Raw genomic sequence first — 105,783 nt, 5'->3', positions numbered from 1 at the left:
CCGCTTTTCTGGAAAATTTGCCCGCTGTCTACACTGTCCGCTTGAATTTCCACAAAAGCACTGACTTCCTACTGTAAGAACATAAGAACATAACATAAGAACGGCCGTACTGGGTCAGACCAAAGGTCCATCTAGCCCAGTATCCTGTCTACCGACAGTGGCCAGCACCAGGTACCCCAGAGAGGGTTGACCGAAGACAATGATCAAGCGATTTGTCTCCTGCCATCCCTCTCCAGCCTCTGACAAACAGAGGCCAAGGACACCATTTTATCCCCTGGCTAATAGCCTTTTATGGACCTAACCTCCATGAATTTATCCAGCTTCTCTATTATAGTCCTAGCCTTCACCGCCTCCTCTGGCAAGGAGTTCCACAGGTTGACAACACGCTGTGTGAAGAAGAACTTCCTTTTATTAGTTTTAAACCTGCTACCCATTAATTTCATTTGGTGTCCTCTAGTTCTTCTATTATGGGAACTAATAAATAACTTTTCTTTATCAGCCCTCTCCACACCACTCATGATTTTATAGACCTCTATCATATCCCCCCTCAGTCTCCTCTTTTCTAAACTGAAAGACTCAGTGCTTCTTGCGGTAATACTATTCTGCTCCCGATCAGGCAAAAGTCCCTTTTGTGCAAAGCTTTTGGCCAGTGTAGACAGCTCAGATTTGTTTTCCGCAAAAAAGCCCCATTTGCGAAAATGGCGATCGGGGCTTTTTTGTGGAAAAGCACGTCTAGATTGGCACAGACACTTTTCCGCAAAAAGTCCTTTTGTGGAAAAACATCCGTGCCAATCTAGACGCTCTGTTCCGAAAAGGCTTTTAACGGAAAACTTTTCCGTTAAAAGTATTTCCAGAAAATCATGCCAGTCTAGACACAGCTGTTGTGTCTTGAAAAGAAGGAATGCAATCAAAGGGGAATTGCATGCAGAAACGTCCCCAGGCATGAGAGCAAAGAGCCGGGCCGGACACACTGCTCACCCCAAAGCCCAGGCTCCGCTCTCTACCCCCCTTCCTTTAACGCTGTCGTCGTGTTTGTGTCTTGGGCGCTGAAGAGGCAGCAGGTGTAACATGGTGAGAGCAGCAACCTTACACCTCCACCATGGGCCTGTGTCCACACCCCAGTCATGCTGATCCCCTTCCCCCACTCGCATTCTGCCCCTCCCCTGCCCCTGATCAGGAGGGGGTGGGAATCAGCTTGTGGGGTCTCAGCTCCTTTGGTGGGCACAAGCAGAATCTGCTCTGCTCAGGAAAAAGCAAAGGCAATTTGGGGGTGAAGCCCACCCCACAAGGAGCATCCTGTGGCCCCGCACCTGCTCCCCCAGCATGGCCCTGCCCCCCTCTGGGATGGTAGAAGCAGGGGTGCATGCATCAGAGAGGTTTACCGGGCTGGGAGGGGGCCGCCCATTGCTCCTCTTCGGGAAGATTAGGCCACTTGCCAACTCCTTGTGCCACTGCTCCGTCTCAGGTGCTACGTTCCCACTAAGCCGCACAGCTGCCTAGCAAACCCCGCACGGGCTCAGGGCTGCAGTGAGAAGAGAAGTCTCCCCTAAGTGCTGGACCAGCTGATGGGAGGGAGGCTCTTCTCCCCACCAGCCCCAGCACTTAACTGCCGGAGAGAGGCGCTGGAGCTGCTGCGGCCATGGAGAGGCACGTCTCACCTGGCCCCAAGCTTCTGTGCTGAGAGAGGGCCGGGAGTGATCCTCTCTCCCATGTACCTGTAACGGCAGCAGGCAGAATCAAACCTGGGACCTCCGGAGCTTAGTGCGTGAGCCTTTTCCGCATGAGCTAAAAGCCAGCTGGCTCTCTGCCAGGAGCAGCCTGAGGCCAGCTGCGGCAGCTGGCGCCCCTGCCTGCACGGCCGTCAATGGCCATGACGTCATCATCGGGCGCCTGGGCCGGCAGCACCCTAGGCGACTGCCTAGGCTCACGGGCTGCCCCTGCTCTCTGCTAAGGCTGTACAGCCGGTCCCCGACTTACAAACGAGTTACGCTCCAAACACTAGGTCGTAACTCGATCTGTTCGTAAGTCGGATTACATTCACTTATGTACACAAGCGCTGTTCGTAAGTGCAGATTTCGTTCGTGACTCAGGTTCTGGCTGTATAGCAGGTTGGTCGTAAATACGAACAGTCGTACCTCGGGGACCGGCTGTACATTATTCTCTCTGTAAATGGTGTGTGGATTAAACACCCCCTCCAAGCCCCTCATTCTCAGCCCCACCTAGATCCTGTACCCCCATCTGGAGCACTCCCTCCCTCTTCCCCACCCCCCCCAGTGTCCCAGCCCTGAGCCCCTGCCTGTACCTCAAACCCTGCATCCCTGGCCCCATCTCAAAGCCTGCACCCCCAGCCAGAGCTCACACCCCAACATTCTGCCCCACTGTCGGAATAGCGAGCCTGCGATATTTCGAAATAACAGGTGTGCTCAATAGATGCAGAGTTGCTATTTTGGGATCCCATTGGCCAACTCCCACTATTCACCTTTCATGTGCACTGGAAAGAGTTTTGTGATGTGCCCTAGTATGGCTGTTATGTGTCACACATTGCCTCAATTTCGGTGTACTTAACAAAATTCATCCCGCATGTGGACATAAATATTCGAATGAACACTGTCAGGCAGGCTCAGGCCTGCCCTGGAAGAGGAAGGACTCAGTCCCTCCCCAGCTGAACAGAGGATTGTGTGGGGTGGTAGGGAACCTTTTAAAGTAGCTTTTAAAGTAAAGATGAATGGAGTTGTCCAGTCTTTGTACTGCTTGGGGCTGGCTGCACACCCGGCAGCCGCTGATTCAAGCTTTTCTTCACACCTGTGAAGGGTAGAAACATAACATCCGATGAAGGCCGTGATTCCTGGGACCTTCACCACCCTTTCGTGGCTTTAGGACGTTGAAAAGAAAGGACCTGGCCCAGAGTTGTTAGCGTCCGCCAGTGTTTGTTACACGGCATTCTAACTCTATTGACAAAGCAGGACACGAGAGCCAGCCACGTGCCATGTCACAGGTCAAGTCTAGGGGTGCGTCTACACTGCAGCCGGCGCGCGAAATAGCTTATTTCGAAATTTGGCGCTGTCTGCACGGCACTTATTTCACAATAGATCGCCGTTCCAAAACGTCCCTTACTCCTCAAGGAATGAGGTTTACCGGGATGTCGGAATGGCGAGCCCGTGAGATTTCGAAATAACAGGTGTGCTCAGAAGATGCAGAGTTGCTATTTCGGGATCCCACAATAGCGCTGCAGTATAGACGTAGTCTAGGACTCCCAGTCCCCAACCCGAGTGCAGCATCCTGCCAGGAGAATAGGAGAAGCCCTAAGACAGCGGGTTTAATGCCGATGCTAATGGGAGCACAGTTGTTCCCTTCAGGTTTCACAGGCAGATTCCAGTGACGCTTTCAAATCAAGCATTTGGTAACAGTCGGGAGCATGTGCTCTGCGGGCGGCACATGCAGGATGGCAGCAGCAAGCTCAGCAGAGAATATGCTGAGAGGAGGTTGTCTTTTTAGGCAAACCTATTGGACATTCTGTGGGGGGTCTGTCAAAATCACAGTCCGTTTTGGTCAATTTCATGGTCATAGGATTTTAAAGACCCTAAATGCCATGATTTCAGTTACTTACATCTGAATTTCACAATGGTTTAATTGTAGGGTCCTGACCCAAAAAGGAGATGTGTGGGGGTTGCAAGGTTATCGTAGGGAGGGGTTGCAGTACTGCTGCCCAGGCCTGCTGACAGAGATGGGGAGAGGGAAACGAAGATTGAAACCGCCCCAGAACTTTTAAATTGCTGCGGGAGTGCTGCACAGTGCATTTAGGAGGCTCTAAGGTCGGGGGGGGGGGAGGGGCTGGTGTGCTCCAGGCAGCACTGAGGGCTAACTGCCCTTCCCCTTCCCCGCTGCGGACAGGCTGATGGCCACACAGCTCTCAGAGCTGGGCAGCTGGAGAGGGGTTGCTGCTAGCCGGGAGAGCCCATCTCTGAACGTAGAGGCTCCCCCAGCAGCAGCATCATCATCATCATCATCATCATCATCATCTGCTGTCAAAGTGGGTTTTTTCCCATGAAAGCTCATTCTCAGATCAGTGTGTCAGTCTAAGGTGCCACAAGGCTCTTCGTTGTTTTTATGGCAGGGTATGGCCACTCTTATTGCCTTGTGCCAACAGCAGCCACCTCTCTGGCCACCCCGCTCTGAAGGCAGCGCAGAAGGGTAGCAATCCTGCTACCTCCCCCTAAAAAACCCTTGTGACCCCCCCCTTCCCCGCATCTTCCTTTTGGATCAGGACCCTCACATTGCGACATGCTGGTCTGCGCTGGTGGAATTTGTGTAGCAGAGGGTAAGAGCACACGGAGCAGCCCCAACGGCCCGGCCACGAGGGCCTCACGACCCTAGCAGGATGGGCGCTGGGCAGCCTGGCTCCGCGGCCAGGGCGGGCAGCGGGTGCTGGTAGCAGTCCCGCCGACTGGGGAGGAGTCAGTGGGGCGGAGGGGGCAGGGGAGCAGTGGAGGGAGGGACAGGACCATGGGGGATGGGCACATGGTGCAGGCCACATGGCTGTGCTGGTGGACATGTCCCTGGGCTCACTTCCTCCCGCCCCTTTCCTGTGCTTCCGCCACTCTCAAGATGGCGGCCGAGCCGGGGGAAAAAAAAAAAAAAAAAAAAAAAAAAAAGCTCTTCCAGGGGGCCGCACTCCAGATGGCGGCTCCCGCCGTCGCCCCGCCCCTGGAGGGGGGTTGTCACGAGCGGCAGCGGCGCCAGCCAATGACGGGCGGAGCGGGGCGTGGGCGGCCCAATGGCAGCGCGAGGTGGGCGGGGCCGCAGCCGGGGCGCCGCTCTGCTCCCCTCCCGTCCCGTCCCGGGCCGCGGCAGGGTTAGGCAGGCGGGGGGCGGGGGGGATGGAGAGCGGGTTGCTCGGCGCCATGGCCCTGCTGCTCTTCCAGGCCCTGCCCCAGGCGCTGCCGGCCAGCGTGGAGCCCGCCCAGGTAGGGGCTGGGGGGCGAGCCCGGGGGGGCGGGGAGCTATGGGGTGGGGGGGGCAGGTCTCTGAGGGAGGGGGACGGGCCGGGGGGGGTTGGCCTGAGTGGGGGGTGCGGGGTGTGGCCTAGGTGCTGCTCTGTGGGGGTGGGGGGTGTTTTGGGGAGTGGGGGTGTTTTGGGGGGGCGGTGCCCCCCCCGCCTCTGCCCCCCCCCAGCCCTGGGAGAGGGGTGTAACCAGGTTACCGCTTTCCCCTCCTTTCTGGGGGGGTGTTCCCATCCTGCGCGGCCCAGGGGTGCCCCCCTCCCGCCCAGCTCCCCGGGGCAGGAGCAGACCCTCATGGGTCACCCCTCCTTTCCTGCCCAGCTTTCACCCCTCTTTCTGCCTCTGTGTTTTCATTTTCTCCTGCCTCTCCCCCTTGCCCTATGCCAGTCCCACCCCTTGATCCCCTGCCAGTCTCAGTGTGTGTGTGGGGGGGGTCTGTCTGAAGGGCCCTGGTTTAAAAGGGGGGAAAAATAACTAGCCAAGCCCCAGACCTGTAAATTAATTCAACAGAGAGTTGAATTAAAGTCCAGAGCAGGTTATTACGATCCTACGTTCTGACTTCCCGGGTAACCCAGGCCGCAGACTGTCACCCAAACATTTTTGTGGTAAGCTCAAAACTCAAACAACGCACCCGCTCTTGACCGACTGTGACCACAACATTGATGACCCTCCTCCTGATTTTATATATTTGCCAAAGTGGTTAAAAAAATCATTCTTGGCAGAGTGGCATGAAGGCTGCAGGCTTGGAGTGTTGAAATTTTCAAATACAGCAGGCAGTGGTCTCTTCTGCACCTCTCTGTGACTGTAGGAAACTATAGATCTGTTACATCTTCATGCTCTTTCCTATGGGAGCTAGTGAAGAATTGTATCCTATTGTGTTTTCTATGCTATGTCTACACTTGGGCTTTTACTGACCTAAGTGATAGTACTTCTGCCCCTTCCTTTAGGAAATAATATAAATAAATATTTTAGCTTCATGGAAACCACATATCTCAGCAGTGTGTCATTGAAGGGGAGGTATTATTTCTCAAAAATCGTGGATCTCCGTGTTCCCTTATGCACAAAGATGTGATAAAGTGAGTAAACAGATGTCTCTGGTTAACAGGTGCCTCAAACAAAAGGGGATTGATGAGGGAGTAAATGGCAACTGGAATACAAGCACATTTTTTCCTAGATTACCCGTGTAAGCAATTTGTAGGTCTCATCTTTTAAATCAGTATAACAGCAAAATAGACCTTGGTGGATATGAGAGGTGGGAGTAGCGGAAAGAAGACAGCGAGACAATGGATAGACTGCTTAAAAAAGTTAATGTATTTCATGGTGAAGATAACATTGTTCTTGATAGTATGTATTTCTGATGGAGACCAGATAGAGGCAAGAAGATATTTTGCAAGTTTCCTTTGTATAGTTTTTGTTTCTATATATAAAATTTGCTTATGTTGCTTATTTTAGATCTTAGGTTACCTCTGCATTCTCAAACACCTATGTAATTCCACTGTCTATGATGAGTTGTCATCAGAAACGTGAAATCTTGAAAATAAAAGTTACGACAACATTTTATTCATGTACATCTGCATCCATGTCATGTCTGATTCCTTCCAATCTTACAAAGAGATTGTGTGAAGCTGGCATGGGGCAGCACCTGGACTGGGAGACCAAACGAATGTTTTGAGCTATTGCAGAGAATGTATTGTGTAATTCAGTAGATGCAGCGCTTAATGATGAGCCTGTACCAAATGCATGTTCTCGAGAGCATGCTCTGTTGCAGGAAGTTCTGCTTTTTAGAGTAATAATAGTTCAGGCTGCTGGTAGTCTTTACCCAACAAATTCCTATAGTTACCCTTATTATATTGCTTTATACTATCTGGACTCCAGTGTGCTTAATTTATCTGTCTCCTTGACCTTTCCTTGTAATTTCAGATGTGTCCAGTAAACTGGAATTTAAATTTGAGATTGTGGATTAGTAAATTAAGGGTTTAAATGTTGCAATTATCTTTAATAATGACTGCTACAGATCAAGAAATTCGGAGTTAAGGTTGATTGGGTGCTTTACCTGCCCTCTGTAGTGACATCAGAAGAGGAAAGTGGAAAGAATAAATCTCTCTGAAATTCAGCTCTGTCAGATCTTGATCCATAATCTCTAAAATGGATTAATCATAATTCTGTGATTGTTGTCTCATACCATTGCAGGGCTGAATAAACGTTGTGGGTGCTTGTTTGGATTTCTTAGTTTAATTACAGCTATATTCTGTGAAGTGTAGCCTGTGCACAAATTTCAGTGAAGTATAATTAATATGAAAAGTATGAAGAGCCTGTTTACTTTTAAGATCATTTTGAGGCAAAATAGTCTGACAGACCGTAAAGGGCATATTTTACAGATCTTCTCAGTGCGATGGATTCACTTGTAAAATGTCTTGGAACACTGATTTTTGAACTTGGCCTAATTTTGGTGGTGATGCCCTTTACTCTTTGTACATAAGGAGGCTGAATGCCTGCTTTAAGTGCAAAATGCAGCTTCAGCTATGGAGCTTTGTCAAGCATTATCATAGTCTGGCATGTCTACGTAATGTTCCAAACTTTTGTATAACATTGCTGCAGGCTTTTAAACAGAGGCCACCTTTCACCTGAGGTGAGTCTGCATCTAGCACCTGCCTCTAGGCAGAAGTATCAGAGGAAAGTAAAAACTACGTAATTCCCCGATGGACGTCGGGGCAGGCACAGGGCCTTTTTAAGCCACATCTAAAGTAGAGTCCTTATAGTGACACAGCTGTATCCATGCAACTGCACATCTGTACTATTGAAGGGAGAGCGCTTTCCTGTTGACATAATTAAGCCAGGCCTGACAAGTGGAGGTAGCTATATGGGTAGGTTCCTGCTGATATGGTGCTGTCCACACAGGGCCTTTTGTTGGTGTAACTTATATGACTTGGGGTGACTTATGTGACTTGGGGGTGTATTTTTTTCACATCCCATGAGCAATGTAAGTTATACTGATAAAAATGCTAGTGTAGACATAGTTTTAGACTGAAGAAGAGCTTTGTTGGCCTAGACACTTTTATTCAATGGGTGAAGTTATTCCTGTATCTTTAAAAGTGCATTGAGAGCCTCCAGGATGAAATCTGTTGTGTATATAATCATAGGTTGTGTTGCACCTCTGCTACAAGATCTTTGGCGTTGGTTTTGACTCACTGATTTCTGCAGCTTTTGGCGGGAGACAGTGAGGATCCAAGTACATGCTGTACTTTCTCCAAATGGGAACCTCAAAGTAACTCGGCAAGTTGGACGAAGGACTCTTTGTACTGTGATAGTTGCTCCATAATTGAGCTGTTTGCAAAGGCTGACCACCTGTGCGTAGCGTGTGTTCCTATCAATTCAAGCTCTTGTTTTGTACATGGCTGCAAGCTCAGAATCCTGTGCAAGTGTTACGCAATTGTCACTGATACCTTTGCTGAGGAGTAGATCGATCTGTGTGCAGCAAATGTAAAATCTGGTTTGAAAATGTTAAATGTATCCTGTTTAAAACCCCGGTGGTGGTTTTTTGGAGGGGCTGGGCAAGGGAGTATCTCGGGCTGCTTTTAACTTGGACTCATAATTATCTTTCTGAGAATCTAGTACAATGAAAAAAACCTTGGTTTTTAATTAACCAAAGCCAAACCAAACCAACTCATTTAAAAATACAACCCAGACATTTCTTATAAGGCCAGTGTGGCTGGTTATAACTAACTATGGCTGGCAGCCATAATGCCATGTTCTTTGATCCTGTCCTCACAAGCCAAACAGGGTTGGGTGAGGTCAGCAGTTGAATCTAAATATCATCATCCAGTAGATGGCATTCTTCCCTCCGAGTCGCTTCTGAACCAACGGCTTGGTATAGTGTTGCTGGATATGTGTCTTATCTGGGCCAAATTCCAACAAAGGATATTTATCTGGCTTGCCTACAATCTCCTCCCAAATTTATTCTGCTCAAAATTCTTCTTTTCCTAAACATCCCACTTTAGTCCATTACAGTGGTCTCTGGATGTTTATTGTAAAGTATTGCTTGGCGTTATTAAACCAGGGTTACGTTTAATGTGAGTGGCAGGTGTGTCAGTGGGCTGCAGTGTTTCTTGTATGTCATAGTTTATTTCAACTTACTCAGAGACATTTTGGGATCCTTTTTGTGGCAGGAGGTATTACATATGTAAAGTGACATTATTCGCCTTGTGCTGTTTGTTATATTGGACAGAAAACAGAGTAGGATTAAGTAGTCAACTTTCATCCTGATGTAGGATAGTAGAGTGGCTCTTGATTTCATACCAGATCCAGTGTTGTCTAATTATGTTTGTTAGCGATCCGGAAAGGATGAGTAGTAAGAAAGCAAAAGGTGCAAATGAGACACAATGACTTGGGCTAGTTGGAACCAGACAGAACTGTGGGGAACTCGGAGAGAGCGAGGTGAACGGGTAACAGAATAGCAAGTGAAGCTCAGTGTTGATAAATGCAAGGTAATGAACTTTGGAGGAAAACATTTAACTACTTGTCTCCCTCGGAGTTTTAAATTAACAGAATCTCTACAGGAAAGGGAGCGGGGAATCATTGCAGACAGCTCTGTGAAAACCTTTGCTCAGTGTGCAGCTGTAGTCAGGAAAGCAAGCAAGACGTTAAGATGTATAAGGAATGGTATGAAGCCTATTAGCACGTCTTTCTCGATCAGCACTATCTAACCTGGAATATTGTGTACAGTACAGATTACTGCTCTCAAAAAGGTGCTCTCAGATTTAGGTGGGGTTCAGAGAAGGGTGACAAGAACAGTCCAGGATGTAGACAACTGGTGTGAAGAGAGACTGAAAAGACGAGGTTGTTTGTTTTAGAAAGGTGACTGACGGGGTGGAAACCGCCCCCAGTGGTCCAGCGGAGGTAAACTGCATGCTGCGGGCCAAAGAGGCTCTGCCCACTCACCATGATGGGCATGCTCTGCGTGGTGACAGGATATAAAAGGGAGTGGCCCAGCTCAGTTGGGCTGGCTGACAGGGAGAGCAGAGGCACGTTGTGGGCTCCTGCCAGGAGGTTGCTGGAGCCACAGACTATGGAGGCCAAGCCAGTTGAGATTGATGGTGGAATCTCTGCTGATCGTGGGGGACGAAAGTGAGCCAGAAGGCCCACACCTCAGACGAGTTAATGGAGCAGGAACCAAGGATAGGGAGCTACCCAGCGAATACAACAGTAAAAAGAGGAAACCAAGTCAAATCATGGACTACTGGCTTCTTGGGACCCTAAATCGGGACCCCGTGGAGAATGGTGAGCCCAGATCCCCCTACCTTGCCCTACTTCTGTGTTGAAGGTGTGAGCTAGGGATGTTAAATATCGGTTAATTGAGTAGTCGAGTAACCTCATGAATTTTTTAAGAGTCGACTATTCTATAGTCCTTGGGGGCGGGGCCAGACGTATCAGAGGCAGCAGCCCTGAGTAACAGGCAGCTGGTCCACAAGGGGAACTGGCTCCCTTCATGGACCAGCTCCCTCCTGGCACCCTGTCCTGCTGCCTCTGATAGAGGCCTCCTGGCACCCTGTCCTGCAGCAGCACTGGGAGGCAACAGTCCCTGTCTAAGGGGGGGGTCTGAGCTCCTGGACCCAGCGTGAGCTGGAACTGAGCCAGGCTGGCTCCTAATACATTTTAAATGCAGACCAGCAGCTGGGGTAGATCCCAGACACGGCCTGGCTGGGCTGCTAAAAAATGTTCTGGCAAGGGTGCGGGGAGGGAAATGCGTAGTCTATAGAATTAACCTGTAAGCTTTTGCTTATCAGTTAATTGGTTAATCGACTACACTATTGCCACACTAGTGTGAACACTGCTCCAGGACTCTAGCCATTAGGCCATGCTGCCCAGAGAGCAAGGGCAGCCTCAAGGACTCCTGTTGCTATGCCACAGCGCCTAAGAAAGCAGTATCTACTCTAGCCACTTGAGGCGTAACCCCCTATTTGGCGCACGTGACCTGCAACCCCTGAACGGGATGTGCCTACAACGCGACAGAGAGAAATAAGAAGGGTAATGGTGAAAGTATATAAAATACCGAAGGTCTAAAAGTACATCAAGGACTTCTGCTGGTCTCAGTAACACAAGAATAAGGAATAGTCTGTGAAATTAGAATGTGGAAAATGCAAAATTAATAACATATTTGTACACGATGCATAATTAGCACTGGAGCGTGTCACCAAAAGATGAGGCCAGGAATTGAGTAACATTCAAAAAGGGACTCGACACTTCTGTGGCTATCATGACTCTCCAATGCTTCTGATTAATGGTAATGAGTTATGGAATCCATTCTCTAAGATTAATAGACCAGAAGAGACCATTGTGATCTAGCCTGAACTCCAGTATGTCATAGATCATTGGACTTCCCTGAATTAATTCCTGTTTGAACTACAATATTTCTCTTAAAAAAATATCCAGTCTTGGTGTTGAAAATTGCCGGTGATGGAGAATCCAGCACAACCCCAGTACGTTGTTCCCATAGTACTGGTACACCATTAGCTTGGCTCCTGTCATCCAGAACCATCCATTGTTCCAAGAGGTCTCATCTCACAGATCAGGCTGAGCACTAGGGTGGGGGGGGGCAGATTATACCAAATCTGCTATGCAGGGTTCTCACACCCTCTGTAGAAGTATCTGATACCTGTCACTGTCAGATATAGGGCACTGAACTAGATGGCGCTCGGATCGGAGCCAGTCTGGCAATACCTAGGATCTTGTCGTGTAACAGGCTGCTAAATGTTTGAAGATTGATTAGACACAATTCTTTAGGTAGTAACCTCTTCAGTGGCATGGGCCGTGTCTCACTGTGTGTTTGGAAGGCATCTAGTGCTTTTTGGCTACTCAGTCATGTCTTTGTGTCTGCATGGGAGCCAAGGATTGTGACAAACGTCTCCATCTATAGCATGAGTTCCTTTCATTGCTGGCGTGGTGTCTCACTGCCCGTCCAGAAAGCAGTCTGCACACAGGTAACCCCGTGGGAAGAGGGCTGGATTCATATAATGCTTTCTCTAAACTATCTTTCCATAGACACTTCGGATCTAAACGTTAGATAAAATGGCCTTTGCAGACGTTCTGTCACCAGTGATTCCGTTCCATGTGTCAGGACTTAGCATTTCATCTGAGACCATGCTACACTTGCAAGTTTTGGCGCCCAAACCCAGTTTTGGGGACACAACCCAGAGAGCTTCCACATTTCCACACAACAAAAGGCATGCCAAACACCCAGTTTTGGCAACAAAAAACTTCCACTTCAGCACAAGACTTTTCTCTTCTCTGGCCTTTGTCGACTAGCACGTAGTGTGTGCTACTGTAGGTTTTTAGTCGAGTTTATTGACCTCAACCATGTTTCCCACAAAGCCCAGTTACCCACTCTGGCCAGCACTTAGAACTCTGCTGCTCTGCAGCCATGTAAACAAACGCGCCCCTCCCACCTGCAAACCTTGGGAACTTTAAAATCCATTTCCTGTGAAGTGGTCCTCATGGCGTCTTCTCAGGGAAGCAGGGATTAGGGATGTGAATGGCTACCCAACAAGCATCACCTTTTATGTTTAACCAGTGGGGGCTGGAGCCAGCCCACCTGTCCGCTGCAGACAGGGGCTGCTCCAGCCTTGCAGGGTCCGCCACGGGCAGAGAGCACCCCAACTTGGCTGGAGCAGCCCCTGCCTACTCCCATTTAATCGGTTAACTAATTAATGGGATTTTACATCCCTACCAGGGGTGGGTATCGCTCAAAAACACTCTCCTGCTTGGAGCAATGCAGAGCTTTTGGATCTTATCGCTGTGTGGGATGAAGAATCGATACAATCACAGCTACGAGTGACCTGTAGGAACTGGGACATGTGCAGTCACGAGCCCTGTGTGAGAAGGGGTGTGAGCAAGACATCCTGCAATGCAGAGCCAAGATATAGGGTCTCCCAGCAGGCCTACCAGAAGGCCAACAGCTGGTCTGGTGCTGCACCCGCAGCATGCCGTTCTTTATAAAGAACTGGAAGCAATTCTGGGAGGGGCCCCATTTCCACACCCAAGGGGAGTGTGAATACTTCCCATAGCACAGTCAGAAGCGCTTGTCCCAGGGACAGAAATTGTTGATGAAGAGCTAGAAGATGACAAAGGGGTTAGGGTCAATCCGGTGACAATCTGTGCCCCAGGCAGGGAGGCATTGTTCTCAGGTCCTAGTGGTGGTGAGGACTCTCCGCAGCTGTACACGGAGCATGAAGGTACATTGTTCTGCAGGAGGGGGAGGGCTGGACCAGTTGTTGGTCACGTGGAGCGCAAAGTTGCTCTAGCACGGCCGGGGGAGGGAGGCGTGGCAGCCCACGACACTAAGAGGCCCTGCCTGAGTCTATGTACACGCAGGTATCAATAAAACCTTGCTGGGAGATGGTATGGAAGCGTTGCCTGATGTACTGATCAATTTTCTCATGGAGAGTCCACGGCCGGGCTGCCGTTTCCCCACCGCTGTGATGCATCACTCTCCCAAACCATTCCTCTTACTGCGCTGCTGGCGGCACGGTGTTTGGCCGCAGAAGGAGCGGGGCACCCCTGTTCGCACGCAGAAGCTGAACCGGGGTTTGCCTGTTAACTGTCAGCAGGGATGTGTCAGCCAGAGTACTCTCATTCTGGGGACGAGTGTAGGATTATTACAAATTGTTTCCAAGCGCAGCTGCTGCACAAAGCTAGCCTGTACTTTCTTGGGGCCCCGTGCCCAGCACTCATTTTCCCCCCTTCTACTCCCATTGAAAACTCACCATGGTCAGAGAGTCTGGAGAGGTCCGTGTGCACCTCCAGGGTAACAATAAAAGTGACAAGTTTTGTTCAGAGGGGTGTGTTAGTGAAATGTTGCAATCTTTGTCATGAATAGTACCAGGGATGTAAAATCCCATTTCATTGGCTTAAACCTTCACATCCCTAAATGGCATGTGGCAGATCAAAACGAGATGCCCAAGTGTCTTATCAAGATGTAGAGGGAACACCACCAGAGGTCCCCCCTCAACACATGCAGAACTCTTTAAACAGCATCCACCCTTCCGTGCCCACCTGCAGCAGCTGTGGCTTAAACAGCTGGATGGTAACACAGTTATGAGGCTTCCCAATGTCCCTTACCACCGAGCATCCTGATTGAAAGACATCAATAAAGACAAATGTGATGGGTTTATTTTGTGTGATACTGTTACCTGCACAAATTTCTCTAAGCCTTCCACACTGTAGGGACACACACCTTTACCCAGTTCCTAGGGCTCAAGGTGCAACCCTTTCAATTTACACACCGACCCTTACCCAATTCCTAGGGCTCAGGGTGTAACTTCCTGCGGGTTTTGCAGGATCTTTAGCCACTGAAAGAGCCTCATGCAGTAATATCCTTCTCCTCTGTGTATTGACAATTCCCAAACAAGCAGAATGCACATGCTAAGCACACAGTGTCATGCTCACCAATCCTGATAAAGGTAGGCAGGCTTCCCTGTTGGCCAGGCAAGGTCAGTCTTTCTCGATCTTAGCTGCTGCACGTCATGGTTGTGCAGGAGAGTCCTGACAGCTCTTATCTTAGGCTGGGTCTTGGAGGTGAGTTCTTTTTCTCAGGATTCCTTGTCTCCCTTTGGTCTTCTTCCAGCCTTTTGCTTCCTTCTTTCTGCTTGTTACTTCCGATCTTCTTTTTGCTCTCCTTCTTGTACCCCAGTTTATATAATGAACCCTGAGTCTTGCTTAGCTATACCTTATAATTTTACTAACCAATCATAACAAAATTACTTAACCAATCATACCCCACCATCTTAACTGATTTACACCTAGCAAAATTAATTATACAACAGACAGAAACAGTTACAAACCAGACAGCGATCACACAGACAAAGAATAGGAAAGTGTAATGACAGTGATCATAGAATGAGGATTGCACAACATTCTCTATGGATAAGCAGTTTCTTGCCAGACAGAATGGTGTGACTTACATTTTCTTTACCCATCTTGAGATCTGTTTCTTTATCTGGTGACAGTGGGGGAGCTTTGAGGACAAAGCCCCCTCCTCATAGCGTGGTGTGACACTTTTGAATACAACATAGATGGAATGTGACTCCAGGCCTTACATTTAATGGCTGCTGCTCTTCAGTCTGTCTGCGAAGGTGGCTTTGGTTCAGGCCTAGCACAGGCCTTCCAACATGGCTACAGAAAAGCCATATTGTTACAATACAACCCACACCAGTGTCTCTGACCCTGGTGGAAGCCTGAAATATCCCTTGGATTTCATGGGAATGTGTCACTCGGGATGAGCAGTGGGATGAGGCAGGGAAGCAACCCTTTTCCCCTCTCCCCCACAGAAAAGTCAGCGCCCCATACTGTTAAATTGGTTCCTTCGAGCCTCCCTGATATTGATGGCTCTTCTGACTGCACGAGTGTCTGGCTGTTGAAACTGCATTCGGGCACTGACCCGTTGTTCCACCCATGGCCAAACGTTTCACTCTTACACTCGCAAATTATGACAGCATGTGGCTACTAGGCATGTAAAATCCCATGTAACTGGTTAAACATTAATGGGGTGTGGGCGGACTGCAGCTTCCAGGGCTGCTGTTTTCGGCCCTCTGTGGATGGTGGTTAAGGGTGATACTGGTTAACCAGTTATCTGTTAACATCACTAGTACCCACCACCTGAGGGATAAGATCCTCCAGCCTGCCATAGAGACCCCCCTATCTAGCTTTCAATCTCCCAAAGGCACATTCAACAGCCGTGTGGCATCCGCTTAGCCTGTTGTTGAACTGCTTTTTAGTGCTGTCTAGGTGCCCTGCGTAAGGCTTCAGGATCCAGGGGTAAGCTGCATACTCTAGGATCTCTAAGGCATTTGCATAGATGAAGGCTACATCATGCACCTTTCCAGGCCACCCACTGTTTGTGGCTGTGAAACGCCCACAGTGATCCACAAGCGCCTGGTGCACCATGGAGAGGTGCCCCTTACGCCTGATGTACTCCGAGGCAAGGCAGGGTGGCGCTACAGTGTGAACGTGCATGCCATCGATTGCCCCGCCACAGTTTGGAAAGCCAGCAACTGTATCATCCGCACTTCCCAGAGTCACAGTCCTAGGCGCAATACATTGTCCGGCACACTTGCATAAGTGCTGCGCTGATGGTAGACATCCCAACTGATTTGCAACTGAACGGTAGCAAGTGGGCGTCACCAGCTTCCACACAGCAATGGCCACATACTTCTCTGCCGAGCGAGTCACTCTCATTTGGGTGTCCTTATACTGTAGTTCAGGGGCCAGTTTGGCACATGGCTCCAGGAAAGTTGCTTTACGCATCCTATAGTTCCGTAGCCACAGCTCTTCAACTCATACCGGCATGACCATGGGATCCCACTACTTGGTTTTGGGTTCCCTTGCCCAAAAGCGACAGACTACAGAGCACTGTTGATCTGTGATGGCCCAATTCAAAGCCAATTTGGTGGTGTCCTTTTCCCCACTGTGGGATCCATGATTTCTCTCAGCAGATGCTGGAGTTCTCAGCAAGGATTGTCATTCAAGTGGCATGAAAGTAAGCCAGCTTCCCACGGAGGGCTGGGAAGCAGAGGTGGCGGACAGGACGTTTACCACGTTCCAAAAAAGCACAACGCTACATTACTCATTTCCACCATGCTTAGCGACCAAAGGTGACACCAGGTACTGTGGGATATTTACCCACATTGCTTTATGCTGACAATGTGGCCATGAAATGTCAACAAAAGGAGGGAGAAAGACAAGTTTGTTCGGTTTTCACCTGGCGACTTTTGCGTGTTGACAGCACTTTACACTGGGAAGGTTTGGCAACCAGACCTAGCCTAAGTCGGTTTCAAGTGGCGGTGTCAAAAGTATAGTAAGCGCTTAGCTTATTTTCTTAATTTCTTATTCTTCCACCTACTTCATCAGCCCAAGATCTTGATCTTTCCTGTTAGTCTCCTCTAGAATTTTCTTGCATCTCCTGTGAGTGTGTTGTCAGAAAAGCAAAAGCATAGCCTGTCCTCGTAGTCTGGTCTTTGCTCTAGCTGGCGGAATGTAGGTAGGCCAAGAGACTAGACATCAGGCGTTCTGGGTAGGGATGTTAAATATCGGTTAATTTAATAGTCGAGTAACCTCATGAATTTTTATCAGTTACTTGACTATTCTATAGTCATCGGGGGCGGGGCTGGAAGCCACTGTATCAGAGGCAGCAACGCAGGGTGCTAGCAGGAGTTGGTCCATGAAGGAAGCTAGTTCCCCTTGTGGACCGGCTGCCTGTCACTCAGTGCTGCTGTGTCTGATAGAGGCAGCAGCCCCTTTCTAAGGGGGTGTCTGAGCTCTTGCACCTGGCATGAGCCAGAACTGAGCTGGGCTGCCTGCCTGCCTGGCTCCTAATACACTTTAAATGCAGCAAGGGTAGGTCCGTGACTCGGCCTGAGCTAAAAAATTTACTCGCAAGGGTGGGGGAAGGGAGATGCATGTAGTCTATAGCAGTGTTTCTCAACCTTTTTAATAAAGTACCCCTTTAAAGAGTAAATTATAAGTACCCCCAGGACCTACAGTTTTCAGGCACACAGCATTCTTTTCTACCATTGCAAAACAGTTGTTTAAACAACTTAACTGTAGCCGGGCAGGCAATAAAACTTTGGGGTGTAAAAAGTACACAAATAATAAAGCGCTGGAAAACATTCAGTTTTCTCCAAATTTCAGTTGTGTTGACGTACCCCCCCAGACTCCTCTCGAGTACCCCTGTGGATACTCATACTAATGGTTGAGAAACACTGGTCTGTAGCATTAACATGTAAGCTTTTGCTTATCAGTTAATCGACTACACTATTGCATCCCTAGTTCTGGGTTCTAATCCTGCCTTCACCACAGACTCGTTCCATGTCTTGAGGCAAGTCCTTTAACCTCTGGTGACTATTTTCTCTATTTGTGAAATGAATTTACTTGCCTGTCTCACCAGGGTGAATGCGAGTCACTGGTGCAATCCAAAACTGTTTTCCTTCCCATCATTCTCTACACTTGAAAACACTGTGGGCAGCTTTCACCTAATGGAATGACTGAAGGGGAGACCCTCCTTAACCGTGCGCGTGCTGAATCTTGAAAAATGCCTCACAAAAAATAAGTTTTTTAGATTGGAGGAGGTAAGAGGCTAGTTATGTGTGGGGTTGCTCTTTCCTGCCTTATCTCATCTCTGTTGCCACATAGCTTTGGGCTGATAGAGGCTTGTGTGGTGATTGCTAATCAACTGAGGGAACACAGCCTTGAAATCTTAACAAATCACAGCTCAAACTCACCTGTGTTCGTTGGCCTGTAACAAAGCAGATACACTTTGCAGGAGCAAAATATGTAATGGAGACTTCAATATCCATAATGCAATGGAATGTCTTGAAACAAAACTCTTCCTATTGTGTACTCCAGTCACACATGTTTTAGAAAATGGGAACCCAAGACATTAATTGGCTCTGAGTCCCTGTGAAACTTGGATACATTTGTATTCATAAAAAATGTTTTCTCTGTGAAGTGTTTAGGACTTGGAACCTGGAAAGTAATATCGGTAGAAGTGTATTTAGAAAATGAATGTCCTACTTCACTGCCGTCAAGGATCCTGGGGACCTTGGTTATGAGTAGTGTCTTCGTCAGTGAGACAATGCTCAGGTTTCTATTCTGTACAGTAATTTAGGGTTACCTTTTTGAAGAAGGGACACTAAAGCCATTTACTGTCTGCGGGAGGAATTTTCAAAAGCACCTAATTGGTAGGTTTGCTGTTTTGGCCCCAGGACATGAGGCCACAGGTCACAAGTCTCTCTTTTTTTTTTTTTTTTTTCAGTGCAGTTTAGGTGCTTTGAAAAATCCACCTTACTAGTACAGTATATTATACTCCATACACAGGAATTGATGCAGATATCTCTGAGGAGGAAAGCAGAGGCGCTTTTAAAATTGCACAACAGCTTAGCACTGGAATTGGAAGGACTGTTTTGTCCATCTGAAGTGTTGTGGGAAATCAGGGAGGTGGAATGTAAATAGGTTAGAATTTGGCAAAAACGTGGGATTTAACACCAGTATACTTGCACAACATACGGGGGTATCTTTTAATGATCGGATGATAATACATCTAGGACAAAACCCAGAGCTTCTGTGAGAGCGCACCTCTGCTGTTGCTTTAGTGCTGCTTAGAAAGAAATGTAATGGAAGAAGGGGTAGCGCAGGATTAAAGATAAGCTTCATACCTCACCAATGCTCTAATGCAGTGTTTTCCATCTTTTTTGATAACAGGGACTGGCTTGCTGCCTTCCTAAACTGAGTCAGGGCGATCTTGGGGACCAATGCTGGTTTGTGAACTAGTGGTTAAGAAATATTACTCTAAAGCCTTGAAGTCCATTGTGGGTTTAAAAAGAGAACAGCATAGTCAGGACTGTACTCGTCCTGGGGAACTCATTGCAACAGTGGCTCATGGTCAAATACTGTAACAGGATTTGTAGAGGCTAATTTTTTTGAGCAACAATACATGTTCATTTTGAATACTAAGCAGTAATCAAATATCATGCCTAGTGGGCGGGGTTCCTTATAAGCCAAGCGCTTGGGCAGACACCCGGGAGAGAGTCAAATGCTGCCCAGCTGATCAGCAGAGTGCCCACCGCTAGGTTTGTTTCTGTTGTTGGTGCACATTTGCACATGCCTTGGTGTACTTAACAAAACTTATTCCACACACGGATGGAAAAAATCAGAGGGAACATTGCTAGGAGGTAAACCAGAGCTCTTGAGCATCCACGCTTTGGTGCACTTTCTGCATTCTGGCTGATTTGGCTTCCCCAAGCTTTGGCAGCTCCTCCTCTCTCTGCTTCCCTTTCCCCTTTTAAAGCAGACAAGAGACACGTCTGAGGAAGGGGGCCCACTGTGGATTTTGGGCAGGGGAGCAGCTGATGCCTAAAATGCCTTTCAGAGCTAGAGAAAAATGAAGAGGCCCTTAGCTGTTGTGTTCTGATGTCTGTCCCTTCCTGTGAAACATGCACTGGGGCCCCAGTTTTCTTCCTTCCCTTTCCCCTACCTAATAACCATTGTTCTCTGAGAGTTCTCCGCCCCCCCTTTAGAGTGGAGGTGTAGAGAGAGGAGGGGCCTACAGCTGCTGGAGGAGGAGAGCTGAGGTCCTTCTGGACCCTTGGTCAGGTGGTGGCCACATCCCTCCAGCAGCAATGCAGTCCAGCTAAGGGGAGTCTGTCTTCCATGTAATGAATTTGGGGACAGCCTGGTCAGGGATCTCCCTTCGTGTCCCAGGAAAACTCTCCCTAAACTCTTGAGTAAGGAACCTCCTCTCCTGCAATTTGCTGCAGGTTAACTTGCATTCTTTTGTGTGAAAGGGCATTCCACAGTCAAACCTTTTTGCTGCTGGTGTGTTTTTTCCAAGTGGTTTGAATAATACATGTTAAGGCAGGTTTACTGAGAGATGTGAGTTGACCCGACCCGATCCGAACTGTTGTGCCTCTGTCGGGTCCTCCAGCTGGGATCCCACAAGCTTTGCTGGCTATGGCCTATCTAACTAGGTCTGGGGTCATCCTCGCGGGGAGCCGCCTCCCTGTTGAAATTCTGGTGCAGGTGCCGTGGTTTGCCGCTCGCTCTAGCTTTCAAGGCCGTCACAAAGCTGCTGTATTTCCTTAGTGCTGATCAGTCCGGACTCGTACTGCAGTGTGGCCCCCAGCTGGGGTCAAAGGCTTCATGGCGTGTGGGGAGAGGAGCACGTACAGGTCCCTCGGCGTTCCAGCCGCCGAAATGCACAGATATGCAAGCAGCTGTCCAAACAAAGGCAAGAGGGGGAGGTATACCTGGGCCCGAAGCCAGTGCGACAGGAAAGGAAAGGAACTCTGATTGGGTTATGAGAGTATGAAGCGCGATAATAGGCCGTCTGGGAGAGCTCGCTGCGTCTCCAGACTCGATTGAACAGGCGTGTGGATTTGCTGACAATCTCACCAGCCAGTCCCATGGTTGGAGGACACCTTCTACCCGTATCCACCAAGGTGCAGCGACGGATGATGAACTCTCTGAAATCGTTGACTTGCAGATCAAAGGCCCACGTCTACACCAGAATCCTTACAGCAGCGCAGTGGTCCCGGAGAGCTCTCTGCTGTCAGCACAATTCCTCCACCTCTCTGACCGGCAGTAGCGACATTGGCGGGAGAGCGTCTCCAACTGACCGCTTGTGTGACTCGGGGGTGGCTTTTTCACCCCCCCCCCCCCCCCCCCCGGGGCTACAGTTTATCAAAACACACGCTAGTGTGTACAAGCCCTAGTTGGGAAACGCTGTCTCAGAGACCTGGCGAGTTCAGTCAAAAGATCCATCTCGGTCACAGGAACATACCTGAGCTGGGGAAGGGATGACTAGCGGTAAGTATTGCACAATCTCTTACACTACAGCTGTACTTAGGTGTTGTCAAATCGGTCTGTCTTTTCTCCTCTTCTTGCATTTTCACCCCCCACCATGTTTGTATAGGATTTCTCTTGTATCATCTGGGCTTTTGACCTCTACCCATTGCTCATGGGGCTGTCAGTGCTGGAGAGTGTATACGTTCTACAACCTTTTTCTGCTGATGCACATAAGAACAGCCAGACTGGGTCAGACCAAAGGTCCATCTAGCCCAGTGTCCTGTCTGCCAATAGTGGTCAATACCAAATGCCCCAGAGGGAGGGATCACAACAGGGAATCCTCATATGATCCTTCTTCTGTCATCCATTTCCAGACAGAGGCTAGGAACACCATGCCTACCCATCCTGGCTAATAGCCATTGATGGACCTAACCTCTATGAATCTGTCTAGCTCTTTTTTTAAACCCTGTTAAAACCCTAGTCTACACCACATCCTCTGGCAAGGAGTTCTACAAGTTGACTGTGCTGAGTGATGAAAAACTTCCTTTTGTTTCTTTTAAACCTGCTACCTGTTAATTTCATGTGGTGACCCCTAGTTCTTATATTGTGTGAATAAGTAAATAACTTTTCCTTATTCACTTTTTCCACACCACTCGTGATTTTATTAGATCTCTATCATATCTCCCCCCTTAGTCTCCTCTTTTCTAAGCTGAAAAGTCTGTCTGTTTAATTTCTCTTCATATGGGACCCGTTCCAAACCCCTCATCAGTTTTGTTGCCTTTTTCTGAACCTTTTCTAATGCCAATATATCTTTTTTGAGATGAGGCGACCATATCCGTACGCAGTATTCAAGATGTGGGCATCCCATGGTTTTATAGAGGCAGTAAGATATTCTCTGTCTTGTTCTCTGTCCCCTTTTTCATTCTGTTTGCTTTTTTGCCTGCTGCTGCACCGAGTGGATGGTTTGAGAGAACTGTCCACAGTGACTCCAAGATCTCTCTCTTGAGAGATCTCATAGCTTGAGCTTGCTTTGTCATAACTAACCCCCTCCCCTGGTGTTACCTTTTGGCCTTTCACTCCCGCCTACCCAGCTGCATGGTGTGGTTTAACCGCGAGGTTTTAAATAAAGATACTTCTACTGTAGCCACAGTGGCAGAAAATAGAAAGCACAGAGCATTGCTTTGGTGTATGTTTTCATGAGTGCCCTGTTTTCGGTCGGTGTGGGGGATTGGGAGCTACAGTAGAAAAGTCAGGCATGGGACACAGACACATTTTGAGAGAGAACCCATAAGGCACTGTAACTCCAGGGAGGAAGCCTAGTTTTCTGTATGCCCCTTGGCTCTTTGATCGTAACCCTTTGCCTTTTGAACAGACGGGTCCTCCAAAGGAAGGACAGCATTCCTGCACCCTCTTTCGATAGCCCCTATTCCTGTCACCGACAGCGTCTACCTTAATTTGTTATCCCGTTGCCCAAGTTAGCAGAACGACCACCCACCACCGGCCCTGGGCTTCTATGTAAACAAAGATGATTGTGAAAAGTCTTTCCCATCTTCAGGCTCACCCAAGCCTGGGAAGAGCTGTGGGAACAGAATTCCAAAATCAAGGAGAAAGTAGCATTTTATCTCTGCTGCCGTGGAGACTTCCATTTAGACAGTCGCTAGTTCTTTTTCTTTTCCTCTCCCCTCTCTCCTGCCCCACCTTCCCCGAGCAGCTGGTACCTTGTAGCAGCCAAGGGGATGGGGTGCTAACATTAAGGGAACAACAGTTGAATCTCTGTAGGAGAAAGAGGAAAGAACATGCTCAAAGAACTCTGAGGTGCACCCCAAGAGAGGGTAAAAAGACAGAAGTGGAGGGAAGCATTCCTGGAGCACGGCAGAGAAGGAAAGTGCTTGGTTCTCACAGCTGCTGGGGATGGAAAGGCAAACAACCCTCCTGGAAAATATGGTAGCTCTTTCTGGTCAAGGATTGCTTCACAGGCTCTGTCTCCCCTGCGGTCCCTTCTGCCTTGGAGGCCTGTCCTTTCTGGATCACACCGTTCACTGCAGCAGTGCTCAGAAACAGGTACTTCACCAGGCATCGTGTGCCATGGGACCCCAAAGAAACTGGTTGAGGATAGGAGATAGCCACAAGGGAGTGCCCTCTTGTGTCCAAGGTACACAGGACTGTGCTGAGCAGCCCACGGCTATGTCTAGATTACAGGATTTTTTTTTTTTTTGAAAAAACTTCACCTGCATCTAGACTGCCATCACATACTTTTGAAATTAATTCAAAAGAACGTGGCATTTTCTTCGACAGTGGTAAACCTCATTTTACGAGGAGAACACCTTTTTTCGAAAGCGCTCTTTCAAAAAAAGGCGTTCTTGACCCCAAACAGAGCTTTTTCGGAAGAGAGCATCCAGATTGTGCATCCAGTTCCGAAAGAGAGCATCCAGTTGTGGCTGTCTAGACGATCTCTTTCAAAAGAAGCATGTAGTCTAGACGTACCGTATGTGTGCACCTTTAAAAGCAGAAACCTGTCTGCATGCTCCTCTTGAACTGTGATAAAACTTAAACAACGAAACAGTCCAGCAGTCCCTTCAAGAGTAACAAAATGTGGCGATGGTATCATGAGCTTTTGTGGGCACAACCCACTTCTTCAGATGCCTGGAGTTAAAGGGTTCAGAGTACAAATAAATAGAGACAGAGAGGGGATGGGGAGGGAAAGAGAAGGAAAAAATCTTGTCAATTAGAGTGTCTGTACTAAATGAGGCTAATAGAACTTTTGAACAGTGGAGCTTTTCTTTTACTCTTTGTACACTGGTATGTAGGTGACTATTTTTTACTGATCTAAACATTTACATCGGCGCGCGTGCGTGTGTGTTAAAAACACATTCAGAATGTTTTTGTAGTCCAGGTTGTGCATTTACAACAACTTGTGCAAACTGCTACCCCCATTGCATCTTCACATATGCTAGAGTAAGATCCATCTACTGTTAACCCCCTCCCCTCCATAAAGAATAATGGAATCACCACTTGTAGCATTACCGAGCTGTGCATGCTGATATGCGTGTGGTAATCCTGACTTAAACCTTAAACAAAATTTTCTCCAAGTGACCCCCAGCCTCAAAGTTGGAGTGCAGCGTATGCCAGACACAGTGTCCCAGAATAGCTGTGACATGGTCCAGAGGCATCTTCTCTAGCTGGACTAAACGTTCAGCAAACCTCCCAACATCTATAAGGCTAGCCCCTTGCTCTTGTAAAAGCTGTCTAAAACAGCAGCAAATTAGCTGTCCTAAGAGGGGATTTCTCATCCGCCTCCACATCCGGCTCCTTCATCTACCTTTCCATTTCCTGAATGCACGTTCCACTGTTATTCTGGAGCTTCTCTTTCTCCCAGCCAGTGGCCTGATAAACGGCTTTCCCCATCAGGGAAGCCGAGGGTGGTAAGCAGGCTCTCCCCAAATGACTGGGAAGTGGCACTGCCCCCATGTCCACAAAGAGTTTTGAAGCAAAAGTTTGATTTTCCCCCTCCCCTCTCCAACGGAGAAAACTCTTGGCTTTCGAAAGATCCCAGCACAGGAGTGGTGGATGGGCCTCCCTCCTTCACATCAGTGGGCCACAGTAGCCCGCAGCCCACTGGTTCCACGTGCAGTCCAGTGGCTCCCCTGTCTACCCCCTCTCCTGTGTGCCTCTCGTGCACTGGGGCACCCTACTCCTCCCCCCCTCCCTCCCAGCACTTCTGGAGCACCTGAATCTCCCGATTCACACTCCATCCCTATTCCCCCCTCCTTCACAGAGCTGGAAGGCTGTGAACAGCTGATTTGCAGTGAGCCAGCTCTGGGAGGGAGGAGGAGAAGCGGACACAGAGCGCAAATCTGGCAATTCATGTGCTCCAGAAGTGCTGGGGGGAGTGGGAAGGAGTAGGAAGGGCCGGGATCCAGTGCCCTGGTGTGCAAGAGGCATACGGGGGAGTGGAGTGGCCCATCACTGTCCTGGCATCAAGGACATTCCCAGACCACCTTGCATGAATATTGGTAATCAGCCCAGCCTTGCAGCCCCAGGATGAAATAATTTTGAACTCCATGGCCTAGTGACAATGTAAAGAATAGACCCTGGATCCCATCAATAGCCCCCGTGCAATATGGGAATTCCCAACGGTACAAAACCATTTCCCCCCCCCCCCCCATGCCTTGCCTAGTACTCTCTTGATAGCTGCACACGCCTTGGCGACCACAGCCCGGGGTGGATTTCCAACACCAAACGTATTAGTTACTGATCAGTAGCATTGGGGGGGAGGCAGCTTCCAGATTGTGTTGTCTGGATGCTTCTCCACACTAAGGGCATCTTGCATGTGGGTGTCCTGTCACTGTAGGCCAGGCATGAGCTCTGCACAGTGGCTTTTGACATCCCAAAATTCTGCCAGCACTGCCAGTCATCCCAGGGATACAGCACTATTGCGTTGCTCTAGTCAGTGCTAGTCGTCCAGTCCAAAACTGGCGTCCCCAGGTGCTTCTAGAAAAGACTTAAAAGTGTTTCCTGGATAAATCACCTGGTTTTCAGGTGGATTGCTGCTGAAGTCATTGTACGGCTGGACACATGCTTGGGGCTGTCTGTTTTTATTAGTCACCCGATGGACCACAGGGCTTGCTAACGTTTCTTCCATGCTGCCTGGCAGCACTTTGAAAGTGGCATTGGTTTGCCAAGCCCAGACGGACAATGGGATTGAAAGAGAGCGCTCCTGGGAATGTAGTTTGATGCCTCCCCTCAAATTCTGGAATTCCATTGCCTTGCAGTAGAGCTCCTGTAAAGTGCAGGCAGGAAAATGCCAATATGCATACGCTGGAGCAGTGCACTATGGGATATTGAATTAGAATTCTGAGCCCTTGTTTTTGAACGATCACTGTTGTGTGATAGCAATTATATAAGGCAAAAGTCCCTTAACTACAGGATAACTGTGCCTAAACACCACTCAGCGCTTGTTGCAGATCACTTGATGCAGATACACCAAACCCTGAAACTTGCTGTCTCACAATACCACTGCAATATTTGTACAGCATGAGGCACATAAAACACATGTTCATCTTTTGCTATCAAGTCCAGTGATTGGTGCAGAGGCAGCAACGGCTCTCACAGTCAGCAGTATGCGCCATCAGCCCGCACCTCACTTCCCGTACCCTGGCTTTACATACATGTCACTTTTTTAGTTTTTTCCTACCAGTATTATTACGTGGATGCAAACCAGCAGAATCTGGCAACCCTGAGCGCAGGCAACAGGAATCAAAATGTCTTGCGGGCCACACATGGAACCCTGATGTGTTGCAAGCTGCTCATCGCTGCTCTGCGAGCGCCATGTGGCACGTTTCACATCTGGTAGAGAAGAATTCAAGGCGAAAGGTTTTCCTCTTCATAGCTCTTATTTAATTTGATCCAGTATTGATGTTAAAAGAGTTGATTTCTTGTGTCAAATTCACCCTTTCAAAGCAACAGATTGTGAAGTCACATAATCGGGACTAAACCACCGGGTTAGATCAGAAGGAGAGTAAAATGAGGAAGAGATCTCTCTCTCAAAAAAAAAAAAAAAATACAGACGTTGAACTGGCAACATAAACTGCTTTGTCAGTCAGATTTTTTTTTTTAACCTTAACAGTGCCTCTAACATCTAGAGCAAACAATTTTGTCTGATAGATTTTCGCTTATAGAGTGGATCACTTATCGCATGCACCCTTCCTGGGAGGTGAGAGGAGAGCATTCCTGAGATGTGTTTCAGGCCACTGCCCATTTTCATGCTTAAAAATCCAATTCTCTCTCAACCTGGAATTTCAAAAGCAAATATTCCTTTGCTAGATGACATTTGGACTTTCACTGGGTCTGGACAGTGAAACTAGACTGCCTTACATTCTACTTTTTATTTGCTAGTGTGCTGAACTGCGGTTGTATTTTGGCTTCCAATACTGTCCCTGAGAACTCTATGTGCTCCACATATCCTCTTTGCTGTCTTTAATCCATCTCAGAACTCTCTACTACTACCTGGACTTCCATGGTGGATATCTGCTTAAAAATACCAACATTCATATGATTCTCTTGTTATGTGTAATAACATGGTGTAATTTTTTTAAAAGTTAAAATTTACCATCTATGGGGCAGCGATGCCTCTTTTATTAAATAGGCGCACAGTTGTGGTGCTACATCATGTTGAATATAAGCATATGAAAACTAAATTTTGTCCTGAACTACCTAAACAATATCTGATTTTTCTCAGACACAATTCACCATGTTACTATGTGCATTGAATATAATTGACAGGTGACTGACTTTGTGTGAACTTGTTCTATGTAAGTAGCATATCAAATCAGTGGTTTGAGGATTCATCTACAAGTCAACAGTGGGGTATTAGAAGTTTCTTGTTTAAGACAAAGCATTTTGAGTCAAAAGGTCACTTTGAGTTTTTGTGCAGCTGACTTCAATATGTAATTTCTTAGCAAGTGAGGTCAGATTGGAGATGCTGTAATAAATGTCCTTTTCTCAACAGAAAAATGCACCTGAAATAAACATTCCCAGCTAAGGATCATTTCTAGCAGAGTAAAGCAATTTTTACAGTCGTGTTTCATTCTTCCAGATAAGGTGGAATGCAGTTGGGAGACGGGTCCTTTTAATATGCTCTATCATCCATAAATGCTTTTTCTGAGCTGTCTTAACTTATGTTTTTAGGTAACTGCCTCAGTATAACTCTTACGAGTAAGGTTTCTCACCCACTGTTGAAATAATCAGGTTCCTCACAGCACTCTTTGTATGGAGGTGATTTCTTTGAGCAAACCCATCCATAACCGAATTCAGGACAGTTAATGTTCTACCACCTTGCTGTCCAGACATAGTGGATGCCAGTTATTAACAATCGTGATATAGTAGGTCAAGACAGCAATGTAGTAAATTCAAGATTCACTGGTGTGGCATGCTGACAGGTCTCCTGCTCCGTCAGTGATGATAAACGTTCGGCAGCGTGCATTTTCGTAGTCTCCCTCCGTATATCATGCCAGCTGTGTGCAGATAGTGGACTTCACAGGAGCCCCCAAAGACCACAGACTCAAATAAGATATTAAAGCACCCGAGACAGGTTTATTGTTGAACGAAGTACAGGAATAGTTGTTGGTAGACAACCCCTGAGCCACTATGCATATATACCCGTGACAATGGACTAAGGATGTTACATTGCGGTTCTCTAACTAATCGTGTAGTCGATACAGTTTGTATAGACTATGTGACTAGTCGATAAGGACCGCTAGGCAGAGCCGCAGAGGGGGTAGCTCCAGGAGCTTGCTTGAGCTGGCACTGAGCAGTCCCGGCTCGTGCTGGCTCCGGGAGCCACCCATGCAACAACTCTGCATTTTAAACGTGCAGAGCCTGGTGGCTCTTACCGCATTTTAAATGCAGAAGTGCAGAGTCCAGACCAGCGTGAGCTGGGACTGCTCGGTCCCAGCTCTCACTGAGTCCAGTAGCCCCTGTTCACGGTGACCAGCCCTGCCTGCTGCGAACAGGGACTGCTGCCAGAGCAGCACCTGCCTGCAGTGTGCCTCAGCCTGCCACAGGCAGAAGCTGCTTCACAACAGCTTCCCTTAGCTCCCTCCCCCTCCACTCCCCCCCCAGCACCAGCTCCTGTTTCCACTCCCACCATGCTGCCTCTCCTAGAGGCAGCAAGAGCGGGGGCGAAGCGAATAGCTGATCCTCGCTTAGACCTACAATGGACACGGTTTAGTCTATAGTATGGGTTCGCTATTGCTCCCTATGCCAGCCAAAGAGCTATTTATAGATGGAGACAATCTGATACACACTAAAGATGTTAAATAACGATTAATTTACTAGTCGAGTAGTCGATGGCATTTCCATCGAGTACTCGACTATTCAGTAGGCACTTTCGCATTCCTCCATTGAAATGTACAAGAACCCCAGTGGGGGCTCTTGTGCTTTTCAAAGTGGAAGCGCCCGCATGGAGCCTGGGGTCAGCAGGGACTCAGAGTCCCCCGCTGAGCTTGGCCTCCGTGCGGCGCTGCTGCTTTGAAATGCCTCACGGAGCCCATGGTTAGCTGGGGACTCCCTGGCTGATTCCGGGTTCCACGGAAATGCCGCAGGGATCCTGGGGTCAGCTAGGGAGTCCCGAGCTAACCCCCAAGCTCCATGCGGTGCTGCCTCTTTGAAATGCTATGGCAATGTTTCAAAGGGTCAGCACCGCATAGCTGATCCTGGACTGTGTGCGGCACTACCCCTCTAAAACGTTGCTGCGGCGTTTCAAAGGGGCAGCACCGCATGGAGCACGGGGTCAGCTCTGATACACCATCTGATAAACAGTGGCATTGAGTTTTAGCAGTGTTTTCCCAGGAGCCCAACCCATGCCAATGACTTTAATAACTGAATTTAGATATTGTCATGCTGCTGGATAACTTTATTGGAAGAGGTTTCACTTGCAGTGAATTTGCTGGCTCTGAAGCAAGAAAGGGGATGCTTCAAAGTGTCTGCACCGCATGGAGCCTGTGGTCTGCTGCTTTGAAACGCCACGTGCAGCCCAGGGTCAGCTGAGTCCCCAGGCTGCACGTGGCCATTCAAAGTGGCAGCACCGCGTGGAGCCCGTGGCCAGCTGGGGACTCCTCCACTGACCCTGGGCTCTATGCAGCTCTGCTGCTTCGAAACGCCATGGGGTGCACAGGGCCAACAGGGACTGCTTTAGTCCTCCGCTGGCCCCGTGCTCCCTGCAGCGCTTTTGCATTTGAAGTGTAGCAACAGCCCTGGGGCAATTGCTACACTTCAAAGGCTGAGGCGCCCTTATTGACTAACCAAATAGTCGATGGACATTGCATCGACTAGTCAATTAGCCGATTAATCTAAATTTAACATCCCTAGTCAGCCGTTTGATTGTTCCAGGAAAATGGGATATGCCTGAAATTCAGCTGTTTTCCAGAACATGGAAGGGAGGGGCAGGAAGAGAAGGGACGCTATACTCGGTCACCACTGGGGGCAGCGAGGGCAGGGGACAGCTAAACTGTAAAGTAACCACTAGGAGTAGCTGCACCACCAAGGGAGTGGCCAGCTGGGGACGGGGCTTGCCCTCTTGCCTGGCTCAGGTAAGTGGCTCCCCTGCTCCAAACCCCTAGCCCCAGCACCAGACCATGGGGGAGGGGAGCTCCGCCAGTCCCTCTGCCGTGGCCCACTGCTGTGGCCAGGCAGCACAGTCCTGGCCTCTGCCACAGGAGCCACAGCCTGACCCCTCCTACCTCCAGCATCAGCGGGCTGCCTACTTCCCTTCCCCCTTCTGGATGGGGACCTGGGAGTCCTGGTGTGAGGCCAGCACACCCCCTCCCTGCCCCTGGGCCGGACCCAGGCAATGCTGGGTAAGTCTTCTAGTTACAGTTGTACTGATACGTGCAATATGTGCACTTGAAAAAAATCATTTCTTGGCAACTCTCAGCTAATATCAGCTTTTTACTGGAAACCAAGAAGTCATGCACACAGGTATGTGTGGCTCTTTCACTCCCTGGGGGTATGCAGCGAGGGGCAGTAGCAAAATGCCTCTTTGGGCTTTTTTAATCCTCAGAACGCACAGTAGTAATGGCTGGTGTAGGGCAAGAGGTTTTATTGTTGAGCTTCTAAGGAAGGATTCAATGACACCGACCCTTCTCCCCCCCCCCACACACACACTTTCTGCTTGATGCTCACAAAATATAGTGCAGCTAGGGTTGCCAGGTGTCCAGTTTTGAACCAAACAGTCCAGTATTTGAGCTTTCTGTTTGGGAAACAAATTGAGACAGTATAATTGAGTCACTAGAACTGTCCAGTATTTTCTCAATCAGCTGGAATGTCGATTGTGATGTCATGTCAAGTGTGTCCAGTATTTTTGTTGAAACCATCTGGCAACCCTAAGTGCAGATAATGGTATCCTCCCACTTCCTGGAGTGTTTGACCCTGGTCTGCCTCAGACTGTGCCACTCACCAGTGGTCTGATGAGAAGCTCACCAGAGGTTGCATATCCATGCAGTTCCCTTTGTATCCATCAACCGCAGCCTGATCTGGCCAACCCTGAAAGTCGTGTTGACTCTCCAGTGGATCCTGATGGATGTATACTGGGTTGCTTTTGATTGGTTCCTTTTTTTCTCCGGGAGGTGCTAAATGCTAGCTAGTGTTATATATTTGCTCATGTCATTGTCATGAGGGATGGCCAGCAGCCTGGGGACTAAGGGATTAACTGTTCCTAGCCAGGGAGCAGTCAGCCAATAGAAATGCAGGTAGGAATTTCAAACTGGGATAAAAGAATTTTGGGGTTTTCCCTCCTTTGTCTCTGGGCAGTTGACTCTCCAGATACTGAGTGGGACAGACAACATGTCCCTCTCCAAGAAAAAACTCTTTACCATTTGTAAGTAGGGCAAAGTCTAGATAAATCGGTTAGGCTTTATTGTTTTATGGCTTGGCAATGGGACTCTGATTTCTGTGCATTTAGAAATGGGTTTTCTTTTCTTTTGTATCTAAGTTTTGTTCCCATGGAAAAATTCCCCATGAGTTGGTGGTTCCTACCATCTAGCCAATCCAACTCTGCTTGTAACAGGGGTATTGTGATGGTCAAAGTTCTCTCTTTTTTATGAACCTGGTATTGGTTCAGTTGTGTGTCCTGGACAATCTGTCTGTGGGATCTGCATGTCTCTGGCTAAGGGATAGCAGCCACTGACTGCAGTTTGCATTGTCTCTTTTCTTCTGCAAGCTCTTTGGGGAAAAGAGCTTGGGGGTCCCGGGGGCTGGTTTCAAGTGTCCACCCCTGTTTGTGGGTTCAGTGGATTTTTATCCCCAAAATCTAGGTTTTTAGGATTTTGGGGGGAAGTTTTATACCAAAGCCTGGAGAGACAGTTTTGGGGCACTTTTGTGGGCCCCCACTTCTGCATTCATCGTGCCAGAGTGGGGAATCAGCCTTGACAGCTCGTTACTACGAGAGCTGTGCTGATTTGAATGTCTGGGCCTGTGAGCTCTCAGGCCCTTTGGTCAGGCCTTGTCCTCCCCCAGTCTATCAGCCAGAGATGCTACCGTATTTTCCGGCGTATAAGGCGACTGGGTGTATAAGACGACCCCCTAATTTTCTAGTTAAAAGATAGGTTTTCGTCTTATACTCGCCTTATAAGACTACCCCCCCTTAAGAGGCCAACCGGCAGCGCCCCAGCGCCCCTCTGCCTCCCCGGCTTTGCTCCCGGTGTCCCTGGTCTGCTGGGGACCGTCTCCAGCAGACCAGAGACACCGGGAGCAAAGCCGGGGAGGCAGAGGGGCGCTGGGGCGCTGCCAGTTGGCCTTTTAAAGGGGGCGTCCTCAGAGGCTTTGCTCCCGATGTCCCTGGTCTGCTGGAGACGGTCCCCAGCAGACCAGAGGCACCGGGAGCAAAGCCGAAGCGGTGGCGGGGTGCCACGCTTCTGAGGCTTTGCTCTGGCTTCTGAGGCTTTGCTTCGGCTTTGCTCCCGGTGCCTCTGGTCTGCTGGGGACCGTCTCCAGCAGACCAGGGACACCGGGAGCAAAGCCTCTGAGGATGCCGGCAGCGGGGCAGGCCAGGCGCACCTGGGCTGCCCCGCTGCCGGAGCCCCTCCGCGGCTTTGCTCCGCGTCTTCCTGGTCTGCAGACCAGGGAGACGCAGAGCAGCTTTTCTCGCCCCGGAGTACATGGGCGGCGGGACCGCGAGGTCCCGCAGTGTGTGTCCTCCGGGGCGAGAAAAGCCCTGGCGTATAAGATGACCCCCGATTTTTGGGGGATGTTTTTTAGCATCAAAAGTAGTCTTATACGCCGGAAAATACGGTAGGTCTGTTTTCTTGCCTTTCTAAATCCTACTGTTTTTCTCTGTCTTTTAAGTGAGGAGTGGTTATGGATGGAGTTACCATATGATTATAACACCGATCAATAAGCAGTGTGTCATTTTAAAAGTATCCATAAAACACAAGCTACACTAGCTACCTTTTATACGTTCTGGCTCTCTTCTAGCCTCTTTCTCTTGACAGTAATTATTCTTTTTAAGAATTGCTTCAGACTTTGGAGATGGTTGTGGGATGGTTCCTAACTTGCCTAGTGCCTGTTTGTTTTAGAACGTTTGATCCCTTTTTCTGTGACCAAGATCAGTTGCATGGAATCTCCTCTGGGGATTAGGGTTTATTGCTTTAGGTGCGTCATTGTGCATGTGAGGTTGCTCATGCTTTCTTTGGAAGGTGGGGGCAGATGTTCGTAGCAACAGCAAGGGTCAGAGGTTAGCATGAGCCACAAAAGAGTTAACGAGAAATGTGTTAGCAAAACAAGGTTGCTTGCAAGAACACTGATGTGATCTGCACTTCCTCTTCCAAACGAGTCATCACTGCCTGCTTGAGTCTTCTGATTGTTTTGTTTGTCTAACTTACGTTTTTCATTCCTTCCCTCAAACTATTTTTAATGTGAGCTTTGGTATGTAGGATTTCATCAGTCGACCTAAAATGCTCATCGTGTGGATAGCCACGTCCTCTCATTCTCCTTAATAGAGAGTTTGGTTCTTTTCTGCTGGAATGTTTTGCAGGTGAGTGAGATGGAGGGGTTAAGGAAAGGTGCCTATATCTTGGCGAGATCTGCTGAGCTATAACAAAAAGCAACAAATTGTTGTTGTTTTTTATTCCCATAGAACTTAGGAGCCCTAGTCAGAGACCAGGAACCTGTTGTTAGAGCCCTACACAAACACAAAATGTGTATCCACGTCTATAGCTGCTAAAGCGAGTCTCAGATTCTGCAGGCATCTCCACAGATGTAAAGCGGGTATCTGCAACTTTGCAGGGTCTAGATATAAAATCTGTATCCACATCTGCAAACATGAGCCGCGGATGTCTGCATCCATATCTGCAGGTTGCAGATATCCATGGATTTGCAGGGCTCTACCCTTTGTGATTCACACCCTCCAGACATGGGGAAAAAAATGCGCCAGGGCAGGTGAATGGTTCTTTCCCAACATGTAGTCCAGCGTAAACTGAGCACTTGGGCAGCCACTAAGAGATTCAGATGCTGCTGAGCTGATGAGCAGAGCACCCACAGCTCGGGTGTTTTGTTTCTCTTGCTGGTACCCTTTGGCACGTGCGCCGAGAGCCATGCCCCTCATCCAGGAGGGTTCTCTCCCAGCTTTAACCTGGTACATGAAGACGAAGCCTAAGTGGCGTAGCTCTTGTGAAATCCTGCTTGTCTCTTGCATCGAGTCACGGTTTGGATGGGACGGTGAGTGTTTAAGCGGAGACGAAAAGTCTCTTGCCTCAGTTTAGAACACTGGGACTGGTTTGTTTGGGGTTTTTATGGTGGCATGTGCCTGTGGAATAAGGAACTCTGGTCTCTCTTAGCTGTGCTGGAGATACAAAGAATTATATTGCACCTTTAAAATCTCTGGAGTCCACTCTTCTTTGGGTTCACTCCTTCGCTGTTTGATGTATTTGCATAAACCCATGGTCTTTGTTTCTAAGGACTCATCTGCCCCTCCTGCTATTCCCAGGTGGTGTAATGACATGTAATTTCAGTGTTTGCTATTTGGAATCAGTACAGGTCAAGGAATTTGGTAATGAAAGAGGGAGCTTTTCACCTCCAGCTTAGCCCTTCCAATCCAGTCTGGGCTGGTAACCGCTATAGGGCTTGCAGAGGTAACACCGTCCACCAAGATTGAGGGCTAACGTCACTTAAAGCCAATGCTTTTTTTTGTGACAGTACGTACCGGGACAGCATACCGGCACCTTTTTGGGGGAGCACTCGCGCCACACCGCTTTCCCCCAGCACAGCCCCCAGCTAACCCTGGGCACATTTGCACCGTGCCAGTATTTTCTAATTAAGGAAGTTTTTCTGCTTTTCTTGGGCCCGGCTTGGCGCCCGCTCAGGACAGGTGGCAATTAAAGGGGCCGTGACCGCATTTCGGCCCTGACCTCCCAAATCCCCCTCTCCCAGGTCTCCTTGGTTACTCCCCAGTGCTGCTTTTTTTTTTCTCAAGAAATTATCAAATTTTTGTCTTTTTTTTTTTTTTTAAACCATCTGGCAACCCTAGTACCAGCACCTTTTTTTGTTTAAAAAAAAAAAAAAAAAAAAAAAGGCACTGCTTAAAGCCATTCTGCTTGCTGTAAAGAGAAATTTGACTTCCGGTGGGGAATAAAGGGCAACTTGGACGGGGCTGAAATAGGGGTCTGCGTGTCATCAAAAGCTAGGGGGACCTGATTTTCCTGTAGGGAAACCAGGACACTGCACGGGGCTCTCCTGAGACATCTACATCCTGAGACCCTCCCTGCCTCTTGTCCTTGCACTCCTGTCTTGAGGGCCCTTCTCTTTCCTGTCCGCTGCCCACGCGGGGCTGGCCTGAGACCCCCCTGTCCTTTGTGCACAGAACCAGCACAACACCCTCTGCCACCCGATGCAAGCCACTCTCCCCAGCCTGCCTTCCTGCCCAGGGCTGGCGCTGCTGCTTGTCCCTCCCCTCCCTTGTTCCTCCGTGCTCTATTGGGTATCGCACCCTGCTTTTTTGGCAACATTGTGCCTTTGTCCTATTTGCTCTTCCCAACTAATTTTCTGCTGGCGAGAGTAGATCCATCCGCTGTGTCCTGCAGGTTGAGTCAGTCCTGTGTGGTAGGCCACAATGGCAGAGGCCTGCTGTGCGTTATTTGTGGCTAACTGGTAGCAATCCAGCCCTGCATGCTTCCTGAGTGTGATTGTCACTCTGTACAGCTCTCATTCCGGTATCCATGTGTCTGCAGAGCTAGGGCCAGCCTGGCGCACACATCCAGGAATGAGGCCCTTTTGCATCCTAAAGTTCTGCAGCGACTGCTCGGCATCCCAGACCTGCATTATGACACATCTCCCCCAGTCAGTGCTTGCTTCTCGGGCCTAGAAACAGCACTTCTCCATCCGCAGCTGCTTTGCGAATGCCACCAGCAACCTTGAATTGGTTTTGGCTATGTCCCTCAGCAAAGCGGCCTGAAAAAAATCCGTCCCGTGGCAGCTGATGATACTGGCAAATTACACATCTGGTTTTTGCAGCTTTCATCAGAGTAGTGCTGAGCTGTGCGGGCTCCATGCTTCTGTCACTGAACAGTATTGCATGAGTTTGAGAGATCCGGGATAAAAACAAGGGTGGGGGGATTACAGCATATGGATTACATTATGGGAGGAAGACCGTTGAATTCTGGGAAATTGATCCTTACCTCCTGGAGGTCCCAGTGTGAGTGAGAGCTATCCCACAACACATTGCGAACACTTCCCAGGAGTAGGGATGTAAAGGGTTACCTGGTTACACGGTGAGTAGTCGCCTTTCTGGCATGCTTACTGGGGCAACCGGTTCACCGGCGCCCAGGCCACAGTTGAGGGGCGAGTCCTGCCCAGCTGGAGTAGCCCTGCAATATGGTGTGGCGGGCAAGCCCAGCCTGGCTGGAGCAGCTCCCAGCCCGTGACATGGTTAACCAGTTTTTTATTTATTCTCTCACTCACTCACTCACTCACACACTCTCTCACACACACTTTAACCAGTTAACATTTTAAATGGGATTTTACATGGCACACTGAGATACATCCTCACAGGGGTTGTTGTGCTGCACTATGGGGAGGTATCGCACTGATGCATGCAACCAAGTGTGCACGCATACAAGTGATGAATTTCGGCAGCTGTAGGCTGGCGTAACTTGCATTGACCAAAGTCTGTCAGTAGACGAGGCCTCAGGCCCCTTTGCTTGTTCAGTCCTCGTCCTGGTTTTCCCACTGTCCTAGAACACAGAGAAAACACAGGCAATTGGATTCAGTTCTCAAACTCTCTGAAGTTTGCTTAGTTCCTTAGGGTTATTCTTTGTCCTAATGACGGGGATGACTTTCTACCAATGTCAGGTTTTCCATGGCGAAGGGAAGCCGATAAACCCCAGGCTTGAAAGGTTGGCATGTTCGAATTGGTGAGTGGCCAAATCTAACAGCAAGGAAAGTTACCGCCTTTACCCAGAATTACTGGAAGTCATAACATTTACATGCAACTACATACCAATTTGTTAATATGTCTAATTCAGCATAAGAATACATAATAGTACATTTGTAGTGCCGGGTATATGAAGATTTTGAAGTGCTTTACAAGCTGTAATGAATTCAGCTGCTTCCACCTCTGAGATATGCAAGTAACTAGAAGACTTACCCAGCATTGCCTGGGTCAGGCCCAGCCTGGAGCGGGTGTGGGGCTGTGCACCTTGGCTACTGGCTTCTCCGCAGGTCTGAGGGGGGCATGCACCCTGGCCTCTGGCTTGTTCCTGTCTTGGGGGCGGGGAGGGTGATGCACCTTTGCCACCAGCTTTGTCCAGGGTACAGGGTGATGCAGAGGCTACCTGCCAGCACTCCCCGGGGCTGGAGGGAGAGAGGCCACTGCCCAAGCCTGGCAGTGCTCCCCAGGCCTGGCCTAAGAAGGGGGGCAGCCACGGGTGGCCACGCAGCAGTTGGCAGCTGCTTCCCTAGTTAAGGCGGGGTGTGGGCTGCTGCTGGCTTGCGGCTTCCCACTGGAATGCTTGCTGCCCTCCATGGTCATTCCACAGTATATCTCCCTGCTACCAGACCCCTCCCTTTCCATTTTATGGGAAACAATCGAATTCCAGGCACATCCCATTGTCCTGGCACAACCAAGCCCTGACTAGGGATGTTGAATATCGGTTAATTGAATGGTTGAGTAACCTCATGAATTTTTATCGGTTAGTCGACTACTCTATGGTGCTCGAAGGCGGGGTTGGCAGACACTGTATCAGAGGCAGCAGCCCCTGTCTAAGTGGGAGGTCTGAGCTCCTGGACCTGGCATGAGCCCGAACTGAGCTGGGCTGCCTGCCTGGCTCCTAATACACTTTAAATGCAGACCAGCAGCAGGGGGTAGATCCCAGACCCGGCCTAAACCAGGCTGCTGGCTGGGCTGCTAAACAATTTACTGGCAAGGGTGGGGGAGAGAAATGCGTGTAGTCTATAGCGTTAACCTGTAAACTTTTGCATATTGGTTACTCGGTTAACCAACTACAGTATTACAACCCTAGCCCTGGCCTTGCTTTAAGTTAGGATAAAAGGAAGCTGCATGTGGTCCTGCCTTTTATTGTTTAGGAGTTGTTCTCGGACAATCAGACTCCCAGGCAGACACACAGCTATCCCCATTCTGCTAACTGAGAAATAGGAAAGCAGTGACTTGGCCCCAGTTAGTCTGCTGTGAAACTGAGACTAGGACTCAGCTCGCTCGACTCCATGTTCTTTTCTCTGGAGACCAGCCTTCGTTTTAAGAAGAGAGAGATTTGTGCAAAATCCTTTTCCAACCCGCTTTACCCTAGAGAATAAAAAGGGGACCGACAACGGTAATACAGTATCAGTAGAAAACAGCGTGATGCTTCTGGGGTGTTCCTGTGACCCGTGTGACTGAGCCAGACGTACTGAGCACAAATGGAACTACTTCCCCTGTAGGCTTCATTTAAAATGCCTGTGATGATCTATTCGTGGGTTGGGTTAGTCACCCAAATAGAGGGAAGGGATTTCAAGGTGATTCCCGCTAAGGATGTCAAGGACTAGTCTGTCTGAGAGGCAAAAGCTTATCAGATAGTCGAGTCGACTAGTCGCTCCTCCCCTCCCCATGCTGCCTCTATCAGATAGAAGCAGCAAAGCGGGGCGGGGAAGGGGACGCCAGGGTTATGGGTGTGCAGGGGTGATGTTGCGACCCAGGTCCGGCTGAAGGAGATTAGAAGGAGGGTAGCAGAGATAATAGGCTTTGGAAGAAAGAGAGTATCTGTGTCCTTGGTAACTCTTGTGCAGACAGTCTAAAATATCTGCTTTATTGAGGAGTGGAAGGTGGTTTAGGGTGGAAAATGCACCTTGCCCGCCTCCAAGAACAGTCATAACACTTCTGCGGAGGCTATTCTCTGCTTTTCTAGGTTCCTTGCTTCTTATCCTCTCCCTCCATGGGGCGGAGAGGGAGGCATGTTTCTCCATATCATTTACAAAACCCTGACGTTCCTTTCAGTTGACCTCCCAATTCTGCCTTAATTTTGCCATTCTCCAGTTACCCACGACAGCCAGTTCTTCAGGCCCTGGAGGACTGGACAGGACAGGACTCCCTTTGGGGCCAGTTAAAACTTCTTAACACCTTAAGAGGTTACTGAGTAATATTGAGGCACTTCCTTAACCAGCCCCTCCTCCTTACAGGTGGGTTAAGTGCGCTGCTTTTGTGTCTGCTTCTGGCTCTGGTTGGCCTAGTGGAGAATTTGGGAATCTTGTCTTTCTCTGAGCATTTGTATCATGCAGGAGCTAAATAGAATTGAATGAACACAGGCGGCGCTAACGTGCACGTGGGTAGAAGACATTGCTCCTTTATACTCAAGAAACTTTTTTTTAACTTTTCAGTTGACATCTCTTTAAATCTGACTGTAAAGCTCATGAATTTCATTCCCGCGTTCCTCCTCCCCACATCGCTTCTGATGTGGTTGTACTGCCAAATAAAGGATATTAATGAAGTCCCTATTTTTGGTGTTCCATAATTTGGTCTTAAAAATTCTCTAGGCTAACATGTGGCAAACAGTGTCTCAGTATGGAAGAAGTTTGGAGGAGGTGGGGAATCAGCTTGGTTCAAAATTACATACATCTCTTTCTACTTGAGTTTTTGACAGTTGCTGTATTTATAATTCTGGAAATGCGTTTTTCTATTTTGAAAAAGTTAAAAGGCTGAAATAGAGGCTTTGTAACATCAAAGAGGGAGTGAACTTTTTTATGTTTTCGAGTCCAAGCATTAACTCCACAGGCTGTAATGCTCATCTTTTTAAATGTGAAGTGGAAAACATACAGGATATGTAACCTGGGCAAAATAACATCGCTTTGGGAACCTGAACTCTTCAGTTTTTAACTGCTCTGCCTCAAGCTTGCATTGTTAAGGTAGCTAAGTTAAAATTGATACGAATGTAATTTTATTTCCAGTCTGTGTAAAGTGGATGAGTTAATATTGCAATTCAAACCTGAATCTTTTCACTTCTGGACTTTCTACATTTAAAATTTTAATATTGCAGCAAAGTCTTTTGTGCTAATATTTCATTTTCCTTGCCCACAATACTACTGATAATGCAGCATTTAAGTTGAGAAAACCATACAGTCAAGTCAAACAATGCAGAACTGAGAGTTTGTGATTCATCTTTGGCTGTGTCCTATGAACAAATGTCTCCAGGTAGTGGCCTTTTCTATCGTTGTACTAGCCAAATGATAAACTAGACTATATTAAACAACTTTACTAAACACACATACTGGGCCAGATTCTTGTTTTACTGGAGTCGGTCTAGCATAATTAATTGTAGTCTTTGGAATTAGCCTAAAATGAGAGAGATCAGATTTGATCCTCTACACACATGGTATTCCACTCCCATTAGGGTGATCAGCGAGTATTCTGATTAATTTGCAGATTAGTATTTGCTAACTTGAAAAGTGAAATATTACTATCTAAAACTTTGCTGCTTGTGCATTTCATATTTGTGGTCATATTATAATGAAGATCAAAACTTTTATGAAACAAAAAAGTAAGGTAACATTTTCAGTTTAAAACTTATTGGAAATTTTCTAAGTGACTTATCTTCAATAGTCTTCATAAAGAAACTATTAAAACAATTCGTTCCAGTATGTGTGAGCAAAAAATTGGGATTGAAATTTATGGGAAAAGTAGCTGGTTGGCATATCTTTCTTCTGGGAGTTCAAGTAAAACTAAGTACCTGTGATGGCCATTGGTTATCAGTAGAGATATAAATTTATTATTCTCAAGTAATTTTTCTAACCCAAATTTAGTAAACCTATCTTGCCCCACTCAAGAATGCCCTTAAGTCCAGCACTGTTAGGAAGAGGCATAGTAGGGGGAAAAAATCTCTTCCTTTGCTTCTAAACTACTTGGTAAAGAAAAGAGAAGTGGTTTTATTCCTGTTTCGCCTTGAGAGACAGGAAAAAGCTCAAGACCCATCCTGGATTGCTTACCTGGTAAAAGTTCCAACTCTCTCTGGGTACGTCTACACTACAGCGCTAGTTCGAACTAACTTAGTTCGAATTAGTTAATTCGAACTAAGCTAGTTCGAACTAACGCATCTAGAACTAAAAACTAGTTCGAACTAGCGTTTTGCTAGTTCGAACTAGTAAGTCCACATTGAGTGGACTCTGAACAGGGCTTAATGATGGCCGGAAGCAGTGCCGGCAGGGCATAAAAGGAGGACTTAGAGCATGGAGATACTGTCTCAGGCTAGCCGAGGGCTGCGCTTAAAGGGTCCCGACCCCCACCCCGGACACACAGTTCTAAGGGGTGCCCCGCTTGCAAAGAAGTTCTGGCTTGGAGTGCCCTGAGTGCCCACACTGGGCACATCACACTACTCGGCCATCAGCCCGGCTGCACTTGCCGCAGGCTGCCATCTGGGGAGAGGGAGTAATTGGGGGGCTGCAGGAGAGCTTCCACCCCCAGAAGCCCGCAGAGCCAGCCCAGTCCTCCCCATCGGGGGCTCGTACCCCATTCCTCCCTCACCTCCTTCCACTTGCCCTTCCCTAGCCCCCCTTCTTATTGATGTACAAAATAAAGATAACGTTTCTTCCAACATTGACTCTGTCTTTATTGAAAAAAACTGGGGGAGACTGGGAAAAGGAGGTGGGAGAGGGGAAGAGAAAGGCTGGGAGAGGGGAGGGCAACTAACATGATCAGGGGTTGGGAACAGGTCCCAGATGAAGAGAGGCTACAGAGACTGGGACTGTTCATCTTAGAAAAGAGGAGACGGAGGGGGGACAGGATAGAGGTCTCTAAAAGCAGGGGTTGGGTGGAGAGGGTGCATTCAGAAAAGTTCTTCATGAGTTCCCATAAAGAAGGACTAGAGGACACCAAAGGAAAGGACTGGGTAGCAGGCTTGAAACTAGTAAGAGAAAGTTGTTCTTCTTGACAAAGCAAATAGTTAACCTGTGGAACTCCTTGCTGCAGGAGGCTGTGAAGGCTAGAACTAGAACAGAGTTGAAAGGGAAGTGAGATCAAGTGATGGAGGTTGGGTCCATGGAGTCCTATTAGCCAGAGGGTAGGAGTGGTGTCCCTGCCCAAAGTTTGTGGAAGGCTGGAGAGGGATGGCACGAGACAAATGGCTTGGTCATTGTCTTCGGTCCATCCCCTCCAGGGTCCCTAGGGTTGGCCGCTGTTGGCAGACAGGCTACTGGGCTAGATGGACCTTTGGTCTGACCCAGGACGGCCATTGTAAGCTCAGGGCTCAGTGTCGGGGGTCTCAGTGGACCCCCTTGATTTTCATGCACACCTGGTCCTGGGTGGCCAGGCTGGCAGCTCTCCTGCCCTAGACGGCCACTTTCCTGTGCCTAGTGCGGAGATCGTGGACGAGGTCCACGATGTCCGCACTAGCCCAGGAAGGTGCCCGCCTCTTGCGGTCCAGGGCAAGCTCCCGGGAGCCGCCAGCCTGGTCCCGGCAAGAGGGGGTGGGCTGGGGGGCATCGGGTGGCTGGCTCTGTGCCGTGCCAGGTGCAGGGTCTGCTAGCTGGGTGCTGGCAGGCTTGCACCTGGCACGGGCACCGTAGCCAGCCCGTGCCCCTTTAAGGGGTCCGGGGCCGGGAGGGGGGCATAGAGTTTCCCTGGTGTTGGCCAGAGTGGCCACCAGGGAAACCTGGGGAGGGCTAGCCTCCCACTAGTTCGAACTAAAGGGCTACACAGCCCTTAGTTCGAACTAGCTAGTTCGAACTAGGCGTTAGTCCTCGTAAAATGAGGTTTTCCTAGTTCGAACTAAGCGCTCCGCTAGTTCGATTCAAATTCGAACTAGCGAAGCGCTAGTGTAGCGCATAGGAAAGTTAGTTCGAACTAACGTCCGTTAGTTCGAACTAACTTTCTAGTGTAGACATACCCTCTGGGAACATGTCTGTGTGCAGCGACGGTGATGGCTGGTTCTCTGCTCCAGGAGTGGCAGACATTAATTTGCATGTGAAGATGGACCTGGAGAAGTGCCTTGTGATTGTGCTATTGCTTTCTGGACTGACGCTGGCACTGCATGTATTTACTAATCCCTTGGTGATCATAATGGTGTATCCACATGGGGCGTGCATTGTCTCCCTATTTGGACAGTTGACTCATCAAAAGCAGCACTTTGAAATGGATCAACGCAGCCCCACCACTAGTTTGCCCCTTAGAAATAATTGTCTTTCCTTAGATTCTTCCTTTCCCTGCAAGGACCAGAACATAATGGATCTGGGAAAATGACTCTCTCAGGACCAGGAGGTTTCAGTGAGACCTATATTGCCAGTGTTGGACCTTGTGGCTATAATAATGTGGCTATAGTACCAGGGGAATGTGTTAATTTCTCCAGGGATGCGTTCAGATGAATGTCTGGAGATGGGGGCGGCACTGCATGCCTTGTAGGCTTTTGGAGCTTTGGTGTCCCAGAAGGGAGTGCTAGCGCTAGTTGTAGGAAATTGGGCTGCTGTGTTCGACATGTATAAGAAAGGAACAGGACTGTGCTTCCCGTTGCCTGGCTTGAAGAGAGAATGTTGCAGGCAGGCTCTGCTGATCAGTATTAGACAGCGGTGGGTAGTTAGGATATGCATGATGACGGTGCAGATCCTTACGGTGTTTGTGTGAGAGATGTATTTACCTCTCCTCCAAGGAGAAAATGTATCTTCTGGAGAAGACACTAAGTGCGATGCTGACAGTGGACCAATTTTCCATTCTTCGGTTAAAGGGGCAGGAGTTCACATGTATCTTTCTCCAGCTGCCTTTGTGAAGATGCTGGCTCAGTCTCTGCTCCTGCGGGTCATTGGTCAGCCCGCATAACCTCCCCTGCTGTTGCTCTGCATTACAAAGGGCTGGGCAGCTGGCATCTTCATGCGCCGGCTCACCTGTCGCTTGTAATGTAGAGCGGCAGCGGGGGAGGTTATGCTGGGACCCGCAAGCCAGACTGAACGCTGTAATGGCGATCCTTATTGACTACTGGATTAGGAAAGTAACCACATTTTAACACCCTTACATTGGATCCAAATTCTGCTCAGATAGGTGCACATCTTGCACTGCAGTGTCTGAGCAAGTGGGATGAATTTTAGGATATAATTTGGTCCTTCCAAGAAAATGCCTGGAAACACAAGGGACTGTCAGTGTTCTAAGTAGGGACACATACATACTTGGTTAAGAACATAAGAATGACCACAGTGGGTCAGATCAATGGTCCATCTAGTCCAGTATCCTGTCTGCCGACCGTGGCCAATGCCAGATGCTTCGAAGGGAATGACTAGAACAGAGCGAACATCAAGTGATCCATTTCTTGTTGTCCATTCCCAGCATCCAGCAGTCAGAGGCCTAGGAACCCCGAGAGCATAGTGTTGCCAAAGATTTCAGTGAAGGGAATCCTATCCGTCATGTTGCCAACCCAGTATCGATGCCACCTTCAGCAAAATGATCATAGAGATTAGGGCAGCTTGGTCCATTCACTGCCTCCTGTGTTTTGCTCCCATTGCAGTAAGATCACTGGGCTTTCTCCACCTTCAGTAGCCTGGGGCTACATCTAGACTACAGGCTTCTTTCAGAAGAAGCTTTTTTCAGAAGAGATCTTCCAAAAAAACTTCTTCTGAAAGAGACGTCCTCACCACAAAAGTGCATCGAAAAAGCAATCTGTTTTTTCAGAAGAGAGCGTCCACACTGAATAGACACTCTCTCGCATGTAAGCTGTGATTGCTATGGATGGAATGGCCACCAGAGCACCCGTGCTTTTTCCTCTTTCCTCTTCTTCTGAAAGAACTCCCTCTTCCCCGTCTACACACGCCTTTTTGCGAAAGGCTTCTTCCTCGTAGAATGAGGATTACCAGTGCCGGAAAAACCCCTCTGTTCTTTCGATTTTCTTGCGGAAGAATGCAATTGCAGTGCAGACGTTCCTCAAGTTTTGTCAGAAAAATGGCCGTTTTTCCAACAATACTCTGTAGTGTAGACATACCCCCAGAGAGAGAATGAACTCTAATAAAACAGAGTAGTCAGCAAAGGAAGGTGAAACCTATTCACATATACTAATGAAGGAAGTTTTCCTAGTGAGCCCTTTCCTTTTAGATAAAAAGCGCACTTGCAAGTTAATCCTAGAACTCTTCAGTGTATAAAATGAGTGTTACCCAACAAACCGAGCATAGCTTCTCCAAGTAGTGATGCAGAGGGGGTTGGGAGCTGCAGAACCAGTAGCCTGCTGGGATGCTGCTTGTAACAAAATACAGAGATGGGAATATTTGGGCAACTTGTGCCGCTGCTTTAAATGGGTCATTGTCAGGATTGCTGGGCGTATAAATAACGCTGCTTACCTCTTGCATAGCACCCTTCGCTGTAGGTCTTGGAGTGTTTTACAGAAGGAGGGTACCGTTCTTCCCATGTGTCTTATTTCCCCAAAGAAGTGAAGCTTCTTGTGGCTCAGTGGAAAAACCAGGCACAGAACCCAGGTCTCTTGCTTTCTGGCCCTGTGTCCTATGCACTGGCTCTAACTTTCTCCAGCTGTGTGTACACATCTAAATCTGGCTGCTGACCTGTACCATTCATGGGCCCAAGCGGGTTTATGTAACAGAGCACATTTGGAGGCTGTTTTCCATATGCCGACTACTTTCGGTAATCTCTGTAGTTTGAATGAGCTGCTTGTGTATTAACCAGCAGAGAAGATGAACTTTGAATGGCAGCTTTTGTTTGGGTAAACGAATAGATTTTCTGAGTCTAGGGGACAGCTGAGGGGAGGGAGGAGGTGCATAGCGGGGAAAGGAAGATGTCTCATTTGACTTTTTTGGGGTAGGCTTTAAGGCAGGAGAGGGCACACTTTTTTTTTTGCAGGGGGTGGGGCCACAATGAATTTTGGTACTGGTCATGGGCCAGCTCTAATCTCAGAAGGGGTGAAGTCTGGGGACTGGCCTCCCTCCAGATTTGTTTGGGTCCAGAGGCTTTGAAGTAAAAATAGAGCAAAGGGCTCAGGGCTTCTGGCCCCACTATTTCCTCATAGCCACAGCAACGTGGATGCCTGCCAGGCAATTTAAAAGGTTTGTGGCTCCAGCCCCTTCTGGGGTAGCACCACGACCGTGAGCCAGAAGCCATTTAAATAGAATCTGTTGCCTGAACCACCACCTGAAAATTCGGTGGCTTGGGCAACAGGGTATAAATAGAAAGCAGCCAGATGCAGTCCGCGAGCCTGCTCAAAGTGTTAGGCGGGCTGGATCTGGCCCCCGGGTCGCATCTTGCCCAGACCTGGCTTAAGGATTCAGTAGGTACAAACATATTTTCTTTCCCCATCCTCCAAATAGCATGTTGCCTTCCTCTTCTGCTACTGAACTGACTTAGAATGTCTTATAGAATAATTCATGTTTGTCTTCCACATGTCCTACAAATTGTGTCCTGCAGGGCTTTGCACAGTTGCATACTGGGCATCATGCAAGAAATGGTGTCTTTTACTCAGACATAGTTGGATTAAACTAAAGCAGTGTTTTTTAAACTTTTTAAGACCAAGGAACACCAAACAATATTTTTTTGAGGAACACCAAGGATTTTTTGTTGACTCCACCCCCCTAAAAAAAGGGGGGGGAGGGCAAGGGGGACAGTTATTGAGGGGGGGGGAAGGGTCAGGGGAAAGTTGGGCCAAAAAAAAGATAAAAAGGTCACCTGCCCCTTTAAGGGTGGCCATTTTGAATTCTGTTGTTCTCCCCGGTATACCTCCGACTGCCTCGTGGCACACCGGTATGCTGCGGAACACGGTTTAAGAAACACTGAACTAAAGCATTCAGCTGCAAGGCCAGTAATGAATCAGTAGATAAATCACAAGGCAGAGAAACAAGAGAAAAGAATTTAAGAGTTAGAATCGGAGGGTGGATCATGTTCTGTTCAACTTGATGGTTAATTATAGTTCTGCACAGTGAGTTGAGCTACTGTGGGAATCCAACCTTTCAGGACTAGAAGGAAGTAGGAAAGCTGTGTAGGTATTCAGTCCTGTGAAGAGAGTGCCTCATTTTCTAGGTGTCCTTCTGACTGACAACAAGCCCCGAGCTTGGTGGGACTAGGGAGCTGCTGTCCAGTCACCCTTTGCACCACCAATAACCTTGGTTAGATTTGGAGGGAAATACATCCAGCAGCCGCTACTAGAAAGAAAGGGCTTGCCCATTCTTTAGGAAGGGAGGGGAGCCGTGGGGTATTTCTCATATTCCCGGCTTTTGCAAAAATATGAGCCAGAGTAGAAACAAGGAATATACTAAATGTGACATTCGCTGTAAGATCTTGACATGTTTCTCACTGTTTCCTGTACGCAGTTCTGCTAAATCAGTCCAGATCTGTACTTGCAACAACACTCGCGTCAGTTCCTCACTCCTGCCTAATTTGTAATAGATGTTCTAACCTTTCAAAACGGAGCAGCTCAGAGTTTGGAAAAACAGATCACATTTCTTCTCCCAAGTATTCCAAGGTATCATACGTACATTATAGGAAATGATACACAGGCCATTTGGAAAACTTTTAAAATAAGTGTATATTTAAGGCTGAGCTTTCTGGACGTATTTTTCCCTGGTGTTTTGTATTTAAAAACAAAATCACTGTAATGGAGAATGGAAGTTAAGCCTGGATTGCTCTGTTTCTATGAGTCAGACTTTTGTACAGTCATTTAGAAGTGCAGTGTGTTAAAAGTACATGTGTTCAGAAACTGCTGTTCTTTTGAATACCTGGCCTTGAGCTCTCCTGGTCATGGAAATTGTTGTTTCCGTTTACTCTTTTACACTTTGCTTCGGTTCTTTGAAGAGCTTCTCTTTTCAGAACCTGCTCTGTACTGGTCAGGGAATGCTAATTTTTTGCGGAGGTGCTCTCCTCACAATTGATGCAGGAGCTCTGTCAGTATTTCTGGTTTCCTACAGCCGCCTAGTTGCACAGGTGTTTGGTTTCTTCTTCTTATGGCAAGAGAAAGCTCAGAGAACCTTAGGGGCTAGGTAGCCCAACAGATGACCTGGCTAGTTTGATTTGATGGTGTCACCTGAGCCTTTCTCAGCATTTGTCTCTGAGCTGTAACACAACCCTTCCTGTTTGAGACACCCAGGACTGGAATAATGGCAGGTGGGAAAAGTCCAGATGGGGAGCGGTGTCCAGGAGAGGAGGGTATTTCAGGGTGGATTAAGTTGTGATATGTTAGTTAAAGCTCTTCAAGGAGCTTTTACTATGCTTAGCTCTAGCCTGTGCTGTTTTACACCTTGAAAACAACACTGTGAAGAGTAACACAAAGCGCGATGGTGCTGTGGAAGAGGCAGTTACTGGGAGATGACGCACATACAAAGTAGCCAGCAGCAAGTCACAATTTTCAGTTTTCTTCCAAGTATCCCGCGTGCAGAATTGATACTTGGCTAGAAACAAATTCCTGCTGAGTCTCCGGGCCAGTACAAAAGGAAGGAGAGCCTCCCTCTTTCTTGTAAAAGTGAATGGTAAGAACAAACCTTAACCATTCTTTTCTGGATTTCCTGCTGCTTTGCTAAATGTGCAGATAGCGTATCAAATTGTCCAGCCTAGAGGAGACGGAGGCACTTCAGAGGGACCTCAGCTAAGCGAGCGAGCAATACAATGGCACATGCAATTCAGTGTTGATAAATGTAAAGTAACGGACACTGGAAGGAATTAAAGTACTTTATGGGAATCTAAATTAATTGGGTCTGCTCCGGACCATCACTGTGGAATAGCGATGTTAAAATTAGATTAATCGAATAGTTGATGGAGGTGCTTCCGCTTTGAAATGTGGCAAAAACCCGCCCGGCTGTTGCACGGTGTTCTGCCTTTGAAATGTACAAGAGCCCAAGCGGGTACTCTTGTACGTTTCATAAACTGAAAGCCATGTGGAGCCCAGGGCCAATGGGCACTGGCCCCATGCTCCATGCCGCGCTTCCTCTTTGAAATCTACAAGAGCTCCAGCGGGGGCTCTTGTACATTTCAAAGATTGAAACTTCATGTGGATCCCGGGGGCAGGAGGGGGACTCTCTGGCCCCAGGCTCCATGCAGTGATTCTGCTTTGAAATTTACAAGAGCCCCAATGGGGACTCTTGTACATTTCAAAGGTGGAACTCCGCTGCTGCGCCCTGCCCCCTCCCACGGAGCCGGAGCTGGGGGGAACCAGCTTTTAAGCCAGCTCCCCCCAGCACCCTCATCTCTTCTCCCCCTTGCTGCCTCTTTCTGATAGAGGGGGAAACAACTAGTCAATTAGTCGCTTACATCCCTACTGTGGACAGTTCAGTGAGGATCTCTGAGGTCAGACGAACACAATGTCAGGGTGCGTAACAAGTGCGATGGAGAGGAAAATAGAAAATACTCTTGTGTCATATGAAATCATTGGCACTCCATTACCTGGACTCCTGTGTTCTCCAGCAGTGTGGGTCAGCGTGGCTCCCAGGGTGGCATGTCAGTGCCTCTGAGATGGCATCTTTGTGAGCTGCAGTGTCCATCGCGGCCAAGGGGGCCACTCCATCCTTCTGTGCCAGCACAGAAAAGACTGGCTTTAACCCTCCCTTTTTTCCCATTAATTGCCCCTTCATCTTGCAAGTATCTCGCTGTCGACCTGTTTCAGACACTGTCAAGGCTTATTCCCTAGTCTGGCATGATAAATGCAGAAGTGGGGGCCCATAAAAGTACCCCAAAACCTTAACTTTCCAGGCTTTGGTATAAAACTTCCCCCCAAAATCTTAAAACCTAGATTTTGGGATAAAAATCCACTGCCACCACCCAAGTAATGATAAGAAACCAGGGAAGAGATCACTTGGGAAATCTCAGCCCTAAAGTAAAACCAGGACACACAAAACTTAACCAAAACCAGGTTAATAAAAGTGAGAGAGAGAGAACTTTTATTATCAGCACCATACTCCTGTTACAAGCCTAATGACTAGATGGAAAAGTCACCAATTAATACACTCATGGGGGGACCCCCGCCCCCATGGGCCAAGAGCTTAGTTACAAAGGAGAGGAAAACCCATTTTTAAATGCATAGACATCAGATTCCCATTCCCAAACCATAAAACAATAAACCTAACCGATTTATCTAAACTTTACCTTACTCACAGATAGTGACGAATCTTTTCTTGGAGGGAGACATAGTGTCTGTCCCCCTCAGTAGCTGGAGAGAAACTGCCCAGAGACAAAGGAGGGAAAAACCCCAAAATTCCTTTGTCCCAGTTTGAAATCCCTCTCTGCATTTCTATTGGCTGAGCAGATACCTGGCTAGGTAAAGTTAACCCCCTAGTCCCCAGGCTACTGCCTGTCCCTCATAGTCATGACAGACACCTCTTCTAGATGTAATTAGGGGAACAAATATTCCTTCACCCCCCTTCCCTTGGATTGTCTGCTTGGGACATTTCCTAAAACTGGAACAAAACAGCCACCTCTTCCCTTACGCGCCCCTGCACAGTGGAACAAGGTGTGTACTGCTGCGGCAGACACTGAACCTTTAGGATGTAAGCCTTGCCTGACTTGCTGTGGACTCAGCCCTCAGTAGGGGCAATGCCTGGTCTGTCTAGGGGGGAGCCACGTCCCTGAGAGGACAATATGATTTTCACTCTGAGTGCTTGTCAAGTACTCGCAAATTGAGGGACATGCTGCTGCAGCTCCACGTGGCTGGCTGATCAGCGTGCCTGTCTCCAGCCTGGAGGAGCCATCCACATGTACCCCTTCTAGCAGAGGCAACCCACCCCCCTGTCTGTGGGTGCAAAAAAGCCAGGGAAGGAAAAGGGCATTGAATTGGACAGCTGTCCCATTGATTGCAATCAGCCCAGTGCCAGGACCCTGAGCGCTGGCTGTCGCTCTCAGTACCATGGCCCCCAGGTACCACCCTGGCACAGGCTTCAGCATCAGCTTCTCTGGCACTCCCACCACCTGCATGGTGAGTACAGGGGGGACAGCCACCACACCAGGCCCCCATAACTCCTGGGCCATGTTGCTCAGGGGAGGGGCAAGGAGGCTGGGCAGAGCAGGGGCAGGGTTTGAGGAAGTGGTAGGTGAGAAGGAGCCTGCGGGGGCGGGGGGGGGGGAGTTTGCCCCAGGCTCTGTGCTGGGGGGGGGGGGATTGCCCCAGGCCCTGCCCCCCCTTGAGACGGCCCTGTCCTCAGGTCATTGTTTGCAGATACAGATGTAGATAAAATGTATATCTGCGCAGGACTCTGGAGACCTCTCCAGTCCAGTGATAGCGCATGGAGATTTCTGCTGAGGGAGTGGTGCGAAGTGAGCTGAGAAGCCATTCCTTTTAAGATCGGTTACTTCCTTTGCTACTATTGTGTATCTGGTCCCTGGATCGTGAGTCACTGTGTTTACTGCTGAGCTCTTGCCTTTTGAATGTGTGCTGGAGACTCTTGTTTGCTAAAGGCAGGGAAAATTGGCTGAAGCTGCCAGTTTGTTAGAGGATGCCAACTTTTGAAACTGGAACATAAGAATTGCCAGACTGGATCAGGCTGGAAGTCCACATAGTCCGGAGTCCTGTCTCCTGCAATGGTCAGGACCAGATGCTTCACATGTTGGCAAAAGAACCCATATCGACCCGTGACCAAAACAGGAACACAGAATCAAGGCCATCCTTAGGGGCTCATAGGGCCCAGGGTACTCCTCCCCCCCCCCGAGGCTCTGCCCTGCCTCTTCCCACCCCTGCGCCACCCCCACTCCATCCTCCAGTGAAGCAGAGAACAGTGGGCCGAGAGATGGGTTCCCTCTGCCGTGGTGAGTGTGGGGGCCCCGACCCCTTCTGCCATGGGTCCGGTCCATCGGATGATTGAGGCAGCCAAGGCATGGGGTTTGGGGTACCTGCCCTGAACCGTCCTATGGACAGACAGCCATTCTATGGCTCTGCTAAGAATCATAGGACTGGAAGGGACCTCATAGGGTCAGTCCCCTGCACTCATGGCAGGTCCGAGTATTATCTAGGCCAGGGGTGAGCAATCATTTTGGACCAGGAGCCAATTCAGAAATTTTTGAAGTGGCCTTGGGCTGCCCTGGAAGGGGTGGGGCTTCAGGCACAAGAGGCGGGGCCAGGACACTTCTGTGCTTCCCTCTACAGACCCTGATTGGTCTGGGGGGTTGGGGGGTGCATGAAGTCGTTGTCCCCGCCCTCCCAAAAAGACCCTCTTTGTCCCTCTAGGCGCCCGCGCCCCTGCGGCGGGAGGAGACTTCGCGCACTCCCCCCACCCTCAGGTGTGAAGTCTCCTCCCACCTTGCCCCCATCTAAGTGCCACCCACTCCTTGCAGGGCAGGGGCAGGCTGGGAGGAGACTTTGCGTGCTCTCTCCTGCCCCCAGGCACTGATTGGCCTAGAGGTGGGGGAGTGGCAGGCTCTCCATGGGCTGGATGTTGCCCGCGAGAGCTCTTTTGTCCACCCCGGCAGGTATTTGTCTAGCCTGTTGTTAAAAATCTCCAATGGTGGCGTGACGGGGCGTCTGCCCTGCACTGGCTCTTTCAGGGTAAAAACCCAGCCCTGGAACGGTGGGGGAGCTGCAGCTGCTAGCAGCCCGTTAGGGCCCAGCGGAGGGCAGTATAAATAAAGGCTCCTGGAGGGGAGGAGGCAGGCTCACTCTTGCTGTGGAGCAGGAGGGACCTGGCTGCCAGGGAAGCTGGGGGCTGCCTGACTTAGGGCGGGGCTGGGGAAAGGCAGGCAGAACTGGGGAAGCTTCTGCCAGGCAAGCGCCCAGGCTGCAGGTCCTGAAGCAAGGTCTGAGGCTACTAGAGCTGCAGGAAGGCAGCGAGGGTAGGCCAAGGCAGCAGGTCCACACCCCCTTGCCAATGCTGAGTGGCCATGTCAGACTGCAGTTTTCCCCTGAGGTAGGGGCTAGATGACGACTGGCAGTGGGTCACTGAGGCAAGGTGGGTATAGGGGACTGGGGATTCCCAGAGGGGGAGGACCCCAGAGTGTGGAGGCCCTGTGACAGGGCAGTACCTAGAGGGAGTGCACCGTGGTCTGGGAGGGACGTGGGTCCTAACACAGAAGTAGAGAAGAATAGGTAACAACAGCTGTGACCCCAGCCAGAAGGGGGTGCTCCTGCACCAAAGAGCTAACTCCCTGAGTGACCAGTAGGTGGCGCCCATGGCGGTGAGGCCTGTCGTGTTACAGATGGAGACTCCACAGCCTCCCTAGGCAGACGTATTCCCATGGCTAACCACCCTGAAGGAAGTTTTCCCTAATGTCCAGCCTAAACCTCCCTTGCTGCAGTTTAAGCCCATTGCTGCTTCCTAGCCTTAGAGGTTAAGGAGAACATTTTTTTCTCCCTCCTCAACCAGCTCCTGTGTATCACTGGTGTTATCCACTTGCTTGGCAAAGCAACTCTGGTGGTTTGAATGTGTCACGCGTGAGTTTATAGCAGGGGTGGGCAAAAGGGCCTCCACGGGCCGGATCCGGCCCACCTAGCGGGCAGATCTGGCCCACGGAGGCCCTGCCGCTCCCCCGCCCCCAGCTTTGCACTTCAAAGTTTCCTCTGCCCTCTCCCCACCAGCCCTACGAGGAGTGCAGGGCACTTCAAAGTGCCGTACCCTTGCACAGGGCGGGGGCAGAGTGAAGAAAGCTTCATGCAGCTCCCCCACCCCCATGCCCTGATTGGCACTTTGAAGTGTCGTGTGCTCCTTGTAGGGCGGGAGGAGGCTTTGGGTGCCCCCCCCCCCAGCCCAGAAGCATCCTGGCCCCTCCCCTTCTGGTTTAGGCTCTGCCCCTTCTGGGCAACCTGGGGGCACTTCAAACATTTTTGAAGTGGCCCTGGCCAAAAATTATTGCCCACCCCTGGTTTATAGCCACAGGAAGTCAATATTGTCCAGCAGCATTACCAACATGTCCACTGCCTACTGGGCTCTTGGAAGACAGTTGGGGGTAAATTAGAGCTAAAAAACAGCACAGAACACTGAGAGCCAGGGCTGGTGGCTGTCGACAAACTTTGAGACTGCAGGAAACTTGGTCACACCCATGATAAGTGGACATCTGCTAACTAAAGTCATGCTGGGCTACGGATGTTGTCGGACCAGAGCAGTTCAACCTGTACTAACTTCTGTGCTTGGGTTTCCATGTTGATGAAATGAAGGTGGGATTACTTAACATTGAAATGTGTGTGGAGAGGATTCGTTAGGGTTTGGAGAATGCTTTCTATTGCGTCCAAGTATTAAGGACACTTACTAGGTTCCCCAACCTGTTTTGGGTTCAGAGAGCCCCCAGAGCTATCTGTTCATTTGGGAAATGGTTCATGAACTTCTAAGAGAATGTGGTAACGGTGGCTCAGGAATCTTTGAAAAGGGGATAAATGTCTCTGGCTAGTTCTCACCAAACTTGTTTCTGAATGGGCTGGCTGTTGGTTAAGGCTTTTTAAAAATGTGATGCAATTGAAAATCAGAATTTGTAAGAACTGTAGTTTTCTTCAAGCGCTGAAATGCTTTAAAAACCAGTAATTCCCAGTAAGGGATTTAATAGGCTTCTGTATAGAAAGAACTCTTAACTCTCATCCTTCCCAAATTCCTTTTATTTGATCTTCTTGGCCTCTAGTCTGCTACAAATTAAAGCTAAGTTTGCCTTCTTAGTTGCTGCCTGTGCACATGGGAGTAGTAAGTCATCCCCTCCTTTGGCGTATGACAGATGAGAGCAGCTGTTAATTTAAGAAGAAACAAACACACAGAGAAAGAGGGCGCTGAACTTTCAAAGTGGGAGGTATAGACAGTTTAAATTTAGATCACCTTCTGCTGTGTCATCTCTCGGGCTGCTGTGGAGCTGGCTGTACCAGTTGCTTGAGAGAACAAACAAGGCCGACATTCTTGGTGGCTAGAGATAACCTTGTTTACAAGGTACAACCTCCCATTGGTCACAAAGCGTGGAGATGGTTAATGCGCAGAAGTAGGGCTCTGTATTGGGATAGCAGTGGGACAGCTTTCACTGTATGGCCAGGATAAAAATGGCTTTCGCGGGGCCTGATTCTGCGCCCACAGAAATAAATGGAACCTCTTCCATGTAGTAAGTGTAGTGTTCTCATGGTGGGCAATTGTGAGACATGCAGTTGAGAAGGGGAGGGGGCTTTTTTTTGGGTCGGGGGCTGCTGACCCACAGAAAAATCTGTTGGGGGGCCACACACAAGTGTGAAGTTAAAAAAAAAAAAAATCCCTCACTGAGGTGGCCCCCGACTGAGGAGAAAGACACGCCCCACATTCCCCTTGCACAGCAGAGCCTGGGAGGTCCAGCCTAGTAGATTGTTTGCTCCAGCCCAGCTATTGGAAAGCCCAGACGGCTGGAGCACCAGTGTGGCTCCCCAATCCTGGCGGGCGGAGGGCCGAGCCTTGGGGGGCCGGATCCAGGCAAGACATTTCCCATCCCTGATTGAAAGAAAAACCCAGGTGGGCAAAACCAAGGGAGTGGGTTAGATCAGTGTTCCCTTTTTAGTCAACACTCCCAGTTTGGAGGTGTTTCTGTTTCTGGGGACCCACCTTCCCCATGGTGCTGCTCGAAGGAGCTATAGCCAAATGAGACAGCCATTTCTGTGAAGAAAAGTAGGTGTTTTTGTTTCGGGAATTTTAATTGAATGTCATTGAAGCTCTGCTCTTTAATACGGGGTTTTATTCCATTCGGCATATTTGGTTAGAGCCAAGATGGTTTTCCTTGTTCCCCCAAAATGCAGTTCAAGGTCTCTCCATAGAGCAGGGTTGCTAAATACCTTGCATCAAAGTTTGTAGCAAGTCTTTTACTTGTTCAGCAGCAGCTGTCTGAAGTTTTTTGCAGTGCTTGAACTGATGTCATTTCCCCCTTGCAAACACGCTACAGCTCTGCTGCTTCTGATGTCTCAGAGGGTGTGGGAGGAGAAAGAGGGAAGGGCGGAGAGAGGGAGAGCCAGCGAGTTGCATGCTGCGTCCGGGGGGGACCCTGTTTACTCAACATTCCCAGCTGAGGAAGCCCTGGCTGAAATCGGATTGGAGACGCACCCTGTGCACATCAGATGAGGAAATGGCTGTGGTGGTACTTTAACACTCTTTTGTTCCCAAGCGTTAGTGTGGATGATGAGAATGCAGGATGCCTTTCCTCTTGGGTCTGAGACAGGTAACTTGTTTTGGTTGGTTTGGTTACTGCCGGTTCCGGTAGAGAATGTAGTTTTTAAGAAAATGTTTCCTAACTTCCCGAGAAGTAAGCGTGTGTGTGTGTGTGTGTGTTGGGGGTGCTGTTGTTAAGAACTTTTCTTTTGATTAGCAGAGATGAACAAAACAACAATCCGGGAGAACACCCTTTTTGTGGTTGCAAGATTCATAACAAAGAGGGATTCCAACTGCTCTTCCCCCACCTGCTTATTTTTTTAAAGCTACTTTCCACAGGACCTAATACAGAAACATGTTTACACTGCTTTAAAACTTGTCAGCTTGTGAAGAGTTTTTAATCAATGTGAAATATGTATTCTCCGAAGTCATGCCTTTTAGTCAAGTGACTTGCCAAAAAGACAGAACAGAAAACAACAAGGTGTTAAGGTGTATGATGCCCGTTTTAGCAAGGCACTGATTCTGCTTTGGGTGGATTATTAAATAGCCTTTGAAAGTTGGCCATTTAACAAGAAATGGTCAACTTATATTCAGTAAGGTTGCAAGGAATGAGAAACAGTAGCAACTGATCGGCTGCTCCCTGGCTGGAACACATTGCCAACTGTTTGTTCTTAAGCTTCTGAGCGTTCAGAACTTTGTTTATAAGGAGGCATATCCTTATAGAAACTATTTGTAAACTGTCTTCAACATTTCTGATGTCTGTAATGTACTAAGAAATAGCTACAGGGGGCTCTTATAGCTGTTAATATTAAAATACCAGATGAATGTGAGGCATTTTAAACTAGGTTCAATCCTGTGCTTAAAACTACAGCAGAATGTAACTTTTAGCAAATTGTTGCCTCCGTCCTGTCACTTCGCTTATCGGTTACCAGTGTATTTTTCTCCAAAGTGAGGGCTTTTTCATTGTTGTTTCACTGATTCCAAAGCAGTTTTACATAAGAATCTGCGTCTAACTCATTGACTTTTTGCAGTTGAACAATAATGGTTCATTTGTGAGCCCATCAGATCCAGATAGAATCAGCTTGAAAACAGGACTTGAAGAGGGAGTATGAGGCTGACACAGCTTTGTGGAAGGAAAGCACTTTGTGGTTCAAAGTTTTATGGGCAGTAGATGTGGACTCACTGCTCAGCCTTTGAAACGATCATTCTAAGGATTTAAAGTAATTCTTCCAATAAAATTTTGCAATACCAGTTCAGCTTTTTAAGTGGGGTCAGCATTAGCTGTTGTGTCTTACTTTTAAGATTATTTTTCTAAATCTATGAAGCGAATTCTTCCCCTCCCCCCAAAAAATTGGGGGAGACTTTTGCATGGTAGCCCAGTAGCATGCAGAACCAAAGTTTAGGAGATCTGTCTAGCTCAACATGGGACACTTTAATGTCTGAGATCAGACTGCTTGTCTGTCTTTGTTCCGCTTACAGTATGCATTAAAAGACACACCACACCACCCCCGCGACAATAATACACAAAAGCAACGAGAGTTGTTTTTAAAGTTACCAACTAACACGGCTACCCCTCTGAGACTTTTTTAAAATTCATAAAAGGGAAGTGGAAACAGCTGGTGGTGTCTCGAACAGTTTTCTACATATTTTGATTGTCCTTCATGTGTGAATAAAAACAGTGTTGGGGAAATACGAAATGAAAAAATGAGTAGGGAAAATATTGACTGGAGTTCTGTGCATTTCTAGGTGACAATCAAATGCTTTGGATGAACTTCCTGTATATAAACAATGTGCAGGAATCACTTCACACACCACTGACGTGGAATTGTCTGTGCTATGAAATTGAGCAACTATTTTCCTGGCCATGATGGGCACTACAGGACAATTGCTGGGAAACAAAGTGAAAAATGAGATGGATATCAAACTGTAGAGGGAAGTAATTACAAGTACCCCAGAAGGCCTCTGGCCTGGACACTTACAGTTGCTATGGAGATCAAAATGGCCACAGGCAGTTACAGACCCTTGTTAGCAAAGAGAGGGCCCCTCCTCTCTCAGATTTTACATTGCCTTGACACCTGATCAGAGTTTGATTCGCTATTGGTCTGAATCCACTAAGCTTGTGCCTTAAGGACATCACAGCACGTTGGCTGCATAATGCGAACAATAAAATGTAAAGTGCCATTTGCGTAATTCAACTTGTTAAGATCAAAGCCCGGACCACCTTTGCTAGGTCACTTTGGCTACATCTACACTGCACAGTTATTTCCGAATAAGCTATTCTGGAATAGTTATTCCAAAATAGCTTATTTTGAAATAGCACGTCTATACTGCAGGGAAGCCTCAAAATGAGTCCGAGGCAGGTTTCTCTAATGTAGACGTGCTATCTCCATTTAGAGCAGCAGGAGGCACTGGGGACGAATAACTTAGAATGGCCCTGGTGAGGGGCTATTTCGAAATAGCAGAAGTGGAGCATCTACACACGCCTTATTTTGAAATAGCTATTTCAGAAGAGGCATTATTCTTCATAGAATGAGGTTTACAGAAGTCGGAATAAGCCGTCCGTTATTTCGAAATTATTTTGAAATAATGGAATTGCTGTGTACACACACCCTTTAAGTGTTAAGTCCTGTAACTAGCAAATGTGAAATGTCTGCTAGAAGCCTCTAATCCATGAAAATTCAACAGCGTGGTGTTCTGAGTGATTAGTACGGAAGTATCCAGATTTTTGTTTAGTCCTCTGCTTATCTGTGCTTGAGGCTTATGAGGGCTGCTTGCTGATAGAATTTGCTGTTGTAGTGTCTTGGCCTTGTTCTCATTCTCTTCATTCCTGGGACTCAAGTAGGGCTGTGTCTGAGTCGTGGGAATCGTTCCATTGACATCAGCGGGCTTTGCATCAGGTTTGAAGAGACGAAGCATCTTAGTTTTGAGTAACCAATAATTAACAGCAGTGAAAATGTTTAAATTTTGAGTCCAGTCTGGAATTGAAGATCCCCCTGACCACCACCCTCGCAAAGGCCTTTCCAGAACTGGGCAAGATTTTTTTGATAAGCAAGTAAAATGTCAGGTTTTCATTATCAAAAATCTCAATGTAAAGAAGGTGGTGTAAGATTTTCTGTCTGAGCTGTCAAATCTTGCAGCTCTTTGCACTTTATCTAGTCCATATGAGACTGCTCTTGGAAAATATCATTGTCTTCTCATTGCTGTGTAGAAATTTAAATCCAGACTTTCATTATTGTTCTTCCAAAAAAGGTTTTGGGTTTTCACATTTTTTTTCTACTTTGACGTATTTATTGTAGTGAAGAAAAATTGAAGTGTGTTAAGTTAAGGTTAAGTCAGCTACAGTCTTCTCAAGCACTTGTGCTCCTTACTGGCCGAAGGGTGGTGTTCTGCACTGCTGCGTAACATAGCAGGGCTCAATTAAGTTTATTTTTTGAAAGGGTCAGAACTTCCTTAGTATCGGGGGCTAGCAGGGCACCTTAATAATTCCCAAGGCCTTGTTTCCACTGGAAAACTCTGTGTATCTGCTTTCCAGCAACATTGTGCTCAGCTGGGCCTGGCTGCAGTGTAAAAGCATAGCGTAGACATGCTTTTCGTGATACAGGGCTGCAAATTCCAGATCCTAGTCAGCAAGCGCTGGTGTGAGCAGGACCGTCCCTAGGAAGGTGCAGGGCACAGGACTGTATTTCTAATCTGCCTGGGGACGGGGTGTTCCCCATCTAGACCCTGCCCCCATTCCACACCTTCTCCCCAACACCCCGCCTCTTCCTGTACCTTCCCCTCAGCACCTCCTGACGCTATGAAACTCACAGCTGATCCGTGAGAGGTGCTGGGAGGGAAGGGGAGGTGCTGACCTGCAGTGGGCAGGAGTCACTCTGGGGAGGGAGGCGCTGCCTGTAGGGGCTGAACAGCCACTATTTTTGCCTGTGTATGCTCCAGCCCGGGAGCCTATGGCTGCTGCTGCCAGAAACTGAGCTCAAGTCCCACGTGCCACCTTCTCAAAGAACAGGGCAGGAGGCTCATTTTGCAGTACCCAAGGGGTGGCTCTGTGTACGTATAATGGTGCACTTGTATCACTGCTGGACATTTGACAGAAAACACGGCCACATAGTGTAAAACACCCAGAAAAGACGTTTGTGTTGCTCTGATTCAAAGCTCTCTACAAATTAGAAAAATCCAGTGGGGCAATCCCTTTATCCACTGATCCTTTGTGCCTCGATGAATTTTCAACTGTTGGTGAGTGACAGCCTTGATCTGTGTGGTTAAAGAAGGTTCAAATTTCACGTTTGAAATTCCCAATTAAAAAGGATGATTTATAAGAGGATCCTATTTCAGCTCACTCCTTTAAACTTAATGTACAAAGGTAGGAGGCTCCAGATTTATTTGAGAGCCTCATGTAAATGTTCACTTGAATATCAGGGTCATAGATCTCTGCAAATCATTTGATCGTGCCCTTTAAAAGGCATGTATAATTCCTCAGCCTCTGATTCTTAAAAACATTTTGATCTGCGCAAAAACATCAAGTTCTGCTCCATTGTTTTGAATCCATTACATGCAGGGATGTGAATAGTTAACCAGTTAACCGGCAAGCCAACCGATGCTTACCAGTTAGTTAACCAGCAACCCAGCTAGGCTGGAACAGCCCCTCCCCCCCATCCCTGTTTAAGCGGTTACCCGATTAAACATAACATGTAACCAGTTAACTGATTACTCGGGATTTTACATCCCCAGTTACATGCTTTATTGAATGTAACCTCTTCCAAATCTAAGGCTATATCTAAGGTTCTACACTCCAGGGGGAGATGGATCTAAATTATGCACTTACAGCTACTTGTATAGCATAGTTGAAGTCAACATGTTTCGGTCCACTTACCATGGTGTCTTTACTGTGCTGTGTTGATGGGAGAGTTTTCCGTCGGCTTCCCTTCTGCTTCTCAGGTAGGTGGAGTACGCAGATTGATGGAAGAGTGTTTTCCCAGCAGTTTAGTGTGTCTTCACTAGGCTTGATAAATGAGTCACCAAAGGGTCGATTGCGATTGACTAGTGGTTCCTGGGGAATCTCCCAGTTGATCGTGGTCGGCAGGCTCACTGCCCGCCCTGGCCCCACATCTCCAGCCTGTTCCCAAAAGCGACCAGCATGGCCCTGCCTATGTGGACGGGGGTACATGGATTCGGAGTCTTGAGGCACTGCTGTTTGGAAGCACCGCCCACCACAGCTCCCATTGTGCCTTGTCCCCTTCTGGGAGTGCTATGGGGCTGGGGGCAGGCCAGGTAGCCTGCCTCAGCTGTGCTGTGCTGCCAGCTGGGAGCCTCAGGTGGTAAGTGTGGGCCAGTTGGAGGCCACAGAGCAACTCCCAGAGCGTTCCCATAGCCAGTTCCTCATACCCCTGCACCCAGCACCCCTGCCCCAGCCCTAATCCCCTCCCAGGGCCAGTACCCCATGTCCTCTCCTGAGCCCAAAGACCCTGACTCTGAGCCAGAACCTCATGCCCCCTCTTGCAATTCAACCCCTTCCCTCAACCCTAAGACTCCTCCTAGAGCCAGCTCTCATATCCCCTCCTGCACCTCAGCCTCCTGCCCCTCTGAGCCAGCACCCATACTCCGTCCTGCATCCTGCACCCCCTCTGAGCCCCAACCCCCTACTCTAGCCCAGTAAAAGTGAATGAGGATGGGGGGGAAAGCAAGCGAAGGAAAAAGGGGGGATGGAGTGAGTGGAGCAGGGTCTTGGGGAAGGGACAGAGTAGATCTTGGGTTGCCCTTAAGTTCAGAAAGTGATCTTGGGCATAAAAGACCACTGTGGTAAATGGCACAGCCGCAGTGCGTGTCGAATCTAGCAGCAAGCGTAGCTGTACCCAGAACGGGGTCTAACAAAAGCACTAAATGTGCATGAAAGGAGTCACAAGATTTTGAGTGGGAAATGAGCATGTGGATTCTCCTTTCTGGCTGCACTCATTTCAAGCCTTAATAAACGGGTCTAGTTGCTTCTTTTGGGAAGAAATTGAGTGGCTATGTATTCTTTGGCCCCACATTTCCTAGTGAAAGTGCTTTTGCTGGGGAAGACCTGCTGTGAAGGAAAATTGAAATCTATTATACTAGCAACAAGGGGCAACACCAATTAAGACAACTTGATAGAAAAAGCAATTAAGATGAAATATTTACTTCCTCTTAAAATATAAAAGAATGTCAGGACTCTGTCAGAGAGACAAGGTAGGGAGGGTAATAGCATAGAACTGGAAGGAACCTCAAGAAGTCTTCAGATCCAGTCCCCTGGACTCATGGGAGAGACAAGCAACATCTCTAGACCATCCCTGGCAGGTGTTTGGCTAACCCGCTCTTAAAAATCTCCAAAGATGGCGATTCCACAACCTCCCTAGGCAATTTATTCCAGTGTTTAACCACCCTGACAGCTGGAAAGATTTTCCTAATGTCCAACCTAAACCTCCCTTGCTGCAAGTTAAGCCCATTGCTGCTTGTCCTATCAGGAGGAATTTAAAGAGAATAATTTTTTTTCCTCCTCCTTGTAGCAGTCTTTTAGAAACTTGAAAGCTGTTATGTCCCCTCTGTCTTCTTTTTTTCCACACTAAAGAAGCCCAATTCTTTCTGTCTTCCCTCATAGCTCATGTTTTCTAGACCTTTAATAATTTGTGTTGCTCTTCTCTGGACCCTCTCCAATTTCTCCACATCTTTCCAGAAATGTGGTGCCCAGAATTAGACACAACACTCCAGTTGAGGCCTAATCTGCATGGAGCAGAGTGTAAAAATTACTACTTGTTCCCATCTTATAGCATTCCTGCTAATACATTCCAGGATGGTGTTTGCATGGTTGTTTGTGTGGGTGGTGTTTGTTAAATTGTTGACTCCTATTTGGCTTGTGGTTCACAGTGATCCCTAGACCTCTTTCTGCAGTTCTCCTTCCTAAGTGGAGTACTTTGTACTTGTCCTTGTTGAATTTCAGCCTGTTTACCTCAGACAGTTTGTCCAGGTCACTTTGGATTACAACCCTTTCCTCCACCGCCCTTGCCACCCAGCTTGGTGGTATCTGAAGACTTTATAAGAGTACTTTCTATATGCCGTTATCTTAACTATCATTGAAGATATTGAACATAACTGGACCCAGAATTGATCCCTGTCAAAAACAAAGCATCATTTATTGGTGCAACTGCTGTTGGTGACGCCAGTTTTCAAAGGTATACAGTTCTCTTTTTCTAGTCTGATGCTGTGGTATGAAAACTGTCAACTTAAAAAACAATTCTGAAAACTCCCTAGCTCTTTCCTGGAAATATCATCATCCATGCGGAGGTGTCAGGACACCCCTAGGCGGATTCCTTCAAGGTACAAAAGAGTTGTTAAACCAGTAAATATTTCCAGGTAATGTTTACAGCCAGACATTGCAGTACTAAATACCTGAAAGTGAAGCTTACTATAGACAAAAGTGAAACTGATTTTCATATTAGATAAAAATGTATCGGGTGATTTTTAAAGTGACTGAGTGCCTTTTGAATAGCTCTCTCTCTCAAACATAGAAGTGAATTAATGAGTCAACTTGTTCATGCAGATGAACTGTGGATTCTTTAAAACCACTAAGGCTCTGCTTTGAAGGCTAAGGTTGGGTCCACCGTGGCCAATTAATTTTAGTGATTAAATGTTTGTTAAATGTTCTCATTATGCCAGCATTAGCAAAATAGCAAGCAGTTTATTTTGGCACTCTTGGTTGGGGCCCTTCTCTTGTTTGGAGCAGTGTTGGTGTGTTTTCTCTGCACTTTATTACACTTTCAACATTTGGGAGTCTCAAAATATGCCTTTTATCTGGCATTTTTTCACATATCAAAGATAAAATTTAACACGTTTTCATTTGTAATAAAGGTGTAGCATGGAGAAGAGTTGATCAGACTTCTCTGTTTCCAGACCCCAGTCTCCTGACTGGTCTCGGGATTACAAGAGACAAGTCTGCTGTGGCAGAGATCAGTATTCACAGATTCCAGTCCCCTGCTTAAGCTGTGATACTCCCAGCAAGCCAGATTGCCTAAACAGACCGGTGGCATTGCTTTCTTTTTGAAGGCTTACAATCAGCAAGAATGAAGTCAGGCTAAGATATAGTCACAGGTATTTTTAGTAACAGTCATGGACAGGTGATGGGCCGAAAACAAAAATTCACAGCCCATCCATGACTTTTACTATATACCCCTGACTGAAACTGGGGGAGCATGGCTCATGGAGATGGTGCTGGAGTGCAGACCTGTGGGGTTGTGGGAGGGCGTGGCTCGCGGAGCAGTCGGCAGGGCTGGGGCAGGCTTCTTACCTTTTTCCTAAGAAATGGCTACTCTAACTCCTAGCTTCACATGCTGCCTTTTCTTGCCCCATCCCTGCAGCTCCCATTGGCTGAGAAGCATGGCCAATGGGAGCTGAGAAGGCCGCATGTGGATCCAGGAGCTTAGCCCCCAAGTAAGCACCACCCTGCACCTCACCCTCAACCCAGCCACCTGTCAGTGCGCCTGATCCGGGGGGCTGCACAAGTCATGGAAAGTCAAGGAATCCGTGGCCACCATGACAAACACACAGCCTTAGTGACAAGTTCTCTCACAGCCCTATATCCACAATCGCATTTCTTCATTAAAAACAATACAAGTATTTACAAGCACCCTCGTAAGTTTGCAATCAGCCCATCAAACTCTACCAGGGGAGTTCTCTAGGTCTGCCACTCCCATTGGCTGAGAACTAGAGAACTGGTTTGTTGCAGTGGTGTCCTTTCTACCAGCAGAAGTTGGTCCAATAAGATATTAGCTCACTCATCTTGTCTAGCTGCAGGTTCGTAACAGGCCAAGCTCCAAACTAGCAGATCTATGCCTAGATGAGTCTTTCCTTTATACAGCTTGGGCCTTTGATACTGAGAAACTCTGGGGCAGGTTCTTAGAGATAAAGATCTTCTCAAGCTGTAGCCTCAAAAGGCTGGATGTTTACATAATCAGGGTGGAAATGCATCCACCTTGCCCAGTGGCTTCCCAGGCAACCCCCTTGGCACAGTTTGCCCCACAAATCCCATTCTTTAGCCTAGGGGTGGGTGTCACGTTACTGGAATTTGAGGGAAGCAGCCAGATCATGGCTGCACCCATAGGTGGGGGTGCTGGCCCCAAAAATATATAAAAGGGGGCCATGTGGGGTGTTGAATGGGAGCTTACTGTTTGCTGATCCTGTGTACGCTATTTATGTGAGTGTATAGTGTCTGTGTGTATAGGTAGGAATCTGTAATCTGTGTGGAAGCTGAATATTTCTCTGAATGTGGTTGAGCATTGGGCAGAGCCTGGCCTATGGACATGCTAATTAGCGAGGCCCTATGGGACAATGGCACTCAATGGGCCAAGAACACACCTAAAGCATGAGGGCAGAGACCTAAGAGCTGCCAGGAGAGAGAGGCTGAGGGCCAGGTGACTGGCTTCAGCCAAGAAGAGGCCAGGAAGGAGGTCTAAAGAGGCCATGTGGGGGACTCCATTTTGTTCTCAGCTCAGCACTTCATCCCAGAGGCAGCATTGCAGGGATCGAAGAGCCCGGAAGACCTGTGAACCCATCCTGATGCTAGGATGTGCAACAAGAACTTTTAAACCAGCAGCTGTAACATCTCTGCTAGAGCCTGCATCGAGGACTGGGAGTTTCGATGCATGTAATGTATGATTCTTTAGCAACCTTATTCTCATGCTTTTCTTTCTTGTGATAATAAACCTTTAGTTGTTAGATGCTAAAGGATTGGCCCAGCGTGATTTGTGGGTAAGGTCCAAAGGGTAAATTGACCAGGGATCTGTGGCTGGTTTCTTGGAACCGGACAGAACTTGTTTGGGGTAGGTGGGATTGGGTGCTAGGACCCCCCACCTGTGTATGAGGCCCGGGGCCATCTGGGGCACGGATATTGCTGGGCTGTTGGAGGGGTTTTGCTTGTGAGGAGTGTTGGCTTGCTGGAGGAAGTCCTGAGTCTCCCTCCCTCCCCCACAGGGCTGGAGTGCAAACCTCCGTGCCCCCCACTTGTTGGGAGCAGCTCAGTGAGGTTGTTTAGTTGGTTGTCATTCACGTGTAGCTTCTGAGTTGTTTTCCTGTGGCCCCAGGGCCCCTGACTAGAGAACAGTTCCACACCCCTGCTTTAGCACATTGGTCAGCGCCCTTCTTCGAAGCTCATACACCTTCCCAGCGATCGTATCCCCATTTCCTGTTCAGAGAGAAGTTCCACACAGTGCCAGGCTACAATAATAAGAAAACCACTCAGTCTTCAGTGGGCCCGAAACGTACTCAAACTTAATTCAATAAGCTCTCCTAAGGCTATTGCAGGACATTGCCATATCTGTCAGTGTCTGTTACACTCCATCGAGCGGATGTAGATTGATGCCAAAGGATGAAAAACCAGTGAAATTTGCAGGATCTTAGAAAGGAGTAATCAATCAAAAAAACAAAAACAAAATGAGAAATGACAGCTGAGGAAGGGGTCAGAGTGGATCACAGACTACTATGAGTCAACAGGGTAACACTGTGGAGCAAAAATTGGACCTCGTTCTGGACGTTTTAGCAGGAGTGTGGTACACAAGCCATAAGAAGTAAATTTTCCGCTCAAATCTGTGTTGCTTATGCCTCAACTGGAGTATTGTGTCCATTTCTGGGCACCATACTTTGGGAACATCGTGGAGAAATTGGAGAACGTTCAGAGGAGCACAACAAAAAATTATAACGGGCCTAGAAACATGCCCTGTGATGAAGCACCGAAAAAACTGGATTTGTTTCATTTGCAGAAGAGAAGGCTGAGTGGGGGCCCTGAACAGTCTTCAGGTACATAAAAAATTGTAATAAAGACGACAGGACAAGAAGTAATGAATTTCAGTTGCACCAAAGGAGATTCATGTTAGACATTAGAAAACCATCCAAATTCTATGGGTAGTTCAGCACTAGAAGAAATTGCCTAGGAAGGTTATGGAATCTCCATCTTTGAAGAAGTTAGATGAACAGCTATTAGTGATGGACTAGATAATTTTTAGCTCTGCCTCAGTGCAGGAGACTGGATTAAATGACGGATTGAGGTCCCTTCCTGTCCTACATTTCTATGATTCTGTGTCAGCAGCTAGGGATTGGTGACCACAACTAATGAAATCTTCATACTGAGAAAAGAATGTGGCCATAATTAATGTAGTCACTGTCTTTCCTGAGATCTGTGAAATCACATGGAAACTGGAGAGCAGCCAGCCATTTTTGTGTATTCATGAGTTTTGGAGGGATTCGTGAATCACTTTAAATCAATAGCAACTAGCACCAAATGATTTTGGGAGCAGATACTGTACATTAATCAACCTTCTTTGTTTGCACAGTGTTGTTCTATGTTAGTGGATAGTGCAGCAAAAAGGGTAGTCAAACTAGAGGTGGTAGTTGAAGATTTGGCCTTTGTTGCTCAACCTCTGAAATGTCCTGTTGAGTTTGAGCTGGAATCCATTGGTTCTGGCATCGTCCCTTAACAATTCTCAAGTGTTTGCTAAGTGGTGATTTATCTTGAGCCACCTTTTTCCCTTTCTTTCCAGTCAGAATCCTGAGTTAAAACACAAAGTCATACAAAAAACACCCCAATAACGAGAGCCCTGCACTGATTCAACATTTTGTATGCGCATCTGTATCCACAAAAATAAGTCACGGACACCCTCATCCACATCCATGGTTGCAGATACCCATGGATAGCCTCAGACTTGCAGGGCTCTATCGAGAACTAGTTCAACGTACAGTATTCCTACATCATTACAGAGCTGCTCCAAATCCGCGAGTTTGCTTTTTATGTGAATGCCAATGGTTAAGCTTTGATTTCTCATCTAACCCTCAGCAGCTTGTTTCACAATCTCTCTTTGGTGGCCAGTAGTCCGAAAAAAGAACCGTGATGTTGGTTGAGTCTGAGAGGGACAGTGGTTAGAAGGAAGGGGTTACTTCTCTGTACTGTTTTTGCTATAACTAAAATAAATCCTGTGGCTGAAAGTAAAAGAAATGTTGACAGCAAAATGACTAGCACGTTACACTTACAGATGCAAGGTGCTTTTATTTAGACTGACACAGCCAGGAACATTGGTGGATGTGATTGCATAGCCATTGACCGTTGTCTTAGAAAATTCATGATGATCGGGGAGGTCCTGGATGATTGGAAAAAGGCAAACTGTAATGCCTGTCTTTAAAAAAGGGAAGGAGAAGAATCCAGGGAACTACAGATTGGTCAGCATCACCTCAGTCCCTGGAAGAATCATGGAGCTGATCCTCAAGGAATCCATTTTGAAACACTTGGAAGAGTGGAAGGTGATGGGGAAGAGTTAACATGGATTCACCAAGGGCAAGTCATGCCTGATCAACCTGATAGCCTTCTATGATGACATAACTGGTTCTGAATATGGGAAAAGTGGTGGACAGCAGATATCTTGACTTTAGCAAAGCTTTTGATATGGTTTCCCACAGAATTCTTGCCAGCAAGTTAAAGAAGTATGACTTGGATTAATGGACTAGAAGGTGGATAGAAAGCTGGCCAGATCATCAGGCTCAATAGGCAGTGACCAACAGCTTACCTAATTGTCAGCCGGTATCAAGCAGAGTGCCCCAGGGTCAGTCCAGGGGCTGGTTTTGTTCAACATCTTCATTAACGGTCTGGATGATGAGATGGGTTGCGCCCTCAGCAAGTTCATGGATGATATCTCGGGGGAGAGAGGTAGATATGCTGGAGGGCAGGGAAAGGGTCCAGTTACCTATATAAATTGGAAGATTGGGCCAAAATAAATCTGATGAGGTTCAAGTAGGACAAGTGCAGAATCCACTGCACTGCTACAGGCTGGGGACCGACTGGCTAAGCAGCAATTCTGCAGAAAAGGACCTGGGGCTTACAGTAGACAAGAAGTTGGGTAAGAGTCAACAATGTGCCCGTGTAGCCAACAACATATTGTGCTGCGTTAGGAGGAGCATTGCCAGCAGGTCGAGGGAAGTGATGCTTCCCCTCTATTCGGCTCTGGTGAGGCCACATCTCAAGTATTATATCCAGTTTTGGGCTCCCCACTAAAGAATGGATGTGGACATGTTGGAGCGAGTCTAGCAGATGGCAATGAAAATGACTAGGGGACGGGGACAGCTAACTTATGAGGAGAGGTTGAGGGAACTAGGCCTATTTAGTCTGCAGAAGGGAAGAATGAGGAGGGATTTGATAGCAGCCTTCAGCTCCCTGAAGGGGGGTTCCAAAGAGGCTGGAGAGAGGCTGTTCTCAGTGGTGGCAGACAACAGAACAAGGAGCAATGGTCTCAAGTTGCAATGGGGAAGGTCTAGGTTGGATATTAGGTAAAACGACTTCACTAGGAGGGTGGTGAAGCACTGGGATGGGTTACTGGGGGGGGGGGATGGAATCTCCATCCGTAGATGTTTTAAGGCCTGGTTTGACAAAGCCCTGGCTGGAATTATTTAGTTCGAGTTGGTCCCACTTGGAGCAGAGGCTGGACTTAACCTCCTGAGGTCTCTTCCAACCCTACTATGACTGTCATGAAAAGAGTAAATGAAGTTAATATCCATTCGAGCCTTTCACAACCAGTGCCATTAGCAGTTGCTGTTTCATTTCCCAGGTAATGCCAGCTGAAGAGTCCCCCCCCCCCCTTTTTTTTGTAGCTAATCCACCATCAGAGAAGCACTTTTGGGGCATGGACTAAACTGTTCACAGCCATAACTGTCCATATTGGTTTTGGAGAGTAGTTTGATAGGAATACGCAAATTCCAAACTGAACTGACTCTAGCAAACCAAGAAAGCAAAAGAGCCCTAACAGAGGTGTCACTCACACTTTGTCTTAAAAGCGCCTATTTCATGGCTTCAAACAGCTGCCAGCAAGAGTCAGGAAAGGGTTCCTCCCCCCGCTCATGTTCTGGGAAGCTATTCATTTATTTATGTATTTATTTCCTCCCGCTCTCCCTCCTCCTCTCCTGAAGCATCAGGGATACCCACAAACGAAGCTGGGGCATTGGATGGGTTGGAGGGCTTCAGTGCATTGAGATGTCATGAAGCAGTTTCTCTTGCTGCTTGGTTGGCTGGTTTGTGTTCAGATGTGTAGGATCTAATAGGTTGCCACATGTGGGCACGGGAAAAACAATTTCCCCATGTCAGATTGGAATTTAGTGGGGGTGAATTTAGTTTCATCTGTTGTGTATAGGCACAAGTCACTTGCCAGGATTATCTCAATCATCTCTCTGCCTTTGTGAGGACACTGGTACACTTTCATCCCTCCTTGTCTTTGCCTGTGGGATATTGTAGTCTAGTCTCCTGGGGGCTTTAGTCTAATTTCAGGTGCTGGGTGTGCCCATGCTGGGTGGTGTTGATGGCCTAAGCTATACACATGGTCATACTAAATGATTTGCGGATCCCTCCTGGCCTTAAACTCTCCAACTACAACAATAATCTAGAAACAAATTGGATTGTGTGGCCATTTTTTGTGTCCCATATTGCTGAGCTGTCTCCACATGTTCATCTCATCATCAGTCCCACGGGGAAGGGCAACAGTTCCTTTTGAGGAAGAATCCAAAAAGTTTGGGCGTTGAGTGGTTTGGTTTGGAGTAGGGATGTGATCGACTAGTCAACCAACCAATAAGCAAATGCTTAACGGACAGTCAACACACTAGTCGACTTGTTGCTTCCCTCCCTTGCTGCCTCTTTCTAATAGAGGTAGCAAGGGGGGGAAGAGGAGAAGGTGTTTCAAAGCAGCAGCACCACATGGAGCCCACGCTGCTGCTTTGAAATGCCGCGTGCAGCACGGGGCCTGCTGGGAGCCCGGGGTCTGCCGCTTTGAAATGCTGCGCGCTGACCCCAGGTTGCCGCTTTGAAATGCCGCATGGAGCCTGACGATTAGCTAATTAATCAAAATTTTACATCCCTAGTTTGGAGTCCCTTGATCCCTATAGCTATAGAGGTATTTCACTGTCAGAATCAATTCCTCTCCTCCCCCTTGGTCCCAGGAATGATAACGAGGGTTTGTCAGTTTAAAAAAAAAAAATCAAGTTGATTGAAAACTCTGCTAATGGTAGAATGGGGGGGTCCAATTCTGTGTTGTCAAGCTAATTGTCAACTCTCCCATACCACCTACCATACAGAACATGTTACCCAGCCCTACAAGGCACCGAGGAATTGTATCAGATCTTTTCCCAGCAACCCACAGAGAAATTCTGCAGTCTCATGCCCTAGGAATCCACCTCAGGGACCTTCTATATGCTTCCCCAGATACACTTGAGAAACAAGGGAACTCCAGCAGGCACGTTGTATCTGGTCCTGGCGCTCTTCCTGAAGGAATGCTGTGACTCAGAGACACTATCCTCAAACCACCTCCACACACAGGGCTCCATTCCTCCAGATCACAATCACCTTCCTCCTAGAAGCTGCGCAACCTTAACAACCTCACTCAGAGCACCATCTTTGCCAATGCCACCCCCCTGTACGCTAGCATCCCTCCTAATGACAGCATTGTTGGCTGCCACCAAGATTTAAAGACAGTGGACAACATTCAGCTCTCCACCCCAAACGTTGCCAATTCTTCTGTACGTTCAGTTTTACAGCAACTTTGTATCCAAACCATGGGAATAGCCATGGGACTAGGATGGCTCCTCAGGACATAGGTGCTGAGTACCCATGGGGGAAAATGAATGGGTGCTTAGCAGCGGGCAAGATCCCTCTCTTCCTTCCTTCCCCCCCCCCCCCGCCTCCATGTCTCTTGCCCACTGGAGGCTCTGCCAAACTACTCCTCCCCCGCCCTCCCAGTGCCTCTAGAGTGCTGCAAACAGCTAATCATGGCATTCAGAAAGCCCCAGGAGAACGGGGGGGAATAGGGGTGAGGGATACTCGGGGTGGGAAGAGGGGGCCAAGCGTCGGCCATCACTTATCTCCTAGGACAGGGGTGGGCAAATACCTGCCCACAGGCTGGATCCAGTCCCCCGGGTTAGCTCCTGGCAAGCCCATTTTTACCTGCACAGCTGCAGCTCCCAGCAATCTCAGGTCCTGTTGGCCGTGGATCGCTGTTCCCGGCCAATGGGAGCAGCGGGAGGTGATGTCCCCGGTCCACACTGCTTCCCGCTGTTCCCATTGGTGGGGAACAGTGGTCCATGGCCAGCAGGAGCTGCGATCGCTAGTAAATGGAGCGGCAGCGGCCCAGGAGTGGCTAATGCTGGCGAACCACTGCTGTGTTATTGCCCACCACTGCCCTAGGATGTGCCAACTTCTTCATGGGCCATCTTGAGGGAGAATTTCTGTACAATGTGTCACAAAATCGAGGATACACTTGAGATATCAATATATCTTCATCATCCTCTGGACAGATTACCTGAACGCTCTCAGTGCTTTCGACCGCCACCTGTCCATCTGAAACACTCCCGCCATCCTCAACTTTCAGTATCCCACGACGAGTTTCAGCAATGGATCCGATGGATGACTAAGTACAAGAACCCTACCGTTACAGATCTAGTAACCACCCCAAACACACCAAGAAATCTGTTATCTACAAATAGGCCAAGAAAGCATGCTTCTGTACAGGAGAATAAGTGCCCCTCCTCATCCTCCAAGGAACACCTTCTGAAATCAAGCCTAGGAACTTAAATTCATGACTCAGCTAGACACCAAAGATCATGGACTTAATAAAAACGCTGGATTTATAGCTCATTAGATCAGTCTGTCACCCTCTCCGACCCTCCTCTGTTCTGTGGCTGTAATGTGTTCCTGCCCAGTTCATTTTAACAGGTCTCTTGCAGCGTGTTAACTCCTTATCTGTTTCCCAGACCTGAAAAGGGCCTCTGTGTAAACTCAAAAGCTTCTCTCTCTCTCTCACCTGCAGAAGGTGGTCCAATAAGAGATATTCCCTTACTTTGTCTCTCTAATTCTGTAGTTACACACAATGTAATATCATGTATTGCTCATCTGTGACCGACAGGTTAGGTAGCAGATGGGTGAAGGTTAGAGACATTGAGTAGCTTAATCTCAGAGTTGACCTACCTTCAAGTTTATGGCTTGGATACACCCTGAGGTCTGAGTACAGAACTAGGAGCAAGAAATTCCTAATCCCAGTGTTCTCTGTGGTTTTAAACAAATCGCTTAGCGGGGCTGTTTCAGGTTCACCATATGCCCACCTCCAGATGGGTATCACAAGGATTGTTTGTAAAGCATTCTCAATAGGAAGAGTTTTTATAGAAATCCTAATGAGCAGATTATTAATACAGTTTGGAAAGTACAGGTTGAACCTCTCTAGTCCAGCACTCCGGGGAGCTGACCGGTGCCAAACCAGAGAATTTGCCAGACCATGGGAGGTCAGTATTGTCTAGCAGCATCACCAACACTTCCACTGCTTGCTGGATTCTTAGAAGACATTTAGGAGTAAATTAGAGCTAAATAACAGCTCAGAACACTGACAGCCAGGACTGGTAGCTATGAACAAACTTTATGGGAAACTTGGCCACGTCTGGCTAACTAAAATCATGCCGGACCACGGATGTTACCAGATCAGAGAGTGCCGGTCCACAGAGATTCAATCTGTAGTGTGCTATCAAATTGTAAATCGCTATTTATAAAATAAATAGCAAACAAAACTAGTGTTGCACTTCCCCTGTTAGTTGTGGGGCTGTCAGTATGGCTAATCCAGATTAACGTCCCAGTAATACAAAAAGAATCTTACTCTACCGACTCCCCCTCAGAAAAATAGCAATCGCTGGGCCTTTCAGCATGCCCATCAGCTTACTGCTCTGGCTCTGGTGTGCCCAGAGGGTGGAGGAACTGCGAAGCTTGAGGACCTGCCATTGAAAAAGCCTGCTGTCAAAACACTACGCAGCCACATTTTAGCAGCTCATCTGTAAGGATGGCATTAGACTTGGTGGGGCTCAGGGCAGAAAGTAAGGCGTGCGTGTTGTCCGCCCCCATGCTGCTCTCTCACTGGATTGCTGCAGTATTTCTAGTGTTGGAGGCCCAGCCCTGCAGCTCAAGCTGAAGCCCAAGTCCTGCTATGCAGGGTCCCTTGGGGTTTGGGGCCCTGGGCAATTGCTCTGCTTGCTACCCCATAATGCTGGCCCTGCTCATGTGTCCCAGGTACTCTTGGCTCTTGGAGGACAGCCTGAAAAACAGGCAGGCTGCAATGTACCTGGAACCCAGAGTATACAGGGCTTGATAGGGGGAAGCCAACACTTCGACTTGCGCCTGGAAGCTAGCTGGGGCCCAGTCAGTCTTTGCAGAAAAGATGGAATGGGCTGCTAAATAAACAGACTTGGGATGTTAAAAAGTGATTTGGTAATCGTGTAACCACTGAAAATGTCAGCAGTTACATGAAGCCCGCAGGGCAGCCGGCTCCCCGGGATACAGAGGCAGCAGCGTGGGTGGCAGCCAGCTCCGCGGGAGCCTGCGTGTAACCATTAACGGTGGGCTTATCGGTTAACTTTTAACGGTTATCCTATTACAGTAAACTTCCGATAATCCGGCACCTTTAGGACCCAGGGGGTGCCGGATTATCAGATATGCCGGACTATAGGAAGGGGGGCTATGAGGGGTCTGGGGTGGAGTGGGAGGGATGCACCCCTCGGCGCTGCGGGACCAACCCAGCAGCACCCCAACTGCTCTGCCCCAGACTTCCCCAAGTCAGCCACTGGTCAGTTTCAGCAGCAGCTGACATGGGGAAGTCTGGGGCAGAGCAGCTGGGGTGCTGCCGGGTTGGTCCTACAGCGCCAGCGCCGAGGAACAATGCTATGGGACCAACCCGGCAGCACCCCAGCTGCTCTGCCCCCGGCTTCCCCGAGTCAGCCCCTGGTCAGTTTCAGCAGCGGCTGAATCGGGGAAGCCGGGGACAGAGCAGCTCCAATTGTCCCACTGCCTGGAGCACTTCCGGGTTCCAGTTGGTGCCGGACCATTGGATGCCGGACTGCTGGAGTTGTACTGTATATCCCTAAAACACACTGGCACATTCTGCCCCAAGCAGAAGTTTGAATGTCCATCAGGAGTAGCCCCATGTAGACTCCACTCAAGGAATCTAGCCTGGAGGTGGCAATAAATGGAAACTCTGCAAGGTTACCAGCCAAGGAAAGAGTTGCCAGTAGCCAAGTGAAGTGGGAGAGGCCTGCTTGCCTGTTGCTGCTATTTGACAATCAGACACAGCCAGTGAAATCCGAAAGGACCCCAGCATTACCGCTCGAATACCCTGGGCCGGAATAATAGCTTAATGAAGCAGGAGGAGGAAGAAATGGGTCAGGTAAGAGATTGTTCCAATTTCTGACCCAACTTCCAGGGAGCGCAAAGCCAAACCAGCAAAGCAGCATTTGTCTAGATCCTTTTTAAACCTGCAACTATCTGATGGCTCTGCTCTTCTTAGCCCAGAAAATTCTTCCTCTGATGAAAGTGACCTTTACAGCTACTCATCTAAAAATAGCTGCTAGACACAAAAGCAATTGAGCACAGTGCATTAATCCTTTAATTTTTGCCTCCACAAGACAATTTTCTGCATGTGTGCATTCTCGTATTATAAAAATAGTCTTCCTGTGCTTTGTATTGCCTGCCCGTGTTTGTTTTCTTTCGTGCCTCTCACTTTAATTAAGAAGAAAGATGCCTGGTGTTTGCCCAGGAGACATTTGAAATGTAAGAGATTCACATTGTTTGGAGTATCTTGGTGCCTAATAATTCAATGGCTACGATTTAGCAAAAATGAATAATTGAAAAGGGCTGCAATTGAAGGCTGTGTTTAAAGGTAAGTACAATGTATTTAATAATAATAGACTAAAGCAGTGTTTCTCAAATGGTGTTCTGTGGAATCTCGGGGTTCCGCAAAGTGAAAATAAGGATTCCGCAAGAAAATTCCATTCAATAACAATTATTTTTAAAAAATAATATTTAAGCATGTATGAATTTTATTGAAAACAATTTTCATTGGTGTTCGCTTCAGACGGCCAATTAATACAAAAATTAAAGATGTTTCTCTGATTACATTTTGGGACAGCTTATGTCAAGAATATTCGGCTTTATCAAGATGTGCAGTTCATCATTAGTTACCCTTCACCAGCACATACTTGTGCGAAACTGGGTTCTTGAATTACGCAGCAACAAAAACCAAATCCAGAAATCGACTGACTGCCGTGCCAGATATGCGAATCCAACTTTCCAGTATTAAACCAAATATAAAGAGAATTTGCCAAGAAAAGAAGAAAACCCACTCTTTGCATTGAAAACTGCCAACATAATGTATATTAGTTTTTGAGCTTTATTTTTAAATGTGATTTTTGTTTTTAAATGTGTGCAATTAAACTAAATGTTGATCTCATGACCTTGTTTAGTGTTTGTTTATTATTATGCTTACTTATTTGTGGTCTACTTTTTCAGCTCCATATATAAGACTTATTAGGGGTTCCACAAAATTCTTTCAAGTTTAAAAGTGTTCCTTGGCCAAATAAAATTGGGAAACACTGGTCTAAAGGGTGTTTACAAATGCTAAATAAAGATATGGTCCTTGCCTGAATGCCCTAAATCACATAATTCCAACAAGAGTACGTTCAGAGATTTGGCATGGCAGTCGCTTAAATCTTTCATCTGACAGAGGAAAGGAATGGGACTGGCACGTTACTGAAATGAGTTATGTGCAGGCCTTGGGGAAATAAGGGTTTTCAGACTGAGAGATTCAGTTCAGCTGCTGGCAGAGGGGCATTCTTACATGGCTGTTTGCTGACCACTTGCTCTGAATTTTGATGTTGTTTGGCTCTTCGGTTTGAAATGGTTGCCGACCTCTGGACTAGGTGATCATGACTTGGAAGTCTGGGTCTTTCATCCTGTGCGCTCATGCAGTAACGGTACAGATGCATCTGAGGCAGGCTGTGGGACCTGCTGCCAAGGGCTGACGGTCTGTGAAGTTTGGAACTAGTGGGGGTCCAAATCGCTGGAACTAGGGACTGTGGTGTAGGCTCTGAAATCTTTTTTTATCTCAGGTGATAGGACAACCTGTCAAGGTCCTAAGAGTCTATGCCACCTCTGTGTACTACCTAAGCAAGAAGGTGGGGGCAGCTCCTTCTCAGACCCTTTGTGAGGAAGCAACAACCCTTTGGACTCGGTTCACAGAGTACTGCACTTATCTCCTAGCCCCAGGCTGCGTGGGAATACACAGAATGCCATGAATGATGCTCCCGTCTGTTGGGGGATATATTTCGCTAGTAGGGGCCACCTCAGTCTGCCACCAGGTGCCCCCTGTCAGTAGAGTCCTGCATGGATATAAAATTGGTATCCACATTTGCAAAAATGATCTCAAATATCCACATTCAGGGATGCGGCTATAAAGCGGATATTTGCTGATCTGCAGCGTTCTATATACAAAATTTGTATCTACATCTATATTTGCAAAAATGAGCCCCTAGATTGCTGAGTCAGGATGTGGCTACCCATGGACTTAAAGTGGATTTGCAAGGCTGTACCTGTACGTACATGTAAGCAAGGAAATAGCATTGTGCAGAGCGGGGTTAGAATTAAACTTGATTTTCATAGGCAAGGGGGAGCCAGTGCAGGAATTCAGCGGATGATGATGTGGTTTGAACAACTTATGACAAAATCCCCCAAAATAAAATTGAGCTTTGAGTACGTTTGGCCACTTCAAACTCTTAAGCAAGTGGGAGAATCCAGGGAAGTTTATATCTTTGTTACAGGTTGTGGCTGCAAATTCTTAATCTTTGCTCTTTTGAAATGTTATCGTTTCAACAGAAGAGATCTGTTGGAATAAATGCTGTTGAATTCCTTGAAATGTACATCCTGGTGCAAAGTAAATCTTAAAATGACACGGACCACTCGTTGTTTTTAAAGTTACAGACTAACACTCTGAGACTCTTAAAATAACTGTGTGAGATTCCAGCTCCTGCCTGTCTGACAGTTGCTCCGTTGGCAATGTTGCTTTAGAGTTTGTCACGGTTGCGAATTTGTGATCTGAAAATCAAGTGCATCAGCAGTTTCTGTTGGTATGAGTCTGAAAAGAATCTAGGTCGTTCTCCAATAGCATTGTTGCTGCATGGCTAATAAGAGAAAGAAAGTGAGTGAGGAGGACAGATATGGCTTGGGATGCATGAAGAGTTGAGACCTCAGGATACGGAAGAGATGTGTCATTTCTAGTTATTTCCTTGACCATAATTGCATTTGGGGATGAATGCTATAGTCAAAGAAATGTAAATGTAAAATGCTGGTAGCTCAGCAGAGTAACTTGCACATTCAACTGTCACCTTCGAAATTACAGGTGGAGAAGTCCTGTCATCCTGTCAAGGCATGGAACATCTACTTTCTGCATCTAGCCCTTTTAAAAACAGCCCATCCAATCCAGAACATAAAACACACAGCGCTGTGTGACACTGCTCAGTTGTATTAGTACCTGATGATTGAAAGAACTTGGTTTCAAAAGGTGGCCAGCAGCAGGGTTGAAAGTGGAGAAAGCAATGACTTGCAGCCAAGCTGCTTGGGAGGTCTGTCTGGCAGAAGGTCCTGCTGCCTTGGAAAGCTAGCAAGACAAGCAGCCCTCTCTTTCTGTTAAGTGTAGGTAGAGCCCTGTAAATCCACCAAGATCCACTTTATATCCCTGGGTATTCATGTCCGTGGGTGTAGGTATCTGCGACTCGTTTTTGCAGCTAGGGACGCAGATGCGAATGCGAAGTTTTGTATCCGTTCGGAGCTGTACAGCTGGGCTGCTCTTCTCTTTTCATAGCTTCTGCTCCGGTTCAGATTGAGGGAGAGTAGCTTGCTGGTCTGAGTTTCCATGAAGCTGTGCTCCGCTGTGTTTTGTATTTCAGCACATGCGTAAAAATCCCTTTACAGGACACACAACTTCTGGGATCTCTTCTTATGGAAGAAACAGAGTGGGGCTCTTTCTGCTGCATTTGGCGCCCCAGAAAGCTTTTCTTTTAGACACGACATTGCTCCGTGGACGCGTGTGCTTGAGGATTTGAAGCAAGAAGTATGGCTTTTGTGGTGGGTGCTGACTTTGATTGGTTTGGTAGGAGGTGTGGAAATACTTTAATACTGATACTCACCTGTTCCTTGAATCCAGAATAGACTGTCGTCTTTAAGAGAAAATAGCTCACAGGGTTTCCTTGACACACACTCTATTTGGTCCAAGTGGTGTGTTCAAAGAAATTAAAATATCACCTGGTTTAAAAAAACAAAACGAAATGAAGGAATAGAAAATACAGCGTATCCAGTGAACCGGTTAGCCTCAATAAATACCAAGAATGTGTCTGGTGTTTTACCTCTTATGCTGCATATTTGAAAACACATCACTTACTGGTGTAGTTCTATTTTTAGTAACACATCAACAAATTGGTTAGTTTTACCTTCTGTTAATATGTGCTGCTGGTGTAGTGCCCTTTTACTGGTTAGGTTTTGTGGGTGTTTTGTTTCTGCACTAACCTTGACAGTTTCCTTTTTTTCCTTCCTCACTTAAACTTCTTTGGTGGGGTTCCTTGTGAGAGTACAGCTGCATTCTACACCATGTTTGATGGCAGGCATGTTCTGAAAATTAGTGCCATAGTCTACCAGCTAGACTGTGGTAGTGTGGTTTTGGACAGAGTTGTTGAATCTACAGGTGAACTGTACAATAGAAGTGCAAAGTATTTCTTTTAAATTTAGGATGAAAAAAATGCACAGGGGGATTATTGGCTTGAATTGCTCTTAGGTTATTTTAAAGGCAGCATATTTTTATTTTAAAGAGACATTTAAATTTTGCTGTAGTTTCTTCAGTGCAGACTTCTCCTCCGAGTCTACTTTGCCTAATTTAGCTAAAAGGGAATTTATTAAATGAAAATCTCAGGTTCTGTGCTGCAAATGTCAAAATTTCAATATGTATGTGTTTCAGAGGGGTTTTTTTTAAGTCATTTAACTCTCCTTTTACTTTCATTTCCATGTTCGATCTTCATCTGTAATTCTGGAGTTGTGATTCACAGCAGCCTGTAAAAATGGATCTGTTTTCATTTCGTAGTGCCCCCACCCCCATGCTGTTAGATCTTGCAAACGTGACTGGACAAAGCACTAGAAAACATATGGCAAGTTGTGAAATAGTGCTGCCCTGCTTCCTGTATGGGAACTGGACTAGGAGTAGGTGATTTCATACCATCTCTTAACTATCCAGTGCACTGGCCTTCTGGGAGGGACTGCAGGATGATAAAGGACAGCTGATTTGGCTCTACTCCTAGAATGCTGACGCTTCCAGGAAAACGTTTTACTGGAAGACTGATTTTATATAAACTGCGCTGCTAGTTATAAGAATTATTTCAGGGTGACTGTTACAAGAATATACTGTAATTACCACTTGGGTTTACATAAACTCAAGGAGGTCTCACTCCAGATTACAACTTTCTCTATTTCTCAAGTGTTTCCTCGGCTTGACATGCAGCCTCAGCAGTTCAGTAAAGTAAAACGTGGAACAAAATCTCTCTGTCCTATGTACAAAATGTTCCAAGTGCAAAACACGATGCCTTCAAATGAACTGGAGGGTGTATAATAAAAAGCAGCATGGCCTAATCATTAAAGCATAGGACCCTACAGTTGATAGAGGCCCCCAGTTCTTATCTCAACTATGGAATAGATTTGGGCAGCAAACTTAATCTCCTTATGTGTAATTCAGAGTTAAAATTTACATAGCTCGCTAATGTCTTGAGAAATCGAATGGTTTTGTTTTAAATGCTTGGACAGCCTCGTGTGGAAGAGGTTAATCATTAATGTTGTGTGCGCCATGGAAGCTAACTTGTGTGCCTCTGGTTTTAATTTTAGGACAAGGAAACCTGCATGGGCGTCAACAATCAAAGTTATACCTGTGAAACGGGCCACTGTTGTGGACAGTCGCAGTGTTGCAACTACTACTATGAACTCTGGTGTAAGTCTCTTCATTTTTTTTATAGCCTCCCTTCATAACCGCCGTGACCACAAGCCTTTTTCTGGAAAGTTTCTTTTGTGTGTTTCTACAACAGTGGCCACCGCGGGATCCCTGTTTTGGGCAGGACTTGAATGCTAGGGGCAAGTAGGACCTGGTTAGCCTGGCATCTTCGGGGGTATAATGACAGTGGTACATCCCCTAACTCCCTCCTCACCCCCAAAATCCCACTTCTATGACTGCGTACTAGGGGTCTGCAGTGAAAAACCTTCCCCATTTGGCCTAGGCAGCTGTGCTTGGCTTCAGAGACAAACACCCAAGTTGGTTCTTGTTGGAATAGAACATTTCATACTTTTTTGTAAGCGTGGATTCTGTTCTCATTAAAGGCCAGATGCTCTCTTAACAATTTGTATTTGCCTTTTGGCCCTAAACTCAACTGAAGGATTCATGAAAGTCATTTTATCTTTCAATTATTTTAGACTGTCTGCAAACAGAAGCACCACACTAGGTTGCTTTACATTTGATTCACTTTGTTTACAAGGTTGTTGTTTTTTTAAAGCATCAGGACTAGAAATTTCATCTTTAAAACCAATTCCGATGTAGTGCACAATTCCCCTGTTGAGGAAGGAGCTCGGGGAAGATTCTGTGGATGTAGAGTAGATATGTGGGGCCCTGATTAACGAACACTGTTATCTACTCTCCTTGCTAGCTCCTTTTTTTTCCCTCTAGCCTCTAAGGTAGTGGCTTTCAACCTTTCCAAACTACTGTACCCCTTTCAGGAGTCTGATTTGTCTTGCGTGCCTGTCTTCTCCCTGCCCCCAAGTTTCACCTCACTTAAAAACTTTTGGCTTACAAAATCAGACACAAAATACAAAAGAGCTGGTTAAGCAAGTCGTCATATGAAATTTTAGTTTGTACTGTATTGGCTTGGCTAGTGCTTTTTATGTAGCCTGTTGTAAAACCAGGCAAAAGTATCTAGATGAGATGATGTATCCCTGGAAGACCTCTGCATACCTCCAGGGATCCTTGTACCCTGACTGAGAACTTCTGCTCCAACGACTAAGATTGCCCATATTTTGTTTTCTAATTAATCCAGAGGATGGGATTCCTTTATGTTGCAGATACATCTGCTGACCCAGAAGTACTGGAGATGTCCCAGAGAGTATGTTTTCTTTTAAACCACTGCAGTGATGCATATCACTTCGGTGTAAGCACTGTCTATGCTGGGGTGGCCAAGCCGTTACAGATAAAGAGCCAAAATAGTGGTGGATACAGCGCAAAGAGCCGAGGGAAAGAAGTTGTTGGGGGGGGAAGCTGTCCCTTTAAGAGCCACATGTGGCCCAAGCAGGCTTCCGTTGGCCACAGCATCAGCTCTCGCTGCTCCAACTGGAGCCCTGACCAGACAAGGAAAAAAAGTCAGAGCAGGGGAACGCAGAACAGCCGCGGGTGCCGAGCCGCAGGTGCCGGAACCGCAATTTTTCCTTTGAAGATCCACATGCGGCTCGCGAGCTGTGGGTTGGCCACTCTGGTCTATGCCAAGAGGAGGGAGTCACCCTTCGTCTTAGGTAATCCACCTCCCGAAGCGGCAGTGCTAGATTGACAGAAGAATTCTCCCGTCGATCTAGTGCTTTTTAACCCCAGGGTTAGAACAGCATAGCTGCATCTCTCGGGGGTGGATTTTTTCACTCCTCTGGGACTTAGGCTACTACAGCAGGGATCAGTGCTCTGAGATCAGTCCACCTGCGCTCTAGCTGGAGCTACATCAACTTTCTTCAGTAGTGTAGACCTAGGCATAGTTATCCTGGTGTTAGGTCTCACTCTAGACTAGCCCATTTCTTGATGGCACCCAAGAGAGAGAAGTTGATTTCAGATAGCAGGATTCTTATCAGTGGTGTAGGGGAAAAGGGAGGCTCAGATAATCTCCCTCCACCTTATGCAATCCAGGAAGTGGGGTGGTGATAGTGTATTTCTATAATACAAACGGTTGTGTAGAGAGGAGGAGTGAGCACAAGAGCCTTGGAGTAGTTGTGAACTGGTCACCCATCTCTAATGTGCGGATACTATTTATCACCGCAGCCCGTTGTCTCGTGGCTTTTATTTAGCTGTTCTACCTCCTCTTAACCCCTCTGATGCTGGCAGTCTCCTTTTCCCACAGTGCTTTCCTTATGGATAATGTAGGAACGCGAACATCAGGCGCTCCGCTCGCCCCAGATCCAACGGCAGTGATTCCTGATGCTTTGCCCTTTGTCTGGAAATTTGCTGGACCTAAATTTTGCAGCGTGACCCTTGCATGCAGCAGCTCTTTGAATATGGAAATCAGGAGGCAGCTGCCTGCAGATTTTAAACCAGACAGTGCAGGGATGTGAAAGCGAGCTATGCACTCAGCACTGTAGGCCGTGTTTTTAAAGAATAAACTCAGTTGATTTTACCCTGTGCCCACAGAACGCAACAGTTCTTTGCATTGACAGTGCTTTGCTGCATCATCTAAGCAGTCGGGGGAACTGGAGATTTTGGTAGCTGGGAACCAAACGTTTGGGTGTGTGGCTGGGCAGATGAGGAAGGCAGTTGGATATTATGGCATGAGTAACTGGATATATGTGCAAGTGTTGTAGGAGAACAGCTAACGGAATAGGGATTCAAGCTGTCTTTAGATTGGAGTCCTAGCCCAGTGTATCTCAATGGGACAAGTCCGACCTCAGCTGTTACTTCAAGCCGGCGGAAGGCCCAAGCAAATACACTGCCAAAAGTGCAGAACTGGGGTGAAAGACTGGCCAGTGGAGGGCGGGGCCCTGGATTCTCCTGCAACCAGGCAGCGTGGTCTCCAACACCCTAGCCAGGATCAGGTAGCCCAGGCAGTAGGGAGGCCAAGCTCCCCCAGTCACCTGCCCCGAACCACCCCACAATCCAAGCTCTCCCCATACCCCCTAATTCTCTGCCCCAGAGCCCCCTGCATCCCCCAGTTCCCTGCTCTGACTCCTGTACCCCCCCCACTCTGAACCCCCAACCCCTGCTGTGATTCCCCCCTCCCACCTGGGGGTTTGCTGTAGGACAGTACCAGGGTTCCCTGTAAGTGGGGTGCTTGTGCGGAGAGATTTGATGCTGCCCGGTTGATTAGCAGAGCACCCGCATTCAGGGTTTGTGTTTCTTTGGGTGGTGCACATTCACACATGCCTCAGTGCGCACACAACTTTATTCCTCACATGGGTGGAAAAGATTCAAAGGAACATTGGACAGTACCTGTAAAAAAAAATGTAAGTTACATTTACCCCGATCCCTGCAGTTTGCATTTCCCAGGGTTTCTTTGCCTCCATGAGAACTAGAAACAGTTTTCATGTAAAAATTCAGCTTCTGGAACCCGAATTTGCATGTACAGACCTCACCACCCATTGCACGGAAAACAGACCATGCAGCACCCTGTGTGTATCCAGGGAGCACTTCGAGATCCTTCATGTTGTGTGAAGAGTAAAATCATTAGTAAATCGTATTCACCCTGCATTGTGGTTCCTTCTTTATGCTCATTGCGAATTCTGATACAGTTTTTTATGGTAAGGAGTGCAATCTCTCTGCTAAACTCGCTGGAGAAAAGTTGCAATTCATCTTGACCTTTTCAGGACCCCTTGTTCCAATCCCAGGCCTCTTTTCCAGTCTTGCTGAGACAGATCCTTGATTGATTTACCACAGTGCCTTCGGGGAGGGGTGGCAGGAGAGGATGTTGTTGGAATGGAAAGAAACTTGTCCCTGGCCGGACATGCCTCCTGTAACAGGATCCCGTCTTGTGGGCCGGGGGAGTGGTTCTGTAAACAGGTTCTTTTTCCCCTTTCAGGACTTGGAGGAAGCCTTGTGGATTTAGCAGTGGAAGGGTCTGAAAGATTCTGGAAGTAACTGGGAGGGAGAGGTCTGTAATATTCTGAACCAATTAAAGGAGATGAGGGTATGTGGAGGGAGGCAGGGGCAGATGGGGAAGCAAAATCATTGTATTATTTTGTTAAGAGGCGGAGTGGAGGACTAAAGAACATGATATCTCAAGCAGGTGGATGGGCTGTGTTTAAAATTAGGTAACTGCGTGGTCCAGATTCCCCACCCGCCCCTTATTAAAATAAAATTTGAACCCCTTGGTGCCAAAAAAATACAGCCCCAAGGCCTGAATTCTCCGTTGCTAAGCACAAACTGCGATCCGGCTGGAAAGCTGAGAGGGGAACATGAAACGGAGACCACAACCTTCCTTTCTTGAGGGTGGGAGTTTGAAGTGGAGCGAACACCTACGTGGCAGAGAGGTTGAGTTGCTTTAATCCACGTTTTCAGAAGTGGTTTGGGAATCCCCAAAGGGGGGCACGTTCAAGGTGGTGACTATTATAAATAGGTTAATTATTTCCGTACTAATCCCATTTTCTCTTGCTTGTAATTTGCTGGAAATCTGAGTTTGCCCCTGTCCAAAGGTGACATTTTTGAATGTTTAAGGTGAAATGGTGGTTGTTTCTGAGCATGGAGAAAGTAGGATGTTGATACACATCAGGTCCTTCCCGCCATTTCACAGATGAGGAAACTGAGGATCAGAAGTTGAGAGAGGTGCAAAGTAAGGGAAATGCAGAGCCACTGTGGGAATCCAAGTTAGGTCTCCTGATACCTGTTCTTGTGCTTTTACCACAAGACCATCCTCGGTAGTGGCTGGCCATTGAGTCAGTCAAGTCAAATGCTCTATTGGTCTTTGGACCAATCTATTTTAACACTTTCATTAATGACCTTGACACACAAAATGGGGGGTTGCTAATGATATCTGCAGATGACGAAGTTGGGAAGTATCGCCAATACACAGGCAGACCAGAATATCTTATAAGATTTGGGTAGCCTTAAACAGGAAGATTAGAAATGGGATTAAATTTAATAACGCAAAGTGCGAGGTCACGAATTCAGGGACTAAGCCCAAGAATTTTGCTTCCAGTTGGAAATGAGAAGGGGGAAATCCTGGCTGTATTGGTTGATCACAGGGTGACTGGGAGCCACTATGAGAGGAGACTAAAAGAGCTTGGCTGAGGGGAGCTCTGATTGCTCTCTATAAATACACCCGAGGGATAAACAACAGGGAGGGAGAGGAGTTGCTTAAGTTAAGAAGCAATCTTGGCGCAATAACAAAAGGGTAAAAACTGGCCATCGACCAGGTTACACTTGAAATTAGACAAGGGTTTTTAATCGTCAGAGGAGTAAAGTTCTAGACCAGACTCCCAAGGGGAGCAGAAGGGCAAAATCCCTAGCTTGTTTCAAGCCTGGGTTTGAGGTTTATGGAGGTTCCATACAATGGCATAAGCCCGCCGTACCTATTAGCAAATATTTCCAGCCACCAGAGAGGGGACGCTGGATGGGGAGGGTTCTGAGATACTACAGAGAATTCTTTGCCGTGTGGGAGTCGTTCCTTACCCCCATGCTCAGGGTCTAACATATTTTAGATTGGGAAGGAATTTCCCCCGGGTGAGGCCGACAGAAACCCTGCAGTGCTTTTTACCTTCCTAGGCAGTGTGGGTAGAGGTCACATGCTGGTATTTGAACAAAAGGAAACGGTGAAATTGCTGTCACCCGCAGTCTTTAAATCAAGAGTTGAGGACTTCAGTAACTCAGCCAGAGGTCAGGTGCCTGTTGCAGGGGGCGGTGGGTGAGGTTCTGTGGCCTGCAGTGACATGAGGCAGGCTGATCACAGTCATCTCTTCTGGCCATAATGTTTGAGTCTGATGCTGGACGAGGCAAACAAGTCTCTACAACAGGGCTACTCAACACGTGGCCCGTGGACCGTTTGTTTGCAGCCCACAATACGGTTTGGGTTTCCACGGGGCTCAACATGCAGCCTGTGGGTGGGAGCCAAAACAAAAAAGCAGGCAATAGAATGGTCTTCTGTTGATAGCGTTCTGGTAGTTAAATTCCTGGACTGTCATTGCTCATTAAAAATGCCGTCATATGGGTGGAAATCGGGTCAATATTGCATTTTATTACTATCAGCAGAACAGGCTGAAATGGGGCCTGCGTGTTGTGTAGTCTTGCCTTAATCTTTGTATTCATGCCCATCAGTGAAAGAGAAGCTATTTGCATATATTTGCATGTCTATGCAACCACACTTAAGTTGTGGCCCTTGGCATGTGCTGTGAGTATCATTGTGGCCCCTGGGGCTTCCATAGTTGAGTAGCCCTGATCTACATGGTGTTTAACCAAAAAAAGGTGGGGGGGGGAACCAACTTCTTGGGGCTATAGGAAAATACTGTACATAGGAATAATAACCTGTCATTGACTCATAACACATTTTGGCAGTCCCTGGTTTTTGAGTGCTCTGCTGAGTAGCCAGTGTTTTACTGGCGGTTTTATTCTATGGAACTTTTATACAGATACTTTTATATTCAGTGAGTAAGACTGCTTGGCTGTTAGGATTATTTCTAGATCTACGTTTCCCCTCTGAGTTGCCTCAGCTGCTTTTGTCCCTGAGCAACGATGCTGGTCACCCCAGTTCTGAAAGAGAAACTTTCATGTGCAAGTACGGGAGGAAGAATTGTAAAAGAAAAACATTCTCCATTTGCAGACAGCACGGTTTATATTATTGATGTCCTGAACCATACTCTCACTAATTCTCTGCACGCATTCCTTGGGACCTCGAAAGTGTTTTTCCCCCAAAAAAATCCTCAGTCAGAATATTTATACTGAGAACCCTGTGAGTTTCCAAAACCTTTGCAACCAGTGTTCCCTGTAATCTGAGCGCTTGTGTGGCCAATCAGCAGAGGTTCAAATGCCTCTCAGCTGATTTGTAGTGCACCCACAGCTAGCTTTTGGATCCAATTGGTGATGCACATTTGCACATGCTTTGGTGCACGTGAAAAAATTCATTCTGCACTAGAGTCATGAATAGTTAACTGGGAAGCATCACAATTACCAGGGGATTCTTACCAGGTATGGTTAACCAGCGCAGCCCATGCTTAGACTAAAATAGGGAGAGAAATTAAGAACAACCTTGTCACTGTTAATGTTTCAGAAATGTTGTCACTTATTTCCCCGCCATTTATAGCCAATTTCAGAAGTTAAGTTGAGCAAAATCATCTTACAATGGCGTAGGCCGATCCATAACTATTCAGTGTAGCTTGGTAAGAGTCACAGAGAGAAGGGGAAAGGAGGTGAGACAGTACAGAGCTCTTGGCCCTCTTTACTGGTTGCTTTGTTAAGTGGGAGCAGCAACAGTCTTGCCTAGTCTGAGCTGTGATGATCTAGTGCCTCCGCAGCACCAAAGAAAGGCAGGAGAGTTCCTTAGGGATATATCTACACTGTGTTGGACACCTCTGGCTGCTGACTTTGGCTAAGGGGGTGTTGAATTGTGGTGTAGACAAGGGAGGGGGTGTTTGAATTGTGGGACCCTCCCACCTTGCAGAGTCCTGGAGTCGAGATTCTAACGCAACCGTCTAAACGGCAGTTAAATATCCCCTTAGCTGAGTCTGGCTAGTCTGAGTCAGCAGGCCCGGGCCAGCACACAGTGTAGTCATCTAGCCCTCAGCAGCCATTTGCCCTTCCACCCTCTTGCCGCTTGGGGCTGCTTGTGTCTTGGACTAAGTTCCTGCGAAGCTGTGCGGCCACCCAGGTGCACAGCAGGGAGAGTTGTCCTCTCCCCCACCACAGCCCTGGGCCATCCTGCACCCCAAAACCCTCATCCCCAGCCAGGGCCCTCCCCTCCCCCCCACGCACCACTCAGCCCCACTCCTGTCGCACATCATCTCCATATTGGTGCACATAACAAAATTAATTCTGCACGTGGGTGTAAAAAATGAGAGGGAGCGTTGCTCTGAGAGCTGGTTCTCCAGTGGCCGGGATGTGTTCTGAATCTTGGTGTTCATCTTGGATTTGAGGCCGCTGTTTCAACTCGCCACTTGTGTTCGCAGAGCAGCGCCAGGGGTTCATTGGCTGGTCTTCACCGGGCCTCTAGCGTTGTAACTTCCTCTGGCGCACAAAGGAGTGCTATATCTCTCAATGGCTTTCCCCAGGATGGAGACAGAGTTACGTAGCACTGCTGCCTCTATTGACTGGAGCTGAAAGACAGCGACGCCTCAAGCAGGAATGTTCCCAGCTGGTTATTCCTGGTCTCTTGGAGTGTTAGGCAGTAGTTGCCTCGTATGGCTGGAGGCTCAGCATTAGTTGCACTTAATCTCCATCGTCACAAGCTCTGAGGACGAATAAACAGGGGTTGGAGTTTTGACCCTTCTGCTCTACAGACATTTGTTGTATTGGGCAGCTGCTACTATTGTATGGTAACTTACATAGTCAGTAGCCTCACAGTCTGGCATGGAACAGCCTCGTCTCGCATCAAGCAGCGTGGACCTGGCCTTTGAGATCAGACTGGTCTCTTCCCAATGCTACTTGGAGGACTCCAGTGCCCCAAGATTGCAACGCTGATTAAAAGGGGCTGCCCATTCTTGAGTGACAAAAACATTGATCCCGGAACTCGCTTCTATTCAAGCATCTTTGGGCAGGACGCTGCTACCCGCAAGGATGCCTGTCAGTTAGTGAAACGGCCCCACTCCCAGCACTCGATGTTACACAACGGGCCTGAGAGACAGACGCCCACTGCAGTGTCTTTTGGCTTGGCCTACAGGAGGTTCCTGCCAACAGAATAGTGGCATTTACCCAAGTTTACCGTGATCTCTAGGGCAGATTATTCTGTTCCTGCCCTTGCAACGTGAACACGAATGAAAACATGTTTTCCATCGTGCAGTGGATAAAAGAAGCGTCCCTCGGTGTGAGCTTTGAAACGTTGCCCTTGGTGAGCATGGCCGTTATGCCTCCTGCTATCAGACAGAAAATGACCCTTCCCCATTTTGGTGACATGTTGTTCAGGTGAGGCTTAAAAAAAAATCTGGGCAATTCCACGGTTCTACTGGGAAGGGTGACTCAGTAGTAATTAGGGATGTAAGCGACTGCTTGAGTAGTTGACTACCTGGTAAGCTTAGTCTTATTGGGTAGTCAAGTCACTACTTGAAATTCCATCAGCGACTCGATTGGCTAATTCACCGCTACTTAACATCCCTAGTAGTAATTCGACATGGTTACTGTTTCCATCCCATCCCTGCTTTCTGTCTCCAAAGGCAGATGTGTGACAGAAAAGGGGTTGATTGTACTGGGAACAGAACCACCAGCCATGGGATAAGGCCTGTTTTGGCTGCGTTCAGCTCCGTCTTCTGCTCTTACTGGGACAGTGCGTTTGAGGCTGTGCATGGAGCTGACGTCATGGTCTCGAGTGTCTTACAAGACAAGCTTTTGACGTGTTACGGCACAGAGCCCTGGTGCAAAAGCCAAACTCCCTGGCTTTGAGTCTGATGCAATAGACACTTTGCAATTGCAGCACTATTGCTTTATCCTCCACAAAACTTGCTCTTGATCCCAGGGTGTCTGAGCGAGGTCTTTTTTGAGCTGGGGGTGACCTCTGCTTTTGACAGAACTGTGTAGTAAACTGATCAATATTCAGAAACCTCCGTACATTTGATCGTTGTCCTGTATGGCCTTTTCACCAGCAACACGAGCCTTTCTGTCCTAGGGATGTAACATCCTGGTAAAAAAGTTGACTGGTTTAATCAGCTCATGGTGATCCTGCATCACGGGCTGCTCCAGGCTGGCCAGGCGCTTTGCAGCACGGGTGGGAACTGCTCCCACCGAGCCTACCACGCTGCAATGTGGTACGATTGGTCCGGCCAGCCTGGAGCAGCCCCCTAACTGTTAACCGGTTACCCCAGTAAGCAAGCCGGTAAGGGGCATGCTTACCAGTTAACCCTACAATGTCATTTCTGTTTGTCTGAGGGAGCTTGGTGCCATGCACCAGCAAGCCAAGAAGTGATCTTTCTTCCAAAGAAGGCACTTTACATCGCAGGGTAGCAGGACACCTGCCTGTCCTTGTATCACCTTCCCTGGAAGGGATCATTTTGCTCCAACCCATATGAAGCCAGCAGTTACCTTCCAAGTGGGAGCGAGAAAGTTGTTGATACACATCAGGGAAAGATTTTTCAAAGGCACAGAGGGCTCTTTCGGGGGGGGGGGGAGCACCAAACTTCTGTTTTGCCTCTGGGATATCTCCCCAGTTGTTTGTCTGAGGGAATTTGCTCTTTGCTTTCTTCGTCTTTGAAACAACTCCGGCAAGGCTTTTCCTTAGTTCCTGCTGAAGAACAGTTTATCCTGTGCAACAAGGAAACCGTCTTTTCTTTTGTGCTCATGCTCCAAGGGTGGGAAACCAAACGCAGAGCGTACTTACAGGGTGGGAGGCTGTTCTGAAAGCCCTCCCCAGGGAATTATTCTGGAGACATTCTGTTGCCTCTGGTACACAGGAAGTCGGACTAAATCGGAGTGGGCAGCCCGAAATGGAGGATGGGCTGCATGAGCAGCCCTCCTCCACCTCAGTGTGTCACAGCAGCCCGCGGGAGGGATGTTAAAATCAGATTAATCAACTCATCCGATAGCCAATGGAATCTCCATCGACTATTTGATCGATTGATAAGGGCGCCTCCGCTTTGAGATGTGGCAAGAGCCCACCCAGCTGTGGCTACGTTTCAAAGGTGGAAGTGCCGCTGTGTCCCCCGCTGGCCCCAGGCTCCACGCGGCGCTTCCGCTTTGAAATGTACAAGAGCCCCCGCAGTTGCCATAGAATCCCGTTTACTCTCCTGAACCGTTGTGTAGCGTTGCCGTCTGTGCCGCAGCTGCCACACTTCACCACGAGGTGCTTGTCTATCAGTTTGGGCTCCTTTGGGATAAGATACACGTCGGATTCATCTGCATAATCTGGAATCCTAAGTCGTGGGTGGGCGCTATCTCTATCACAGAGCTCTGCTGGCGCAGCTGCGATGGCTTACCAGCGGCATCTCTCCAGCCCTGGTTAACGCGCACACTTACCAGGACGCAAATAATTCCTGGGGAAATGAACCGATGAAATGGACGAGAGTGAGCCGCTCTGGTGTTCCGTTTAACCGCCCTGTCCTAGTTGGGAAGGGGGGGGGTGTAATTCACAGCTGTTCTTGCAGTGTGGCTGTGGGTGACTTGTCTCCACATTTCAGTTGGGATTCAAGTGGGAAAGTTGATTAAATGAGATCTGAACCTGTCTTGGGGTTGACTCCATAGTGAGGAAGGACCTGGTTTCACTTCCTAGCCTAGCAAGGGCCTGAGCGAGTGGAGAGCGTCTCTTTCAAGGGGAGGTTCTGGGCATTCACAGCAGCCAGAAAAGGGCAGATCGGTCCCTCGGGGTGGTGCTGGCAATTGGAGGGGGGGCGGCCCTCCCTACAGCGCTCTGGATAAAGGCCTCTTGGGCGTGGGAGGGATGGGGGAGAAATAGCAGCGCTCTGACACCTGGATGGAACTTGCGTGCAGCTCTTGGGACTCAGACATTCACCTTGGTTTCCGTGACCCTCGCAGGACGCCGGGCAGAGTGGACTGGCTGGAAAATCTGACTTAACTACCGAGGCGTGCTGCTCCTGCTGGGATGCTCCGCTGTGGGAGGAGGGGGGCCCACGCCCAGTCTGGCTAAGGGGCTCTCCTGCAGGCTGCCACGCTAAGCAGCGGGCAGAAGAAGGGGGCTGGCTGGAAGTGCACCCCACACCGGTCTGGGGCTGCCCCTCCTTAGGGAAGGGGGGCTGAATCCCCCATTCCTACCGACGCTGCTGGTTGCTTGCTGTTCCCCTGCTGTCACTGTCAGGGAGTGAGAGGAAAGAACACGTCGTCCCTGCCTTCTTCCCTCCTGGCTGGGGCAGGGAGGGGGCAGAGGAATGTGTGACCCACCCTGCGAGTTTTCCTCTCGCCTCCGGACAGTGACCGAAGGAGAAGAGCAAGCAACAAGCAGCGTCGGTAGGAACCAGGCGGGGCGGAGGGGTCAGCCTCACTGCCCTTCCTAAAGGGCGCCCTTGCTCCCTCTGTCCTGAGTAGGGTTGCCAGGTGTCCGGGATTAACCCGGACAGTCCAGTATTTTCGCCTCCTGTCCAGTAAAAAAATTCAGAAAATACCGGACACCTGAAATGTCTGGTATTTCCTGGGTGTTTTTTTCCCCTGCCAGGAGGCGAAAATACAGGACACCTGACAACCCTACGACACACTCAGCAACCGGACCCAGCCCCCCTCCCAAACCCCCCTCTATCCCAGCTTATCTGGGTCCTCTGGGGCTTGTCTTATGGCTAGTCCTGAGTCCTGCACTACCTTGTCCTCAGCCCTCCTGTTCTGATTCCTGCACCCCCCTACACACACCTCAGCCCTCCTGTTCTGATTCCTGCACCCCCCTACACACACCTCAGCCCTCCTGTTCTGATTCCTGCACACACCCCTACCTACCTCAGCCCCCTGTTCTGATTCCTGCACCCCACACACACACCTCAGCCCTCCTGTTTTGATTCCTGTACACACACACACACACACACACACACACACACACACACACCTCCTATCCTGCACTCCACCCCTGCACACCTAAATTTCTTAGAAGTTTCTGCACCCCTTATTCTCTTCCCCCTGTCCCTAACCCAAGGACATGATACTATAGTACCTGTAAGAAATGTAAGGTGTTTACCTGCAGATCCTAGGAGATGCAGAGTACTCACAAAACATTAACACTTTTGGGCACAAGATCAAGTCCTGTCCCTTAGGCAAAATAATTGTAAAATGAAAGACCGATCCAGTACTTCCGTCTGCTTGGCCAAAATTGGACTGTGGGCTGATTTATGTACCTTGCTGTGTTAAGACAAGGCCTCGTTCTGCGAGCTTGGCAGCACAGTAAATTGTAGTTGTGTGTGATGGGTACAGTGAAATTATTCAAGGTTAGTGCTGGTGCATTGCTTTCGGTCCTGAGTTCGGAATGAAATATTTCTCATTCCCGAGATTCCTACGTTCTGCATCCTCTCTCTCCGCACCTTCTAAAAATAAACAGGCTTCTTTTTCTCAGGAGGGGACCTCTTGAATTTCACTTTATTTCAATTAATGCTATTTTATACGCAGAGGAAACACTTTTGCTATCATGTATAATACCAGCATTGGAAATGGGCATTTATCTAGTTAGTGTGTAGGAGCAGAATAGAAAATTGTAAATGTCCCATTTAAAAGGAAAATCTTATTGCAACCTTAATGAGGGAGAAGCTGTCAGCCGCTGCATAATATATGTGTTTTAAAGGGATGCTTCTAAGTGAGTTAGGCCAAAAATTAGGTTTAAAAAGAATAAACCAGAGATTAATCTGAACCAAACACTCCTAAGCATTGTGGCTAGAGGAGGCGGTATCCTACGGCAATGAGTATTTCTAGAAAGATCATCCTGGGATGAGGTGGTTGGGGTTGGTTTTGATTTTTGGAAAGAATTGGATAAAAAGCGTTTTATGTTGTAAAATTTCCTTGTGAAAAAGCATTGCACCATTGTGCGAACATGCACAAACCGACGAGTTTGAACGGCTGACTTCATGCTCTCCAAAATGAGAGAAATGAAAGCAGTGACCTTAAAGAGTGGAAAACACTGATGAGTTTTGGTTTCTTTAAACTTTCCCTTTGGATGATCAAAGGTGCTGGACTCCAAAAGGAAATTTTGTGTTTGAGATGTGTGTATAAAACTATAATTTTTCACCGGAAACACTGTTACTTCACTGTTTTAAGCACACGCATGGGAACGCAAACAAAGACGATAATTGACAAAAACAAATTCTTGCTGCAGGGTCCTTTACCTGCCAGTAGGGGATGGATAACCTCTTTCCCACCCTACCCCCGTTCCTCCTAACCCCAGGAGAGATCTAGCCCAGAGTTTAACTTCTAGTTAGGTCTTTAGAGACATGGGTACAGGATCAGTCTTTTCTAAATTCAGAGCTACTCGTTCAGCCTGTGCAATTAAAGGAATACAAAATCAAGTTAGGACGCTCCACGCCGGGGTTCTGTGGCCTTCTCTCTGCTTGCTTCTGTCACAGGGAAAGATCTGTTTTTTGTGAACAACTCAATTCCCTCCGGTTCCTTCCAGTCTGATCCCTGCACTCTAGAGCTGGCTCCAGCTCAGAGAGCCCACAAGACCCTGAGGGGGGCAGACACTGCTGTCCCATCCCTCCCCTCTCCTACCCCGTTCCAGCCCCCTGCCATGCAGGAGAACAAGTTAAAAATCACTTAGAAAAGTTAGATGTCGTCTGCAAGACCCCAAGGCTGATGGAATGCATCCTGCAGTACGCAAGGAGCTGATAGGTAAAGGCTCAGATACCTCCTCTATCAACTTTGAAAAATTATGGAAGTCAGGAGAGACTAATTGAGGCCTAATCAGCACAGAGTAGAGCGGAAGAATGACTTCTCGGTCTTGCTCACAACACACCTGTTAATGCATCCCAGAATCAGGTTTGCTTTTTTCCCAAAGCTCTTGCCACCTCTCCCAGCTTGGTATCATCTGCAAACTTTATAAGCGTACTCTCTCTGCCAATATCTAAATCGTTGATGAAGCTATTGAACAGAACCGGTCACAAAACAGAGCCCCGCAAAACCCCTCTTGTTACACCCTTCCAGCATGATTGTGAACCCATTAATTACTCCTCTCTGAGAACGGTTAGTTACACATCCACCTTATAGTAGCCCCCTCTAAGTTGTATTTGCCTAGTTTATTGATAAGAAGATCATGCAAAACCGTATCAAATGCCTTACTAAAGTTTAGGTATACCACATCCACCGCTTCCCCTTTATCCATAAGATTCGTTATCCTATGAGTCAGGTCGATATCAGACTTGTTTTCTATCCCTAAATGTTAAACTTGCTTTGTAATCTGCCAGAGTCCTTCCTATACAGTCCCAGGCACCGACTCCAGGGGTTTGGAGGTGCTCCCGATTAGCTGATTGCAGGCTGGGGCAGGGCTTGAGAGAGGGTAGCAAGCAGTCCGGGAAGGGGACGGAGTGGGGGTGGGGAGAGCAGAATGAGGGCGGGGCTGTGGCAGAGGGAGTGGCCTGGGGGCAGCACGGGGTTGGCACACCCCTGGGGAAAAGAGAAATCCCGCGCCTGTGTACACTGCTGCTCGGGTGAGATCTATGCTGTGAAGGTGACGTGTCCTTCTGGTCTGCAGTGACCTGGTTTGCCATCGTCCCCTCTGCACAGCCCTGTCCATTTTGGCTAGGACAAACACTTGCGATGGGTGAGATTTTAAGGGGCGACAAGGTGCCTAGACACCTGGCAGTTCTTCGTCGTCTCTCCCAGCGCTCTGCTCTTTCAGGTGCCGAAGCGCATGTAACATTTCCCAGGTTGCGTTTCGTGCCAATGTATCCCTGAGTCTGGTTGTAACCTGTATGTTTTTGAGCCCAAGTACAGCATATGTAGGGCCCTACCATAGTCATGGCCATGAAAAAGAAGGCACCGACTGAAATCTGGCTGTGCATGTGCTTTTACCCCTATGCTCCAGATTTCACGGGGGAGACCAGCGTTTCTCAAATTAGGGGTCCTGATCCAAAAGGGCATTTCAGGGGGGTCGCAAGGTTATTGTAGGGGGGCTGATGGTATTGCCACCCTTACCTCTGCTTTGCTGGCAGCCAGAGTGTGGCAGCTGTTTGCCAGACACCTGTCCAACATTGCGTCTGCATTGCAGCAGGCCACAGCTCTGCCTTGCGAGCTGGACTCCCGGCCAGCAGCCGCCACTTTCCAGAGGCGAAGACAGCACCGCTGCCAGCAGCAGCACAGACATAAAGGCAGCAGCTCTACAAACCTATAGCTGTGAAATTGACCAAAGGAGACCATGAATTTGGTAGGGCCCTAAGCAGAACATCTGTGGAAATTGAAGCTTTAGGTTTGCACCTTGCTGCTTTTAAATATTATCCTCTAGGGATGGGAAAGTGGAACTGTGTAAACAGTTAACAGGTGAGCCAGGGCTCATCAGTTAACGTACACGGTTACACACAGGCTCCCAGTACGCAGGGAGTGAGCTGGCTTAAGAGCCGGTTCCTGGTGTGCACTAGCTTCTGCGGAGCAATCTGGCACCCTGTGCTGCTGCCTCTATCAAAGGCAGTTACGCATGGTGGCAGGTGGGAGCCGGCACACGTGGGAAGTTGCCTGTCACCCCACGCATAACCGTGTAATTGCTGACATTTTACTTAAGTTACTTAATTACATCCCTGTTCTCTAACCTTTTCCACTGCATCTTCCGTCCTCCCCTCGCCCCGTCCCAAGGAAGTAATTTGCATTGTTGAGAACTGTTTCTTTTCTTCCTCTTCGTTCCCAGGGTTCTGGCTGGTGTGGACTGTCATCATCATATTAAGCTGCTGTTGCGTTTGCCATCACCGGCGCGCCAAACACCGCCTCCAAGCCCAACAGCGGCAACACGAGATTAACCTGATCGCTTACCGGGAAGCCCATAACTACTCGGCCCTGCCGTTTTATTTCCGTAGGTACTTCCTACAGAGGGTCTGAATGTAACGGGGGGCAGGCTGGCTTTTGGAAAAGTGAAAGCCAGTGAATTGGTGAAGGTGGGGAGAAGCAGCTGGGTCAGAGCAGGAGGTTGGGAGCTGCTCCCACCCTGCTTGTGGTCCGTGGCAAGGAGGAAGTAAATTCTAGCTGCTGGGAACTCGAGGCCCTACTGACTCCGGAAGCAGATCTGTGCCAGCACCAGGACCTAATTGCTGGCCTTGTTCTGCTCCTGGATTATCTGGTCCTGCCTATGGAGAAGGTTTAAACAGACCCTGTTCAGGAGAGCTTGGGGGTTTCTGTGCTACTCCTGCCATCTCACCTCTTTTTACAGCTGCTTTGACTGGGCTAGAGGAAGTAGCTTGACAGAGGTCGGTCACCCGGGGCCTGGTGGGAACAGAGCCTCACCTGGGAGCCTTCTGGTTCCCAACCCTTCTCTGCACACTAGACATGTGAGGTTCCCAGGGAGCTGGCCAGTTCATTGTTACTGCAGCCGCAGGAGCCGTATTGGCGGGAAGAGGAGAGCAGTTGCCCTGACGTGTGCTCATATAAGGACGTGTCACCAGGAGTTTCACCTCTTAAAGAAAGTTTTGATCGGTTGCTTAATTCCATCCACTTGAGCCAGTTTTGCCTCCTTAAGAAAATCTTTCATTGACTTGTGGACCCCTTATAAGCATAAATAGAAAAGTGATAGAGATGCAGCCGTGTTAGTCTGGTCTAGCTGAAACAAAAAACAGGACCATGTAGCACTTTCAAGACTAACAAGGTGGTTTATTAGGTGATAAGCTTTCGTGGGCCAGACCCACTTCCTCAGATCAAATAGTGGAAGAAAATTGTCATTGTCCTTTTCATATGTGTTCATTTTTTTAAATTGTATCCTTTGGTATATATGGTTGTGACAATTTTCTTCCACTACTTGATCTGAGGAAGTGGGTCTGGCCCACGAAAGCTCATCACCTAATAAACCATCTTGTTAGTCTTTAAAGTGCTACATAGTCCTGTTTTTTGTTTCATAAATAGAAAGTTCCCCTTGGGACTCCTGGGGCAGCATTACTGTAGCCACACCAGAAATCCTGAATCCAAGGTTAAAATATGGACAAGTGTCTTATATTCCATGTCACTGGCCCCCCCTTACATATGCAAAAAGCTTCAGGAGGTGAAATCTTTGTTTTTTTAATTGAACCGTCTATGCCTATAGAACCCCAGCCTCATAATCACCTAATCCATTTCTTGCCTCCAAGGCAGGACTGTCATATTTAGTGCTATGCCCAGGGTGGTCCTGTAGCTACCGCATGGGACTGGGAGTCTAGAGATCTGGATTTTATTCCCAGCTCTGTACAGACTCCCTCTGACCTTGATCTAGTCATGCCTGCTTTCTGTGCCTCAGTTTCCCCTTCTCTGAAATGTGACTAATAATACACCCTGGATGGCATAGGGACTGGTGCTAACTCCTCATTGCTTGGTTTGGAAGCCGCTAGAGATGGGCCAGGAATTATTACCTTTGGTGAATGACATTGACCGATTGTTAAATAACAAATGTCGGGAAAGTTGCATGTGAAATAACTTCTCCTACTTCCCCATTTTAGGATTTTTGCCAAATTATTTACTGCCTCCCTATGAGGAAGTGGTGAACCGACCTCCAACCCCTCCCCCACCGTACAGTGCCTTACATCAGCAGGGTGTCCAAGCAGGCAGCAATAGCACGATCCCGGATACACCCCGAAATCTACAGCCAGCCCAGACAAGCTCTCCTCCAGCTCCAGGTGGCAGTCACAGCAGCACGGACAACACTGGGTCCCTCAGTGTCCGGGAGCCAGAACCCTCCATGACATTGGTTGAACGCACAGTCGCCAAAGGGCAGGGTACGGAGCCAGGCCACTCCAGCACTGCAGCGGAGCTGGAGGAAATGGCCGATCCCGTACCCTTCCCCGATAAGGAGTCAGAGTGCAAGGAGGAACTGCTGAAAGACTTCAGCTGTGAAAGCCTAGACCAGAACACCGCGCTGCCCGATGCCAAGGACAAGTCCCCCGGCAGGCACCGCCGTTTCACCGGCGACTCAGGCATCGAAGTCTGCATCTGCAACCGGGGCCACCCCGACGACGACCTCAAGGAGCTCAACGGGCTGATGGACGATGCTTTGGAGGGGCCCCTGGACTTCTGTGACAGCTGCAGCGGGCGCCCCCACGGGGATGAGGAAGAAGGGCTTTTTAATGCCTCCGAAGAGCAGCCCCGTGAACACAACCACCACCATCTGCCTCGGCACCCGGCGTGTGTCCTCCTGAACACAATAAACGAGCAGGACTCCCCCAACTCTCAGACCAGTCACTCGCCCAGCTAAAGTGGCTGAGTCCAAAGGGAGCCCAGAACAGGCTTAAGAACAACTTAAAAAAAGGTGACACAACCTTCCCCCCCACCCCCCAGATGTGCTTTTGGGGACATTCCCAAAACTCCTGCTTAGGAGGGTGGACAACTGTTCTTGCTTTGTTTTGTTTTTTAAATCACACCCCTCCTCCTACATAGGGTAGGGACTGCAGGTTCCAAATGAGACTTCCCTAACGATGATTTGGGTGATGGATTATTGTTGGTCTTCGTTTTCCAAAACCTGCTTGATCTTGCAAGTAAAGCTCAGCAAGTCTAACCCTGCGAGGATGAGAAATGCAGTATGGCTGCACCCTCCAGGTGTCTTCCCCAGAAACGCACAGCTTCCGATCGCCCTGGCAAGCTGCAGCCCACCAGTTCTGGTTTGAGTCGTGCTCTCGAAGGAGTAGAGCTAATCCAGGTTTTCCCCCACACCGCTAAGTCACTAGGTCAGAACAGCGCTGTCCCGCTGGTGCTTCAGGAACAGGTAGGGGGAGGAGATTGCCCACGCGAAGCTGGTTACGGACAGACCAGTTTCTTCCAGGTAGAGTGTTAGTCTAGACCGTACACGTCGCAGAAAAGGTTGCAGGTTTTGCCTGGACCTCTCTCTATTTTAAAGGCAAGTAGATGGCTTTCATCGATGCCTCTCAGAGCACGCCTCTGAGTTAGAATCCGGGCAGCTGGGCTGCCTTTCCAAGTACTGTGGTCGCTACGTGACATTCAACTTTGTGTGCTGCATCCAGTTTGGCCTTTTTTTTTTTATTTTATGTTTCATTTTATTATTTGTACCCTTAGGGCAGCACTTTAGTTGAGAGGACAAAACAAAAAACAGGGCTGTCTTCGGCCAGTGTGCCTTCAAGTTCCAGTGATGCATGTTGAACAAATGGGAGACAAAAGCTTCATCCATTGCAAAAATATTACTCGCAGTGGAGACCTGGGCAGTATTCTTTTTGTTTTTATCCAGACATTTGGTGTGATTCTGATGCTGACCACTGAAGAAATGAATGTCTAAGGGTTTTTTTTAAGGTGCCAAGTGGCTACTGTATGACGGCTGGGGGTGTGTGTGTGTGACTGCAATACATGCATGTCCTACTGGTAATACGAATCCTGCTGTAAGACTGCAAGACAATTTACTGTAGCTTTGCTTTAATAAACAGTAGAGTTTTTGTTAGTATAACCCAAAGGGGGGAAAAAACAAACAGCTGAACCTAACATTCCCTGGAGCATTCCTGTGGATGAGGGCAGGACTCAATCTGTGTATGACGTGTACTTGGGTGTCCCTCTAGCTTCCCTTCACTTTTCGGTCATTTCAGCCGTTACTGTTACGGGGGGAACAGAAACCTTAGCACAGGCATTCAGATCTGATCGATCGAAACCAAAATCAGTTTACAATAACGTGGAAACCAAATACATTGCCTTTTCTGTAACTCAGTCGCGTGCGTGTCATTTTGTGATCCGAGAACAAACGTCTGGTTCAATTTTACTGGACATACACGAGGTTCTACTGGTAACGAATGTGGGTTGTTCAAGGTGTTTCGTTTAAGTACGTGACAGGGCGTCCCTGCTACAAGTTGCCCGGTATACATCCGTTCCGCACTAAAGTCATTGATGCTTTTAGGAACTGATGCGTTATAAGTCCTCCCATTCCCCGCTCTTAAGTCACGCCAAAAAAACACCCCAGTTGGCGCCAGTGGAAGTCAGCTGTGGGAAAAGAATTCCCCGCTTTCAGTTGTTTTACTAAGTCCATGTTTTTTGGAACGTACCTTGGACTTGCAGCCAGGCCGGCCTGTCCATCTCTGCCGAAGAGAGCACATTTTAGTATGTGCTTGTTCGTCTGAAATGGGCAACTTTTTAAAGGGCAGCCCTTTCTCTCTCCTCCCCCCAGCTTCTGCCCAGCCGCCTGTCCTGGGCTTTTCTCTGTGTCCACTGTGGGGGTTGCTGTGGTGGACAGGACCCTGGAGTCCCAGGGACTGTTGTGCCGGTTTTGTGGTGGAGGTGGGGCAGGCTTTCAACGTCGGCACTTGCTCCACAAAAGGCCGGACCTGGCCGTTCCTCAGCATGTACCCGAGGTGGATGCTTTCTCCTTCCCCGTTTTGCACTTTGCTGGGTTTGCTGTGAATCCACTGGTCTTCTGGGTACCTGAGGGTGGCCACCCCAAGAATCAAGCGGCTCCTCCCCCCATTGTCCTGCAAGGTTGGAACGCTCCCCCACGTTAAAAGGGTTGATTCTCGCAGAGGGCACCCTTGGCTCCTCACCTGCTTGGGAGCCCCCTGCTGGCCCGGCCTCTTCATCTACACCAGGGTTTCTTAAACTGTGTTCTGCAGCACACCGGTGTGCTGCGGAGAACAGAATTCAAAATGGCCGCTCTTAAAGAGGCAGGTGACCTTTTTTCTCAATAACTTTCCCTGGACCCTTTTTTTTCCTCAACAAAAAATCCTTGGTGTTCCTCATTAAAAAAATTTTTTGGTCTTCCTCAGTCTTCAAAAGTTTAAGAAACACTGATCTGCACCTTTCCAGCCTGCTGGGTTCCTGGCCCCCATGTGCTGAGGCAGCCTGGCTTGGAGCACAGGGGCTCTCCAAATCTCTTCCATTCTCCCCAGAGCGCTGCCCAGCCTGAATCAGTGGGCAGGGGACCCGTGTGTTCCTGTCAGGCCAGTTGGGCCTGTCCACTGGGTGGAGTTGTGCATTCCTGTGGCTGTAAATCTACAGTCTGCCCCGGGGGCCCTGACCTCGACTGAGTGAGCCTGGAAAAGAATTTGGCTGCACCCTGCACCAACCAGTTCTATGGCCTCAGTCCCTTGGATCGGGGTAGCTGTGGCCCAGATCAGCTTGTGTTTCTGGCTTTCTGCTGCCTGCAGCTGCCCTCCCGCTACCGGCAGTGTCTGTGTGAGAGCCGAGAGCAGCCCTTCGGCCCTTGGCAGACGCGGATAGGAACGGTGGGGCTCTGTTCTGGTCCTGCCACCCGCCGAAGTGGCACCTTGCGGTGGACCAGCCCGAGAGCCCCTTCTGAAGGCAGGAGAGCTGCTCTGCAGAGCTCCCCGGTCATGGGACGCCAATTCCGTCTCCTCCTTACGCGTCTCCATCGGTTTCCTGCCTTCCCATCTCTCCACTAGCTCACCTGGGGAGAAGTCGCTGCCATCCATGGAGACCTGAGAGCCAGGTCCCTCGCTATGCCCTCAGACAGGGCTGCCGGCTTGGCTCCCTCCTCCCTCGGAGCAGGGGAGACGCCTGAAGGAGGGAGTGTCTGTCTCCAGACATCTCTGCACATCCCCAGCCACCTGATCCAAGCCGCTATGGGGAGGTGGCCCCCAGAGGCTGGTGGCAGCGACTCAAGGGGCCGGATCTGGGTGATGCCCATGTGCCAGGCCTGCTGCTGCTAGGGCTGCCTCTGCCCGTCCCTCGCGCGCTGCACAGCTCCGGACTCTCCCTCGCACAGGGCCAGGTCGCGGCCTGCGTCCCCCGCCCCAGCTCGGCACAAACCCAAAGGGGATCACTTGGCTGTCGCCCCCTTCAGGCAGCTCCCCCGCTCCCCCCCGGCGACAGTTTTACCTCATGGCAGCAGACAAGGCGCTGGGAGCGAACACATCCTACATCAGGCCTCAGGGAGGCCCGGATAGGCAGCAGGTGCCGGCAGAGTGCCAGCTGGAGCTCTGCTCTCCTTCCCCGCCAGCCCCCCCAGCTGTGCTCTCCCCTTTCCGGCCCTTCCTCTGAGCCTGGCGGGGGCAGTGGGGCGGAGCTGAGGGGGCCCACTGCAGCTCCTTAACCCTTTCCTGGCCGCGGTGGGGTGGAGGTGCCCCGCTGCAGTTCCACTCAGCATGAGGAGGGGGACGGTCAACCACGGCCTTGAGCTCAGACTTTGAGACTCGCTTTTCCATGCCCTGAGCAAAGACACTGAAGTGCTGCGGGTGGCCCAGGACTGCGGCATGCACGGGCCGCGCCAGACTCCATGCGCCGCCCCGCCCCGTCCTTTCCCATCACGGGGTGCCTTTCTGGAGGTGTTTCCCCTCGTCGCTCTGAGGCTGGGCTTTCACTTGGTCTTACATGTGCAAACCCTTGTGCTCTGGCTCCAGAAAACCACCCCAGGGCGAATCTGCAGGTTGGGAGCCAGGAAACCAACGCTCTACCCAGCCGGATCTTCTGCGGCAGAGCAGGAAAGCTAAATCAAGGCATGAAGAAAGGGGGTAGGGAGGTGCCTGGGTGTAACTCAGTGTGTCGCTATGGCCAGCTTGTGGTTATTGTGTTAAAAGCATTATGCAGACAACCCGGGCGCTAGTCACCCCTCGCCACAGGCGCTGGTGCTCGTAACGAGAGAGAGACGCAGTCACCGCTTTCTTCTGAAGGACCCTATGGGATTACACAGCGATCTGCTCACTCGCTATGGAACTGCGGTGGTCTCAGGGGTAAAACCCAGGAACTTTTTAACAGCGCCTGGCCGTCCTCAGCGCCGCCGCACACGAGCACAGGGAGGGAAGAGCTCTTGGGAGCTGCAGGAGGAGTCTGCTAGGCAGAACGTCATCTGCATGGAGCCAGCTGGGGGTGCGCTGCCTGGGAGGTGCCATGGCTAGATCGTGGGGGGTCAGCCCTGAGCACTTGCTGGGTGCTTGGGACTCTGGCAGAGCCTGTGTTCGCACACACACTCACCGTAAGGCTGTTGTGTAGCTGCTTGTGATGTGGTTACTGGCTAATTGCATGTTGTGTTCAGCTTGACCCACCTGGGAGAGAGCGAACCCACAGCGCGCACACGAGTCAGGAGCTGGAAATCTCTTCCAGCCGATGATCTGAAACCTAAAGCCAAAGAGCGGTTTTGAGCCTCGTCCAGAATTTCCTCCCTAATCCATCAACTTTCTTGGTGCGTCTGCGCCTCCCTCCCCTATCGCTTCTGCGGTGCTGAAGGTCTCCCGTGTCAACGCTCTGTGCCGGTGGGCCTACGTCTAGACTGCAAGCCTCTTTCGAAAAAGAGTGTCTAGACTACAACCAGTACTTTCGAAAAAGCGAGCCAGGCAGTCTGGATGCTCCCTTTCGAAAAAGCCCTGTTTGCATTACATAGCGCCTTTTTTCGAAAGAGCGCTTTCAAAACGAGGCGTTCTTCCTCGTAAAACGAGGTTTTCTTCGGTCGAAAAAACGGCCGCGATCTTTCGATATACTTTCGAAAGAACGTGGCTGCAGTCTAAACGCAGGTAAAGATTTTTCGACAAAAAGGCCCCTTTTGGTCGAGAAATCCCTGTGGTCTAGACCCACCCTGGGAGAGCTCTCCTGTCGCTCCAATGAAACCACTCCCATTAGCCGTCGTCGCATCTCCCGCTGGCGGCGCGTCCACACCGGCCTGTCTGCGGTGAACCTTGCGTCCCGCGGGGGGTCTGCGTTACTGACAAGTGCTAATGCAGACGTCCCCGTGGTGTTGGATGCTCATGTCTGCAGAATTCCAGGCCTGAGCCAGGGTGAGGGGGGCGTAGTCCAGCTCCGACCAGCTTCTCAAGTACCGGGTCAGCTTGCTCAGAAACCGGAGAAACGGGATCATTGTTGTGACCGAGGTGAAATGCGCAGCCGCCACTAAATCTGTTCGCAAGTGGCGTCTGGAGCGGCCAGCCATCCCCTGCCGTGACCTCTCATTCTGGAACAGGAGCCAAGAGGCTGCTGCCTGGCTCTCCGTACCGCTGCCCTTGGGCGCGTCGTTCGTCTGCCCGCTCTCGAACGGCCTGCAGGCTTCAGGAGTTGTGTAAGGACGCGAGTGAGTCTCGCGCACTCTCGGCCGCTCCACGGGGTGTGCAAGTTTTGCAGGAGGGCGAAGCGAGTGTGTGGGTGGGGGGGGCAAACACCAGCCTCGAGGGACGGTGCCGGCTGCTTTTCAAGCCTGCGTCGTGGCCAGTGAGATGGGGAGACTCTGAGATGGGATTTCAAGAAACTCGCCCCCCTCTTCCTCCGTTGTGGGTAACATCCCCTGCCCC

At 48.4% G+C, this 105,783-nt stretch overlaps 1 protein-coding gene and 1 long non-coding RNA gene across 5 annotated transcripts; one reads left to right on the top strand and one right to left on the bottom strand.

The window, feature by feature from the left end:
* The first annotated feature begins 4,759 nt into the window (after positions 1-4,759).
* WBP1L (WW domain binding protein 1 like) lies at positions 4,760-101,265 on the top strand. Of its 3 annotated transcripts, none has more exons than XM_075935565.1 (4): positions 4,797-4,964; positions 81,010-81,112; positions 97,299-97,460; positions 99,067-101,265. In XM_075935565.1, the coding sequence occupies exons 1-4, from the start codon at positions 4,878-4,880 to the stop codon at positions 99,816-99,818; spliced, it is 1,104 nt and encodes a 367-aa protein (XP_075791680.1). In that variant the 5' UTR covers positions 4,797-4,877; the 3' UTR covers positions 99,819-101,265. The 3 variants fall into 3 exon arrangements, with proteins under 3 accessions (XP_075791681.1, XP_075791680.1, XP_075791682.1); XM_075935567.1 differs by lacking the exon at positions 4,797-4,964 and adding an exon at positions 56,099-56,328; XM_075935566.1 differs by lacking the exon at positions 81,010-81,112 and having other exon boundaries at positions 4,760-4,964.
* Positions 36,926-50,434, bottom strand: LOC106731843 (uncharacterized). 2 transcript variants are annotated; one of them, XR_001368089.2, is made up of 3 exons: positions 50,347-50,434; positions 49,648-49,772; positions 36,926-37,054 (listed from the first exon to the last, which is right to left on the bottom strand). It is a non-coding gene; the product is annotated as an uncharacterized LOC106731843 (long non-coding RNA). The 2 variants fall into 2 exon arrangements; XR_001368088.3 differs by having other exon boundaries at positions 50,356-50,423.
* Positions 101,266-105,783: the final 4,518 nt, after the last annotated feature.

Source organism: Pelodiscus sinensis, chromosome 8 (genome assembly GCF_049634645.1).
Source record: "Pelodiscus sinensis isolate JC-2024 chromosome 8, ASM4963464v1, whole genome shotgun sequence".
Lineage (NCBI taxonomy): Eukaryota > Metazoa > Chordata > Testudines > Trionychidae > Pelodiscus > Pelodiscus sinensis.
The sequence above is the reverse complement of the archived record's forward strand: the minus strand, read 5'-3'. Positions and strand labels throughout refer to the sequence as shown.

What these genes read in the sequence shown, in the direction of transcription:
- WBP1L (XM_075935566.1), top strand. Translation starts at nt 4,775, where the DNA reads ATGGCAGCGCGAGGTGGGCGGGGCCGCAGCCGGGGCGCCGCTCTGCTC. An exon ending in CCAGCGTGGAGCCCGCCCAG is followed by an intron (nt 4,965 to 97,298) that starts GTAGGGGCTGGG and finishes CTTCGTTCCCAG; the next exon opens with GGTTCTGGCTGGTGTGGACT. An exon ending in GGCCCTGCCGTTTTATTTCC is followed by an intron (nt 97,461 to 99,066) that starts GTAGGTACTTCC and finishes TCCCCATTTTAG; the next exon opens with GATTTTTGCCAAATTATTTA.